This window comes from Crinia signifera, chromosome 2 (assembly GCF_055691185.1).
Source record: "Crinia signifera chromosome 2, ASM5569118v1, whole genome shotgun sequence".
In the NCBI taxonomy this organism is placed as follows: domain Eukaryota; kingdom Metazoa; phylum Chordata; class Amphibia; order Anura; family Myobatrachidae; genus Crinia; species Crinia signifera.
Genome location: NC_139218.1, coordinates 232,487,323 through 232,622,165, shown reverse-complemented (window position 1 = coordinate 232,622,165; position 134,843 = coordinate 232,487,323). Strand labels below are relative to the sequence as shown.

General features: G+C 43.0%; 1 protein-coding gene across 4 annotated transcripts; it reads right to left on the bottom strand.

Moving 5' to 3' along the window:
- Positions 1–28,204: 28,204 nt before the first annotated feature.
- SLC5A7 (solute carrier family 5 member 7) lies at positions 28,205–70,647 on the bottom strand. 4 transcript variants are annotated; one of them, XM_083174004.1, is made up of 10 exons: positions 70,420–70,647; positions 69,408–69,556; positions 69,064–69,314; positions 67,800–67,913; positions 64,696–64,851; positions 43,838–43,986; positions 41,537–41,680; positions 40,462–40,615; positions 38,079–38,296; positions 28,205–35,278 (listed from the first exon to the last, which is right to left on the bottom strand). In XM_083174004.1, the coding sequence occupies exons 3-10, from the start codon at positions 69,239–69,241 to the stop codon at positions 34,649–34,651; spliced, it is 1,743 nt and encodes a 580-aa protein (XP_083030130.1). In that variant the 5' UTR covers positions 69,242–69,314; positions 69,408–69,556; positions 70,420–70,647; the 3' UTR covers positions 28,205–34,648. The 4 variants fall into 4 exon arrangements, with proteins under 4 accessions (XP_083030130.1, XP_083030133.1, XP_083030131.1 ...); XM_083174007.1 differs by having other exon boundaries at positions 69,408–69,553; XM_083174005.1 differs by lacking the exon at positions 70,420–70,647 and adding an exon at positions 69,735–70,047.
- Positions 70,648–134,843: the final 64,196 nt, after the last annotated feature.

The following is a 134,843-nucleotide window of genomic DNA, read 5'->3' as shown; positions in this document are numbered from 1 at the left end:
ACCGCCATCTCTGCGGTTAACGGGCGGCCGTGGCCGCAGCACTGTGCCCCAAACAAATATGGCTGCGGGCAGCCTCGGCTATTACAGAAATAAAAATGGCCGCGGGAGTGCTGGTGCGCATGTGCGACCGCACGCAGCTGCTCCCGCGGTTCTGTGTGTGGCAAGCACTCACTGTGAGGATGGCTGCGCAGGGAGGCTCTCTCCCTGCTGTACATCCCCGGCCGCTTCTGTCCTCAGACTCTGTAGCTGCCGGCTGCCAGTACACTGTCACACTACATTAGAGGCAGCAGCGCCGGCAGCACAGAGCTCTCTCCCTGGCTTCCAACCCACTTTCATGTGTCATCATCAGTCATGACAGCAGGGACTGGAAAGGGGGCGGAGCAACACGGAGTTGAGGGGCGGGGCTACACGAGTGGAAGGGGGCGGAGCTACACGGGAGCACACATCTAATGAAAGGAAGAAGTAGATGAAGTGCCAGCCAGCTTGATTTTAAGGTAACTAAAGTGTGAGAGAGAGGTTCATACTGTGAGGCATATGTATAATGGACATCACGGTGTGGGGCATATGTATAATGGACATCACGGTGTGGGCATATGTATAATGGGCATCAGGGTGTGCGGCATATGTATAATGGGCATCACGGCGTGTGGCATATGTATAATGGAGCATCACGGTGTGGCATATGTATAATGGGCATCACAGTGTGCGGCATATGTATAATGGGCATCACGGCGTGTGGCATATGTATAATGGAGTATCACGGTGTGTGGCATATGTATAATGGACATCTCTGTGTGGGGCATATGTATAATGGACATCACGGTGTGGGGCATATGTATAATGGACATCACGGTGTGGGCATATGTATAATGGGCATCAGGGTGTGCGGCATATGTATAATGGGCATCACAGCGTGTGGCATATGTATAATGGAGCATCACGGTGTGGCATATGTATAATGGGCATCACAGTGTGCGGCATATGTATAATGGGCATCACGGCGTGTGGCATATGTATAATGGAGTATCACGGTGTGTGGCATATGTATAATGGACATCACGGTGTGAGGCATATGTATAATGGGCATCACGTGTGTGTGGCATATGTATAATGGGCATCACGGTGTGCGGCACAAGTAGAATGGGCATCACGGTGTGCGGCATATGTATAATGGCATCAGGGTGTGCGGCATATGTATAATGGGCATCACGGTGTGCGACATATGTATAATGGCATCAGGGTGTGCGGCATATGTATAATGGGCATCACGGTGTGCGACATATGTATAATGGCATCTGGGTGTGCGGCATATGTATAATGGACATCACGGTGTGGGGCATATGTATAATGGACATCACGGTGTGGGCATATGTATAATGGGCATCAGGGTGTGCGGCATATGTATAATGGGCATCACGGCGTGTGGCATATGTATAATGGAGCATCACGGTGTGGCATATGTATAATGGGCATCACAGTGTGCGGCATATGTATAATGGGCATCACGGCGTGTGGCATATGTATAATGGAGTATCACGGTGTGTGGCATATGTATAATGGACATCTCTGTGTGGGGCATATGTATAATGGACATCACGGTGTGGGGCATATGTATAATGGACATCACGGTGTGGGCATATGTATAATGGGCATCAGGGTGTGCGGCATATGTATAATGGGCATCACAGCGTGTGGCATATGTATAATGGAGCATCACGGTGTGGCATATGTATAATGGGCATCACAGTGTGCGGCATATGTATAATGGGCATCACGGCGTGTGGCATATGTATAATGGAGTATCACGGTGTGTGGCATATGTATAATGGACATCACGGTGTGAGGCATATGTATAATGGGCATCACGTGTGTGTGGCATATGTATAATGGGCATCACGGTGTGCGGCACAAGTATAATGGGCATCACGGTGTGCGGCATATGTATAATGGCATCAGGGTGTGCGGCATATGTATAATGGGCATCACGGTGTGCGACATATGTATAATGGCATCAGGGTGTGCGGCATATGTATAATGGGCATCACGGTGTGCGACATATGTATAATGGCATCTGGGTGTGCGGCATATGTATAATGGACATCACGGTGTGGGGCATATGTATAATGGACATCACGGTGTGGGCATATGTATAATGGGCATCAGGGCGTGCGGCATATGTATAATGGGCATCACGGCGTGTGGCATATGTATAATGAGCATCACGGTGTGGCATATGTATAATGGGCATCACAGCGTGCGGCATATGTATAATGGGCATCACGGCGTGTGGCATATGTATAATGGAGTATCACGGTGTGTGGCATATGTATAATGGAGTATCACGGTGTGTGGCATATGTATAATGGACATCACGGTGTGGGGCATATGTATAATGGACATCACGGTGTGGGGCATATGTATAATGGGCATCAGGGTGTGGGCATATGTATAATGGGCATCACGGCGTGTGGCATATGTATAATGGAGCATCACGGTGTGGCATATGTATAATGGGCATCACAGTGTGCGGCATATGTATAATGGGCATCACGGCGTGTGGCATATGTATAATGGAGTATCACGGTGTGTGGCATATGTATAATGGACATCACGGTGTGAGGCATATGTATAATGGGCATCACGTGTGTGTGGCATATGTATAATGGGCATCACGGTGTGCGGCACAAGTATAATGGGCATCACGGTGTGCGGCATATGTATAATGGCATCAGGGTGTGCGGCATATGTATAATGGGCATCACGGTGTGCGACATATGTATAATGGCATCAGGGTGTGCGGCATATGTATAATGGGCATCACGGTGTGCGACATATGTATAATGGCATCAGGGTGTGCGGCATATGTATAATGGCATCAGGGTGTGCGGCATATGTATAATGGCATCAGGGTGTGCGGCATATGTATAATGGCATCAGGGTGTGTGGCATATGTATAATGGCATCAGGGTGTGCGGCATATGTATAATGGAGCATCACGGTGTGTGGCATATGTATAATGGAGCATCACGGTGTGTGGCATATGTATAATGGAGCATCACGGTGTGGGGCATATGTATAATGGAGCATCACGGTGTGGGGCATATGTATAATGGAGCATCACGGTGTGCGGCATATGTATAATGGGCATCACGGTGTGCGGCATATGTATAATGGGCATCACGGTGTGTGACATATGTATAATGGCATCACGGTGTGTGGCATATGTATAATGGAGCATCACGGTGTGCGGCATATGTATAATGGAGTATCACGGTGTGTGGCATATGTATAATGGGGCATCACGGTGTGCGGCACAAGTATAATGGGCATCACGGTGTGCGGCATATGTATAATGGCATCAGGGTGTGCGGCATATGTATAATGGGCATCACGGTGTGAGGCATATGTGTAATGGGCATCACGGTGTGTGGCATATGTGTAATGGGCATCACGGTGTGTGGCATATGTATAATGGGCATCACGGTGTGTGGCATATGTATAATGGGCATCACGGTGTGAGGCATATGTATAATGGCATCACGGTGTGCGGCATATGTATAATGGGCATCACGGTGTGCGGCATATGTATAATGGCATCAGGGTGTGCGGCATATGTATAATGGGCATCACGGTGTGAGGCATATGTATAATGGGCATCACGGTGTGCGGCATATGTATAATGGGCATCACGTGTGCGGCATATGTATAATGGGCATCACGGTGTGCGGCATATGTATAATGGCATCAGGGTGTGCGGCATATGTATAATGGCATCAGGGTGTGCGGCATATCTATAATGGGCATCAGGGTGTGCGGCATATGTATAATGGGCATCACGGTGTGCGGCATATGTATAATGGCATCAGGATGTGTGGCATATGTATAATGGGCATCACGGTGTATGGCATATCTATAATGGGCATCACTGTCTCCTCCACCACTTTGTGACTCCCCTCCCTGCATCCCCTGCCACTCTGCATCCCCCCTCCTACCCTGCATCCTGTGCCACCATGCCCCCTCACACTCTGCGTCCTGTGCCACCCTGTGTAAGTCCTCACCCCCTAAAAATTCGGGCGCGCCTCCGGCGCGCAACAACACTCCCCCCCCCCCTCTTAGGGCTGCTTCAAGATTTTTCCCGGGCTGGTTTTAATTCCCAATCCGCCCCTGGTTCCACCCGCCGAATGACGGCAGGGGAGCGCTGATGATATGCTGTGTAAACTCACACATGACCTATCAGGTCAGAATGATATTAGCGTTCCAGTGACACAAAAAGGGGCGTGTCTGGTGCGTTCCACACGCCGACAAAGGCTAGGGAATCGCTAAAAAATATATAATTTAGTGTGGAATATGGAAGAGATGCAGACAGGTAGCCAAACCAGCCCGGTGGGAGCACTCACATTGGTCTATTCATTACTAACAAAAATATACACTAATCACCAAAAAAACACCAAAATATTAAATATATACACACAAAAAAAAATCATATATATACAAAATAAAATTAAATTAAAAATAAATAAATTATTATTTTATAAATGAGTACTACCAATTGTATTCATTAGTAGAGGATCATTCTAGGTATAAGGTTTACTGTTTATGTATTTTTTATTTATTTTTTATGTTTTTATTACTATATTAGGATATTATTCCTATTTTAAAGAATTGTAAACAAGCCAACCCAACACCTGGCAGGGTTCAATTGAATCCCTGTTATTAAATACCAAAAATTGGCACTCTGTGCTATATCATACACCAATCTAATGTGTTAGTAACAATACATAGTGGTACAAACATAAATAATAAACAAAGGAAATATATACAAAAAAAGAGACCTAAAAAGACATAAAGAAACAGCCTGGAGCCACCCATTCCAGCTTCCAAAAATAAAAAAATCCGAACTAAGGCAATGCAAAAATTAATCAGAAAAATCAAGAAAAAGGGGAAGGGACAAAGACAAGGTCATTTCATCTCAAAAAAATTAAGAATGGATTGTATTCGTTTAGTCCTCGGGGGGACAAAGTGTCCAAGTCAAAAATCCACCTTGATTCCTTCTTCTTAAGCATCAAATAGCGGTCACCACCCCTGACCGGCTTAGGAACATAATCTATGAGCATGCATCTGAGGCTTGCCACACTGTGGCCTTTTTGCAAAAAATGTTTTGCCACAGGTTTATCTGTGGTTTTGGACTCCAGGGCTAATCTGATGGTAATACGATGGTTTGCCATCCTCTCACGAAAGTTCCTTTTCGTCAATCCTACATAGTAAAGCCCGCAGGGGCATATGAGAATATAAATCACATGATCCATGCGGCAATGTAGTCGATGTTTAATCGGGATCTTTTTCCCACTATGTGGGTGTGCAAATGTGGAACCAATATTTAGGGATCTGCAGGTTATACAATCGCTGCATCTGAAGCAACCATGCTTCATGGATGGAAGCCAGGTAGCTGCTTGTTTACTGGGTTGAACCAAAGGTCTCATTAGTAAATCTTTTAGATTCCGTCCCCGTCGATATGCACACATTGGTGGTTTTGGACTGATATTGGTGAATGTCTGGTCAGTCGCTATGATCGGCCAATATTTGGCCATTTTTTGTTTTCTTTTGTGCGCTTCGGTATCGAATGTATTCGCATAAATCATTCGTGGACGTGCATCAGTAGATGTTGAGCTGCTACTAATCATGGAAAACCTATCTTTTGCTTTAGTAAGGCATCGGGTGAGGGTAGCCCCAGTGTAACCACGCTCCAAAAATCTTAAATGCATTTCATTCAATTGTTCCTTAGTAGTTACGTCTGAAGAATTGTTTCTCAGAACTCTCAAGAATTGAGAGACTGGAAGGTTTTCCTTGAGATGTGGGGGGTGGTGACTTGATGCGTGTAATAATGAATTTCGGTACTTGTGAGTTATCCGGGCGTCCGATTTTGAAATCGGGTCGGATCGGGACATCGCATCGCATCGCATGCGACCATCGGATGCGATGCGATGCGATGACCCGATTTTTCCATAGGAATCAATGTTAAAATGGACTGAGTCCATTTTAACATGGAATTCAATGGGAAAAAGGGTCCTTTTCATACCCCTACTATCCAAGTGGGCATGGAGTTGGATATAAACCTGTGGCGAGCGTAGCGAGCCACCGAGCCCGAAGCGTGGCGAGCGTAGCGAGCCCCGCGAGGGGACACGGAATACCGTCCCCTCGCGGGGCTCGCTTCGCTCGCCACGCTTCGGGCTCGGTGGCTCGCTACGCTCGCCACAGGTTTATATCCAACTCCATGCCCACTTGGATAGTAGGGGTATGAAAAGGACCCCTTTTTCCATAGGAATCATTTTAACATTGATTCCTATGGAAAAATCGGGTCATCGCATCCGATGGTCGCATGCGATGCGATGCGATGCGATGCGATATCGCATCGCATCGCATCTGATTGTATGCCTTAACTTAAGGCATACAATCAAAAAATCGGACGCCCGGATAACTCACAAGTACCTGAATTTCTATCTGTGTCCTTACGATACAGTCTGGAACCCATGCCATTTCCTTCACGGAAGAGCGTCACATCCAAAAAATTAATTTCAAAACAACTAAACGAAAACGTGAAGCGAATGGGTGTCTCCAGGCTGTTTAAAGAAAAAAGCATATCCTGCAACTCCTGTTCAGCGCCCAACCATATCAAGAATACATCGTCAATATATCGGCGATAATAGAAGATGTTCACATCATATTTGGGGAAGATATGTTCAGTCTCATATCTGGCCATATACAAGTTGGCGTAGGCTGGGGCCAAATTGGACCCCATGGCCGTACCAGTACATTGTAGGACAAATTTGTCCTTATACAAAAAATAATTCTTTGTCAGAACAAGAGATGTAAGTGTGACAAGAAACTCAGTGGGTGGACCAATACGAGCTGTATCATTAAGGGTATTTCTGATGACTTCGAGACCTTCAAGGTGTGGGATTACAGTATATAGCGAAGCTACATCCATGGTTACAAGAATAGCATTAGGAGGGATAGGTGGAAGTTCTTTCAAACTGGTAAGTAAATCACCAGTATCCCGCAGATAGCTTGATGTGCGCAGCACATAAGGCTGCAGGTGATGATCCACATATTGTGCAAGTGGCTGCAAGACGGATCCCCTGGCCGATATTATAGGTCGGCCAGGAGGATCCGTCAGGCTTTTGTGGATCTTCGGCATGGTGTATATCACCGGGCAGATAGGAAAATCTACTGTAACCAAAAATGTTATCATCTATCCAACCAGCCGTTACAGCTAATTTAAGAGTTGCATCCACCTCTCGTTTAATGTCTATCCCTGGGTCCTTTGGAAGGACCTGGTACACCAATGAGTCACTCAACTGTCTCATAATTTCTTTGTCGTAGTCCACCCAATCCTGGACGACCAACGCTCCCCCCTTATCGGCCTGGCGAAAGACCAGGGAGTCGTTGGCCATCAAGGATTTAAGGGCTTCCCGTTCTGGTACTTGTAAATTGTGGTATTTAGAGTTTAAAGGTGTAATGTTCTTAGTACAGTCAGTGAGTCTTAGAAACGTTTTGACACTGGGGTTGGAGCCTTGTGGATCAAACGTGCTTGGTTGTCTAAATAGTGGAATATCAGAGGGCATATCTGCAGGTTTGCCTTTGTTGTTAAAAAACTCTCTAATTCTGAGCTTGCGGCCAAATTTAAATTGATCAATAGCAGTCCGGAAGGGCTGATGCTCGCAAGTTGGCACAAATGAAAAACCAAGGGATAAAATTTTTATTTCACTAGGACTCAATGGGTAACTGGACAGGTTAATAACTGAATTTAGGGTTTCCGATTCTTGCCTCTCCTTCTTCGTGTGGTACCCGCCCCTTCTAGAGGGATATCGGGGTCGTCCCCTATTGCTCCTTGATTTTTTGATCTGGTTTCGCGTAAAAAATCGGAACCAGAGGGGGGTTTGGCGTATCTCTTACCCCTTTCTACTCTTTCAGAGTCTGAGTTAGAGGGAGAAGTAGATGAATAGTTCTGTCTTTGGCGATATTGTCTATTGGGTCCAGAGTTACCTTTAATCCATCTATAGACCTGGTGTGTACTGTAATCGTTATTAACGGTCACTAATTTCCTTCTTTTGAAGGCTATAAGGTCTTTCTCAAATGTGCCAATCTGCTCCTTCAGTTTGTCCGTCCACTTACCCTTCTTATCAGCTAGGAGAACTGCCAAGTGGGTAGCATTAAATGTTTCAATTTCAGTTCTAATTTTATTTAACTCCGTACCGACCTCCTCAATAACTAGAACCATAAGGTCCAGGGCACACTTGTTCAACACTCCACACCACCTGGCGCAAAACGCAAGGTTATTAAGCCCGATGTTGGGAGTGTTAACAACCCTGAATCCCCTGGGGATCTTCTTGTTCCTATAATATTCTGATAGAAACTGACCGTGTAGGGTCAATTCGACCTCACGTTTCTTCAACCTATGTAGTCTAAAGTAGAGGTCGGACGGTGTATCATCAGGTAATTTGGCAAATTCAGCTGCATTGAAGAGCACTTTCTCTGCATCGTCATCTGTTAAAGAAACAACATTGCTCTCAACCTGATGGTATAGGGCTTCATCCAAAATATGTGCAGGTGGAGCCTGAGACATATCAAGGGTGAAGGGACAATGATGTATACCGTCACTATACACTTATCAAAAACCTTTTCCTAGGACGCTGAGACAGGAGTTTAGGGAAATGCATAAAACAAACTCAAAAATGAAAAAAAATGAAAAAAATGAAAAAAATTAAAAAAATGAAAAAGATGAAAAAGATGAAAAAAATGAAAAAAGTGAAAAAATGTCGACCAATGAAGTGCACGACCGGTGCAATCATCCAGTTGGGATGATGAAGGTTGTCCGTCCTGATTCAGGAAAGAGAGTTCATCTTGTAAAAGACAAAGTTAGGGTGCTGGGCAAAGATGAATCATTCCAAATATTGGGGACCATCGATAGTACAGATTTCGGCAAAGTCCGCACTCAAGTTGACCATCTCAATGAGGGGGGTGCTCCTACAGATGCCTAAACATCAAAGTATATCGGAGGTGAAAAAAGGGCACTCACTATCTTAAAAGCAATTTTAGGTTTTATTCCATGAAAATAGAAAAAGCTGACATACCATCGACGTAACGTGACGTTTCGGTCTTACAAAAGACCATCATCAGGATTTGATACAGCTTGGGTTACAGCAACAGTCAGACAAGCAACCTGGCATCCATCCCTGGGGAGGATACACCTGTACTGCCTCACCGGGCCAGTTTAAATACCCATATGCAGGAAGTGACATCATCACTCCATGCATTTCCACATCTCACTCAATTATCTCCACAAAACATATGAATTAACGTGCTTGGATGTCAACAACAAAATAAGGGATATCTCCAGACATAAAACGCCACTTAGTGGTGTGTAAAAAGTCTATAGATAGTCTGAAACACTGTAAAACACGTTGTAAACCTCCGGACCGGAAGTACGCCGGACCGGAAGTAACCTGCGTGTCAGCTGTAAGCGGCGGAAGTGAGCTGTGCGTTCCACAGTCTCAACTCAACGCAGGAAGAAGCCTGCGTTCCAAAGGACCTAAGGCGGAACTGTCCTATGCGTTCCACCCGCCGAATGACGGCAGGGGAGCGCTGATGATATGCTGTGTAAACTCACACATGACCTATCAGGTCAGAATGATATTAGCGTTCCAGTGACACAAAAAGGGGTGTGTCTGGTGCGTTCCACACGCCGACAAAGGCTAGGGAATCGCTAAAAAATATATAATTTAGTGTGGAATATGGAAGCGTGTTTTACAGTGTTTCAGACTATCTATAGACTTTTTACACACCACTAAGTGGCGTTTTATGTCTGGAGATATCCCTTATTTTGTTGTTGACATCCAAGCACGTTAATTCATATGTTTTGTGGAGATAATTGAGTGAGATGTGGAAATGCATGGAGTGATGATGTCACTTCCTGCATATGGGTATTTAAACTGGCCCGGTGAGGCAGTACAGGTGTATCCTCCCCAGGGATGGATGCCAGGTTGCTTGTCTGACTGTTGCTGTAACCCAAGCTGTATCAAATCCTGATGATGGTCTTTTGTAAGACCGAAACGTCACGTTACGTCGATGGTATGTCAGCTTTTTCTATTTTCATGGAATAAAACCTAAAATTGCTTTTAAGATAGTGAGTGCCCTTTTTTCACCTCCGATATACTTTGATGTTTAGGCATCTGTAGGAGCACCCCCCTCATTGAGATGGTCAACTTGAGTGCGGACTTTGCCGAAATCTGTACTACCGATGGTCCCCAATATTTGGAGTGATTCATCTTTGCCCAGCACCCTAACTTTGTCTTTTACAAGATGAACTCTCTTTCCTGAATCAGGACGGACAACCTTCATCATCCCAACTGGATGATTGCACCGGTCGTACACTTCATTGGTCGACATTTTTTCACTTTTTTCATTTTTTTCATCTTTTTCATTTTTTTCATTTTTTTCATTTTTTTCATTTTTTTCATTTTTTTTAATTTTTGAGTTTGTTTTATGCATTTCCCTAAACTCCTGTCTCAGCGTCCTAAGAAAAGGTTTTTGATAAGTGTATAGTGACGGTATACATCATTGTCCCTTCACCCTTGATATGTCTCAGGCTCCACCTGCACATATTTTGGATGAAGCCCTATACCATCAGGTTGAGAGCAATGTTGTTTCTTTAACAGATGACGATGCAGAGAAAGTGCTCTTCAATGCAGCTGAATTTGCCAAATTACCTGATGATACACCGTCCGACCTCTACTTTAGACTACATAGGTTGAAGAAACGTGAGGTCGAATTGACCCTACACGGTCAGTTTCTATCAGAATATTATAGGAACAAGAAGATCCCCAGGGGATTCAGGGTTGTTAACACTCCCACCATCGGGCGTAATAACCTTGCGTTTTGCGCCAGGTGGTGTGGAGTGTTGAACAAGTGTGCCCTGGACCTTATGGTTCTAGTTATTGAGGAGGTCGGTACGGAGTTAAATAAAATTAGAACTGAAATTGAAACATTTAATGCTACCCACTTGGCAGTTCTCCTAGCTGATAAGAAGGGTAAGTGGACGGACAAACTGAAGGAGCAGATTGGCACATTTGAGAAAGACCTTATAGCCTTCAAAAGAAGGAAATTAGTGACCGTTAATAACGATTACAGTACACACCAGGTCTATAGATGGATTAAAGGTAACTCTGGACCCAATAGACAATATCGCCAAAGACAGAACTATTCATCTACTTCTCCCTCTAACTCAGACTCTGAAAGAGTAGAAAGGGGTAAGAGATACGCCAAACCCCCCTCTGGTTCCGATTTTTTACGCGAAACCAGATCAAAAAATCAAGGAGCAATAGGGGACGACCCCGATATCCCTCTAGAAGGGGCGGGTACCACACGAAGAAGGAGAGGCAAGAATCGGAAACCCTAAATTCAGTTATTAACCTGTCCAGTTACCCATTGAGTCCTAGTGAAATAAAAATTTTATCCCTTGGTTTTTCATTTGTGCCAACTTGCGAGCATCAGCCCTTCCGGACTGCTATTGATCAATTTAAATTTGGCCGCAAGCTCAGAATTAGAGAGTTTTTTAACAACAAAGGCAAACCTGCAGATATGCCCTCTGATATTCCACTATTTAGACAACCAAGCACGTTTGATCCACAAGGCTCCAACCCCAGTGTCAAAACGTTTCTAAGACTCACTGACTGTACTAAGAACATTACACCTTTAAACTCTAAATACCACAATTTACAAGTACCAGAACGGGAAGCCCTTAAATCCTTGATGGCCAACGACTCCCTGGTCTTTCGCCAGGCCGATAAGGGGGGAGCGTTGGTCGTCCAGGATTGGGTGGACTACGACAAAGAAATTATGAGACAGTTGAGTGACTCATTGGTGTACCAGGTCCTTCCAAAGGACCCAGGGATAGACATTAAACGAGAGGTGGATGCAACTCTTAAATTAGCTGTAACGGCTGGTTGGATAGATGATAACATTTTTGGTTTTCTTACAGTAGATTTTCCTATCTGCCCGGTGATATACACCATGCCGAAGATCCACAAAAGCCTGACGGATCCTCCTGGCCGACCTATAATATCGGCCAGGGGATCCGTCTTGCAGCCACTTGCACAATATGTGGATCATCACCTGCAGCCTTATGTGCTGCGCACATCAAGCTATCTGCGGGATACTGGTGATTTACTTACCAGTTTGAAAGAACTTCCACCTATCCCTCCTAATGCTATTCTTGTAACCATGGATGTAGCTTCGCTATATACTGTAATCCCACACCTTGAAGGTCTCGAAGTCATCAGAAATACCCTTAATGATACAGCTCGTATTGGTCCACCCACTGAGTTTCTTGTCACACTTACATCTCTTGTTCTGACAAAGAATTATTTTTTGTATAAGGACAAATTTGTCCTACAATGTACTGGTACGGCCATGGGGTCCAATTTGGCCCCAGCCTACGCCAACTTGTATATGGCCAGATATGAGACTGAACATATCTTCCCCAAATATGATGTGAACATCTTCTATTATCGCCGATATATTGACGATGTATTCTTGATATGGTTGGGCGCTGAACAGGAGTTGCAGGATATGCTTTTTTCTTTAAACAGCCTGGAGACACCCATTTGCTTCACGTTTTCGTTTAGTTGTTTTGAAATTAATTTTTTGGATGTGACGCTCTTCCGTGAAGGAAATGGCCTGGGTTCCAGACTGTATCGTAAGGACACAGATAGAAATTCATTATTACACGCATCAAGTCACCACCCCCCACATCTCAAGGAAAACCTTCCAGTCTCTCAATTCTTGAGAGTTCTGAGAAACAATTCTTCAGACGTAACTACTAAGGAACAATTGAATGAAATGCATTTAAGATTTTTGGAGCGTGGTTACACTGGGGCTACCCTCACCCGATGCCTTACTAAAGCAAAAGATAGGTTTTCCATGATTAGTAGCAGCTCAACATCTACTGATGCACGTCCACGAATGATTTATGCGAATACATTCGATACCGAAGCGCACAAAAGGAAACAAAAAATGGCCAAATATTGGCCGATCATAGCGACTGACCAGACATTCACCAATATCAGTCCAAAACCACCAATGTGTGCATATCGACGGGGACGGAATCTAAAAGATTTACTAATGAGACCTTTGGTTCAACCCAGTAAACAAGCAGCTACCTGGCTTCCATCCATGAAGCATGGTTGCTTCAGATGCAGCGATTGTATAACCTGCAGATCCCTAAATATTGGTTCCACATTTGCACACCCACATAGTGGGAAAAAGATCCCAATTAAACATCGACTACATTGCCGCATGGATCATGTGATTTATATTCTCATATGCCCCTGCGGGCTTTACTATGTAGGATTGACGAAAAGGAACTTTCGTGAGAGGATGGCAAACCATCGTATGACCATCAGATTAGCCCTGGAGTCCAAAACCACAGATAAACCTGTGGCAAAACATTTTTTGCAAAAAGGCCACAGTGTGGCAAGCCTCAGATGCATGCTCATAGATTATGTTCCTAAGCCGGTCAGGGGTGGTGACCGCTATTTGATGCTTAAGAAGAAGGAATCAAGGTGGATTTTTGACTTGGACACTTTGTCCCCCCGAGGACTAAACGAATACAATCCATTCTCAATTTTTTTTAGATGAAATGACCTTGTCTTTGTCCCTTCCCCTTTTTCTTCATTTTTCTGATTAATTTTTGCATTGCCTTAGTTCGGATTTTTTTATTTTTGGAAGCTGGAATGGGTGGCTCCAGGCTGTTTCTTTATGTCTTTTTATGTCTCTTTTTTTGTATATATTTCCTTTGTTTATTATTTATGTTTGTACCACTATGTATTGTTACTAACACATTAGATTGGTGTATGATATAGCACAGAGTGCCAATTTTTGGTATTTAATAACAGGGATTCAATTGAACCCTGCCAGGTGTTGGGTTGGCTTGTTTACAATTCTTTAAAATAGGATTAATATCCTAATATAGTAATAAAAACATACAAAATAAATAAAAAATACATAAACAGTAAACCTTATACCTAGAATGATCCTCTACTAATGAATACAATTGGTAGTACTCATTTATAAAATAATAATTTATTTATTTTTAATTTTATTTTGTGTATATATATGAATTTTTTTTGTGTGTATATATTTAATATTTTGGTGTTTTTTTGGTGATTAGTGTATATTTTTGTTAGTAATGAATAGACCAATGTGAGTGCTCCCACCGGGCTGGTTTGGCTACCTGTCTGCATCTCTTCCATATTCCACACTAAATTATATATTTTTTAGCGATTCCCTAGCCTTTGTCGGCGTGTGGAACGCACCAGACACGCCCCTTTTTGTGTCACTGGAACGCTAATATCATTCTGACCTGATAGGTCATGTGTGAGTTTACACAGCATATCATCAGCGCTCCCCTGCCGTCATTCGGCGGGTGGAACGCATAGGACAGTTCCGCCTTAGGTCCTTTGGAACGCAGGCTTCTTCCGGCGTTGAGTTGAGACTGTGGAACGCACAGCTCACTTCCGCCGCTTACAGCTGACACGCAGGTTACTTCCGGTCCGGCGTACTTCCGGTCCGGAGGTTTACAGCGTGTTTTACAGTGTTTCAGACTATCTATAGACTTTTTACACACCACTAAGTGGCGTTTTATGTCTGGAGATATCCCTTATTTTGTTGTTGACATCCAAGCACGTTAATTTATATGTTTTGTGGAGATAATTGAGTGAGATGTGGAAATGCATGGAGTGATGATGTCACTTCCTGCATATGGGTATTTAAACTGGCCCGGTGAGGCAGTACAGGTGTATCCTCCCCAGGGATGGATGCCAGGTTGCTTGTCTGACTGTTGCTGTAACCCAAGCTGTATCAAATCCTGATGATGGTCTTTTGTAAGACCGAAACGTCACGTTACGTCGATGGTATGTCAGCTTTTTCTATTTTCATGGAATAAAACCTAAAATTGCTTTTAAGATAGTGAGTGCCCTTTTTTCACCTCCGATATACTTTGATGTTTAGGCATCTGTAGGAGCACCCCCCTCATTGAGATGGTCAACTTGAGTGCGGACTTTGCCGAAATCTATATATATATATATATATATATATATATATATATATATATACAGTGGGGCAAACATGTATTTGGACAGCCACCGATTGTGCAAGTTGACCCACTTAAAAAGATGAGAGAGGTCTATATTCTCCATCATAGGTACACATAGGTCTCAACTGTTAGAGACAGAATGTGGAAAAAAACAGGAAATAACATTGTATGATTTTTAAATACCATATACAGGTATAAGTTATATAGGATTCCTAGACTTCAATAGTCCAATGACTAAATTAACATTAAAATAGCAAAATGCAAGCTTGACCTTACTTTTTCTAAAATTAATTTGACTTTTCAGTAAAATTGTACTTGAATAATGAAATAGTAAACAAAGTACAAAATATCAATGTATAGATTGCTTATGGTTCGTACACATGGTTCAGTTCCGTTTTGGATTCGATTTCTATTAGATATGGACTATTCCACCTGCTCTGAAGTTTTTTCTACTTCTTTTCGATTTCCACTATTTTATATTAGACTTTCCATTCGATGTGCATTTGATGTGTATGCAATTTGCCATTAGATCAACACTGGCTTCAGGCAGGAGATGGACATCAAATCGAATGCTGCAGTGAACACATTAGATTTGTACTATCTACATTAAGCTGTGTACACACGCTTCGATTTTTCCCTGTTTTCGATTCAATTTTGCTTATACTGTAGAAGCAAAATCAAATTCACATCGAATTGTTTTTAGGACACTTTTGATTCGATGCGTGCTCCCGTTTTCTCAAAATCGAAAAGAAAAAATACTGTACTGTAGACTGTGCAGCCAAGGAAATATCAAATTTGATCCAGTAAATCGAATGTGTACACCAGGCTTGTCCAAACTGTGGTCCTCCAGCTGTTGTGAAACCAGAAGTCCCATCATGCCTTGCCACCGTTTTGCTATTGGGGAATACTAAAACTATGGCAAGGCATGCTGGGATGTGTAGTTTCACAACAGCTGGAGGGCTACAGTTTGGACATGGCTGATGTACACTGTACCTTGAATGTAAATCGAATTCGATATCGAAATCGATATCTAATGCAAAAGTACAGATCTAATGCCAAATTGAATGGGAAGATCTAATGCCAGATCTAATACAAAATCGAATCTAACATTGAATCTAAAGCAAATAGAAGTGTGTGTACACAGCTTTAGATTTGCACTATCTACTATTAAATTTACACTATCTATTCTTGGCTGCCAAGACTATTATTATATTCGATTTACACTACACGAGAGCACGCATTGGGATCAAATCTGCATCGAACGTAGAAAAACTATTCGATTCTTATTCAATTTTCTATTCCATTTTGCTTCTAAAAGCAAAATCTAATACAAAAATAGAGCATATTTTACCATGTGTATGCTCTATAAATCACTCTAGTTTTTATAGCAATTTAACATAATATACATATGATTACAGCCAGGAATTAGACTTTTTTTTCTGTGAGTTGCACTTGCTCCTTTTACTTTTTCAAACAATATACAGTATGCTATATTGATTTAATATTACACTACAGGGAAATGCAATTGAATAAGTCAAAAATGTACTTCAGATTGTGGTGCTATGCCATCCAACCACTGTATTACATTTCATAGAAGTTAAAGAAAACGATCTTCCAAATATTGTTAAAACATTGAAAATACAAACATTTAAGTGAGCAAGGCAGTTGGTTTACATACAGTATATAAATAACCTGACATTTTCAATTTTGCTTGTAATTCACAAATAAATTAGAATAAATGAATGTGCTTATATTTCTAACATATGATTTTTTTATTAATTATTTAATTATTTTCTTAAAATTAATAAACTTTTAAGACATTTGATTATGTGTATGTACCCTTTAGGTAAATAGTTTACATTTTTTATAGATATTCTATCATATTGCACTTTTTGTGAGTTTTCTATAAATTTGACTTTGCAATTTTTTCAAAGGATCTGCTTTTTGATTATGTAATAAAAATAAAATGTTTGTTAGTACTAGAAAACAAAAACAATATGAAACAACATATTCACTATCTTTCTATTTAACTTTTAAGAGTTTTAAACTGCTTCATAATAAATACATAAAGGACATATGTAGCATTTTGGACAGCCTACCATTTTTTTAACCCCTTCCCGCCGCAGCCTGTTTTTGCCTTCCTGACAGAGCCCTTTTTTTCAAATCTGACAGGTATCACTTAAGTGGGGATAACTTTTTTTTGCTTTTACTTATCCCAGTGATTTTGAGATTGTTTTCTCGTGACACATTGTACTTCAAGTTAGTGGTAAATTTGGGTTGATACAGTCTGTGTTTTTTTGTGAAAAATACCAAAATGTTAAATGCAATTTTCAAAATGTTAAATTGTCTGCTTGTGAGACAAATAATCATACCACTCAAAATAGTTAATAACTAACATAGACCATATGTCTACTTTATGTTTCCATCATTATTTCAACATCCTTTTAATTTTTTTGGACACTAGGAGGCTTAAAATATGAATAGCAAATTCTCAAATTTTCAAGAAAATTTCAAACACTGATTTTTTTAGGGACCAGTTCAGTTCTGATGTGACTTTGAGGGACTTGTATGTGAGACACCCCCATAAATGATGCCATTTCAAAAACTGCACCCCTCACAGTATTCAAAACAGCATTTTGGAAGTTTGTTAACCCTTTAGGTGTTTCACAGGAATTAAAACAAAGTGTAGGTGAAATTTCAAAAATTCATTTTTTTTGCAGATTTGCAATTTTAATACATTTTTCTAAGGAACACAGTAGATTTTACTAGAGAAATGTGACTAAAAATTGATTCCCCCAATTCTTTTGTTTTCATAAATATCCTATATGTGGCCCTAGTGTGCACGTTGACCAAACCACAGGCTTCATAATAGAAGGAGCACCTACTTGATTTTGGAGCCTCCTTTTTATGAGATTATTTTTTAGGCACCATGTAGGTTTCTAGGCACTATAAGATGCTAAAAGTTAGGAACCCCCCCGACAAGTTACCCCATTTTGCAAACTACACCCCTCAGGGAATTCATCTAGGGGTATAGTGTACATTTCAAACCCCCAGGGGTTTCACCAATTGTGGTACAACTGGGCAGTGAAAATGAAAAATTTAATTTTTTACACAAAAATGCAGTTCTGGCTCAAAATTTTTCATTTTCACAAGGAATGAAGGAGACAAAGCACCCCAAAATCTGTGCCCCAATTTCTCCCGAGTACGGCAATGCCTCACATGTGACCAAAAAATACCATTTGGGTGCATGGCAGGACTCAGAAGGGAAGGAGTGATATTTGGATTTTGCAGCACAGATTCTGGTGGAATGTTGGTGGGTGCTATGTCGCATTAGCAAGACCCCCGAAGCACCAATACAGTGGAACCCCCCCACAAGTGACCCCATTTTGCAAACTACACCCCTCAGGGAATTCATCTAGGGGTATAGTGTACATTTCAAACCCCCAGGGGTTTCACCAATTGTGGTACAACTGGGCAGTGAAAATGAAAAATTAAATTTTTTACACAAAAATGCAGTTCTGGCTCAACATTTTTCATTTTCACAAGGAATGAAGGAGACAAAGCACCCCAAAATATGTGCCCCAATTTCTCCCGAGTACGGCAATGCCTCACATGTGACCAAAAAATACCATTTGGGTGCATGGCAGGACTCAGAAGGGAAGGAGTGATATTTGGATTTTGCAGCACAGATTCTGGTGGAATGTTGGTGGGTGCTATGTCGCATTAGCAAGACCCCCGAAGCACCATTACAGTGGAACCCCCCCACAAGTGACCCCATTTTGCAAACTACACCCCTCAGGGAATTCATCTAGGGGTATAGTGTACATTTCAAACCCCCAGGGTTTCACCAATTTTGGTACAACTGGGCAGTGAAAATGAAAAATTAAATTTTTTACACAAAAATGCAGTTCTGGCTCAAAATTTTTCATTTTCACAAGGAATGAAGGAGACAAAGCACCCCAAAATATGTGCCCCAATTTCTCCCGAGTACGGCAATGCCTCACATGTGACCAAAAAATACCATTTGGGTGCATGGCAGGACTCAGAATGGAAGGAGTGATATTTGGATTTTGCAGCACAGATTCTGGTGGAATGTTGGTGGGTGCTATGTCGCATTAGCAAGACCCCCGAAGCACCATTACAGTGGAACCCCCCCACAAGTGACCCCATTTTGCAAACTATACCCCTCAGGGAATTCATCTAGGGGTATAGTGTACATTTCAAACCCCCAGGGGTTTCACCAATTTTGGTACAACTGGGCTGTGAAAATGAAAAATTAAATTTTTTTACACAAAAATGCAGTTCTGGCTCAAAATTTTTCATTTTCATAAGGTATGAAGGAGAAAAAGCACCCCAAAATCTGTGCCCCAATTTCTCCCGAGTATGGCAATGCCTCATATGTGACCAAAAAATACCAGTTGGGTGCATGGCAGGACTCAGAAGGGAAGGAGTGATTTTTGGATTTTGCAGCTCAGATTGTGGTGGAATGAATGGTGGGTGCTATGTGGCATTAGCAAGACCCCCGAAGCACGGTGAAATGATGAACCTAATAATCCATAGATGTGTGGTATATTTTAAAACACTCCTTTATATAGGCCGGGTTTGTCGGGGCAAGTTTCACAGTGGAAAATAGTATCCTTTCTTATTCCCTTTTTATAGCAAACTTTGCACCTTTTTTGTGTCCTGCCCTTTTTTGCAGTGGAGGGGATTTCGTTAGGAAAATGCTGCCCTGGTACAATACGGGGGCCAGTACTAGAAGTACTGGGGCCCTCTGCCTGCTGGTTCCCAAATATTAGGCCCTTTATGACTTCCTCTTGAAAGTGCATAAATGTCCCCCTCTGGCTGGTTGAACGGAATAGCACGTAAGCGTTATACAGTGCCATCTGGATGATATACACGGCCAGCTTCTTGTACCAGATTTTTGTTTTCCGCAGGGGACTGTACGGCTTCAGTACCTGATCTGAAAGATCCACTCCGCCCATGTACTTATTGTAATCTAGGATACAATTAGGTTTTGAGGTGTGGGTACTGGTACCTCGTACAGGGACGGAGGTGGTACTGTCTCCATGAATTGTTGTCAGTATAAGGACATCCCTCTTGTCCTTATATTTGACCAACAACATATTTTCGGTGCATATTCCCCTGCTTTCACCCCTTCTCAGTAATTGGGCAACGTGCGTTTTTGGGAGGCCTCTTTGGTTCTTGCGCACAGTACCGCAAGCTTCTGTACCTCTTGAAACAAGGGCCTTAAACAGGGGGATGCTAGTGTAAAAGTTATCCACATAGAGGTGATAACCTTTATCCAGGAAGGGGTGCACTAAATCCCAGACAATTTTTCCACTAACACCTACGAGGGAGGGGGGGCATTCTGGCGGTTCAATTCTTGTGTCCTTCCCTTCATATACCCTAAACCTGTGGGTGTACCCTGAGGTGCTTTCACACAGCTTATACATTTTTATGCCATACCTTGCCCTCTTATTGGGAAGGTACTGGCGGAATTTAACCCTTCCTTTAAAATGTATAAGGGACTCGTCGATACAAATACATTTTTCAGGGATGTACATCTCTGCAAATTTGGCACTGAAATGATCAATGACCGGCCTGACGTTGAATAGCCGGTCAAAGGTGGGATCATCTCTGGGTGGGCACTGTGCATTATCGGTGTAATGTAAAAATTTAAGGATTGTCTCAAAACGAGTCCGAGCCATGGCCATACGGTAAAGTGGGGTGCTGTACAGAACATCTGTACTCCAATATTGCCTAATTTCTGGCTTTTTTACTATGCCCATATGTAACACCAGACCCCAAAACGTCATCATCTCTACTGCATCTACAGGGGTCCACCTAGCAAATGATGACGTGGGGTTTTGAGCAATAAACTGCTGGGCATATAAATTACTTTGGTCCACCATTAAATTTATAAAATCATCAGAGAAAAATAATTTGAAAAAGTCAATTTCTCTGAGACCTGTTGAATCAAATTGGATTCCTGGGATGGCCAAAAACTCAGGAACCTGGGGCTCAAAATTGTCTGGTGGTGGGGTCCATACGGGATCAATCATTTGGGGGGGGTCTCAGCTGCTCTACGGGGGCGTCTTTGAGGGGGTCCCTCATCACTAGAGGAGGAAGAGGAGCTTAAGACGAATCCTTCAAATTCCCCGCTTGCATCACTGGCTGTGTCAGAGTCAGAGGCAAGCATGGCATATGCCTCCTCCGCTGAATACATTCTTCTGGATGACTGGGATGACATTTGGGATGACATTTGGGATGCCATTTTTATTTTTGTGTTTCTGTAAGTGTAATGTTTCAACACGTGTATAGTGTAGGGGGGGTACAAACTTTATTTCAACACGGGGGGTATGTAGTGTGTAGTGTGTATGTAGTGCAGAAAAAAAAATACTTTATACAGGAATTTGATCCCAATAAAAAAAAAAAAAATTGAAGGGGTTAAAAAAAAAAAAAAAAAAGGTCCTGCGCCAAAAATTGAGCACAGATGTTGGTCAGTAACGTCCGTCACTGAACAGCGCCGCTCAAAGGCAACAGGAATTTGATCCAAAAAAAAAAAATTATATCAACCCTGTGCCAAAAATGCTGTTCAGTGATGTATGTCACTGATCAGCGCTCAGCGGCCACAGGACACCCACAAAAGCAACGTGGGTGTAAAAACAATTTAAAAAAATAAACCACAGCACTCTCCAAAAAAAAACAATTTAAAAAAACTGCAGAAAAAAAATTATATCTACCCTGTGCCAAAAATGCTGTTCAGTGATGTACGTCACTGATCAGCGCTCAGTGGCCACAGGACACCCACAAAAGCAATGTGGGTGTAAAAACAATTTAAAAAAAATAAACCACAGCACTCTCCAAAAAAAAAAAACAATTAAAAAAAACTGCTGAAAAAAAATTATATCTACCCTGTGCCAAAAATGCTGTTCAGTGATGTACGTCACTGATCAGCGCTCAGCGGCCACAGGACACCCACAAAAGCAACGTGGGTGTAAAAACAATTTAAAAAAAATAAACCACAGCACTCTCAAAAAAAAAACTATTTAAAAAAACTGCAGAAAAAAAATTATATCTACCCTGTGCCAAAAATGCTGTTCAGTGATGTACGTCACTGATCAGCGCTCAGCGGCCACAGGACACCCACAAAAGCAACGTGGGTGTAAAAACAAAACCCCACTGCACTCTCCAAAAAAAAAAAAAACTGCAGATCAGTGATGCAGTGATGCAACACTGATTAGCAGTGAGGGGCAGCAGGCACCCAACTGTGGGTTCAACCTGACAGGGTATATATAAAAAAAAAAACCTGGACCCCCAAAAAGTTGCTGATCAGTTAATTTATACTGATCAGCACAAAAGGGGGGGGGCAGCAGGGGGGCAGCAGTCAGTTGCACAGGCAGCACAAGCTTTGGTGCAACTGACAGGTATATATATAAAAAAAAAAACCCTGCACCCCAAAAAGTTGCTGATCAGCACAGATATACTGATCAGCACAAAAGGGGGTGCAGCAGACACAAAATATAGCACTCTCTATCACTCTCTGTCACTATCTCTGACTATCTCTGACTATCTCTGACTATCTCTCACTATCTGTCACTCTATGACACTGCGGCAGCAGCACACAGGAAGTGACAAGATCCAGTAAGCATCCAGCTGCTGGCAGCACGCTACCAGCGGTGATCAGGTAAGTATCAGGCAAGTATCAGGCAAGGATCAGGTATGTATATCACGACAGATTGGCCGGTGACCGCTCTGCACGCAATTCCAGACCGGAATGGCATCTGCAGCGCAGTCACCGTTAGTTTAAATAACGGACGGACCAATCACAGCCTTGGGGGCAGGTGGGGTGAGGTGGGGTGAGGTGGGGTGAGGTGTGGTCATCACCGGTGACCCCCTCACGCCCCCTCCCACCCGGCGGTGATTGACACCTGTGTTACCGAGCGTCATATTCGCCGGTAACACAGGAAAACGCTGCGATTGGCTGTTCACATTGAACAGCCAATCACAGCGATCGCCGACGGGGGGGAGGCATCGCCGCCCCCCCTGGACATGCTGGGACATGTCTGCTGTCAGGGACAGCAGACATGTTTAAACTGTCACCGCGTCTATAGACGCGGGGACAGTTTAAAGTCATGACGTATATATACGTCATGTGTCGGGAAGTACATCCCGGCCATGACGTATATATACGTCAAATGTCGGGAAGGGGTTAAATCTCTTTCTGTTGAATACTGAAGTGATGTTGGCTCGTTAGTAAGGGGGGTTGACCATAAATCTTGCTGAAGGTAGAAATTAAGTTAATCAGGCTATTGACTCACTCGGCAGCTGTGAACAAAATAGATGTTTCCAAGTGGGCACAATGAAATGCACCTGCCCCCAGCAGGCAAAAACACACCTGCATTTTGGCAGACCTTTCTAGCATTGTGAGGGCCTGGCAAATAATACATGAACTTCACTCTGAGCTTTCTGTTACAAACATTGAGGTCCTTCCGCCTTTCAACATCTGGCCAAGGAATGGGTTTCTGACACTGTATTAAAGACTTGCCATGTCTTTAGTACATGGCAAGTTGATGTATTTGTGTGGACCAAAGCCCCCTGACAGCAGCTGCCTGTGTTTCACTAACCACAGAAAAGGATAGTTTAAAACATAATGGGTCTGGATGGAGACATTTGTAAGAGAATAGGAAGTGGCCAGAACCTCTGGACATTTGTACGTGAACACAAGCCTAACTGCTATACTATTATTACTGTATATACTGTACTTTTACAAGTAAAAGTAAAATGAATTCACCATGTAACTCAGTTTACCCACATTACTTAATGCCATAAAAAAGTATTTATACTGGTAAAATGATGTATTCAATTTATAGATTGTGTGGCAGAGACAGCATCTCCCCACATGAAAGTAATGTGGAGGATCCAGACCAGGTTTTGGGAGCAGCAGCAGAATCCCAGGTGTGTAAATCATCAGCCCCTGAGATTTCATGATATAAGGATTTCTAGGGCAAAGTCAGCTTGCTCTTGATGGTGGATTAGCCGCCCAAGCAATAGGCCGGGGTGTGTGGGCTAATGGTAGGAATCATTTGAGCCTTGCAAGAGTCTGTTATGCTGAGATTGCCTGTGTGCTACTGCCTGTAATAATAATTACATATGGATTTAACTAGATGCTGTGACCTGCTGTTCAAAATATTTTTTTTACTTTTCTTTTTTATTGGTGTTTCAGTAGCGTTATACATACATTAATTTCCAAATTTAAGGAATATGCATTATATTACAAGGCTAATTATCAATCATAAACCATAACTTAAGATCCTAATCAATCTGTGTCAGGATATACAAATGTACTTATTAACCTATATAATCAACTTCACATCCATATTCATATATTTGTGGAACGTGCCGCGCGTCTTCTCCCAAAAGAAAAAAGAAAAAGAAAAATTGAGACCACACTATATTGGTGGGTCATTGACCACTAATCTTGTAACCACTTTTGATTCTTTTGCCAGGGATGCTTCAATCCATTCCATTCTAAACAAGAAAAAGAGCTTTTCCTTAATTCGTTCAAGTCAAGGTTTTAATAGCTGTGGACAAATTATTTTGTTAGAGTAACAAAGGGGTTTTGGTAATCAATACTCCCAAATATGAAATACTACCCCTGGCCCAGGTAAAAGGAACACCTGCGTGCCAATATGGGCGATAAACTCCTGGTTTTAAATACAAAGCAACCGATTTATCAAGATTAATTTGGAGTCCAGAATGGCTGTCCAAAATAAAAAACAAAGTCTATCTGAGTCCCAGTGTTTGCGATACTCGTCACAGTAGATAGTTTGTAGATACGAGTGTTCCTAGATATGCAGTTAATTTTATTGCCTATTTGGCACAGCTAATAATGCCTGTCCCATGGGTCTTTTGCTTTTTTTTCTCATGAGCTTCACTGCATCCCATATGTGTATGGAAGGAATGCATGCATGCGTGCGTGCTTATGAGTACTGACCAATAAGAAGAGAATTTGGTGTTCACATGCTTGTCATCATAAGAAAGTCTTGTTTATGCAGGAAAAATAACCTCATAATCTGTGATACAGTAGCTGCACTTGTGCTGAACATGTGTATAAACATTGTGTATTAGCATGTATGTCTGGTCTTGAATCACAAGTGTGATGTTAAGTACATTTGCGCCATGCTAAAATTCTATAGATCAGTGTGCAATACAGTTATATAGTTCTGTCTATCCATTATAGTGTTTTTATATACTGAATGCCAGAAATAGCAGACTAGTGACACTAGGCTCTTATATTCTACTAGTAAGCCCGCTCAAAGCAAGTCTACTGTCTTCTGTGCACAATACACAATAGAAGTGAGCAGCGCTACAAGTGAATATAAGAATGTAAGCTGAAAAATAAAAATATAAGCAGATTGGTGGATCTAGTACAGATATTTATTATATAAACTTAAAATAATGGACTAAGCCAGTATATCAATGGTACATATGAATGTCCATATATATGTGATTGACATGATTTTAAAAGCTGAATAAAAGGTCTCACCAAACCAGGTATTATATTGAGATGTGGCCAGGAGAGTCCCGACTTGGTATGTCCACAACATCAGTCCTTTGATAAAGCTACCTGGAGTAGTGAAACCGGTCAGGAAACTCACCACTCACTACAGCTAAGAGGCTTTGGATTGCAGACCCGACTACACCCCACCAGATCCCCCTCCAACTATCAATTTGGATACAAACTTTTTCCCACCCTCCATCTGGATACAAAGTTATAACATCTTCTGTGGGACCAAGAGGTTGAGGAGACCACCCCGCTTTATCAACTCAGCGGCAGGAGTTGGTAATTTGTGCCATCCTGGGCCACTCCTGGTTGTTCCATCTGGTCCTCCCACTGGACTGAGTTATTGGGGACTCTTGTTGTTCCAATCTGGACATACCAAGTCGGGACTCTCCTGGCCACATCTCAATATAATACCTGGTTTGGTGAGACCTTTTATTCAGCTTTTAAAATCATGTCAATTACATATATGGACATTCATGTGTACCATTGATATACTGGCTTAGTCCATTATTTTAAGTTTATATAATAAATATCTGTACTAGATCCACCAATCTGCTTTTATTTTTATTTTTCAGCTTACAGTCTTATATTCACTTGTAGCGCTGCTCACTTCTATTGTGTATTGTGTTTTGTATACAGGACCAACACTCCTGTTTTTAGAGCAGCAGCTGGTAAACTCAGCTCCGGTCAGGTGCCCTTGGTCCACTATCACCTAGTGTGACTTGGACCCTACTCCACTACTGCCTTCTGTGGTTTGTGCATGTGTAAGAAAGAGATGTAGTTTCACTCTCTGCCAGCAAATGGCAGTGTTTCAGAGACTTACGGACACAACATATATAAAGATGATTTTGAGGTACTTTTCAATTTAATTTAATAGGGCTTTGCTTGTTCTCGCCATGTGTGATTGGCTTTTCTTTTGGAACTCCCCCCCCCCCCCGCAATCCCAAAAAAATTTTGGTAGCTGAATTAGCTTGACTTGCCATATGAAACATACAGGTGGTAGCTGCCACCATTATTATTAAAGGCATTTTAGGGAGATTGTGGAAGCAACATCTATGTGCACTGTTTCGAAAGGGGGTGCATAATGCCCTGTCTGAGCGGCATTTCATAAACTTGACATACTGTACACCAAAGGAGCCCCTAGCACAGGGCTGGGCAACACCGTCCCTCCAGATGTTAATGAACTACACATCCCAGGATGCTTTGTATTAGTTTTGCTATGTGGCCATGCTGAAACTGATGCAAGGCATGCTGGGATATGTAGTTCATCAACATCTGGAGTGCCGGTGTTGCCCAGCCCTGCCCTAGCATGAATGTGTATTTGTCATAATAAAAAATGCATATATTCAGTAGTCATTGAAACAGCCATCACAGATGGCCATTACTTTTGCCTTTTAGCCTAGGAATCCAACTAATGTGAAAAGATTTACTATAAGCATATCTCTGCATTAAATATGCCATACTCTTCTATATGCCATACACGTCCCCCATAATGCAGCATAAAGCCTTGGGCACAGATTCCTGTAATAAAGTGCACACCCGACTGTATGTACATGCCATGTAAAGGTGCTCAGATGGCCAGTAAATCAGAATACTCCCTTGGGCACAAGCAACGTATAATTCAACACACATCCTTGGGCACATAGCATGCTGGAGAGTTGTGGTCATGTTCTTGTAGCTCCAGTGTTGATCCATAGTGCTTGGAGAGTGATGACATTGTCACTGTGTTGTTCCCAACTGGCCCTACCTCACAGGGGGCCAGATGTTCTAAGCTTGAAAAGAGCTAAAATGGAGAGTGATAAACCACCAGCCAATCAGCTCGCAACTGCCATGTGACAGGTAGGAGCTGATTAGTTGGTGGTTTATCACTCTCCTTTTTATCACTTTTCAGGCTAAGTACATCTGGCCCAGAGATTCCTAGACTCTTGTAGGCATCATGGAGAACACCATTTTTTCAAGGAGTATTCCCCACATTCAGGGAAAGTAAGCAAGTATGTTTCTGACAAGTAGACCACTTGCTTTCCTATTAAAGTACATATATGGGCTCTATCCATTTTTGTTCAATACAAACAGGCACTTCACTTACACTTGAGATATTGAGTAAAAAAGTTTATTAAAGCATATCTGCTTTGCTATTCTACACACATAATATGTTGATTACTAATAAAATGAATTTAAAAATAAATATATTGTCTACATACATTAATATAAAGTATATATTACCCAAATACTTTCCTGAATTCCATTTGGCACTACTTAGTACAGTACTCGAACATATAGATACATTTTTATATTATTCTTTAAGTATCTTACTATATATCATCTGGATCAAACAAAAATATATATTTATATATTATACTATTTCAAATGTCTGTCAGATAACAGATATACCATGTATTACTTCCTGCAAATACTGCAGATTTAAATCACAAAATGAAGCAAGTGTTCTGTATGAACAGCAAAAACAATATACAACATACAATGGAACAGGAAAACAGTACACTTTATTGAAACATGGAACGAGGCAGAAATATCCCACATCACATTTTTTCAGAAACATATAAAGCTACACTGAAATGTAAAATATTGTACTGATGCCTATGAAGAACAGTGATTTTTTTATTCACTTTTAACTTTAATAAGTGGTACACTTTCTATGTTGTTATTAAATATGAATTGACCAATTTGATGGGTTTATTAAACAATGAACTGACACGTTTGTGTTGAAATGATAATGGGGTATTTGGTACGGTCCGGTCAAAACACATTACAATAATTACATCTGCTTCCTCACTTTTTCTTTCTTTTTACAGATGCATATTGTAATTGGATCTATAATTCTTACACTTCTGGTTTGGGAAATAGCAGTGCGGTTATAATTGCAACTGCAATAATTACCATATATACTCGAGTATAAGCCTACTTTTTCAGAACATTTTTTATGCTGAAAAAGCCCCCCCTCGGCTTATACTCGAGTGAGGGTCCCACTTGAGTCAATACCTTTTTCCCAGTTTTTTTGTTGTAAAATTAGGTGCCTCGGCTTATATTCGGGTCGACTTATACTCGAGTATATACGGTAAAACTGCTTTTTATTTTGTCACCCAAATATTATTAAATTACATTTCATTATTGAAGAAAATCCAGTAAGAGGCGGCATTATAAGTCAAAACTATCTCTAATATTATATATCACATATGTACCATTAGCAGTACTCCCCTGATTTATCCATTCCATGCTCTCTTTCTCGACTACTACACTGTCTCTATATGCAGTACCTCTTCTCTCTCCCTCTTTTCTGTCTTAACAACCTCCCCATCTCCCTTCATCACCCTCTTCCCTCTTGTCCCTTAGCCTACAGTATCTCTCTCACTCCCCTCTCCTTCTCCTTACTTATACTGTCAGTCTCAGGAGTCAGTACCTCCTCCATGGTCAGTCACACTATCATTGTAATTGCGTGCATGGGACCCTCATATCTGGTAACTAGTCCTTATGTACATTGGACCTCTCCCTTCTTTGTGTGCTGCAAAGCAATGTACAAAATATTTGTTGCTTGGGAAAGTTTGTGGGTGGGGAAGAAGTGTGTGGCATGAGGCTGTACATGTTAGGGACCTTGTGCACATGCTTTGACATAATGTCTAGTTAGCTTTATATGATATATATATATATATATATATATATATATATATACACACACTCACACACACAATTGGTTTATTTGATTATCTAATATGGGGCTGTCCAAAGTGGCCCAAAGCAACGCATGTTCCACTATAGGTCTACTCACATAATTGCTTGGACAGCATTACTTTAGCAAAAGCCTGTGGCAACTCTAATGCATTCTTAAAATGCACATACAACTCTGTCTGATGCTGTAATTATGATGTCTGGCCTGCAAAATATCATATATATCCAACCACCCCAGTGCAACAAGTAATCACATAATCAATACCTAACAATTAGCTTTTATAACAATGTTAACAAAATGCTCACAAAATACATGAAAACAGAATGTCTGAATGACACGCAATTTCTGAAGCTATCACTCACATGGATTGGTACAGTCATACAGTAAGGCACTAGTTTATATTAAGGGTCACAATTTTGACTCTTTATGACATTGCTTCAAAATCAATTTTCTTCTTAGCAACACAGATTTGCTGCTGGTTCAATGGTATTTATTTCTCCATGCGCCTCAATGTTTAATCCAAGGCGTCAATGGATAGATAACAAGATAAATCAATAGCAAAACACTCTGAAAGTGGGCAAGCATTTAATAGTCTACATTAGTATTAATAAGTATCTTATTACTGGAAATAACCTATTCAGACTATCATAAATGTCTCATTTCACTATTGTTTGCAGTGAAATACTTTCGGTTTATGAATACCATTCGTTTTTTCTTTACAATTTAAATAACATTTTGCTATAACCAAGTGTTATGTGTATGCAGGATCATACTGTGTGGCGCCTCTTCTGAAGTACCTACATGATCCATGCAGTATTTGAGTGCGCCTCCAATTCCCTCCGTTTCTCCCTACCAACCAGTGTATCATAGTATGCTAAAGTGTCTCCAAAACCAGTGGAAGATCTCCTCATCCTTAAATTCAAACGGTCACCATGAAAATAGTAGACACATGGAAAGGTTGACATGAGGGGTGACATTTAATAGGATGCGAAAATGTGATTTTTTTGCGATTTTTTTCGCCAAAAACGGCCGAAATTGCACTTTTTCCCAAATTTGCATATTTAATGAGATGTGGAAAATGGCAAAAGACAAGTTTTTTTACGCAAAATCCCACATTCTGAAAGTGCGTCTCCATGGAGACACATAAGCCTCTGTAGCGCTGGAACAGTGCTACAGAAGGTGTTAGCTGTGCAGGAGCTGTGCAGGAGCTGTAAGTGCGGAGTGAGCTGGCTATGCAGGAGACAGACCAGTGCTGGACCCTGGATTGGTAAGTATATTGGTGTAAAAGTGAGGTGTGTGTTTGTGTGTGAAAAAAAGTTATACTTTTCTGTGTGTGTGTCTTTTTTTTTAACATTCTTTTTACAGGTGGACTACAGTCCCAGCATGTGGTTGAGGTCTGCTTGCACTTGTAGTTCTCCTCATAAAGCAATGTTAGTAATGTGTGAATTAACCCTATCAGGTCGGCGTCCACTGGCCACGAACGCCGGTGACAGCCCAGGGCTTCAGCCCTGGACGGGTGAAGCCTGGGGGGACCCCTTTATTGGGGGGGTCTCCACTCCTCCAGGTACTCCGTCCAAGGCTGACTAGCCACGGTGCTCATGTTTCGGCCGGGGGACCTTATATAAAAAGTGTCCCCCGGCTGTGGCATGACACTGCGGGCTGTTGGAGCCCGGTGCTGGTTTCAAAATACGGGGGACCCCCAGATTTTTTGTCCCCTGTATTATTGGAATCAGGACCGGTCCAAGAGTCCGGGGCTGGTTTCAGAAATACAGGGGACCCTTACGCTTTTTGTCCCCCGTATTTTTGGAACCAGGTCCCGCTCAATGAGCCCCGGGCTGGTTATGATCAGGAGGGGGACCTCACGCCATTTTTTTTTATTTTTTTTAAACACAAATTCGCACATTACTTCAAATTCGCACATTTTCATGCCTAAAATTCGCACATTTTCATGACTAAAATTCACCCATTATCGCACTTTATCGCAATTTTTTTTCCTGGAACACGCACCTCATTAAATATGCGAATTCCCAGCAAAACAATGCGATTTTAAAAAGTGCGATAATGGGCGAATTTGAAAGTCTAAAAATCGCATTCTAAATGTCACCCTTGGGGTTTTTGTTGGGGGTTTTTGGGATTCAGCTTTTATTTTGTAACACATGGACCCCTAATAAGTGTAATATGTCCCCTTGCACATAGTTCACATTCTTGGAGTACTTCAGGCTTGCAGAACTCTGAAATTGATCTAAAAACCTTACTCACTTTGCAATTGTGTCTCAAAATTAGGTTGTAATGTTTATTGTGCAGTAAAAGGTGGGGCTAAAAAACTAGTTTGGTGTATTTAAAATGACATATGTTTCATACAGCGTTAACTGTTAAAGTGAGGTGAGGGATAAAGTAGAGAAGTTATTCAAGCAACCAGTCAGTCATTTCATAGACTGTTGTAGATACATTACAGTTAGATGCTAATTGTTTTCTTTAAGGCATCTTTATCACTCTCCACAGCTTGATATCCCAGTATGTTTTATACATTCATACTGCACATTGCATTTTCTGTGATTTCTCTGTTCTGATTAATGTAATGTAATTGGCTGTTTTTGCCATTTAATTTTGTCTTAACATCTCTCTCCTATTTTACAGAAATCTGTCTTTACACTATGATATTGCTTCTGCTATAAGCCAATTGGCTGGAACTCTCATCCAGCTGCCCTACATGTAAAATGATAGCTGCCATTTTGGGCAAGAAGGCAAAAAGGATGTTATTGCAGTGTGTGTATGACATCCCAGTATTTTCCAGGCACTAATGTGTAATATAGTATGTAGAATGAAGCAATGGAATATACTGTAGCACAGGTTCTCAAAGTCGGTCCTCAGGACCCCTCACAGTGCATGTTTTGCAGGTCTCCTCACAAAATCAAGTGAAATAATTAGCTCCACCGGTGGATTTTTTAAAATCTGTCAGTAATGACACTGTGCACTTGCCGGGTGACCTGGAAAACATAAACTGTGTAGGGTCCTGGGAACCGACTTTGAGAATCACTGGAATATAGGAATGAATGATTTTAAAATGATTATTGTGAAGCACATTGCTTATGTGATGTTGTTAAATTGTAATTACATAGTTGGGCAATAATACAAATAAATAAAAATACCTTTTAATGAGCACTGGTTTGTTTTAAAAATGTATTGTTTTACAGAATGATGTTTTTCTCACATGTATTTAATAATACATAATTTAGCATATTTGTTTAACCAAATATATATTTTAGTTCCTAAAAAAATCATAAATCAATGATATCTCTAGAAGGCAAAATATATATGTGTACAAATATCACAAAAATCAGTATAAAATCTTGTCAAAAAGCAAAGTTCTGCATAGGAGCATATTGGTTGACAATTTTATGTCACTTTGGAACTTGCTACGTGTCAGAAACCAGTGGGTGCATGCTCACTGCCTATTTTTGGCACCTTTGGATGAAAAAATCACATCAATTTGCTGGTCCCTACACATTGACATGATATGTATCTATTTGTGAGATATGCATGTCAATGGTGGATCATACTAAGTCTATATGGGGTAAGACAATAAAAAAATGGGGGTGGAGGAGGGCTTGGAAGTATGTACCAATTAACTTGTATAGATGCTCTTAGTATTTATTGCAAAATACTAACATTTTGAGGCCCGCGGCTTACTGTGTATTTGAATGAATTTGGATGATGTTTATAATGGTGGTCAGACAATTATGAGAGCTTCAGTAGGTGAACAGGCATACCAACAATATGTTATGTGGAAAATGGGGACTGAGTTGGACCACCAATAAGGGTAAGGACTTTCTAAATGTTCCATTGACAAACCTCAGTGATAATCGTACTGGTGCGCCCACCATTGGGGGAAGGGGGTACTGCAGGGCCTGGGCCAGAACAGAGAGTGGACCTGGGTGGCAGCAGTGTTGATCTGTGATGCCAGCTGATTGCAGTTGGAGCATCAGTTGGTAGCCAGTCAGAGACAGAACCAGTAGCATTTCGAACACAGAGACAATCGCGAGCCAGTTCTCGCAGACCGTCGACCAGTCAGGAGCTACAATAGTGGCGGTTCCTGATTGGCTGTTGGCCCACGAGCTCTGATTGGCTCATGACTGACTCTATATGTGGAACGCTGACTTCACTGTCTCTGCCTGGGGGGGGAGAGGGGTCTGCCTAACTTGTCTATCACGACCCCACAATATTTGAGTCACCTGAAATACTGACAAACACAGTTTGCACCAGGCAATAGATTAATACAGAATTCTCCAAGTTTGGTCATTTGTATATAAATAAGGAAACTGCAAAAATGCTATAAATGCATATTGTAGATTACGCCAAGGAACTGACTACAGTACTATACATAGTATGTCATAGATGACATAAACCTTGTCTACAGTATAATATTCAATATTCTTCTACAGGTCCAAGAAATAATTACTTATTTGTTTCTGTACATATTTAACTAAACAGTGTCCATAATCTTATGTTTGCCTGTCAAACTGCAAACTCAGGTCATCCATTCTGTATATTGTCAATAAAATGATGAGTACTGAGAACAAAACATATTGGGGCAGATGTATTAAGCTTGGTGAAGTGATAAAGTGGAGATAAAAGAGAAATTCATAAAGCACCAGCCAATCAGCTTCCAACTGTGATTTTTCAAACACAGATGATTGGCTGGTGCTTTATCACCTTCCACGTTATCTCTACTTCACCAGGCTTAATACATCTGCCGCTCTGCGAGCTGTTTCTGAACACATCAGTAACACAATGCAAAACTGCTGGTGATAAAATCATATCCTTAATATATAGAGTAGATAGCCAAAGTAAATAAGTATGCATTTTAAGGGTTTGTGGCGTCCATACTGTATGTTCATTATTATATGCACACTGCATGTCTTTAATGTATTGATTTGTGGTTTCATATACTTTAGCTATGTCTTTACCAATGTAAGCATGTTGCTTATTGCTAGATTCTTCCCCAAAGATGAAGCTAACAAAACACTAATACATCATATACACAACAAGATAGTAAATGTTTTTTTCTGAACGTCCATTAATGGATGAGGGACAGGTGATACCTGGGTTGAACTGTGCAATGACATTGGTATAAGAAAATCACATACATATATATTTTCTAAAATGCTGCTTCCACTTTCTTTGTTTCAGTGTATAGCATTGTCATTACTTACTATGTGGGAGCAGCAGTCTTGCTATGGCTATGTCACAGGTCCTTATTTTCAACATTAGGAGACTCTGGGCTAGAGTCCGAATCACTGAGGGCCTCCTTATTTACGAAGGTGGTAGCCAGAGTTATGCTATGCCTTGGCTTCACTGGAGCTAGCTCAGACAAATTAATATTGTCACTCTTCACAAGAGTTGTCTTGTCCATGTTCTCTTCACTGTGCTTAGCCACCACAGCATTAAAGAAATCTAACTTTGGTGGCAACGTCCCCTTTTCAAAGAGATATTTGGCCAAGTGGGAGACGGCTATGTTTGTTAGAAATGAAACCAGCATGGAGAGTGTTTTGAAAGGAAATCTTTGCATATATATATTATTCCTATCTAGATAGCATTCTCCATAGCAAATAAGAGCCTGCAGGTGTAGATATGGTTCTCCTCCGCTTATTCTGAGGAAAAGCCCAAACACATATCCTACGACAGAACCATAAGTGTTGGTCCCTTTGATAAACAGGACACAGAGCAGCTGAGGGAAGATGACGATGTAGACCAGATCAGAGCTCAGATACCAGAGTCCATACACCGACTTTGCCAGCAATGCCATGGCGGTTGCAGCTGCTCCAAATATAAATACGGTAATCCTCATAACCCAGATAATTTCACGCTCTGATGCCTGTGAAAAAAGGAGAATTTTAAATAAATATTTCATTCATATGTTCAAAATAACACATCTGTCACCAGTAATACAATGGGCCAGATGCACTAAGCGATAACATGGAGAGTGATAAACAACCAGCCAATCAGCTGCCATGTCACAGACTGTGTTTGAAAAATGTCAGGTAGGAGCTGGTTGGCTGGTTGTTTATCACTCTCCATGTTATCACTTTTGAAGCTTACTGCATCTGGACCTTTATTTGGTTGTACTTATCATAAAACAGAGTTTTGGAACTATATCAGTTTATATCATACTTTATACATAACTCTATACTATGTGCACTTTACTAGAAATTGTATCTATTCAATGCTAATGTATAACATTGCATAATTCCTCCAAATCAGTAATCAGACATACAAAATGAGCTTTCCAAAACTGTAAGCTCTATTACTATTATATGTCTGAATCTTTATCTACTCTGTAAGAGGTGTGTACATAGAAATGACTGGGGAAAAAAAAACTCCCCACACATTTAACCACCATCCAATTCTGTTAATTTTATTGCAGTGGGCAAGTTTGATTTGATCTGGGAATTGGTCTGGGAAGGTGCTTGCAGGATATCAGGATTATTAGAACTATAAATTTCCTTTATCTATATCTATAGATACTGCTGAACCGTATTGCTGCCTGAATAAATCTGCTGACCACTGGTATTCCTATGGCTTGCTTTAGATACACCTGTCCCGCTGCGTAGCCCTTTTAGTACCAAGTGAATTTGTCAAAATGGGTGTGAAAATTGCCTAGCAAACATTTGTATTCATCATAATGACCTATAATATTTACCTTATATAGGAAATATAATCATTTCTACACAACATTTTTTATTTGAATTGATATAACAAATGTGAGCGATGCTGGCATTTTTAGCAGACATTTTGAACATCTCTCAGAGATATGTTGGCATTCAAAGGCTTAATAAGCCTGTAAATATAAAGGGGTCAATTTACTAAGATGGGAGTTCTACTCAAGATAGGAGGTTGCATATGGCAACCAATTAGATTCTACTTATTTATTTAGCACCTTCTAGAAGATAATAGATATAATCTGATTGGTTGCTATGGGCAACATCCTATCTTCAATAGCAGTAAAACTCCCATCTTAGTAAATTTACCAAAATATCTATTTCACGATCAGAGCAAAGACACTGCAGCCAGGACCACCCTCCCCTTCAGAGAGCTGCACACGAGTGGGCACAAGCTAATACATACAGCCCACTTTGCTAGGCCTGTCACCAACTTTTATCTATCCCACAGGTTCTCAAAGTCGGTCCTCGGGACCCCACACAGTGCATGTTTTGCAGGTCTCCTCACAGAATCAGAAGTGAAATAATTAGCTCCACCTGCAGATCTTTTAAAATGTGTCAGTCAGTAATGAGTGCACCTGTCGGGTGACCTGGAAAACGTGAACTGTGTGGGGTCCTGAGGACAGAGTTTAAGAACCCTGGACTATCCTGTTTAATGGTGCTAGACCAATCCCTTTCAATTAAATTTTTACATGTAAATTTCCATCTATCTTGTCAATTCATGAAATGTTTTATCTGGCAAAAACTACAGTTTTTGCATTAAAAATATCACTCTAAATGAATTGAAAGTCCTTTTAGTGTCTTCTCTGATGCAGTTTGTACTGAAAGTTTAATAAATTCATTTATATGATGATTTAAAAAAAGTCTAAAAGAATTCCAGAATTCTAGCTGTGCTATTTAGCTATTGATCATTCTATAAGTGACTACAGGTTGAGTATCCCTTATCCGAATATCCGTTATATGAAATATTCCGAAAACCATAAATTCCAGAAAGTTAATTATTATTTTTTTTTTTGCTAAAAACTTACTGGGGATATTTTTAACAGCACTACTGAGGACATTTGTAACAGCACTACTAAGGACATTTGTAACAGCACTACTAGGGACATGATATGTAACTGCCACTATATATGTGCAAGAAAATGATTGCTTGGCATTCAAAGTTAGAGCCTGAGATAGTACACCAACTTTGATTCATGCTTTATGTACAAATAAAATATATTTGTGTGTATTTCATGTGGTTGATGTGTTTATACAGCATAAATGCAAGATACTTAAAAATACATCATTGAAATATTATTTAGTGTGGCGAGCGCAGCGAGCCACCGAGCCCGAAGCGTGGCGAGTGCAGCGGGCCCCGCGAGGGGAAGCGGACTTCTTTACATTTATTCCACATCCGCTCGCCAAGATTCGTGCTCGGTGGCTCGCTGCGCTCGCCACGCTATATAAAATCAACTCCACGCCGTCGTGGATAGTGGGGGTATGAAAAGGTCGGAGGACGCGTACCGCCGCCCCTCGCGGGCTCGCTGCGCTCACCACGCTTCAGGTTGGCGTCAATAGTGGGGTGGCGTTAACAATGGGGGGGGGGGGGGGGGCATTTCATCCCTGAGGGGGGGGGTTAGCAATTAAAATTGGGGTTTTGGGGCCTTTTTACATTGATTCCAATGTAAAAATCTCGTCGATTGCATCATCTCATGCATCTTATGCCGCACAAACACATAAGATGCATGAGATGCTTGAGATATCAGCCCCACACATACAATCTAGATCGTGGGCGCCGTGCTAGGAAAGCAGTACCAAATATTAAAATATTCCGAAATACGGAATAATCCATTATCCAAAATTCTCCTGGTCCCGAGCATTTTGGATAAGGGATGCTCAACATGTATATAACTTTGCTAATTCTTACTTGTAACATGTCCAGTTTGACAGACAAGTTTATGGAGAAAAACTTACATTTTGTCTAAATGAAAGTTGATAGATATTTCTGGCGAACATGGAGCTGGCTGACAAGATGGAGGAGTCAGCGGACGACATTACAGCGGCAGATACGGCACCGAGTCCAAAGAAAGAAATATAAGGTGGGCACAAATACTGAAGTACAATTGGTAGAATCATATCTGTTTCATTTCTGGTCTGTGGATCAGGTAAGCCATATTCAGTGCGATTCCAATCTAAAAAAAATTAGATTTTGATATTAGTAGTGCCTTGTAATGTTCATAAAATTCTGTTTTCAATGTATATATATATATATATATATATATATATATATATATATATATATTTTAAATTAACCTCTGTTACTGTGATCATAGCTTTCTCATGCACCCTAGATAAGCTCATTCATCTGAAACCTGTGACAGCTGCCCCTTTAATACTAATTCAGGTGTTGTGTTGGTGACTGCCTCATCTTTAAAAGCCATAAGGTAATTAGCTCTAAACCAAGAAAAAAACACATGTCCACTTTAGCTATTATGTGTCAGCAGTTGCCAGGTTCCTAAGAGACCAGTTGTTAGTGTAGGACTTGCAATGAAATGGGGTCCCTTGGCGATGGGCAGCAAGCTTAAATGCATTGATCAATTCATGAACTAAAACCCCATTATTTATTTGATGATTTGTATATGAAGGGGATTTCGTTTATTATGCTGAGTGCTGGGCCCCCTGGATTTGTATTTGCAAGAGTGTGTGGTCACAGGCCACTGCACCCCAACCTGGGAAGTGTGGGTGCTGTTCGCACCCCATTCGTAGGAATGGCGAGTACGGTGGTACTTCTGTATCTATCTATCTATCTATCTATCTATCTATCTATCTATCTATCTATCTATCTATATATCTATCTATCTACCTATCTATCTTATATACACATACACACACACACACACACACACACACACACACACACACATTGTTAGAAGACCACTAGAACTAAACTAAATGTTTGACTATATCAAATCAAAAATGTTCACAGGCTGTTGAAACTGTCCATCATTATGTATTTATTTTGAAGTACAATCAAGACCCTAATATTTTATGTATGAGAAAGTAACTTTTGTATCCAACTCTCCTTTCCACAGGGGCTGAGTGCATGCAGTGTCTTGTTCGTGTCTGGCCTCATCATATTGGCCTTTCTATGTGCTGCACATAGGCCACTGGGCCCAGAGAGGCTCACACCCCACACACTGCACTCATGTTTATATACTTGCCTTTCTGGAGTCACGAGTCAGCGCAGCAGCTATGGCCAAAAATCACAGGGAAAATGGCGGCAGTAGTGTTTAGTCCCCAGAACACGGCAGCCACTATGTTTCCGGAAACCTGCACATGGGCATTAGACTCTGGCATAATGCCAGAGAAGACAACCCTATAGACAGGAGAGGGCCCATATGGAATCTGCACACAGGCTCACCCTTTGTTAATCCATCCATACCTCATCATAAACCAAATGCTCAGCTGATACTGATCACTTAATGGTCGGGGTCCATGGAAAGCATTTGTACAGCTTCCCCCCAAAAATATGAAGAAACAGTTCTGAAATGTAATATTTATTTTTTTATACAGAATGTGAAGGCTTTCTATACAGTAAATAACCCATGTGTGCAAGTTAATAGTGTATGCACTGCAACATAATGCAACACAATCCATCATAACAATATGTTCCACTGTTCCACCTTACATGCATTTTCTGGTTATTTTTGTATACATTATTTGTCATAAACAGTTTACTAACAGTACTGTGACTAGGAAGGCAGCTGTCTATAACAGTTATGCTTTTAAGTACACTATGAGAATAACATAATGTAACTATTATTGTACCCCTTTCACATAAGAATCTGGGATATTGAACAAGGCTACAAGCCATGTTCAAGCCGGTTCATCTGGGTCTAGCTCTGCAACTACTGCTAGAAGTGGTAGTAAAGTGATAAAATGGTGAGTGATAAACCAGCACCCAATCAGTTCCTAACTGCCATGGTGCAGGCTGTGTTTGAAAATGAAAGTTAGAAGCTGATTGGTTGGTGGTTTAACACTCTCCATTTTATCACTTTTAAAGGCTTCGTACATCTTGCCCTGTATGCTTTTAGCGTGACATGGGTGGAATAACCTGAGTCACACTGTTCAGGCCGCAGGCTATCAGGGTTGGTGCTGTTTGACCCTCGTAGCTACCAGGGTTGGATTCCCAGGTAGACCAACCTGGGTAGACCCTTTCACGTCAATCTTGGACCAATATTGACCCAGCAATAACCCAGGTTATAAGGATGGTATGAAAGGAGTGTTTGAAAAGACATACATACATACATACATACATACATACATACATACATACATACATACATATTATACATACCTGTGGAAGCTCCTATAGCTCCAATGAGAATGGAGGGGACAGCCATAAATAAACATCCAAATGCTGCTAAGATAGAAAGTACTTGAGCATATGTGGCAGAGGAGGCTGACAGGACCCTCTGGAAATAAGCCTGCCAAGGGATCCCTCCTAGAATCTGCAAAACAAAATATAATTTGTAGTATATATCATTGTGTCAGAGTCTACTGTGCATGTGCCGGTCTCCAGTAACATGGCGCCCACTCTAAATTCTCAAGGATATCTCTAATGTGCATGCACGAATCACCAGAAAATGGCTATGGAGTAATTATTGCCACTGCGCTGCTGGTGCCGGACTCATGGAGCGCAGAATAGGATTAAATAGGTGCAGCGTGTACTGTACACCTTGCACCCATTACAGACACGCCAGTGTTTGTAAAGTTTGCTTTTTTTTGGCTATATGGAAAAAAAAACATGCCTATCAGTGAATATAGAACACACACATACAGTACTTATACACAGTTAATACTTTGCATTATGTCCTAATTCAGTTCTCTGATAACTGTTTAACACACCTAAATTTTGAAAAGATTGAACCAATAGAGCACAAAGTCAAATTTGTTAATGTACAGATGCATCACTAAGCATATGTACCCCGAGTCAGGCATACAGTACCTCCTGTATCTACTGGAACTGACTGCCATGTCTGGTGCTGATAATCTAATGAAATAATGAAGAATTTAAGAGGCAAACCCACAAATCATACAAACCTTGCAATGTATTTACAATAAAATATTAATATAATCAGATACTAATATAATTTTACCTTGTCTTGATAATTGTAGCTCAGTTTGTGGTTAGTAATGAATCCCACACCCCACAACAATCAACAGAGCCATTAATGCCATTTTAGGCTATTTTTACACTGCAAATCTCAAGAGGCCAATCTTAAAGCAAAAGTAAGATGCTTTAGATACAGCAGGCAGAGAGAATTCTATAAAGTGTATGATATTAAGGCTTCCTGCTTTCTTACTTTGCTTTATCAAGTGCCACGAATAAAGAAGTGGAGAAAGGATTATAGATAAAATGTATTGTTTACCAGAAGCATGAAGCTGTCAAGCCATGACCAGACATCTTCCTTCCTTATGCTGCCCAGCCAAGGCTCCTTGTAAACTTCTTCTACAGCTGTCAGTGTGATGTCTGCCACTGCGGGATGAGTCATTGCAAAGGGAACACTAATCGTCTGCAACACAAAAAGCCAGCTCATATGATATTGCACAGGGCTTGAAATGTTAGAATTTCCCACATTAAATAAACAATATAATATGAGACGGTCAGCGCCTAGAAAATCAGTGAGCTTGGGATCATAATGACAAAATTATTGGTAAAGCTAAACCAAACAATCAGTAAAATGATGCATCACAGGATAGCCACAGAATAAATTCAAATTTATTAAACAAACAAACAAACAAACAATATTGTACAACAAGCAACAGATTAATTAAAAAATACATTTATAAATGACTAATTTCTTAAAATGATCACGTACTCCACACTGCAGTCTAATTTTAGCATCTACTTACTATTATCAGTTTTAGCAAGAACAACCCACTGTAAAACAGGAAGTTATTTGCAATGTGTAGAAAGAAAGTTACAAAGCTACACAAAAGCAACTGTCAGGGCCTGCTCTTTACGGTAGGTCGTGGAACCATGATCTGGGACTATTTGCGAAGAAGTTGCATTTAGGGTAGAATGGTGGAGATTGGTGCAGTGAAGACATGAATAGCAAAGTAAGGGATGCGGAATTTGGGCTGCTTAGTTTTACAGAGCAGTGTAGAATCGAAAGTTTAGTTTTATTGTAGCTAGATCAGTGTTTCCTAAACTGCATAACGTGGTACCCTGGGCTGCCGCGGAGCACTTGCAAGAATCTCCTGGGTTAGTGGCCAAGGACCAATTCAAATTATTTATGGAAAATATAATAGCTAAAACCAGCTCTTGTGGCTTCCAATCATAAAATATGTGGACAAACAGTGAGTCCTGACTCTCACCATATAACTGACCCTAAGGATGAAACACAATTTATTTAATTGTATATTTTTTCTAAAGTACTTAATAAAAAACTTTTGGCATGAGATGCCCCCCCAAAATTCTCATACTCTAGAGCACCGGTTCTCAAACTGTGGGTCCTGACCCCAAAGTGGGTCCCGACCTTCTCAGCTTGGGGTCGTGACTCAATGTTGCTGACCATCAGGCTAATGACTATTCTAATATCAGTCAGTGATTCAAGGAGTCTGAAACATCTGTGGAATTATCTGTTATCTTAGACTCCTCCCATCATTTTGTGCCTTCACAATGCTGCCATGTATGTGCTCTCTGCTGGCTACACATGTGATGGAATGACCTTCTGCAGTAGCTTTCTGAGGTCCTGTAATTAATTGTTATTGTCTGGTGGGGTTAGTTTGAGGACCCCTGCTCTAGAGCACCTTTATTTGAAAAAAGATTGGGAACCACAGAGCTAGACCATTATGGAAAGGACACATCTTCATGGAGAGGGCTTGTCTTATGCTGGGAACTATGGACATTTCTGTTTAAAATGAATGAATGATGCCCCAGCACAAAGCTGCCAGAGATTGTCTCTCATAGTGGATGGATGCCTTCAGCAATAGCCTATAGCATTTGTGGTATAGAGTAATGAGCATGGTAACCATACCCACAGAGGTTCCTTAAGAAGTCACAAAATATGCAGCCCTGCACTCCTCAGGGGTGTTCTTTTCAGTACAGCACATTGAGAGTATGAACTACATTCCTTGGACATGCGACTGAAAGAAGGAATAATAACTGAGGAAGGTTACTACAGTAGTAATTCTTGTTTACCCATTCCCATCTAGTGACTGGCCACACCATTCAAGTGGTAGGCCACACCCTTCAGCGGTTTTACACCACCCTTGTGTGGACTATGACCAATGCATTACTCTGGCTCTTAATATCTCAATTTAACAGAGATAAGATGTAGGGGGAAGAATAATAGGATGAGAGGATCAGAAAGTGAGAGATTTGGTAAGAAATCTCCCATTTGTTAAAGTGGCAATCATTTCCACTGCAAAATCAAACTGGTTTTGCAGTGTAAATGATTGCCGCTTTAAAAAAACCCTGGAGATACAGTATCTTACCAAATCTCTCATTTTCTGATATCTTATTACATTTCCCCTATAATGTTTGCAAAAATACTATTATAAAAGAGCAATAAAGATAATTCCCTTTAAATTACAGCAACATATAATTTTATATTTGATAGAATTAGAAATTTGTTAAAGTATTTACCACACAAGAAATAACTGAAAATATCACAAAATAAAGTTTTTTTAATCTTTGTCTCAAAATAATAAGTATTTTTACTCACCAGTCCGGCAAAGATGCAGAAAAGTTGAACAACGTCAGTATAGGCTACGGAGTAGAGTCCACCAACAAGTGTGTAGAAAGTGGCAATCAATGCAGAAACTACAACTGATATGTTGATGTCAATGTCCACTATAACACTTATGGTAGCACCTAATGAAAAAATACAACACAAAGAAATCTGTTGATGAACACCATATATCATCCCCGCACCCAGGTACCACTACACTATATAGATAAGACCCTCATTGGTTCGACCACTGAGGGTCGACTGGCCTTAGGTCGATAACTGAAATAGGTTGACATGTCCAAGGTCGATAGGGTTGGAAGGTCAACAAAAGCATTAGGTCGATAATGGCAAGGTCGACAGTCAAAAGGTCAACAGGAGTTCTTCACTTTTTTGCCCCGAATGTCAACAAAATCTACATGGACACATTCAAGGTGTACCACATCCCGTCATATGGCTTGTTGCGTTCACCATGCTTCAGACACGGTGCCTTGCTGCGCTCGGCGCACTATTTTATTCTCCCTCCATGCTCTAGTGGATGGTTGGGCATGAAATACGCCTGTCGGCACATGTTGGCTACAAAACCCCTGAAAAACTCATGTCGACCTTTTGCCATTGTCAACCTTATGTTTGTGTTGACCTTCCACCCTGTCAACCTTAGCCATGTTGACCTACGTAGATGTCGATCTAAGGTCTGTAAACCTTCAGTGGTCGACCCAATGAATGTCGACCTTAATAGGATCGTCCTAATGACCGTATCCTTTTCTTTGCATATTTATCCTGCTTGCCAAACTTTATTTCCCATAACGAAACCTTGTACATAACTGTGATGTTTCTCTTCATTTAACAGTAAACATGTAGCAAGCCAAGCTATAAAAGTAGTAAGATTACTAATGCTATTATAACTACTACTTGTTAATAATAATAATAATAATAATAATAATAATAATACTATTGTTTGCTAATAATAGAGCTATTGTGAATTGCAATCAGAAAAGTCTCTCTTCTAACCACAATCATTAGCCTATGTAAATAATGCTAAACACAGTTACATTACTAACACATTATTATTTATTTATTTATTAACAGTTTCTTATATAGCGCACACATATTCTGCAGCGCTTTACAGAGCATAGTTGAACATTCACATCAGTCCCTGCCCCAGTGGAGCTTACAATCTATATTCCCTACCTATGTACATGCACACACACAGACATTCTAGGGTTAATTTTGTTGGGAGCCAATTAACCTACCAGTATATTTTTGGATTGTGGGGGGAAACCGGAGTACCCGGAGGAAACCCACGCAAGTACCGGGAGAATATACAAACTCTGCACAGTTAGAGTCATGGTGGGAATTGAACCCATGACCTCAGTGCTGTGAGGCAGTAATGCTAACCATTACACCACCCGTACTACCCGTATACACCTTGTCACTAACACTAGTTTTAATATTTGTTCCAAAATTAAAGAACAACATAATAGTAATGTCAGCGCCAGCACCCCTATAGAGGTGAGGAGCAGCATTAGCCTTTTCTTACAGAGGATACTGTATTTCAGTTGTTTACTAACATCTTCTTCACAGCATACATTCCTGGCTTTCAGTGTAACTCCCTTGTTTTAACCCTTTGAGTGCCAACATCTCTGTTGTTGTATATCCGCTAAGAAGCCAGCGTCACTCACATTTGTTATATAAATGCAAATAAATAATGTTGTGTAAAAATAGATTATAATTCCTATGTAGGGTAAACATTACAGGTCATTATGATGAATAGAAATGTTTGTTTGGCAATTTTCACACCTATTCACACCTATTTCGACAATTTCCCTTGGCAGTCAAAGGGTTAATAATGTAATAATTGACTCTCTCTCTCTCTGGGACTTATTCAGATCTGAGCTCAGTACAAATTTGTTTGGAAAATGGGCAAAACCATGTGCACTGCAGGTGGGGCAGATGTAACATGTATAGAGTTAGATTTGTGTCAGTTATTTTGTTTTTGTGCAGGGTAAATACTGGCTGCATTATTTTTACACTGTAATTTAGATTTCAGTTTCAGCACACCCCACCCAAATTTAACTCTCTCTAAACATGTTACATCTGCCCCACCTGCAGTGCACATGGTTTTGCCCATTTTTCAAACAAATTTGTGTTGAGCTCAGATCTGAATAAGGCCCTCTGTGTTGAAATCCAGGCAAGTCCAAGAGAATGAATTATAACACCGACAAATAAATTGTGCTTCTCTTCTATTCACAGAAAACCCTAAGGCACATGCATTGACATTGCGTTAAACACATTTACGTAAAATAAAATGAAATATGTTGTACTAACACTAATTCTAGGTTCTACTAATAGAAACTGTAGTTTATACTTGTATACTCCTAAAACTGTGTTACAGAAATCTAACAAATTAAAAACAGGGATACAGTGCACTATATACATCATATTACTGTGATTTACCACTGAGCCCATTGCTGCTGCTATGTAAGATTTTTTCTAGTATGACATCTGAGATACACACAGTCACAATGCATTTGGAAATGAATGCTGACAATATTACATTAGAATTCTTTTTTAGCAACTTTTTTTAAAATAATGTGACACCTGATTTACAGAGGACATTAAAGGGTAAATTTTCTTAAGCTTCTAAAAATGAAAAGATGATGTTGTCCATAACAACCAATAAGATTCTGTATATCATTTTCTAGGATTCAACAGAGCAATGATAGACAGAATCTGAGTGGTTGCTATTGGCAACATCTCTATAGCTACAGGCGTGTGTGCTGATATTTCCGGCATTCAAAAATATTGGCACTTTTCGAGAGCAAGTCAAATATACATTCAAACTATTCCATCTTTCAAAAAATGGCCACAGATTGTCCAAAATGGTGGCAGTGTCCGTTTTTGACAATGCAGAAATTTGAATCTACATGGGCGACAATGTGTCCAAAAACGTCCATGTTGAATATGGTATGTGCCGATATTTCCAACTGTTAAAAAATATCAGCACACATTGCACACAGTAAATTTACTCCTTGGTGGGGTATTCAATGTTGGACCATATATTGGCCAGCAACTATTCAATCCTGGCCTTTTTTGTCTGGGGATTCGCTGCTGCAGATGCGGCTCTTTGAAAAGCTGAATCTGTGTTTGTGGAAACGGATGCTTAATTTGTAAATCAGTGGGTGTTGGTGAGGAAAAGACATGGATTCGCGGATCCACATCTTTTCCGACTTTCGTATTCTTTCCAAAAGTTGTAAAAAAAAATAAGACTGAATAAATTATATGCTAAGTCGATCTATTCTGCGTGAAAATGGACGATATTTCCGAGGATCAGAAATATCGGTCGAGATTTAATGTTCTGGCTCAATAGCCAAAACATGTGGGTATCTGTAATTTGAAGGCTAATGGGCCCCATACATCAGCAATCACAATTTATGGATTTCCAGATCCAGGGATTTTTTGGCCAGATAAATGGATTTTACAATCTACCTGACTTTGCCCACACATTACAGATTTATTTCAGTGATCGGCAGATTTTTCCATCTAAAGATTGCATCTTCATATCTGGAAATTGCCCAATCGATTGTCATTTCAGCTGTTCATAATGTAAATAGATGAAGAAGACGAATTGGGAATGCCCACACATATAAAAATGATCCGCAGATAATACCAGATTATTAAACATGTTTAAAAATCTGATTACGCAATCGATTGGCGATTTTGATTGGGATTGCCAAAAGGGGGAGCCCACACATCTAAAATTAATTGTGGCAATCATCTCCATATCTGAAAATTGTCACAATTAATTGCTGATGTATGGGGCCCTTAATACAGTTATACCTCAATGTCAGAAACTGTTATGTCCCAATTTTGGCAAACAGCACTTTACTAGATGGTCTTACTGTACATTCACAAAAATAAAAAATAAAGGTTTTCCACAGAGCCACAAAGATACTGTATAATGAAAATGTAAAAATGAATTGTGCAAATACAAAATATTACAGACAGCATATTTGACATAACCATCTTGGCAACAACAAACAATAAATCTGTAGGTCATTGGTGGGTGTGTACGCCTGATATGTCTGTGAATGATGTCATTCACAGATATATCTGATAGCTAATGCTGATATATTTTGCAGATATATTGCCTTGGCATATCTATCTGTATGGGTGACCGACTGACTGTCCGTACATTGGCTGCAGGGACCACTGACACCCTAAGTGGATAGGGAAATTCAAATGTCCGCTCATTTTTGAGATCATGATTACCATATTGAGTGCTCGATTGTGTGTATAGATTACCTAATCGACCACTTGGACAGTTCGACAGCCAGTCAGTGGATTTGTTATTGTGGTGTGTGCCCAGCCTTACAGATGAGGTTAATAAATGAGTATCTTGTGTGGAATTCAGAGATATATGAAAGTGAGAAGTTAAGATTTGAGGATAATAATCTTGATTTCTATTTTATATTAAGCAGGGATTTACTGAGTGGCACTGTCAGAGCCGGCCCTAGCCTAAATGACGCCCTAGGCAGGATTTTGGCTGGTGCCCCCTAGCACCGCCACTAGTTCCGCCTCTGACCCTGCTCCCCTTTCCCAGCACCATAAACCCTCATCATAGCAGTCATCATTTTGATGCTCCTACCCGCAGTATTTTAAATAGAAACAGCGCACACATTCGGTGCGCAGCCCAAACAGGTGTGTGTTCTTGCTGGGTAGGGGCATGGCCAGTGTTCCCTCTAAGCTGTGCGCGTGTGCGCGCGCACACAACTCGCCGAGCCCGCGCACAGACATTACAACTGAGCGCACAAAGGTTAAAATCTTGTTTTAGTGTGCCACGAGTTTAATAAGGTTGAAAATCACTGCTATAGTCTATATGTGTGGTGTGTGAAGTCTGTAAACATTCAAATTGCTTTATTAACTCAACAGAACTCGAAACCTAGGCCTGTATACGTTATGTGACGCACAAAAATGTACATTTCCTTCCAAAGTTGCACAGCCAATATCTTTTTCTGCACAAAGCCTTCGTAAAATTAGAGGGAACATTGCGCATGGCCACATAATAGTACCCCCAATTCAAATTATGCCACACAGTAGTGCAACTTTATTCACATTATATCATGCGATGGTGTCCCTTATTCACGTTACATCACACAGTAGTACCACTTTACCTTATATACATTATTCCTCACATTATTCACATTATACCCTTAGAAAAAAATCCTGAGAAAACATTGCATTTTAAGCACCTCCATGGCGACACTGCAACCCAGCACAAAGCAGTGTGTGCTGGGCAGAGGAGAAGAGCTGCAGATGCTGCTGTCACTTAAGGGGAGGGGGCCCGGGGCCCCCACTGGGCCCTTCCATCAGACTTCTGCCTGGGTAATTTGTACCCCCTACCCCTTTCTCTCAGCACCCCTGATAATACCACACAGTAATGCCCCTTACACATGACACACATTATTAATGTCCTTATAACCATAATTACACATTATGCCAACCTTTATTAATGCCCTTCATACACATAATGACACATATAATGCCCCTTACACATATGTTGCACATTATTAATGCCCTTATACACATGACACACATAATGCCCATTATACATATGTTGCACATTATTAATGCCCTTATACACATGACACACATAATACCTGTTACACATATGTCGCACATTATTAATGCATTTAAACATGACACACATAATACCCCTTAGACATATGCCGAACACTATTGCACAACCAACCCACATCACTCGCACAGCTGCTAACACTGTGACCTCTGCCTCTGCTTGGATACAGATGTTTCCACATACATCTTGCCTCAATAGGCCATGCAGCTCCTGGCCAGTTCTGCTAACGTTTGGTGCCTTTTTTGATAAAAATTCATCTTATTTGCATTGTTATGACCAGCACACGCAAGGAGCTTCCAATGATTAAATTGATATGCGGCATGCCTATATTCTGTGTGTGACTGTGGTTGTATATGTAATGCTATGTTACAGTGATTTCCATGAATACACTATTTCCATATGGAGATACAGCCTCACTCACACACAGAATATAGGAACGCTGCATCTCATTTTAATCAGCAGAAGCTGCTGATGCCCCTAGGCATTCCAAATGCCCTAGGCAATTGCCTAGGATGCCTATGCCTAAGTCCGGCTCTGGGCACTGTGAATGTGGAGCAAGAGAAGCCTTGTTGCAGCATTTAGGAAAGACTGTAGAGGAGAATGACAGGTTAGGTAAATGCCAGATTATAGGAGGCTGTCAGACTGTAATGGAGATAATGAGAGAATGGTTTGCAATGTCCTGAGTGAGAAAAGGTCATAGTCATACATAGGGCGGTATTCAATGAGCCAGAATCGCCAAGTTTTATGGCGATTCTGTGTTTTTTTCGTGTCTGACGGTGATTTTTGGAGCTCCAAATGCGAATCACCCTATTCAATGACCTATAATCGCCGATGAGGACCGCTAAAAGAAGCACCAATCGCCAAATGTTATTCTCTACAAATCGCCGTTTTTAGTCTATAGGATTTTGCATGGGGAATCGACGGTAGTCGAGGGGAATCGCCAAAAGTGTATTCAATGAGAAGTTGGCGATTCCTTTTTCTTGTTACATATCGCCGTTCCTCACCGAGTGTCCCTCGTCATCTTTTTCTGGTGAACTTTTATAGGAACATGTCAAATAATTGGTTTTAAGTGTTCTATTTAACTGTGCAAGTGTAATGTATTAATATTTGCTGCCCTTGTGTGATGTGATGGTCGTAGAAGTGCTATACAAATATATATTTAATTTTTTGAGGTATTTTTTTTTTCTCCCACAAAGCACTATTCTTACCCATGGTGCACCTCACTTACCCATGATTCTCCTCCCCACCTCACTCCTTCGTTTGACATTTGTGCAGATTACCCCGATTTTGCCGTCTGCTGTATTGGAAGCGTTTATTCAGGGTAATTTGCATTTTTCATGCATTTCACTGCAATTTTTTAAACACTGACGACATTAATGAAGCTGTTTAGGGAAACGCAGGGTTGGCTGAGAATCGCCGTTAGGGCCGGCGATTCTCAGCCACGTTGAATAGGGTGACTCGGCGACTCCCCACGAATCCCCATGCATGGCGATTGGCAGCAAAAAACCGGCGATTGGCTGGCGAATGAAAAAACTGAATCGCTGTGACCAACGATTCAGCTCATTGAATACCGCCCATAGTCTAACAAAGTTTCAAAGGCAGGGCCGCAACTAGGGGTGGGCTATGTTGCTGGATATGATAGCTATATGTGCAAGCAAAGGTGGGGGCGGGGAGGGAGATAGGATGTAGACAATTTACTGCCTTGCCCCAGGTTTTAGCCCTGTCTAAAGGGGTGGCAACAGACCAAGGAATGGGACTGGATGTGTGAAGTGAAACTGTGAGCTGAATTAAGGATAACACCAAGGTTGTAACAGAAGGAAGGGGTTATTATTTGCACTGGTTTTACCATATTGAGGTTTAGCTAAAATTGGAATATTCAAGTATAAATGGCATAGAGGCAGTTGGACACATGGGGATAGATTTACTAAAGCATCTAAACCAGATGTGACAGTTCTGCCCATAGTAACGAATTTGATTCTATAATTTTCTAGAATACAATAGAAAAATTCTAGACAATCTGATTGCTTTGAGCAAGACCACCACCTATCTGTTTTGAAATCTTTAGTAAAGTTAAAGAGAGCTAGATTTGTGGTCACTATAGTGGTGGTAGGGACACACACTGTACATTCGCAAAAAGAAGAGGTGTAAATAGGGAAGAGCAGAGGACTAAGAACAGAGCCTTGAGGGACCCAAACATACTCTATAAAGGGAATGGAGGCATAGGTGTTACTAGGTGTTGTAGACTACATCCAGGTCTTATCATCTGAGGGGTGACATATCACATTCTCACATACACCCCCAACTCCAACAACATGGTGGTGGGGTTGGAGTCCTTTTACCTGCTAGTATCACGTACCAACACATAATCCCAGACCCATACCTTACATTTGAGGTTCATGCTATACTCCTCTTCCAACCTGCTAATCTTCATCTTGCTGTCATTTACTGCCCCTAGACATTCCTTCAAAATTCCTGGATAACTTTGCTTGCTGGCTTCCATATTTCTTCTCTTCTGATAATATTTCCATTATCTTAAGTGATTTCAACATCCCTATTAATGGGAGTGGTTCTAAATCCTGCGGTTGGAATCCCGGCGTTCAAAATCCCGACGCCGGAATCCCGACCACCGAAATCCCAACAGGGGGGGGCATGGATCGCCCCCCCCCCCCCCTTGCCGGCTCGCTGCGCTCGCCACGCAGCGGGCCTGGTGCCTCGCTATGCTCGGGACACTAATTTATTCTCCCTCTATGGGTGTCGTGGACACCCACAGAGGGAGAAAGTGTCGGGAGTTCGGCGGTCAGGATTCCGGCGTCGGGATTTTGAACGCCGGGATTCCGACTGCCGGGATTGTAACTGCATCCCCTATTAATATTCCCACAGGATCCTCTGCCTCTAAACTATATAACCACACATCTTCACTTCTTCTTTCCCAGTGGACCTCCTCACTATCCCATGTGAATGGAAGCTCACTTTATCTGGTCTTCACCTACCGTTGTGATGTTTCTGATTTCTTCAACTCTCCATTTCCCCTCTCTTACCATCACATGCTCTATTTTAACTTACCACTCTCTGCTTCTCCATATCAACCTCCCAAGATTACCATCACTAAGTGTAACATTGAGGCTATTGACACCACCTTCCTTTCCTCCATCTTTGACTCCCTTTTCTCTTCTTTTCTCTCTCTCCCGAACAAGCCATTTCCATATATAATGCATCCCTTATGTCTGCTCTTGATTATGTTGCTCCACTGACCACTATTTACCTTCCCAAACTAACACCTCAACCCTGGTACACGAAATGCACCAGATACCTGCTGAACAACATTGGATGAAATTACGCTCTAAAGCAGACTTCCTTCAATTCAAACTTATGATCGCATCCTTCAGTGCTGCTCTTTCCCTTGCTACACATTTTTACTTTAAGAACTTTAAGAAAACAGTTTTCAAACCAAAAGTGCCTCTTTGCCACTGTCAACTTCCTCCTCTGCCCACCTCCAGCTCCCATCATCACTATCTGCTCCACCTCCTCTACCTTATCACCCCTCTCCTCTTATCAACTCTGACATCCTTCTCCCATGTATTTAGGAAGGGAGTCATGGCCTTCATATGTTCCTCCCCCTCACCCCCTCCCCTCCACATCTGACCCTATCCCTTTCTACCTCCTCCCGTAGCTCTCCCTCTGCCTGTTCCCATCTAACCCACCTCCTCAATCTCTCCTTTCCATCAGGCACTGTCTATAAGTATGTTCTTGTCGAACAGCCTCTCCAACTACCGACTTATCTCTCGCCACCACTTTACCTCCAAACTCCTTAAGCATTTTGTCTATAACTGGCTTACTGCCTTTCTCTCCTTCCATTCCCTACTTTACCCATTCCAGTCTCTCTTCCATTCTCTCCACTCTACTGAAACTGCCCTTATAAAGTCTGCAAAATCTCCATGCTGCAAAATGTAAGGGCTACTGCTCTTTGCTTATTGTTCTCAACCCCTCTGCTTTTTTGACACTGTGGACCACCATCTTCTGCAAATCCTTCACTCCCTTGGTCTGCATAATACTGTCCTCTCCTGGCTGTTCTCCTACCTCTCTAACCATTCCTTTTTGGTCTCCCCCCTCTCCCACTGTCTGTAGGTATCCCCCAGGGTTGGTCCTTTCATCTTCTATATGTCCTCTTCAGGTAAACTCATTAGCTCTTTTGACTTCCAATGTCATCTCTATGCTGATGATAAATCAATCAATCTACCTTTCAAACTATCTCTTTACTATCTCTTCTTGGATGTGCTTAAACTTAACATGGCTAAGACTGAATAATCGGTACTTATGTATTATCTGGGCTGCCAATTTTTTGATTGTATGCCTTAACTTAAGGCATACAATCAGATGCGATGCGATATCGCATCGCATCACATCGCATACGACCATATCGCATGCGATGCGATGCGATGACCCGATTTTTCCATAGGATTCAATGTTAAAATGGAGTGAGTCCATTTTAACATGGAATTCAATGGGAAAAAGGGGTCCTTTTCATACCCCTACTATCCAAGTGGGCATGGAGTTGGATATAAACCTGTGGCGAGCGTAGCGAGCCACCGAGCCCGAAGCGTGGCGAGCGTAGCGAGCCCCGCGAGGGGACACAGAATACCGGCCGCTCGCCACGCTTCGGGCTCGGTGGCTCGCTACGCTCGCCACAGGTTTATATCCAACTCCATGCCCACTTGGATAGTAGGGGTATGAAAAGGACCCCTTTTTCCCATTGAATTCCATGTTAAAATGGACTCAGTCCATTTTAACATTGAATCCTATGGAAAAATCGGGTCATCGCATCGTATCGCATGCGATATGGTCGGATGTGATGCGATGCGATGGACCCAATTTCAAAATCGGCAGCCCAGTTAGTACATAAGTACCGAATAATCCTCCCACCATCCTACACAACCTCACCTCACACAATATCATTATCTATTGATATTTTTTATATTTTAATATTTTTGTATTTCTCTAGCAATCTTCGACTCCTTCATCACCTTTATACCACACATTCAGAACCTCTCACAAACTTGACATTTTTATCTGAAAAATATTTCCAGGATCAGACCCTTTCTCACCCAGGATTCTATGCTTATCCCCTCTCCAGTCATTTACAGACTGGACTACTGGAATATCCTATGTGGCATCACTGACTAATGTCTCTCTCCACTCCAATCTATGCTCAGTGCTGTAGCCCAGCTCATATTCCTCACCAAACACACTACATCCACCTCGCCTTTTCTACAGGCTTCTCTGGCTTCCCCTCCCTTTCAGAATCAAACTCAAGCCTCTCATACTCACTTACAAAGCCCTCACCCACTCCTCTCCTATTTACATTTCTGAACTCATCTCCCTTTACACTCCTGCCCATTCTCTTTGTTCCGCCAATGCATGCCACCTCTCCTGGCTACTGATTTCTTCTTCCCGCTCCTACCTCCAAAAGTTTTCACATGCTGCTAAATTTCTTTGGAATTCTCTAACTCTCTCTCTCAGACTCTCCACCTCTCTAACAACGCTCGCATGTTCCAGTCAGATGGAGGCCTTTTAGTTTATGTACTCTGAAATTGGGTGATGTGGAGCCCTTGTAGTGCCATATAAATAAAGGATAATAATAATAATAATAATAATAATAATAAAATATTAGCTCCTCAGTGACATAAGCTGGGTGCTGCACTGTGACCTTATTGTGCAGCAATCATCTCCTGTCACCGTGTAGTAGCCAAAAAGGCAGGCAGAGGAGTATCTACAGTAGGTCACAAAATACTGAGCCTGCCCGAGAGTGACAAGGTGAGCCCATACCTCCTTCTTGCAAGGCCATGCCTCCTATTTGGGCACAACCAAGGAGCTTTTTAGAGCCCTGATGTCATTGGACTTAGTGACACCTCTGGGTGGAGGAGTGTCTGCTGTAGAGACATTGAATGCGGTAGATGAACTAGAAAATTCTCATGATTCAAACATACAATACTTTTATTGAAATATTGTCAGAAGGAAGAAGATAAAATATTCCCCTATAACCTTTCATTGCTTCTATAGCTCTCCACATGATGAGCATAAAAATAGGCTCCTAAATACATATGTGAGCAATATTAATGCTTTGCCTGCCAACATCTCTGTGAGAGATGTGCAAAAAATCTGCTAAAAATACCTGCGATGCTTACATTTGTTATATAAATTCAAATAAAAAATGTGTAAAAAGGAAATAAATTATTTTTCGTATATAAGCTAAACATTATAGGTCATTATGATAAATAAATATGTGTGATTGCCAATTGTAACACCTATTTTGACAAATTCCCTTGGTACTCAAAGGGTTAAGCAGCTGGAAAACTGTATCTAAAGCAAGCCATAGGAATACCAGTGATCAGCAGATTTATTCAGGCAGAAATAAGGTTCTGTAGTATCTATAGTTATAGATAAAGGAAATGTATAGTTCTAATAATTCATGCATGTCGACCTAGTGGTGTCGGCCTAATGCTTATCGACCTAGTTGCTGTCTATCCAATGATCCATACCCATATGTAGAGCATGACACATGCCTGAGACAAAGTGGATTTAGGAGGTTATTCTGATTGATTCACAAGGCTGTGATTCGCAGCCTTGCGAGTCCACCAAACCCCGCACGGCGAACGAACACGGTTTCCCCCACAGCGCGGGTTCGTCCACATAGGCTGCAAATGGATGTTTTGCATAAACATCCATTCGTATGCCTCGGGTAACCGCCCACATCTTTCGATGGTCTGCAACCATTGAAAGATGTGGTGCGTGCACGCATATAAAAGTGACTTTTAAGTCACTTACATATGCGTGCATGCTGGCACAGATATGGGCAGGCAGCTGACATCCGGTGATGTCAGCTGCCAGCCCCCTGCACTCGCGTCACCACCTCAGTGTTCTCATGGGAACGCCCAAGGAATGCTGGGCGTTCCCATATGGTAATGGGGCAGCCCGGCGCCCCCTGCCCTTCTCCCTCCCCTCACACCGCGATCGGTGCGTGAAATCCGGTGAACCAAAAGTTTGCTGTGGGTGCATGCACCCTACGTCTGCACGTGCGCAGAAACACGTCTTCGCAGGCGCTCACCATCGGTCCGAATGCACAGAGGACCGAATGGATGTGAATAACCCACTTAATTTGCAGGGGCAGAATTTTAGTGCAGGGGCAGAATGGCCAGCTGAGATGGTTTGTCGGTGGACCAGTCCACTTGTTCTCCTTGTGACCGTGTTCCCCCCAATAACAGATGGAGCCACAGGCAGATGGGGTGCGGAGATTACAGCCTCCCACATGAAATGGAGTCGCAGCTGTGGCAGGGGATTTAGGTAAGGCCACAGCTGAGACCTGCCTGGGGGATCCCAACCAACACAGCAGACACTGCCTCCACTGGGGCTGCCAAGAGAATTTTCCCGGGATGCTTTTGTTTGTTTCTAATTTATCTTAATTAATAGAAATTAAAATATGAGGATTCATTTTAAAAATATATATTTTTATGATTTTAACATTCACTTGGTTTGATACATACTAGATATGTTTAAGAAAAGTTTTCAAAACTGCTACAGAAAATAAATAAACAAGCACAACAACATTGCAGTGATTATTTCATGATAAACAGACTGTAAACAAGCACCTTACTGTTTCACATCTAATCAAGACACAGTTGGAAATTTGAGTAAATTATGTTTATTAGAAGTGATTAATCTTGGCCTGGTGCAGGAGAAACAGACCAGGCTACCTAGTTCAAGATGACTTAAATCAAATCTAAGTGGCTGCAGCAGAGGTAAATGAGTAACAATTTGTGTCTTTTATATTGATGATTCACACTACAGGACAGTGTGCTGCAGGCTCTCAGAAAACAAGGAATGCTTATTTCAATTGTTAATCTGCATTCTTCAATTTCTTCATATCCATACCCTGAGGATGAAAGCCACGGCTTGAACCCCTCCCCTTACATAGAAGTTAATCCATTTCCCCTTTCCCCAGCATGATGTAAAGGCTGTTGTCTGCTTCCACTCACTTCAGGTTTTCAAAGCTACTGTACATACTTTATTCATTGCTACATAAAAGAGGTTTCATTTAATTACTAATAATGTATCCACATGAGTTCTACCATAATGTCATATATGACTAAAGCTTACATGACCAGTTGTACTAAACACAATAACAGAAGAGAAGCTGTATATACTGTACTGTGTTTGTGTATATATATATATACATATATATATATATATATATATATATATATATATATATATATATATATATATATTGAAATAGTAACAAACAGCCCAGCGAAGAGGTCTGGACCAAACACACATAAAGGTGAGGCGCTTTAGAACAGGGGCGAGGTCTACTAGGGTGCAATGTTTTAGACAGCTAAAAGATTGCGCTTTAGACACAACCCCCCCCCCTCCCCCCCCCAGGGAGATGTCACAGCTGGGGTAGGCTTTCTATATACAGTAAGTTTCCCCTCCCATCACATCACCCTCTGGCTAATCAGCACTGACCGAGGTCCATGGGGTAATGGGGACCCCTCCAGTACAGGGGTCACCCCAGGATTCCCCCATCCAGGGCTGAAGCCCAGGGCCATCCCTGGCTCTCCTGGGCGGTGGGTGTCGGTTTGATAGTTTGTGTAAAAAATGTATGTAATAAAATGACATTGAGTTCTGCTGTGTAACAAGTCCCAGCAAGCCTCCCCTGCATGCAGGTACTTGGAGAACCACAAGTCCCAGTATGCAGGGCATTAAAGGGCCCAGAAAAGGCTGCCCAGGTTAAAGTTATGACTATACCAAGGGTATAACAACATATTCATATTCACAATTTTATAATGATATAATTATATTTGTAGCTTGTTTTTCCCGACAGTTTAAAACAGCAAACCCTGTATCATATAGTTTGGTATGATAAACTATAAAGAACTGCATGCTACCAATATAAATAAATAACTGAGAACATTAAAATGCTTATTTTTATATAACCTTTTCTATTGCATCTCTCTCTATTCAGTGCAGGAAGGAGTTACAGGATGGACAGCGAAAACGTCGCTCCCAGAATGCAGCTGTCGATATGTTGACAGCATGCTTGCCAGATCAAGAGCATAACTTAAAACATGCTTTCTACCCAGCATGTTAACGATTGCAATGTTGATCTAGTTCATATAATCTAATGGTGTGTACACACGGGTACAATCTGCATGAGATTTTGAACATATTGTCAAAATCTCATCAGTATCGCTTGCAAATCGCATGGGTTTTTTACCCTTGTGATCCAGATGTGATCCCGATGCACGTTCACGTATTGGGTACTTGTGTACTTTCACGGCTCCCATCGCATGCCATCGGATGCCATATGTAGTGGCATGCGATGGCATGCGATTTTCCCGTGTTTTTATGCATTTTTATGAAATCGCATGCGATCGCATGAGATCGCATGCGATCTGATGCGATGCGATGTCATTTTTCACAGAAATAATGGACATGAGTTGACATCATGTAAAATGCACCCCAAATGTCATTTTTCACACTGTACCACCCCCACTATCAACGCCAACCCGAAGCGTGGCGAGCGCAGCGAGCCCGCGAGGGGCGGCAGTTCGCGTCCTACGACCTTTTCATGCCCCCACTATCCACGTCGGCGTGGAGTTGAGAATAGAAAGTGTGGCGAGCGCAGCGAGCCACGGAGCCGCCCGAAGCGTGGCGAGGGGACGCGGATACCTTCACAGGTATCCGTGTCCCCTCGCGGGCTTCACAGGTATCCATGTCCCCTCGCGGGGCTCGCTGCGCTCGCCACACTTCGGGCTCGGTGGCTCGCTGCGCTCGCCACACTTTCTATTCTCAACTCCACGCCGACGTGGATAGTGGGGGTATGAAAAGATCGTAGGACGCGTACCGCCGCCCAGCGCGGGCTCGCTGCGCTCGCCACGCTTCGGGTTGGCGTTGATAGTGGGGGTGGTACAGTGTGAAAAATGACATTTGGGGTGCATTTTACATGATGTCAACTCATGTCCATAATTTCTGTGAAAAATGACATTGCATCGCATCAGATGCAATTTTTCCCTGTACGATGCACATCGTGGGAGCCGTGAAAGTACACAAGTACCACGTATTGCAAGCAGAAAGTCTTGGCTGCCTTGACTATATAGTGCAGAACTATATGGTCAAAGTTGTATGCAGATCGCATGCAAGCCGTGCGATGCGATCAGATCGCATCGGGATCGCATCGCACGGTACTCGCACTGTGTGTACACAGCATAAGTAACATTAACCTTATGACATTACCATGCATTCTGCATTCTGGGCTTGACAATGAGACATAGAATGCAGAGCAACCCATGGTAATGTACGTATGTAGCGGTGTACTCGGTAGAGGAGCTGGTCGTACCGCTGCATACTTTACAGCAGGAAGCCCTGCAGCTGCCCGCCCTTGTCCTCCATCCCCTCTGGCTTGCCTTGCTTTCCCAGGGTCTCTTGGTACTGGTAGGGATGTCATGACGTCATTCATAGCTCTTTCCCACAATGCCCAAAACGCTGCAGCATTTATTTGTAAGGGCCAATGCTGTGTGGGCGTTTATGTGTAATGGGCATAAAGGACTGTGTGCACTGTTGTGTGGTGGACACACCCCTTCCCCACGAGACATCTCCCTTTTTCTTGAGCATGCTCTCCCTATTTGGGCGGGGGGGGGGGGGGGGGGGGGGTGCATCAGTGTACTTCCTGACAAAAGGCACCAAGGGCCTGCTTCAGACCTGCTTGCTAGGCTGCATAGATTCGCTGCATATATAGTGTAAAGAAAAAGGACATCTTCATATATTCTCTGTCTAGTGAGCAGGTAAAAACCCATAAACATTCTTTACAATATGTGTGTCGACCATTGTCATGTGAAGCTTTTGAACCTCCTATTATTCTATCTATAATGTACATGTGAGGTAGTCATGGGCAAAGTGGTTCACTGAATTGAGTCGAGACACATGACTCAGTTCAGTGAAGCAAGATGAGTCGGTGATGCGGCTCATGAGTCATGACTCAATTGGAATGTACACAGCACACAGGGTGAGATGTACTAAGCCTTGGAAAGTGATAAAATGGAGAGTGATAAACCACCGACCAATCAGCTCCTACCTGTCATATTTCAAACACAGCCTGTGACATGACAGGTAGGAGCTGATTGACTGGTGGTTTATCACTCTCCATTTTATCACTTTTCAAAGCTTAGTACATCTGGCCCCCTGTGAGCTGGCAGACCAGGAAGTGATTCAGTGAAAGTTCTCTGGGAGTTGACTCACTGCTGCTGCAAGAAGCCGATCCGCATAACTGAATCACTGAGCCTGCACAGTGAACAACTGTCTTGACTCGCTGGCAGACTCAGGGATTCATCCAGGCACAGCAGCAGATTTGCCCCTGACTCACAAGTGAGTCACGACTGCTCCCTCCCTGTCTCCCTCCCACTGGGTGTCTCCCACTGTGTCAGTGCTCCGACGCTCCTCCTGACTCAAGTCCCTCCTGCTGACTCGAGTCTGAGAGAGGCGGGGGCGGGGCTACTTTTGGCCCTGTTGACCTTTTGCACCTGTCAACATACTGACTGTCAACTTTTTGGTGTGGACCTATTGATTGTCAATATCATTCACCACCCGATAGTCATGTAGTTTTCTGCAAACTCTGCATGGGAGACTGCCTGTGAGAACCAACGCCATCTTTAGATGTGATTGGTTCTCAAAACCAAGGAGCCCATACAGGGTGCCATATGCACAGTGCGTTTTGAACTAGATTGCATGGCATCTAGTTCAAAGCGCATGCGATGGACTAAAGCAGCGTGCATTTTGAACTAGATGCAATGCAAACTAGTTTAAAAAGCACATCATTTATATGCTGTGCGATGGGATGTGTGCGGGAATGCACATCTCATCACACCGGTAATTGTACCATGTGTGGGCACCTTTACTCCTTTCTATTGGAAGCCATCCCTCTGCTGCACTATGTTCCTTGTGGCTTTACGCATGCATGAACTCAGGTCACGCATGCACAGTCTGTGGACATTGCACTGGCACATAACACTGCTTAGTTAGGGATAGTGGGGAAAGCTGCTTTACAGAGCAACTCTCCCTATACCAAGACAATACTCGCGGCAGGGGCTGGCTGGCAACTTTTAGCCTAGGGGGCAAGTCCAGAGCACTGGCCCATAATCAGCCAAGTCACCGTCGGAAGGAATGCTTTTGTGCGCCGTAGGCGCGCCGAAAAATTAGGGGCGTGGCCTATCATAAGGGGCGTTGCCTGTACCATGATTGTATTGTGTACCTGCAGATTGCACATTTTAGCGAACCTTGTAATACCCATTACACATAAAGCCACATGCCGTAATGCCAATTACACATTATGCTGAACACCATGATGCCAGTTACACATTACGCCCAACACTGCGATGCTAATTACTCAATACACCTCACACTGTGATGCTAATTACACATTATGCTGCACACCTTGATGCCCATTACACCCCATACTGTGATGGCAATTACCCAATGCTCCCCACACCGTAATGTCCATTACGCCCCATACCATGATGCCCATTACACCGCACAATGTGATGTCCACAGTGCCAGATATGCCCCCACAGTGCAAGATATTCCGCCACAGTACCAAATACACATATGCCCCCACAGTGCCAGACACAAATGCCGCCACAGTGCCAGATATTCTGCCACAGTGCCAAATACGCATATTCCTCCACAGTGCCAGATATGCCCCCAGAGTGCCAGAGACACATATGCCCCCACAGTGCCAGAGACACATATGCCCCCACAGTGCCAGAGACACATATTCCCCCACAGTGCCAAAGACACATATGCCCCCACAGTGCCAGATATGCCCCCACAGTGCCAGAGACACATATGCCCCCACAGTGCCAGAGACACATATGCCCCCTCAGTGCCAGAGACACATATTCCCCCACAGTGCCAAAGACACATATTCCCCCACAGTGCCAAATATGCCCCCACAGTGCCAGAGACACATATGCCCCCACAGTGCCAAATACACATATGCCCCCACAGTGCCAGACACATATGCCCCCACAGTGCCAGATACACATATGTCCCCACAGTGCCAGATACACATATGCCCCCACAGTGCCAGATACACATATGCCCCCACAGTGCCAGATATGCCCCCACAGTGCCAAATACACATATGCCCCACAGTGCCAGATACACATATGCCCCCACAGTGCCAAATACACATATGCCCCCACAGTGCCAGATACACATATGCCCCCACAGTGCCAAATACACATATGCCCCACTGTGCCAGATACACATATGCCCCCACAGTGCCAAATACATATATGCCCCCACAGTGCCAGATATGCCCCCCACAGTGCCAGATACACATATGCCCCCACACAGTGCCAGATATGCCCCCACACAGTGCCAGATATGCCCCCACACAGTGCCAGATATGCCCCCACACAGTGCCAGATATGCCCCCACAGTGACAGAAACACATATGCTGGGGTGAGGGAGGGGGGGGGGGGGGGAGAGCGCTTACCCACTCGCTAGCTGCGGGCCGTGCTGCGGCTGGATCAGCTTCTCCAGCCCTCCTGCGCTGGCCGCGGCTTCCAGAACACGGCCGCGGCTACAGGAAAATGGCCGCCGGCCTCCTGCACTGAGAACATGTCCTCAGTGCAGGGGGCCGGCGGCCATTTTCCTGTAGCCGCGGCCGTGTTCTGTAAGCCGCGGCCAGTGCAGGAGGGCTGGAGAAGCTGATCCAGCCGCAGCACGGCCCGCAGCCAGTGGGTGGGTAAGCGGCCCGGGGGGCATATGGCACTCTGCCCCCCGGCCCAGCCCGCCCCTGACTCGCGGCAAGGAGGATATTTAATTATGGGGTTCAATCCATCCCCCAATGATGGGTAAGCCCCAGAATAACAGACCATTGTTTTTGTCATTGTTCAAAAAGTATACTACGGTATGTATTAGTAGATTTAGAAATAAATTATGCAGTAACACACATAGCTGCACAGGCTAGGTTAATTATTGTCTATACACTATAATTAGAGTAGATTTGTTGGACTTTCTCAGAAAGATGGCAATGTTCAATGGAGCGCACCTGAATGATTTTCTAAGGGAAACATTCAAAGAATAATCCGCACAGTGGCCTGTCCTCAGCAATATATCAAAACTTTTCTTTCGTATATTTCTAGATTTGTTTCCTCCATTCCCTGATGCCATTTCCTCTCTAATGCTGTGTACACACGGGGGCGATAGGTGCTGAAATTGCTGGAAATATGGTCGCAGGCGACCATATTGCCAGTGATGGGAGTGTGCCCCGGCGATAAATTGCTGGGTGCGCGCTCCCGTTTTCAGCCCCGTTCTAATCAGCTGGTCAAGCTCCTGCGACCAGCTGATTACCTTTGCGGCACCGCCGGCAGAGGTTCCCTTTCGTCAGCGACCATCTCTGGTCGCTGATGAAAAGGAGAAACTGAGCAATATATTGCTCAGCCATATATTGCTAGCAATATATCTGCCCCGTGTGTACGGGGCTTAAAGCCACTGATTTAATTAGGAGGGAGTAGTAAATTCTGCAACATGTTTACAGTGTAAAAAGATACATGGGGTGAAATGTAATAGGATGAGAGATTCAGAAAGTGAGAGATTTGGTGAGAAATCTCCAGTTTTTTTTAAAGCGGCAATCATTTACACTTCAAAATCAAACTGGTTTTGCAGTGTAAATGATTGCTTAAAAAACCTGGAGATTTCTTACCAAATCTCTCACTTTCTGAATCTCTCATCCTATTAAATTTCACCCATGGCCTCTACCATTGCAGTTTAGGGTAAAAATAAAAATGATAAATTACCCCCGGTAATTTAGGTCATGAACACACAGCTGTCCATATAATATTTAAAAAGATATTTAAACATTTAAAAACCACAGTACATGTAGATCAGTCCTTATTCATGTTGATACATATAAGCAGTATACCATAGCGTATGTAAAAAATAAGTGACATCAGCGATGACATCACTGTACAGTATAAGACAGGGTTGCCTGAAAATGCTCTGTTCCTGGACTTGCCTGGTAATGTATGATTGCCATCACCTGTGGTGAAACACCTTTCTTATCAAATACCTAGCTCCTCACAGGGGACGGTAATCATACATTACCAGGGAAGTCCAGGAACAGAGGGTCAGGTAGGCAACCCTGGTATAAGAGCCTTACCTAAAGCAGAAAGTATTGCAGCAGCCCAGAACATCTCTCCCATTAGTGCAGGGATAAAGAGCAATCCTCCCATTCTTCTCCCATAGATCTGCTGGAATGGGTCCAGCATGGTCACATATCCCTTGGATCGCATGGGTTTAGCAAAGAATAGGCCACCTAGAGGAATATATTATATGTATATATCATGGAGAATAATTGTCATAAATGCCACTGTAGAACCTGTGTAATGAATATGTGTCCAAAAATAAAGGGATGAGGTGATAACTCTAGATGTGAAGGGCCTATCTGGTAACACAGCTTAGGCCATAGCTTAATTGGTGTGGTCAGCCACCAGAGGAGGTCTGCCCAGCCACTACAAAGGCACATGGCTAACTATTAGAGAAAACATAAAAACCGGGCCTCTTAATAAAGGAGGGGCACGGGTATCAAGATGACCCACTTTGATTAGCAGCAGGACTAATCTTGGTGTAGTTTCCATGGAAACAAACCAAGCACCCATGATCATTCAAGATCCTGCCCCACCAATTTACTAGAGAAGTGATTAGGGGCCAGAAACACTAAGCTTCAAAAGTGAAAAAATGGAGAGAGATAAACAGCCAACCAATCAGCTCCTGTCTGACATTTTTCAAACACTCTGTGACATGGCAGGTAGGAGTTGATTGGCTGACTGGTTATCACTCTCCATTTTATCACTTTTGAAGCTTAGTACATCTGGCCCTGGGACCCTCAGTCAGTGAGGCCCACCTGGGCCCACCTCCCATGTACACTTGTGGGCTAGTCCAACCCTGGTTGCTGCAGGATACTTGCCCATTGCTAGATAAAACTATTTTTCGTCAATGTGATATGAAAACCCAGTACTGGTGGTTACCAATCATAGTATCGGTATAGAAAGAAACAACCCAGTCCACCACCACCACCACATAACTGAACCTAAAAATTACAGGAAGCACAATTTAATAATTCTTATTAAGTTTGCCTTTATAAAAACATTTGGCCTAGTGTGCCATGGAAAACTGTTCATACACATACTGGATACCGTGCTTTAAAAATGTGTGAGAACCACTGTACTTTGTATTTTTTTTTTATATTTATATTTAAATGAAGTAGTGATGGGCAGACACTGCAAAGCAAAACTGTATTTAGGTATTCCATTTACCAAATTACATAATTACATGCAGAAATTCACCAGATGATTGCTGCCAATCAGCACTCCATATGTTGGTTATCTACCACTGCTATTAATTGGCTGAACATTATGGGATCCTAATTCAGAAACAGCTGGAACACATATGCCCATATTTATGTATACTCTTAACATGCGCCCAGATATAAAGACAAATGGGAACTCATTATCGCTTGTTAATCCCTTGTTTTAGCAAAACATCATTGCCAGATGACTCAACAATATGCTGTTAATTTAGGAATAATTATGCAAACTTAAATATTTAAATTGTTTGACCAGTTTGCTTCATGCTATGCCACCATAGGTTTCAGTCCCATGTCAATGGAGTTGGCAGAACATGCTGATGCTGTTGTAGAGACACACTGGTTTCATGATCTATTATAGGGGGTTATGTAGCCCTGTTTGCATGGCTGCAAATTTGCAGACCGGGCGATTATCAATCAATAATATGACAGCATACTGTATGTATGGCTCGCAATATGCATGTATGAGACAATCCTGGGATAAAAAATCCAGCACTTTTTTTAACTGCTGGCTATACGCAAGATAGTAACACAGTAATTAAGGCTGAAAAAAGACATTAGTCCATCGAGTTCAACCTATCTAACTTGTAACTACTGACTTGAGTAGGTCATATCTATAGGATTCCCTTAGTGGCCAAAAATGCATCCAGTTTGGATTTAAATTCATTAACAGTAGTTGCTGTAATCATCCCCACCGGCAATGAGTTGCAGAATTTTACTGCTCTAATGGTGAAGAATCCTCTTCTTAATTCAGTACGGAATTTTGGAAGATGATTGACAGGAATCAGCATTTGGGGGTGTCACCCGGCTGTTTACAGGGAGTTTCAGGGAAAATACAGGCATGCCCAAGCATTTTCAGGGAGGGTGTGCGACGTCAGCTCCTGCCCCAATCAACCTGTTTCTATTGCATACATTGGAAAATTAATTTGTTTGTGAGCAGTTGCGAAGAGATTAACGATATGCAAGATAACAATATCGTTAATGACATTGTTTAATGTGTATGCATTATATCATTTGTCAAGGATTTCTAGGCAGTGCAAGGGAAATTGGTAGTGATATTGTATCTTTAGCACTATTGCCTAATGCGTATCCAGCATTAGAAAGATTATGGTACGGGTGGTAGATCCCATATTGAACATTATAAGGTTAATCGCAATTAGCTCAATTATTTATTTCTAATACACTGAATTTACATTACAACTGAACCATACATTTGTTTAAATGATAAGTGCCCTTGTATACTATTATAAACTCCATGGTGTCCTTGAGTATTTTCCATATATCGCTCAATAATCTTTAAAATTTGAAATTCTTAAAGGCTTTTATTCTAGAATACAAAAAGAAGGGATTGGTTAACTGTCAAAGGGCACTTTAAAGTCGATGTTTAATTCAAATGACAACAACTGTACTCGTACATATGTGCTCATTCATTAGCATTGTGATATGACTGCAGTAGCATCATGCATGATAAGGGGAGGAGTCTTCAGCCATACATACGTCATAGTAATTATTGGCATGGGTAGAATAATCATTCAGAATGTAAAAAATTAAATACACATTTTCCTGATCTTTTTTTATGAAAGAAAAGCCCATTGTATGAATTCACGTAAAATAGTTTTCATTAGAATTGTATCCTAATAGGACTACAATTACATTAACTTTTATAGGACTTTAGGGCTGATATAAGACAGGACACTGCCTGAAGGCTTGAAAAGATTATTTAAGTGCAGCATCTTAATGGAACATGGATGAGATATATCTTCTTATTAAATTAGCCGTGCATTAACCTTGCTATCTCCCTGATACTTGTATTCCTCTACTCTTATTTGATTTGAGGATAACCACAGCGAGTTTTAACTGAGACAAATATCAATACATGTAATTCGATTGTGACTTACCTAGAATAAGACTGAGGGAGTAGCCAATTGGTGCTTGAGCCCATGCAAGCCCATACCCTGACACATACACAGCTTCTGCTGTTCCATTGATATATCCTCCACCTACCCATGTGGCTAATAGATGAAAATATAAAATGAAACAAAATAAGCAAAGCATATTACAATTATCTACATCACAGGTTATCAAACTCGGTACTTATTACCCCGAACATTGTATGTTTTTCAGGTCTCCTTAAGCTTGGACACACCTAAAGATTTCTCTCTCAATCTGTCTGATTGGAACAAAACCTGGTAATGTACAGTATGTGAGCAAATGACAATCAACCAATTATTCTCAAATACTATAAAACGTACAATTTGTCATTCAGACAAATTGGTTAAAATTGATTATTTTAACAAATGTATCTGAAATATCATCAAACATTTAGTGCAAATAGTGATTGCCATTTGGTCCCATACATTAGCAGATTCCTGTTCCCACCAGACAGATTGGACAGATATATCTTTAGGTGTGTACCCAGCATTAAATCACAAGTGGAAAAATCAGCTCCACCTGTGGATCTTTTAAAATGTGTCACTGAGTAATAAGTACATCTGTAAGGTGACCTGGAAAATGTGAGCTGTTTGGGGTGCTGAGGACCGAGTTTGACTACCTATGATCTACATATTTATATTCATTAATGTGATACGCATATCCTACAATAATTATTAGCATTACAGCTACTATTTTTTATTATTGTTGTTAAAAATCAATCTTTACTCTATAAGTATATTGGTTAATTGGTTACTGGCAAAGTAACTGCATAACCAGCTATTTAACATTACACAACTCTGAGCAGTGGCAAGAAAATACTGACACAGCTATTCATTCATTCCAGCATTAACATGAATGATGCCTCTATGAATACTTTAGAGTCAGGAAGAAAGGAACATCAGAATATATGCAGGTGCTTTCAAATATCTATAATGCATACACTGATACTAGAAAACCAACAACCTGATCATTACTATATAAAAATAAAATCTGAATAAGCACTTTAATGTAAACCGAATACACATTCTCAAAATGTGAGTTTTCACCTTTATTTCGAAAAAATACTGTATGGAAAAATTCATATTCCTGACACATTACACAGGAACCTCTCCCTCTCAATGCTATTAAATACACACCACACCTAATAGTATTAATAGTGGAGGGATTCCGTTATGTACATTGTGCAGTGGGTCAAGACACTATTAGTAAGTTTATTAAATTGGTTCTCACCAGTCATAGTAAAAGCACCAACCAGCAGTCCTATATCTCTGCCTCCCACAATGATCCCTTCCCGGGGATCTCCATCACCACGCAAGTTCTTAGTTCTCCAGGCTGCCCAGATGCCCACGAACAGAATAGCTAGATAGAAGATAATTATTGCCACCAATCCTTCCACGTGGAATGCCATGTTTGCTGGAGTCCGGCTATTTCATCAGTATCTCCGGGAGGGTCCAGCACTCTCCTCCGCCGTACATGTATACCTAGAGGGGACAGAGGCAGCAGCACGGTGTAACTAACTCAGAGCCGGTAACAGGCAGAAAGTCACTGACATAGAGGAGCAACAAGTGTGTCACCTGCCAGCAGCTGTCTCCTGTGTAGTCAGGCACACCCGCCTGCAGCACACTGCTCTGTAAGCCTCTGTAGCATTCCAGCACTGCCAGGCTAGTGCAGCTTCCCCGTTTGTCTCACAAGGTGTGTCACTGCTTACTTGGACCCCTTACTGCTTTAATAGGGACAACATAGAAATTCACAAGCAAAATATTATTATTGGGGGATAAATGGTGATAATTTAATGCGATGGTGTTTCTGATCCAGTTTTGCTATGAAAGTTTCTTTAATATGGCAAGGAAACACAAAGTATGAATGCATGTGATCAGGCAGTGCCCAAACTGAATACTCACATCACTCATTGCTCATCACACCCCTGTTGCTATCACATTAGCAGCAGAAGCCAGCTCCCAGCTCCAGTCGGCGCACCGTCCTTTCTCTGGTTCTCCCCCTGCACACACCCTGCTCCATAGGCAGGCGAGGCATCCCTAGCTGCTTCTCTGCTTTACAGTCCACTTCTTGGCGAACAGAAACTCCCCTCCTCCCCCACTTGCAAGCTACATACTGCTCCCCTATGTAATACCACGGTGTCAGGTACCCAGGGAAAATGTATTCTGTGGTTACTTAAGAACAACGAGCAGAGGATGTGTATCATACTAGGAATATGCAGACAGAGCCTTTATTACTCCAAGCAATGTAGGGTGCATTGGCTGTACATTGGAACTGTCCGAGGTCCTGATCCTGTTCACCAAGCTACAGTAGGAGTTACTTAGGAGCCTACTGTAGGGTAACTTAGGAGGGGTGGGAGCTGGTGTGATAATAGACCTTTAAGTGGAAGCAGGATGGGTGTTAAGTCATATGACTACATTTTTACATAGAGGTGTATCTCTGTTTTAAAAGGAAATATGTTTTAAAACATGTTTTAAAAGGAAACATCCATCGCTTCAGATTGGACAGATTGTCCAAGTGGTAATTGTATGTCCATTTAAGCAGCAATCTCTGACCCCCAATCAGGCACAGTCCAGCTTCATGTCTTACCTTTCCCTCCAGTAAAATGAGTCCTGGGCCTGGACAGCTTGTCCTTCTCGTCCAGTCTTTAGATGGTCCTATATGCTTATCACTGGCAGGGATTGTTATCACTCTATTATATGGTTATTACACCATGGAGATGACAACAGGCACATACTGGAGAAGATGTTGATTTTAATAAAATACATTTCTTATAAAGCTATATGGTAGTTCGTCACAACTCAGACCATGGGCGTCAGAAAGCGCTATATGGATTAGGAATAAATGAATACAGAAACTGTAGAGGGGGTGGGGGTATGCATAAAGGAAGGGCAGTAAAAAATGTGGTGATGAAAATAGGGATGGACATCATCCTAAGCTTAAAATAACCTTGGCAAGCCACAATGTACGTACACCTTTGCACGACTTGTAATGAATCTTGTGTATATGACGCACTGCAGAATACTCTCCTACCTCGTCTACCATCTGACTGATTGATGGACAGAGGGTTTTATTTATCAATGGTTCTCCTTTGACTGCACTTCTCAGACACAGCTGCTAAATACATCTAATTGATTGTATGCAGTGGTAAAGTAAATTGAAGCGAGAGGTCACCACATTTTAAAACTACTATTGTCCTTAACACTTAGATACATTTTAAATTCGTAATCTATAATGAAATAAGGTACGTTAAATGCATGCCATTAGCAAATTGCCTGAGAACAAAAAAGACTAGGGACTAAGACAGGGGTGGCCAACCAGTCAGAGGTAAAGAGCCGAAAAATATCGGTAGTCAAGCTAAAGACCCAACATCATGCGCGCGCCGAAGGCGCATGCGCCAAAAAAAGGGGCGTAGTTTATTTTGATCCCTTGGATGGGTGTGATACAAATATGCCTCCAATAGTGCAGTGCCATATATACATATGCCCCCCACGGTACCAGGAATGCACCACACGGTGCCGGGTATGCCCCTATGGTGCCAGAAAGCTGGTATGCCCCCACAGTGCCACAAACTGCTATGCCCCCACAGTGCAAATTTCCCAGCAGCAGCACTCACTGTTGTTGCTGCTGCTGCCGGGCGGGGAGAGGACAGTCTGGTGTCCACCTGCAGTCCTCCTGTCATGTCACTGATGGGAGGAGAGCACAGCACACCGCGCGTCTCCTTCCCCCTCACTTCCCTGTGATTGGGCTGTCCACCAATCAAAGCTCGCTGGCCGGCTCCTGATTGGCTGCTGGCCCGCGAGATCTGATTGGCGGATGGCCCAGTCACAAGGATGCACAGTAAGGGGTAGGAGAGATGCGCGATGCGTGCTCTCCTCCCCTCAGAAGGAGAAGGGATTCAGGGAACCGGCAGCAGGGTGAACTGGGACGGACAGTGGGTGGCGGGCAGCAGTGGGAGCAGGAGCCTCACTTTACAAGGGGGAGAGCCGCATGAGGCTCAAGAGCCACGGGTTGGCCACCACTGGACTAAGATGTACATACTATTAAAGATAACGGAATGCGGTGACTTTAGCTGGTACTTCGGTAAGGCCTGCTATCTCTTTATTCAAATTATAATCCATAACCCCCCCTCCCCCCATCACTGGATCAACAGTCTTCTGTGTCTAATTTAGTAATTAATGCTTCTATTTGCTATTCTATGGTAAACTTATTGCCAATGGAGTGGTCACTGCAAATCCCATTTGCCTAAATGGTGACAAGCTAATATTAATATGTTTATCAACAATATTTAAAACATTTTTATAATGTTTTTGTCAATAAAGATTCCAATTCAAGGGGATACATTAATGTCTGATGAGCCTTTGTAAAACATTATTTTCCAAGATCTCACTTTACACAATATACTGTATGTAATGATAGAGTATGCCATAGAGCCATATTACTATGCTGTCCCACTCCCTTTCCTATGTTGCATTTGCTGATGGAGTCTGTTAATTGCATGACAGTAGATGATTATGTGTGTGTGTGTGTGTGTGTGTGTGTGTGTGTGTACTGTACATCTGGTCAGCACTATCCCATCCCTAAAGGCCCAGGCTGAGTATGCGTCTTCTGTATAACACTCTATGACCCACATTACTGTAAACTGAATGTTTAATTGATTTATTCTCAAGCAATCTTGTCCCTGAGGCTGAAATATGAGAAATCATTGTACATGCTACAGTTAAATGTGATTTTATTGTGATATACTAATGTGAGAGTAGGAGATGTCTGATACACCTTCTTTCCACTAACAGCAGAACTATCATCATCTTGGATTTTCTCAGAGTGGTTCAGGTATTAGGCAATGGAGATCTGTGGTTTTCAATAACAATTTTTCAACAATTCAGATTTCAGGTGGTACTGTATATCCATTTACAATCTGACAGTATTCTCATTGTCATTCTGTTATTGCATGCTTTAAGATATACTTAAAATCGTACACAGCTATTTTTTTAATCAAATTAGGATAATAATAATTATTATTATTATTACCCTTTGTTTATAGAGTGTCAGAAAGGTTCAGCACAGTGCAACAGATACAAATATAAAATATAAAGGTTCCAAGAGTTACAATACACAAATAAATCAGAACATAAAATAATGAAAACCAATCTAATACTGTTAGACAGTTACTTTTTTATTCATATACAGTCAACATAATCACAAACCATGTACTATGGCCCTTATTCTGGTTCACTCGCAAAGGCAAATTCTTTCTCAAATGGACAAAAACCATGTGCACTGCATGGGGGAGCAGATGTAACACGTGCAGAGAGAATTAGATTTGGGTGGGGTTTTACTTCAAAGTGAGATTTATATTGCAGTGTCAAAATAAAGCAGTCAGTATTTTTCCTGCACAGAAACAAAATAACTCACCCAAATCTAATTCTCTCTACACAAGTTGAGAAGGAATTTGCCTTTGCGAGGGAACCAAAATAATAGTCCATATGTGGCTACAGCATAGAATATCAGAGCCATTGTTAGAAAAGGAGAAGCAACAAAGGCATACCCCTTTTACACTAACAGAACTGGGTCACACCCAGGAATGTGTTCCAGGATACATCCCCGGAATGTCCCCTTTCACACTACACTTAGACCTGGGATCGACCCGGGACACTTATGCCAGGAAATCCCTGCAAATACATATGTATACCATTAGAAATTTACATTTTTCTTGCTTACAATGATGAGGTCACAACAGGTAAACCTTGCAGCATTGTTTTAACAGTAGTTACAACTCTTTCACCATTATTAGAAAAGTTTAGTTTTAAAAAAGTAATCACAACATGTTTGGTTAATAAAATGTTGTTTATTTTGCTTGTGGTTAATTTAATTTAGTTTATTTTGCTTATAAACAATACCATATGTCACTGTGCCTGTTACCTGCCTCTTTATTTCCTCATCCCCCCTAATGCTGAGCAGCTCTCTGATCTCTTGATCTGTCCAATTCGCCATGTTGCCTGTCTCCTCTTCTTTCCCAGGTTCTGGATGATGACATCATCTTCTCTGAGCCTAGGAAAGCTCCAACCAGAGCAATTTTTACAGTCCTGTGTACAGAATACCACGAAGGGCACGGTCACACTGCATTGCATCCCAGGTTCAACCCTGATCATGACCGGGTGTGGTATACGGTTCTGACAGTCAGGATCCCGTTCTGACAGTCAGGAACCCAACTGGCTGGACTTAGACAGCATGGCGAGCGCAACAAAGCCCCTTGCGGGCATGGTGGCTCACTATGCTCACCACCTATTCTGTTCTCCCTCTATGGGGGTCATGGATCCCCATGAGGGAGAATAGCCAGTGGCCGTCGGGAACCCGTCTGTTGGTGTTTTAACAGTTGGGATCCCAACGCCGGGTAAATGACTGTCGGGATCCCGACTGTCATGACTCCGTCCGGCACCCTCATGACCAGGGTTGAAATATCGGGATGCTTGACCTGGGATATTTTTTCAGGACCCTTTCAGACTTAGCAAATTCCTGGGTTGATGGTCGTTCATGTGCAATAACCCGGAAAATATTTGTCAGGGTGAAAATGGTATAAGTAATACCTCTTTTACACCAGAATCCCTGGTCAGACCATCGTTTTCAAACATGGGAGTTTCCAGGGTCAGACCCAGCTTCATACCCCATTTACACAGCACTTTGCATTGGGTCGGACCCGGGTCTGCGCTATTTACACTGAACCTGGGACAGCCCTGCTTTTCCCTATGGATGCTGGCAGTTGCCAGGGGTTCCAAGCTCATTGCCTGGGAGATTTACATTCCCATTGCCATAGGGGGTTACATGCTCAATTGCCAGGGCGATTACATACCTGTTGCCATATGGGTTTACATGCTCATAGCCAGGGAGGATTACATGGTTGTTGCCGAGGGGGATTACATGTACTGCTTGTCAGCATTGGCCGCTACTGCCTGTCAGCACTGTACAGTATAGGGCAGTGGCGGCAGCCGGGCATCAGAACAGCACACACAGGCCAGGGGTAGAGTCTCTGCATCACCTACTGCTCTCTCTCCACCTCTGGTACACTGGAGACAGGGGCTCAGGCACCGCTGCATCTCTCACTGGTAGGATTTAGCCCCATCACCCCCTCTCCCCTTCCTCCACTGCCCAGCCAGACACCTGTCACTGCCAGTGACCCCCCGACTACTGGGCTGCAGCCCCCTTATTGCCCCATCCTGCCATGCTCAAGCTCCCCCAGCTACTCAGATATCCCAACCCGGCTTGGGACCATTTACACTGCCCACTACCCAGGTCTTGAGTCACCTCCCACTACCCAGGTCATGGGTGACCCTGGTCAGGACCTGGGTAGTATTCCCATATAAATGGACCCGGGCTGGCCCTTTTTACATTGCTGCTGACCCAGGTCCACAAGGCACAAGCCCAGGTTTTTGCGGTGGTGTAAAAGGGGTATAAGAGAAGACTACATAAGGGAAGAGAGTTTATAATCTATAGGGAAGTAGCTGATATACAAGGGTAACACTATGAGAAGAAAGACAAAGTCATGTTTTTTTAAGGATGGCAGATACCACTAACTAGGTGATTCATCGCGCCCTACGGGCGCTCTTCACACCGTCGTAAGGGGCTGCGCCGCCTTAATTTGTGAACATTTGTATATGAGAAAGATGGTTAGAATTGTATGAAAGATGCCTGTATTGCAACTTCAGTTATAGGTGAAATGTGTTAAATAGAGAGAATATGATGTTTAAGGGGGTGTGTATTGTTTTGTTTAATTAAAAAGCGGTTACAGAGTAAGATGTACATTGATAGTGTGGATGGTACAGTGACATTTGTGGGTGTGGGGGGGGGGGCTGTGTGTGCATGTTGTTTAGGTGTGTGTGTGCAATAGTATAGTAGGGTGTTTCTGAGTCAGCGGCTCCCCACTGGCGGAGGTCACGACACAGGAAAACAGGAGGCTGGGTAGTGATAGGGGTGTGTGGGAATAAGGGGGACTAAAGAGGAGGGTGGGAGATACTGTGCTGCTTCTGCCAGTGGGTGAGGGTCCAGCGTGGCAGCACAGGAGTACAGGATGGTGGCCCTTAGTCAGTGTCTCCTCCTACTGGGTGGGAGTTCGGGTGCATGAGAGCAGGAGGCTGGGCTATGAGGCATGATAGGGGCATGTGGGCAAAACAGCGTCAGCGACTCCCCAGTGGTGGAAGTTACTGTTCAGGAGAGCAGGAAGCTGGGTAGTGATAGGGGTGTGTGAGTATACGGGGGACTAAAGAGGGGCTTAGGGGTGCCGTGAATTGCGGGAGGGGCGCGGGGGGTGCCGTAAATCAAGGGAGGGAGGGGGCGCAGGTGTCGGTGAATCGCGGGAGAGGGCGGGGGTCCGCAAAGCGTGGGAGGGAGCGTGAGTTGCGCGAGGGGGGGTTGCGAATCGTGGGAGGGGGGGTGCGCGGGGGGTCCGTGAATTGTGGGAGGGGGGGCGGGCACGGGGCGCGATGAATCACCTAGTTGGTTATATATTCTTGTAGAAAAATGGTAGGATGTTGCTGTCATTCAGAATGCATTTACATAAACAGTAATAGTAGCAGTAAAAGGTCTGACTTAAAACACCTACAGTAAAACAGAACAGGTGTTATATATTATACAAAGAATTGGTTGATGATGTGTAGGTTGACGTGCACATAGTTCATAGTTGTCACTGGAAAAAAATTGCTACAAGAAAAAATCAACACAGAAAGTTCAACACATGTAAATGTTGACATAAGTGTGGCACTTCATCGGTGTCCATGTCGACACATGAGAATGAATATGAAAACATTCAAAAAAAGAAAAATAAATCTTCAAAAACACATGTCATCCTTTTTCATTGTCAACCATAGCCGTGCCAGTGTTTTGCATGTGCCATTTAATCCTGGGGTTGCCGTGAATCACGCGCGGGCGTGGGGGAGGGAGGAGGTGAGGGGTGTCCGCGAATCATGGGAGGAGGGGTCGTGGGTGGATGCCGTGAATTGCGGGAGGATGGGTCGCGGGGGGGGTGTGTGTGGGTGCCGCGAATCGTGGGATGGGGGTTGCCACAATGACAGGAGGGGGGGTCAGGGGTGGGGAATCGCGGTAGGGGGGGTCGTGGGGGGCACCGTGAATCGCGGTAGGGGGGGTCGTGGGGGGCACCGTGAACCGTGGGAGGGGGGGCCCGGGGGTTGGCGCGAATTGCAGGAGGGGGGTGTCACGGGGTGGGGCCGCAAATCGCGGGAGTCCCCGGGGGTGCCGCGAATCGCGGGAGGGGGGTTACGGGGGTGCCGCGAATCGCCACAAGAAAAGAATCAACACAGAAAGGTCAACACATGTAAATGTTGACATAAGTGTGGCACTTCATCGGTGTTCATGTCGACACATGAGAATGAATATGAAAAAATTGAAAAAGTGAAAAATAAATCTTGTCAACCTTTTTCATTGTCGACCATAGCCATGTCAGTGTTTTGCATGTGCCATTTAATCGTGGGGATGCCGTGAATGGGGGGGGGGGGGAGAGAGGGAGGTGCATACCTAATATGACCCTCTCCAGGATGGACACATTGCTCTGTTTCTGGACTTTCTTCTTAATTTATGGATTACCATCACCTGTGCTTAAACACCTTTCTTATCAATTACCCTGTTTAAAATGACAGGTGATGACAATCATAAATTAAGATGGAAGTCCACAAACATAGCATTCTGTCCCTCCTGGAGAGGGTCATGTTGGGAGGTATGGAGGTGTGGGGCGCTCACCTGGTGTGTCTGGTGTGTAGCTGTGTCTTTGCTGTGTAACATGGAGAGGCAGAGGGTGTCTGGCGCTGTCTGTGGGCTCACTGGGCTGGTTCTCTGTCATGTGAGTCAGTCATGTGAGTCAGAGGCTCCACCCAGGGTTATATCTCCAGACACACTTTGAGTGACAGATGTAGCCAAATATATAAGAGATACTAATTACAATTACTGACATGAGATGGCTGATGTTAAATTGAACAATAGTGTTCACTGGATAAATAGTAAAACATAATTTTTATTTCTCCGTCGTGCAGCAGGGGACACTGCAGTCATCACGTGTGGGATATAGCTGGTGTACTGGAGGAGTCGGCACTTTAAGAAAATTTAGATGTGGCTGGCTGCCCCCCCCCCCACCAGACTTCAGTCTTAGAAAAAGTGCCTGGAGGAGTTGGTCTCCTGGGCAAGTGTCTCCTTAGGATGACTAATTTTATTTAACTTTATATATATATATATATTTAATACAAATGAGGACAGGCAGACCATGATAAGGTCTGCCTGCTACGCGGTACCATGGAGGGGTCCAGTCGACACTGCGTGCAGTGCTTCCTCCTGGACCCAAGCCACCGGAGCGTCCGCCCCGGGGACCCACCGCAGCTGCACGCGGCTTTGCGTCACGGGTCCACGGCATAACCCCCCCAGGCAGCTACCTTTGGGCAAGAGGCGCTGTGCGCCATTCAGAACGGGGGCAGCCAGATTGAGCGCACTATAGAGGAGATTGTCAGCCTGCGGCACAGGGTGCTTGCCGTGATGTAGAACAAGGCTTTTAGCCTCCGCTCGGGGCTTAGTGCACTACGCACTTTGAATTTGCCGCCATAGAGAAGGATCGGGAAAGCGTCCGTGCAGGTGGGCGGAGCTTGCTTCTCCTCACTGCGGGCACCATTTCCCAGACAGCATGGCTCCAGCTAACCTCTCCTCTCCAGTCAAGGCCTGCAGAACTGGTCCACCGGACACTGCTCGGACCTCAGCGTTCTCCCCTGGGACTGCAGGATACATTGTGTGAGTCAGCGGGGATTCCCTTCTTTGTACACATTGGGAGGGTAGTGGCTCCTCCTTCACTATTAAAACACAGACTGTTTCATAACAGTCCCTATCTTTAGAAAACTGTTTGGGAGCCTGTGTGAGTGTATTGTATAACAGTGTTAAAAGCTTACAAAGGGGTGTATCATGGCAGGAAGGGCTACCTCGTCAAAGGCATCACAAAAGATGTACACCTGCAAAAACTGCAGGGAACAGTACAACCAGCATATCAAAGGTGCATCCCTTTGTGAAGCTTGCTAAGCTGCTGCACAGGTTTCTGCTCTTCCTCAGTCACCTGTACCCCAAACTCTTTCCCAGACCCCTGGGGATTCATTGCAGGCTATTCTAGCTAATCTTACTGCTGAATTAGCAGCATCTAGGAGGGATAGGGAAGTTTTTCAATCCCAACTGTGTCAACTAACCACAACTGCGGATTCTTTGAAGCAGTCCATAGCTACCTCTTCCCAGGTTAGACCTCCTTCCCCAGGGCCAGCTAAAAGAAAGGCTGTTTCTACGCTATTCATCTCTGACGACACAGATGATTATGTAACCTTAGAAGAGGGTGAGTTTCCCCCTGACCCAATTCAGGATCCCTCAGTAGAGGACCCTGGAGAAGAAGACACCCAGGGTGTGGAGGGACTAATTAGGGAAATTTGTGCTACCCTTAATATATCCGATACATCGGTACCCTCTCAGGTATCCATTTTTGGCCATCTACAAAAATAGCCTCTTTACTTCCCAGATTCAGAGGAATTAGACAATCCTTTGTTCAAGGTCTGGAAAACCCCTGACAAAAAGTTTCAAATGTCGATGAGGTTCAAGACCTTATACCCTTTTTCTACAGAATCTAGGGCAAAATGGGAGACTCCACCCACAACTGACGTGTCTTTGTCACACCTCTCTAAGAAAACCACACTCCCTATACCGGGAGCGGTCTCATTAAAGGAGGCTCCAGACAGATGCCTGGATAGCTCTCTCAAAAGCATTTACAGCATGGTGGGAGTACTTTTACGCCCAGCTCTCGCCTCTGCTTGGGTGGCCAGAGCTATGGGGAAGTGGGCCGCCGACCTCATCATGGGCCTGAACAGAACACCCTAGAGCTGATCTGCTATCCTTAGCAGAGTGCATCAGAGATGCTTCCACTTATGTGGGAGAAGCGGCCTTTGATGTCTCTATTCTGGGTGCTCCAGATAGTCTCACAGTGTTACAAGCTAGAGTTCACCACTCCTCCTCCGAACACATTTTTCCAATAGGTCTTCCGACGTCCTCCGAGTCAAGATTAGCTCTGTTGCGGCTCAATTCAGACACTCCTCATGTCAGGAGTAAATATACCTGTACCGACCCCTCAGGAAGGCAAAGGGTACTACTCCAGCCTATTTGTGGTGCCAAATCTGGATGGCACTGTCAGCCCCATCCTAAACTTAAAACAGCTAAACAATTTTGTGTACTACCACAAATTCAAAACGGAGTCTATTCGATCAGTAGATCGAATATCGTCTTTGGAAAAGGGAGAATTTCTTCTTTGTTTAGATATAAAAGATGCATATCTGCACGTCCCAATCTGGGAACCACATCAAAGATTTCTGAGGTTTGCGATACAGAACCGCCATTACCAGTTCAGGGGGCTCCCTATTGGCCTCTCCTCCGCCCCTCATGTTTTTACCAAAGTAATGGCGTGCATGATTACAGCTCTTCGTCTACAGGGAATAACCATCATCCCATACTTAGATGATCTCCTCCTCAAATCAACATGTCAGGAGAAGCTGGTGGCAGACGCTATCCAAACCTGCGATTTTTTTGTTCAAAATGGATGGATAGTGAATTTCAAAAAATCACAACTACATCCGTCCCAGAGACTGCAGTTCCTAGGCCTCATCTTCGATACTATCGAGGAAAAGGTTTTTCTTCCGATGGACAAGATCCGGACTTTACAAGCAAGGGTGTGGCAGGTCTTACTTCCACGCAGAGTCTCTGCTCACCTTTGTACCCGGCTGTTAGGATGAATGGTGGCCTCATTCGAGGCTCTCCCATACAGACAGTTCCACTCTCGGACATTCCAAGAAAATCTGTTATCCCAGTGGTCGGGATCCCATCTTCAGATCCACAAAAGAATCACTCTGTCACGGAAGGCCCGCATCTCGCTTCAATGGTGGCTCCACACTCCCCATCTACTACAAGGCCGCAGTTTCAGACCCTGTACGTGAACCATAGTCATGACAGATGCCAGCCTTCGGAGTTGGGGAGCAGTGGCCCTCGACCACGCGATCCAGGGGAGGTGGTCTCTCCAGGAGTCAAAACTTCCCAGAAACATTCTGGGTACTTATGTAATATCTGGGCTCCCGTTTTTCTTATGAGACCGCGTCCCCTCGCGGGGCTCGCTGAGCTCGCCACGCTTCGGGCACGGTGGCTCGCTGCGCTCGCCACACTATATAAAATCAACTCCATGCGTAGTTGGATAGTAGTGGTATGAAAAAATGGGGTGCATTTAACATGGGAGCCCAGATAATACATAAGTACCACATTCTGGAACTGAGGGCCATCAGACTGACACTTTTACAGATGCACAGCCTTCTCAGCGGTCGACAAATAAGAATACAGTCGGACAATGCAACAGCAGTCGCTTACATAAATCGGAAAGACCTGAGCAGCCATGTGGGAATGGGCGGCGGCACCTGGCACAAACTTCTCGGCAGTTTTCATTCCGGGGTGGAGAATTGGCAGGCAGACTACCTCAGTCGCCAGGACTTCCATCCAGGGGAATGGGCCCTCAACCCGGAAGTTTTTCACCAGCTGACCCTTCAGTGAGGGATGCCCCAAATAGACCTGATGGCCTCCAGATTGAACCATCAAATACCGGTCTATTGTGCCAGGTCCCTGGATCCAGCGGCAGTGGCAGTGGACGCCCTGTCCCTCCCGTGGAACTACAGTCTGGTTTACATATTCCCACCTTTTCTGTTACTTCCAAGAATTCTAAAAAGAAGAAAAAGAGAGGCCAAGGTCGTAATTCTGATAGCCCTGGATTGGCCAAGGAGGTCATGGTACTCCGACCTCAAGCTCCAATTGGCGGACACACCATGGCGGCTACCTCTGCGACCAATTGGGTAATTTGTGACTGAGGTCAAATGTTGTACTTCCTGTAAGACAGTATAAAACCCCATGCTGGACCTAACAGCAGTATGCCTTTGATAAAGTCATCTGTGGATGACGAAACGCGTTAGACGCTCACCCTCTACTGGACCTTGTGGATTACAATTTACTTCATCTCACTTTGGACCAGCTCTCCTTTCTTGGTTTCAAGTCAATTACTGGACAATATCCAACCAAGGGACACCACTACCTGCCAATTTTGTGAGGCCCTCCATTCCGTGAGACGTGTACCATCTTTCCTCACGAAGGGAGAACATTACCATCGGCTCCAAGTCAGGTTTATGGACACCCGCCATTCCAGTATATCCATATACTCAATAGGAGAGTATCACCAGGAACAAGTGAGATACATCCACTTTTCAAAATTATATCATCGAGGTCCTATGTAGGGGTGAATACTGTCATATTTTTAATTACACCGTACTTATATGTGTTGTAGTTGTATTTGTGTTATGTCGATTTTATAGAACATATTAAATTAAAATTGTAATACCCAATTGGTCAATTTTTTATAATTTTTCACAATTTTTTATAATTTTTTAATCATAAATTAGCGCTCCACTATCCACTTTTTTTCTACCTCTGTGACAAGACCTTCTCCAACAAGGACCATTCATCTACCCAAGCTTGCACCATGCAGACCTGTGCATGGTGTTGAGGTTACAATCTCCATTTGTGCCCCTACGGAACCTTGTGATTTATCCATAGTACTAAACTTCCTGAAATCAGATTATTTTGAACCCCTTGATTCAGTTGACCTCAAATACCTCACTTGGAAAACGGTTATGTTGCTAGTGTTAGCTTCCGCTCATAGGGTCTTGGAGCTATGGGCTTTGTACTGCCTTTCTCCCTTTTTGATTTTACATAATGACAGAGCTTAATTAAGGACAAGCAGGACTTTTCTCTCCAAGGTGGTTTCAGCGTTTCATGTAAACCAGCCTATAGTTATTCCGGCCTTTTCTGGGGACTCAGCTTCATTGGATGTGGTGCACACTTTACACATCTACCTAGCAAAAACAGCATGTTACGTAAGACGGACAGTCTTTTTGTTCTTTATAGTGCTGAACGAAGGGGTTGGTCAGCGTCCAAACAGTCGTTGGCACGCTGGCTTTGTCTGATTATCAAAGAAGCTTATTCTCAAGCAAATAAAAGGGCTCCCTCAGGGATATTGGCCCATTCTACCCGGTCAGTTAGCACTTTGTGGGCTTCCCTTACCAGGCAGGTGTACCAGGCAGTCACTTGGTCCAGTTCAAATACATTTGCTCATTTCTATAGGTTTGACACCTCACCAGCCACATCTAATTTTTATTAAAGTGCAGAATCCTCCAGTACCCCAACTCTATCCCACACCTGATGACTGCATTGTCCCCTGCTGCCTTGGAGAAAGGGAATTATCGGTAAGTACCAAATTCCTTATTTAATAAATACATGCTGCAGTCACCCTACGCCACAAGAATGAGGCAGTAGGTTACGCAGGAGAAAGTTATTGGAAAATCCAAAATAAATACTGGGAGTTAGTTTGATTTGGACATATTTAACCATAGTACTGTATGTGTATGTACATTTGTGATCATATGGTAGGGACTGTATATATCTATAAAGTTGTGTGTACGGGAAATAGATACAGTATGAAATTGCACAAACAAGTGTTGCACTCTTAAGGTCGCAGCAGCTATTAAATATTGAAAATTGTCAACCCCTAAAAGTGGTATCACAGAAAAAAAATATATGTGTGGGGGATACATTTATTGTGGTGAAATAAGGTTTGTTTGCTGTATTTATCTGGTCACAACTTTCATATAAAAGGTTAAAAAAGAGACTGCTATGCAGCTAGGTAGGAGAACCCGGTTCACTGCAAAGCCAGTATTGAGTCTCTGAGTCTCTGAGGTGTGCTTGAGGCAGTGCTATTTTTGTAGGAAAATAGGTTCAGGAACTATGGGCGGGGGAAGAAAGTGGGCAGTGATGTGGGAGGAGCTACAAAAGGGGCGGATCATTGCATTAAAAAAACATACAATTCCTCCCAACAGTGCCAGTAACATAACAATCCCCAGTAGCAAAGTGGAGAATATGTTTTGCAACCTGCACACCGAGAATTGGCCACCACAAGAAAAACCTTGATTCCTGCCCGTTACATTATGTAATTTTTCCTCCTCATAGTAGTGCCCATTATACATGATGCCACACACCGTAATGTCCATTACTTGTTATGCCAAACACCTTAATGTCCATTATACATATGCCAAACACAGAGATGCCCATTATACATATGCCAAACACAGAGATGCCCATTAAACATATGCCACACACAGAGATGCCCATTAAACATGTGCCACACATAGATGCCCATTATGCATATGGCCCACACAGAGATGCCCATTATACATATGACCCACACAGAGATGCCCATTAAACATGCCACACACAGAGATGCCCATTATACATATGGCCCACACCAAGATGCCCATTATGCATATGGCCCACACTGAGATGCCCGTTATACATGGTATTATCCATAATAATCCATAATTACACTCTTCCCAGTTTCTGAATTTCTGGATGTCTCATTTTAAAACACAGGGAGCTAGCTCATCCCAAAGAGACATGTTGTCTCTTCCCTTGTAAACTATTTGCATTTCAAAAGAAGGGTCTCATGCTGGGATTTGTTGGGATTTCACACCTACACTGAAGGAATGGCCGCTAACACCTTCCTCAGCCTGCTGGAATAAGTTAAATGACTCTTACTTCAACCACTGAAAAGAAAAGTTTCCTGTAGGAATATATTTGACTATAGCAATAGCCAAATAAATGCAAACTCTGTTGCTGAATCACATTCCACTGTAATTTATGGATCACTCTCAGTATAGAGGAAAAAAAACCTTTCAATCCTCTCTCATCAAATGCAATTCATACTTGCTCTGTCATTGAGGACCCAATGTATTTGTACACCTCCAGCTTTATACTTTCACTCTGCCCACCACGAAAGGCAGTTCCTATTAATCCAGCACAAGCTTCCATCCTTAAATCACTGGGCATTTTTAAGAGAACTCACCGTGGCAGCCGTGGCAGCCGAGGGAATCGAAGCCGTAAACCTCCTATCAACTGTAACCATCTAAGTAACCGGTCATCAGTCTCTCCAATTTCAAATAGGAGACAAATAGAAGCAGTACCCAACAGACGACCCTGTGCTTTGAAGTACAGATCTGTAAATTCTCGCTCTGTGAATGACTTCCAAGGTGCCAACACACACTACTTAAAGAAAATTGCAGGCCCTCTGGTATGTCCCATCAGGTCCGTCCTTTGTAATGCCAGATCTATAAAAAACAAGACTGCTACAATTGCTGACCTTATCGAATCGTCAGATATAGCCTGTATTACTGAGACTTGGCTGGATGAAAATGCAGCACCTATCCTGGAAGCTGCAGTTCCAACAAACTACTCTGTTATTCACAACCCCAGACTGGACCGCAGGGGAGGCGGGGTGGCCATCTGCTTTAAAAAAGAACTAAAACTTAGGGTCTGCCCAATGGAATTGACTCACTCATTTGAGTGCATTGTTGCCCGGAGTTCTGCACAATTAGGTTTCAGAGTACTTCTCATCTATCGACCCCCTGGAGATGGAAAGACATTTCTACAAGAGTTTGCAGATATTGTTGCTGGGCTAGTTCTGGAGCACCAAAGATGGCTCATCCTCGGGGATTTCAATGCATGGGTCGATGATGAGCTCTCACGCCTTGGCCAAGATCTCATGTGCACAATGAATGCTCTCGGGCTCACTCAAGTCATCCCCTCTGCTACACATAAAAGTGGCCACACTCTTGATCTTGTCTTCCAGATTGGTCTAGAAGTATCTGACCTAAAGATAAACCCAGTCACATGGTCAGACCACCACTCAATATGGTTCTCAGTCACAACCCCTCAAAATAGATCTGTGCCCATGGAATTGACCAAATATCGCCCAAGGAGGGCTATGACTCCTCAGGCCATGGCAGCTAACTTGAACCTCTCAGCAGTGATGGGGACCTGTAAAGATCCATGTTCCCTAGTCCATTTCTATAACAGGGCTGTGACAGAGGCACTGGATACTATAGCCCCATTGCGTATTCGACCCTGCAAACCACACCATCAAGCTCCCTGGTTTGACAACAGTATTCGTGATCTCAAGAAAAGGGGTCGTATACTTGAAAGACGATGGAGGAAGACAAACCTGGCAGAGGATAAATTAAATCTAATCAAACACATTGGAATATACCAATCAACAATCACCCGCAAGAAAACAGTGTTCCTGTCAAATGAGATCATGACAGCAAAAAATAGGCCCGCTCAGCTTTTCCGTACAGTGGAGATGCTTTGCAAACCAGCATGCCTGCAGCCTGATGTAACCCTCTCGCAGTCAAGATGCAATGAGTTTGCTAAATTCTTTGCAGATAAAGTATCTATCATCCGGGCTGGAATCCCCACAGTGACACCAAAGGAGTTCCAACAGACCAAGCCTACCAGTTTAAGACACTTGCCTTCATGGGACATCTTTGACCAAGTGGATGTACAATACATTGCTGGAATTTCCAGACTGTTGCGTCCCTCCTCCTGTGATCTGGACCCTGCCCCATCCAAGCTTCTTTTAGGGTGTATGGAAATAATCGGCCCTGCATTTGCAAAAATAGTTCAATGCTCTTTGCAGACAGGCGTTTTTCCCGAACCACTAAAGGAAGCAATAGTCAGACCACTTCTTAAAAAATCTAATTTAGACCCTGACTGCATGACCAACTACAGGCCAGTATCAAATCTTCCTTTTCTAGGAAAGGTTATTGAGAAAGTGGTTGCAACTCAACTAGAGACCCACCTGTTAACCCATGACATTTATGATCCATTCCAGTCAGGATTCAGGAGAAGACATAGCACAGAAACAGCTCTGGTATGTGTGCTCAATGATCTTCTAAATGCAAGGGATAGAGGAGACTGTTCAATCCTAATCCTTCTGGACCTCTCTGCAGCATTTGACACCATTGACCATGGGATTCTAATTGAGCGCCTGAAGAATTTCTGTGGCCTGGGTGGCACAGTCCTTAGCTGGTTCAAATCATTTCTCGCTGGCAGGTCACAGAGAGTTGCATCGGGAGTATACTCTTCACCACCAGTGCCGTTGTCTTGTGGTGTCCCACAGGGCTCTATACTATCTCCCATGCTTTTTGCAGTATACATGCTTCCACTTGGTGACATAATCAGACGTCACGGCCTGGTCTACCACTGCTATGCAGATGATACCCAACTGTACCTGTCCTTTGCTCCAGGCACCGATAACACAATAACAACCTTAAATGGCTGCCTAGCTGAGCTCCAGGAGTGGATGAGTGCCAGTTGGCTGAGACTGAACCCAGATAAAACAGAAGTCCTGATGATAAATCACAGGACAAGACGGCAGCATAGCCAACTGACAGGTCTTAAGCTGGGGGGCACAGCACTAAAAAACTCTGATCATGTGCGGAATCTTGGTGTTGTCCTGGATAATGGCCTGACACTTAAACATCAGGTGTCAGCCACAATCAAATCCTCATTCTTTCATCTGAGAAACATAGCCAGAATCAAGCATTTAATTCCCTCAGAAGACCTTCCTAAAGTCATACATGCATTTATATCATCACGACTAGACTACTGCAATGCTCTCTACCTGGGTCTTCCAGCAAAAGAATTGCACCGCTTGCAGCTGGTACAAAATGCAGCCGCCAGACTATTAACTAACCAGCCCCGCTCCTGCCACATAACTCCCATTCTCTACGCCCTTCACTGGCTACCTGTAAAATGGCGAATCGTTTTCAAGATTGGCTTACTCACTTTCAAGGCCCTACATGACCAGGGCCCAAGGTACCTGCAACAGCTGCTGATCCCTTACTGTCCTACTCGATTACTACGATCCACTGAAGAAGGACTACTAACAGTACCCAGAATCTCCCTGAATTCATCTGGGGGTCGAGCTTTCAACTTTGCTGCTCCAACTTTGTGGAACTCTCTTCCTCGCACAGTGCGAGAAGCGCCCACTATAGAATCCTTTAAAAATAGACTAAAGACATACTTATTTACTCAAGCATTTCACTGACATCTACTGTTAAGCTTGTTTTGTATTTCGAGCTGTAAAGACAATGTGTGAAGCACTTTGAGTCCTATTGGGAGAAAAGTGCTATATAAATATCATTATTATTATTATTATTATTATTATTATTATTATAATAATACATAAGGCCCACACATATTGCACACATTAAATCTTACAGGGAGAGGTCTCGATCCCAGCTGGCTTGCTGCTGCTGCTTCTGCTCAGCTGCCATGCTGCTGCTGCAGCTCAGTCATCATGTTGATGCTGCTGCTGCCGCTCAGCCTTCCACCCACTGGCGCCGCTTATAAGCCTCACTGTCGCCGAATGGTGATGGTAACACAGATGTGCTCACTAGCAGTGCGCGGGTGCGCAGTGACGTCCCCGCACACCAAGCGCAATGCATGGCTGGGACCTTTTAAGATGATCGGAGGTGGAGGGCACTGTATTTTCCAGGCTGGCGGCGTCAGGAGCATAGGTGTGCGCAGACCATTTTATTAGTGGGTGCACAATTGGATGGGCGTGTATACCCCTGCCTACTGGGCATGTCTATCACCGCCAACTGGGCGAGTCTACCCCTGCCTACTGGGCATGCCTATCACCACCTACTGGGCAGCAATGCAAATAGGGAATTCTATGAGAGTGTACAGTGTTGGCTGACACTCAAGCAAATGATTAATAATGGCAAAAGCTGTAATACCGCCACTACATTACTGATCCCAATATACCTGCCAGTATATTATAGTCCTATCTATACCTGCTCCGACTTTACTGACCCCTCTATACCCTGCACTACATTACTGACCTCTCTATACCCTACACTACATTACTGACCCCTCTATACCCTACATTACTGACCCCTCTATACCCTACACTACATTACTGACCCCTCTATACCCTACACTACATTACTGACCCCTCTATGCCCTACACTACATTACTGACCCCTCTATACCCTACACTATATTACTGACCCCTCTATACCCTACACTACATTACTGACCCCCTCTATACCCTACACTACATTACTGACCCCTCTATACCCTACACTACATTACTGACCCCTCTATACCCTACACTACATTACTGACCTCTCTATACCCTACACTACCTTACTATCCCCTTTATACCCTACACTATATTAATGACCCCCTAGAAGTTAAACTGCACATTAAAACATCACTACTACCTCTGTGCACAGGATGTGGTCATGGTGCCAAAGCCGTAATGTCTACAGCCACCATTCCGGGTTAGGGTAAGGCTATGGAAGGGGGTGAATTAAGTTTAGGCACTAGTGGGATTTAGAGTAAGGCTGTGGGGACTAGGTGAGTAAGGATTATGCTGCGGGAGGGGGGGGAGGGCAAGTTTAGGCAGTAGGGTGCAGGGATTAGGTTTAGGCATTTGTATGGAGGGACATAGTCAGGCTACAGGGGGGCGGTTAGGGTTAGGCTTTTTGGGGGTAGGAGGCATAGGCTGCTGTAAGGGATGGTTAGGGTTAGAGGGTAGGTAGAGAGGGTTAGGACATATACAGAGCCCCTGTCAGGATTCTCTGTATAGAGATGCTGGGGTCAGTCTTTTGACTGCAGCATCCCCACCACTGGGATATTTTATGTATCCCCTGTGCACTATATAAATACACTATTATACAAGGTAAAGTACTGACAAAATGGGAAAACCCCGATCCTCAACTGAAAACTCTGACAAATGTATTATACTCATACTATCAACAACCTTTTACCAGCCTGACAGATCCTACACATGCACACACTTCATAGTACACGGATTTACCATGGGGCCTCAGCTGCAGCAGTCTCTAAGGTCCCGCACAAAAGTTACACCTGTAGCAGTTCCCAGTCTTGACCTGCATGCCACAGGGGAGACAACCTGCGTGCAGGAACCCGGGGAGGCGGAGGATCACTGTCGCTCCGGTTTGAATTAGCGCAGTCCTCTGACCCCCAAAAGCGGATCAATTTTCCCTGCAGTGCCCAACAACCCCGCTCCCCTCTCTATCCATCCCACTGCGGCTCAGCTCCTTCTCACTGCAGCGCCCGGCAAACCCCTCCATCAGACAGCGGCTCCCTTCTCCCTGCAGTGGATGGGGCCAAGCGCCAGCAAGGTTACTGTTGCTGCATTAAAATACTTACTTTGCTTGCCCAGCCGCCGCCGATCCACTGCGCCAGGTATTCTTTCTTCTCTGGCTGCTGCGGGCCAATCCGCCCCTGGCGTGGTGCGTGGCCACAGTCTGGGGAGCAGCAACATCAGGCACCAATCCATGATGTGACAGCGGCGTCCATGACACGGGAGGGGGCGTGGTGTCGGCATGTGCATTAGGGGTTGCCTGTGCGCACGCCTATGATCCGGAGGCGATGGGATACATTTTACAGGTGCCGGGCGGCCTGGAGCAGGTTCCGGAACGCCGTTCCTGATGACGTAATTTTTCATTTGAACTTCAGGAACGGCGTTCCGGACCGTTCCGGCTCAAAAATAGCCCTGACTTGAGGGAAAGAAGGCACTTAAACACATAACTCCGGTCCAGGTTTTCCGATATTCATAGCCACAGCTGGGAAGTTGTCTGATTGCTCAGAGCGCTGATACCAAAAAGTGGCCAGTTTCTAGATTCCAAGTATTGTAGCACTAGGGACTTTGACTGTCAGTGTCTGGAGGCACTAAGACAACGCACAAATGGAGCGCTGGGTGGACAGTTTTGTTTCTTTTGTTTTTCATGTGAAGTTTGTTTGCTGAGAAGTATGTTTGCTGCATGTATGTCATTAAATACCTGTACAAACATTGAATATTGCCTGCTGTGTCCTGACTTGATTGAGTTTCATAGCAAGTGATTTCAGTGGGTGCCAGGGCTTGCCTTAAGTCCAAATTTTAAAGATGGGGGAGGGGTACCAAAAGTCTAGTTACTGTATGGCTTTGCGTGTATGTTTTACAAATGTCACTTGTTCCAGACAGTTTTTTATTGTGATTCTTGATTCTTGAACCACTATACTTCTAAAGTACATTTCCAAACTTATAATTATTATTTTTTATTTTTTAATAATGCTGTGGAAGCTCCAATGTTAAACATAAATTACATTGGTCTAAGCCAAGATGTGAAAATGAAGACTGAAGTTTTTTTCTATGAAATTTTTTGAAGTTTATTGACACTTGATAGAAATAGGCTATAAAATAATATCCCAGTGCCTGGTTTTCCCAGTGGACAATGGGGGTTATTCAGACCTGATCACTGCTGTCCGAAACTGCAGAGCCCTGCAATGAGATAGTCACTGCCCAGTCAGAGTGAGAACCACCCGCTGCAAGTCTGTGAATGAATTGCGAAAATATCATCATCCTCAAGCTGCAGATCTCTCACCAACTTACTCACCATGGAATGATTTTTCCTGATTCAGAACTGATCTCTGGGCTGTGAGCTTTCGAAGCCCAGTGTTCAGGTACACACAACTTGCCATCCTGAATAACTCCCAATATTGGATAAATTGTCTAGAAATGGATTATGGAATATGATTAGTATGTTCAAGTACAGGATTGGGAATCATATGGAACTGGGAGATGATTTGTTCACTAACAGGCCTATACTTAGGACACGCGGGCATGTACTGAGGCTCGAGGAAAAGAAATTCCTTACTTAATTAAGGAGAGGATTCTTCACCATTAGAGCAGTAAAGATCTGCAACAAAACTGGATACATTTTTGGCCACTAAGGGAGTCCTATAGATATGACTTACTCAAGTCAGTGGTTACAAGTCAGATAGGTTGAACTCGATGGACTAACATCTTTTTTCAACCTTAAATTTCTATGTTACTATGATCTAAAGTGTGGAGCCCCACTGCTATAATGGCAACTAACCCTCAACTGGTCAGCTCAGGCATGGAATCTCTACTGAAGTTCGGACCTCCTTCCACATGGGCAACCTCTTCTTTGCTCCTCTTGAACTTTAGTTGCAGAGGAAGAAGTGTAATAATAGTTGTTCTGTACAAGTGAATTACAGGTTCTAGCATGGCTGCCTAGACATGATGGCATGTGCAAAACCACAAATGCCAACATGCCTGGACATAAAGGGCTGCTTTCAGTGGAGTAACTACCTAATATGCGCCCCCCCCCCCGCCGCAAATCTTTCGTTCCCCCCCTTGCCCTCCCCCTCCCCTCGGCACCCCTGCCCGGCCGAATCTGCGGTCACGGTCCCGTCGCCGGCTCCTGCTGCTATAATGAAAACTGACTCTTAGAAAATGACTGCCCCCATACTGCAGACAGAAAACTGTCTGCAGTATGGGGGCAGCCATTTTCTAAGTGTCAGTTTTCATTATAGCAGCAGGAGCCGGCGCCGGGAGACAGAGAGACGGGACCATGACGGCAGGCAAGACAGCAGCGGGTAACTATAGCCCCGCAGACCCCCGGTGCCCACATGTTCTCTGGGCCTCCCCGCCACCGTGGGGGCTGTGGAGCTATAGCTACGCCACTGGCTGATTTTATATTTAACAGTTATATTTGCAACTTTCTATGTGTCTAATTATCAATATATCGTGAAATGTTAACAAATTAAAATATCCTTAGCCATATTTGCATTATACAGTGCATAGGGCCTGATTCAGACCTGATCTCTGGGCTGTGAGCTTTCTGAGACCAGCGTTCAGGTAAACACCACCTGCTGCCAAGACTAACGCACTCCCTCCACCCATGTGCATGGCTGCGAATGTAATCGCAGCCTTGCACATGAGGGGAATACCATTCCAAATTTTTCACCATCTACTGGTTAGGTTAAAAAACCCCACCATCGTCTATCCTGGGGCCGGGCAGCGCCGATGAGCACTACATCAGCTGCTGCCCGGCCCTGCCCCTGGCAACCCGGCTGTGTGTAGTGTGATGTTACAATGTCACGTCGCACACAGCCGGGGGGAAGGAGGCGGGGGTAGCCAGCCATAGCCGGGCAGCAGCTAAAGCTGAGCACAGTACCAGTGAAGGGTTAAGGTTCAATGGGTCTGATTCAGGTTGGATCATATATGCTAAGCTGCTCACAGCAGCTTAGCATATGCGATCCTTAGCGATGCAATACCACTCCCTGCCTGCATTTGTTATTGTTAAAGCTGCAATGCGATCGCAGTTCTAGATGAGCTTTGAGACCAGCGATCACAATGTTCATCTGTGACTGCAAGCATGAGTAATGGGCCCCATACATCAGCAATTAATTGTGACAATCCTCAGATATGGAGATGATTGCCACAATTAATTTTAGATGTGGTGGCTCCCCCTTTTGGCAACCCCCCCCAAAAATTAATAGGGATCGCCAATCAATTGCTTAATCAAATTTTTAAACATGCTTAATAATCTGGTATTATCTGCGGATCTTTTTTATATGTGTGGGCATTCCCAATTGTCTTCTTCATCTATTTACATTATGAACAGCTGAAATGACAATCGATTGGGCAATTTCCAGATATGAAGATGCAATCTTTAGATGGGAAAAATCTGCTGATCACTGAAATAAATCTGTAATGTGTGGGCAAAGTCAGATAGATTGTAGAATCCATTTATCTGGCCAAAAAATCCCTGGATCTGGAAATCCATTAATTGTGATTGCTGATGTATGGGGCCCATTACATACTCAGACTAGCAATTGCAGGGGGCCTTGCGAGCCTAAGTAAACTGCAAATGTGACACAGTCCTTTGGCTTATCATGCCCAGGAAATGTGGGCGACACTCCCCTGTTTTCTCTAAAGCTGGCCACCTCTGTCCTGTCCCTCTGTCAGGTAGAGTTGGTTGCATTTCTCAGATGCGATCGTAGGACCTGTTCTGCACAAGCGCATCTATGATCCAACATAAGTAAGGCCCAATATACAATAAAGATAGCATGCCAGAAACCTGTATAACATATATTGGGACTGATTCAGAGGTGAGGTTCAGACTCTGGTTAGCTGGAGTAAGGAAAACAACCTTCTGTTGAATCTGGCAAAAACTAAAGAAATAGTCATCGATTTTAGAAGGAAGAGGAAAACTGTATTAGAACCACTGTTCATCGACAACTTAGAGGTAGAACGTGTGAAGGAGTTCAAGTTACTGGGGACTATGATCTCTGAGGACCTATCGTGGACCTCTCATATTGGGTTGATAGCCAAAAAAGCCCAACAGCGTCTCTTCTTTCTGAGGAGATTGAGGGCAGCTAATTTTTCCCAGGAAAACTTAGTCAGATTTTACAGCTGTGTTATTGAAAGCATTTTATCCTATTGCATTATAGTATGGTTTGGAAATAGTTTAACTAAGGATTTGAAGAAATTAATCAGGGTAGTACATACTGCTGAAACCATTATTGGTTGCGATTTGTCTACTATTTCAGATATTTTTGTAAAAAATTGTAGACGTAAGAGAGATAGCATTATGCAAGATCACCATCACCCTTACAATTATGTCTTTTCCCTTTTACCATCAAACAGACGGTTGAGGAGTATAAAAGCTAGAACCTCTCGTCTGAAAAATAGCTTTTTTCCTACCGCAGTGTGTGATTTTAACCTAAACTGTTAACACTGTTGTCTTCTGTTGTATCTCTCTGGGACTAAGATTGGAATTTCGTTGTGTTGGCAACTATGTTGGTTGTTTTTTTACAATGACAATAAATTATCTTATCTCTTATGTCTTATCTCTCTGCTATGTGAATTTGCAGAGGACTGCGGTCCGATAGCTGCCGCCCAGAGTGAAATCACACCTCATACAAGTCTGCCAATGACTTGTGATGAATCACTGATCTGCAGATCCATTCGCAACTCACTCACCATCGAATGATTTTCCCAGTCTGTGCAAGTGTGCGGAACTCAGACTCTGCCACAACTCTGCAACAAAGACAGGCTGATCGAGGCCAGTGTTGACGTCACACACTTCCCTGAAAATGCCTGGGCACACCTGACTTTTTTTCTGACACTCCCAGAAAATGGCAAGATACCACCCACAAATGCAAGCTTCTGTCAGTCAAGTTGTAGGGGGATTGCGGAAAAAAGTAATTGCTGATATTTTACGCTGTTTGTCCTCGCGCATGCACGCTACAATCCATATGCAGTCATTAGATAACCGATTGGCTTGTGAATTTGCACAACAGAGATCAGGTCTAATAACTCCCATTTACCATACAGTACAGTGAGCATTCTAGAGACACCCATACAATGCTGGGAGCATTTTTATTACTGGGATACAGTGCATATAATTTACCTGTAGCCACCAAACAATACTAAGAGCATCATAGTAACCACCGGAAATGCAGAAAGCACCCCAGTGACCACCATATAATACAGAGAGCATGATAGTGACTGAAATACATTGCAAAAAGGGTAATTTATATGCAAGAGAGAGCATCCTGGTGATGCCATACATTTTAGAGAGCATCCTAATGACTGCCATACAATGCTGAGAGCATTATACAGTACTGACTACAAAACCTTATGTGTAGCGTCCTTACAACGGCCATATATACTGCAGTTAAGATAAGTTTTGAACCCATCAACATTTTTCTCTGTAAATATATTTGCAATGGGGCTGTGGTAATTAAATTTTTACCAAATGTCAGCAACAATCCTGGCAATCCACACATGCAAAGAAATCAAACCATAGATGTTCATAAATTCAGTTATTTGTAATAATGTGAAATGACACAGAGAAAAAGTATTGAACACACTTACTGAAATGTATTTAATACTTTGTACAAGTCTTTTTTAGTAATGGCATCCTCAAGACGCCTCCTGTATGGCGAACCTAGTCACAGGCATTACTCAGGTGTGATTTTGGCCCATTCTTTCACACAGTCTTCAAATCCTGAAGGTTCTGTGGACCTGTTCTATGAACTCTGATCTTTCGATCTTTCCATGTTCAATTATATTCAAGTCAGATGATTGGCTGGAACATTCTAGCAGCTTTAGTTTTTTTCTCTGAAACATATTGAGAGTGTAATTGCCTGTGTGTTTAGGATCGTTGTATTGCTGAAATGTCCACCCTCATTTCAGCTTCAGCTTCCTGGTAGATGGCAGCAGATTTTCATCAAGAATGTCTCTCTTCCAAACATGGGCCCTTATTCTGGTTGGTGCGGCCAGAGCCGCACACGGTGCTCTGGCCGCACAAACCAATCCCCGCCCACGAGACGGATCGCCAGGGCCGTCCGTACACGGACGGCTGGCGATCCGCATAAAAATGGTGGAGGCGTACGCCTCCACCATGGTGGGAGCTGCCCCCTGCATTCGATGGTCGTCGACCATCGAAGGCAGGTCCGCACGCCCCAGCAGCTCCCGCAAGCTGAGACCACACGGACAATCGTCCGTGTGCTAGCTTGTATGGGGGCTGAGAGCTGACATCCGGCGACGTCAGCTTTCCGCCCCCATGAGTTGCGTCATACCCTCATTACCATGCATACGCCCCGCGTTTGCATGGGAACGCCCATGAAACGCGGGGCGTACACATAGGGAAATGAGGGTATGAAGCCCCTCACGCCCCTATACGCCCCCTTTGCGGCGGACGAAATACGTCTGCGGCGAAGGGGGCTGCACATGCGCAGATTGACCTCTGCGCATGTGCAGAATAAAAACATCGGCGGTACGGCCGCACGCGGGCCGTACCGTCCGAATTAGAATAAGGGCCATGGTAGGTATTATGGTATTATGGCATCAAAAGTTTTGGTCTCATCTGATTAGACTATATTCTCACAGTATTTCACAGGCTCGTCCAAATGTATTGCAGCAAACTTTAAATGATCTTCAACATGCTTTTTTTCATCATGGAGTCTTGCGCAGTAAGCGTGTATACAGGACATGGTGGTTGAGTGCATAAATTACTATTTTTTTTGTAACAATTGTACCTGGATAGTATGGTATTTATATTTTAAAATGTGTCAGATTGTAAATTGTATTTAAAAGTGTTTTGGTCTGTGGGTGTGGCCACAGAGGACATGGAGTAGCTGTGTTTAGCTTGAGCTCTCCGTCACCAATACTATCATCTTTCTATTGACTACTGACTCCCTTCTGCCCCAATCAGTACCTGACATCTCCGGTACCCTACCACTGCACTTTGCCAGAGCCAAGAGTGAGTGGCTGGCCGGAGGTCGTGGGGGAAAGAAGACGACGCGGGAAGCGTGGGAGGCTGCCAAACCCTGTCCGATCCCTTGTGTTTGGGACTCGGCTATCTCTGCAGGCTGCTGGGAATGGTTCCTTTATTTCGCAACTCCACAACTTCTTTGGGACTTCACTGCTGCGCTGGGCTGCTCAGTAAGTAGGCAAACTGGCTCCTGCCAATGGGTGCGGATGTCTGCTGTGGCAACTATCTTACCTGCGGCTGCCCCTGCGCTAAATATTGTGCACTCACTCTGTTGCAGTACCTGCCATGGGAGTCTTAAAGGCCATGGATCCAGGGAATAGGTCTCCCTGTGGACGGATCAGTTCTCTGCCCCACCATGTATTCATCCTCCTGCGGGCGGCCTGCTAAATTGGAGACCTCCCTCTCCCCCCTCTGCTGATATGCCCTGCCTATCCTCATCATCAGAGAAAAGTCTTACTGCCCACTGCCTACAGTGTCCTGCTACTTGGGGGACAAATGTGCTGAAATGTAACACCACCACAACAAATAGTAACCTACATAAAGCTGAGACTCTACTGCTGTCAGAGCCACCATTTTAGGGCTCCTTCCCTGCCTCTTATTGCAAGCTACTGTATGCTCCGCTCTCCTGACTGCTGAAGACGGCTTATAATTGTTTTCTTACAATACTGCTTTTATTGTTATCCCTTGCAATATAGTGGTGTTGTGTATACTTGCATCACATACTGAAACGAGGAATACCCATAATGCCTTAGTGGCTGCTAATCCAGAGAAAGCCTTCAGTACACTTAGCACGAAAAAACCTGTCTGCTGGCCAGGATTCTGTATCTCAACCCTCCTTGTCTCTGGAAGGCCCCCGGCTCCTGCTGCCCCTCTGGATGCCATGCTGCAGGAGGTCCTAGAGGCATTGGCATACAGCGAATCCATACTTTCTGATCAAATTGGAAAGGTACAGTTGGATCTCTCCATTATCCACTATGATCTTCAAAGGGTTCAAGAGAGGGTCAGGGAGGTGGAAACCGTACGCCAACATTGGAAGACTGCATTTCCCAACTCTCTGCTAAAGTGAATACCATGGACACCACTCTAACGGCAGTCCAATGTAAGCTGCTGGATATGGAGGGACGCTTATGGTGTAATAATATTCAACTGGTCAGTTTGCCGGAGCGGGAGGAAGGCTCCAACCCAGAGAAATTCCTGGAAAAATGCCTCTTGGATAGTTATGGAGCGGACTCCTTTTCCTTGTTCTTTGCCATGGAAAAAGCACACTACATCCCATACAGGCCTTTGCCCCCTGGTGCACCCCCTCGTACTCATAGCCAAACTCCTTTATTACCATGGCAGAGATGCTATTCTCCACCTGGCTCATACTAAGGGTCATTTAATGAGCAACAGTTCCAAGATCTCAGTGTTTCCTGACTTCTCCATAGAGGTGCAGAAAGATCAGACACAGTTTCTGTCATTCAAGCGTCGCCTACGGGAATTGATTATCCCTTATGCCATGCTTTTCCAACTCTAGGCAGTCCCCGGGAAGTAGACAACATCCCCATAAAATAATATTGGTCCTGCTAATGAGAGGCCTCCTGAGAACGGGTAAGAATATCTCCTTTTCTCCTTACATATGATCCGGACCCTGAATGGTTCTCGATATATATATAACACTGAAAAGAGTCTTGGGAATAACATCTACCCTCTGCAGGGGCTCTGGTATTATAGACAGTGCGTCAAAGGTCTGGTGGGCTCCATATATTTCTTTACAAGGCTTGCTTAAAACAAGTGATTTTGTTCATTTACTTTTTTGGGATATTTTATTGACTTTTTATATGTTTTTTTTTTTTTTTTTTTTATCTCTTTTGATGAAATATAAGACTGTTTATTTACTTTTTTAGAAAAAGAAAAAAAGGACTTTGTTAGGTGGATTCTTCTTATTCCCTAGAGAACACGTAGATCCTTTGAAATTTTGTGGAAAGAATCATTCATATGTCCAGTATTCTCTGAATCAAGAAGAGCGTTGTGGTGTATTTTCATATTCCTAGAATTTATAACATGTAGAATGAGTTGCTAAATGGTCAAACACCACTCTGCTAACCCTAATAGTGTCTAGTGTTCTTCCCAGTTTTACCCCTCTTCATTTATTGTTAAGCAGCCATGTTACTTTGATAAAGTTACCTATAATAAATGCAGGGCTATTTTTCAGCCGGAACGGTCTAGAACACCGTTCCTGAAGCTCAAATTAAAAATGACGTCATCAGGAACAGCGTTCCAGAACCTGCTCCAGGCTGCCCAGCACCCGCATCGCCTGCCCGCTCCCCGCACTCCTCTCCCCGCTCCCCTGCCCGCTGAGTCCAGGAGAGAGACGTGCAGCAGTAACATTCACGTCTCACGCTGGACCGCTAGCCAATGGGCGCTTGCGGTCCAGCAGCCAATCAACTGGTATATGATATGATATGAATATGATATGATATGAATTTTAGCAGCACGTCTCTCTCTTGGAGTCCGGGTCGAGCCGGCGAGCTCCAGGCGCCAGGACATCAAATGGCGCCGGAGCCGTGAAGCCCGCTCCCGCGATCTCTCCCCCGCCTATTCGCCGCCAGCCAGGGAGAAGTGACAGCCGGGCAGAGAGCCCTGCTGTCCTCAGAGCAGGTCCGTGACCCCCCTCCACCCTGCAAATGCCGCCCCCCATCTGATCTCAGAGCGGGGTCGCAGACCCCTTGATCCGCTCCACCCCCCTTGTAGGCGCTGCTCTGCTCTCTCGGCGCTGCTGCAGATGTGACCGGCAGTGCACCCCTGTCAGGCGGCAGAGACAGGGAGAGTGGCTCTGGTTTCCTAGGCTCAGGGCACACCGACAAGGAGATATAGGAGAGGACTTCTGCCCCAACCTGTGGTGAGGACATCTTCCCCTGCCAGAGGCTGGTGAGAGGGCATCTACCCCTGCCAGAGGCTGGTGAGAGGGCATCTACCCCTACGAGCTAGACAGCACAGTATAAAGGTATGTGCTATGTGCTGGAGAAAGGTATAATATGTAAATGTTTGCTGGGGGGTCATGTACATATGGGGAGGGGCATTGAGCATGTAGGTAAGTGGCACTTATTTGTCAAATGTGTAATGGGCATCTCTGTGTGGGCCATATGTTTAATGGGCATCTCTGTGTGTGGCATATGTTTAATGGGCATCTCTGTATGTGGCATATGTATAACGGGCATCTCTGTGTGTGGCATATGTATAATGGCCATCACGGTGTGTGGCATATGTATAATGGCCATCACGGTGTGTGGCATATGTATAATGGCCATCACGGTGTGTGGCATATGTATAATGGGCATCACGGTGTGTGGCATATGTATAATGGAGCATCACGTGTGGTGCATATGTATAATGGGAATCTCTGTGTGTGGCATATGTATAATAAGCGTGACGGAGTGAGGAATTATGTTTTTTTTTCTTTTTTCTTTTTTTTAAATGTAACGCCCCGCCCCTTTTGAAGCTTCTCCCACATCACCGCCCACTTTCTGCCCCCGCCCACAGTTCCTGAACCTATTTTCCTACAAAAATAGCACTGAATAAATGTCTATACTTGTGTGGAGATGTGCTGCTGCCATTCTTCCTGGGGTGGGATGGGATCCAGTTTTTAACCTTTAGATGGCAACAAAGAGTTTGGGGAATTGTCTATACCACAGTTATGTGAAGTATGGGATAAATTGGGTGTACTTACCATTGGACAATTGAACCAAGATGGTATATTTAAGACACTTCAACAGTAAGGAAGTCCATTTATTTATATATGCAAAGTCTATCTAATTTATTTATGTCGCACGCAACCAATAAGCGAATGTCCAGATTTATAATCAATGAATATTATTTATGAATGTAAGCAGATGAAACTGTATCATGGATTACAAAATATAACAATACAGGTATTATAATTAATAACGATTATGTACTCCAGCATCCTTAAATACAATTAACCTCAGTGTTAAATAATGTGTATGTGAATACAGTGCTGGGGGGGGGCGTGGCTATGAAGCAGCAGCCATTTTGGATTAACCAAGTCTTTGTGTCCACCATTTTAGATACCGCCACATGGCACACAAAGGAACCTTATTGTCGGCCATTTTGGCCAGAGCACATGTTGGTCTGCCGCATGGCATCCTGCCATTTTGTGGTAGACTATGATGAACACAACCCTGCATCAAACAACACTCACAATCCGGAATATAACTTGCACATTCAGCAAACACACTAAACCTGCAGCATACACAATTTGAATATCATTAAGCTACCATGTACTTCTCTGAACAGAGCACCTAAATGGCACTATACAATCTATGGCCTTGCTATATCATACTCACATCACATGGCATTACACACACACCATCTGAGCACATGCTAACAACACTTGTTACATATAAGTTGATTTTATCCGCCAGTTTATCTAGATATTCTCACTGGATATTACACAAAGCATTCACACACTTGATTTAGCACTGATGCTGGTATCCATACATGCTCACGCATAGCCAAACACATGCTTTCAAATACATGCGTCCCTTTGAGCAAACACACACTTTTGAATACAAAGAGTCCATACAATATATCCATATTCTACCAACCGCTGCTATATGTAGCTATTGTGAAACACAATACAATCCCTGATGATAGCACATGGGTGAGCACATGGCACACAGCCGATAGGCCTACACTTTATTGCCTAACAATCTTTCATGATACAGGGTTGTAAATCAATCTAACAAGCCAAACATATCCTCTCTGAACAGATCACAACACCACACTTCCAACACAATAAACTCCATATGTCCAGGGGCAACATCCCATTGATCCTACTGATCCACAGTATACTCCACTCAAGATTCATAACTACAGGCTAATAACACAGCACGTTTCAACCATTAGATCTATGTATGATATATTATTACAATGCCTTATCTCAATGATCCTAGCTAATCATTGTTCACACAGGTCACTCTCAAACATAGCCACAAGCTTTCTTTGTGTAACTATATGTAAACATACTCTGGGCCTAAGCACATGTTAATATCCGAAGATAACAAAGATTGGAAGTTAACTGCTCCTAAACTCTCTAACATAATCCATGTTCCATAACCGGGGTCCTAGTACACAATTCGATCAGTCCTACAAGTATACATTACTCAAAGCCATGTGCCCATCTTGTCCAGGAGTGCTGCATTCCATCTTATCTGGTCAACGTCCCAATAGCAAGTAAAAATAGCTGTATCATTTACTTCCCAAGAAAACTCACTTAGGTGGGCTCCATTCATCACTGGCACACCCCTTTGTTTACAGTATCCTGTGACTGGCTCAGGTGAATCCTTTTGTCTTTCCCCGGGAACCATTCATCACATTCTATCAATAGCCTATAGACACGCCCCCGGTTTCTGTATTTCCTGAGTGGTTAGCTGGTGTTTGGGAATGTTAATGACTTCATCTCTAATGCTGGTTTTTCTGTGATTACTCTAATGTGAACTTATAATTTGTATAAAATGTGAGTGCAACATGATATTAAATTCTAATAACAGTCATCTGACAGCTAATATAGTTCCAGTCATTTAGAGACCAAACTTGGCATTATGGGATAAAATGTGTAACTTGATATGCAATATCTCCTGGTTTATGGGATAAAAGATTATTTATCCCTGACTATATTAATGTTATGGGCATGGTTAAAATTATAATTATGGAAATTATATGCTGGGAAAAATTAGGCATTGACAGTCGTCCCTTTGACAGTATATAAAACTGTCACATTAAAATTAATAATGCATAATTTCCGCATTAATTTTCATAATTCATAAATTTCAACATTTTTCATAAAAATATTTTTCATTGATAAAAAAAAAGAATTTTTGAAGTGTGGAGCATATGTGTATATGTAGAAAGAAGGGGATGTATCATTTTTGCGCAATGGCTTAATCCTAGATTAATAATAAATGGGGGAGTGCATTTACTTAACGCCGGCATGTCCAGACCATGACCTCACAATAGTTGTAGGGCCACAGCCCAGACACACACGACTGAATGATACATTTGGGGAATGTATGTGTAGTCTATGTGGGTGTAGTGTTCCTGCATAGGTGTTGTGTTACCTACCGCAGGGTGTACAGGGGTGAACAACCTTCATATGTCCTACAAAGGATGCTGGGAAAACATTGATGAACAACATAAAAAGAAACAATTTAACAGAGTATTATAAAGATTTCCTGAAAGAGTGGAGAACAGTCATTTCTCCTAGTGCAGTTAGTGGATTAAAAACCTGGATAGACCTCCCAGGACAAAAACCGTCTACGCACTTTTGGGTCATTCCTAGTGTCTCTTGACATTAAAACTAAGGGCTAAAAAGTCTCTAGTGGGTCTTCTGCGCATCACGACGTGGGGTCGTCTAGGGGTCATCATTCTCTTGATCGGCTTGTGTATTTCGTCGGCTCTTGGGGCTTTCTAGCTGGGTTCCTGTCCAGTCATCTGTCGGTATCCAAGTCGTCATCTCGAGGACCATCATCTGTCTACAGCTGGGCTCGTCTCTCCTTCTCCATTGCATCTGTAGGAAAAAGAAGTATCAATATTTTTGCATTTCCACCTATTTTTCCCTACCATTCTTGGCTTCTTGTATTCCATCCGATCCACTTCCGATAGACTTCCGATAGTTCTGTCGTCGACTTGTTTCCCTGCAGAGACATAAACAGAAAGACCTTCCCAAGCGTTAAAAGTATCCCGCCTCCCACATCTTCGAAGCTTCTACACTCTAAAGTGCTATAGTTTAACCCTCGCCTTACTGTCTCTTGACACTAGGTGGCGCTCTAATTTATTTAAGGATATTTCTACCCTGTACTACCAAACCTCTTTCAATTTAACCTCTATACCACTCCATATATTACAAATACAGTTATCTGAGCCAAATAATCTGCCTTCTTTTTCGGAAAAATGTGACTAGAGGAAGTCTGAGATATTCAGCTTCCGTTTCAATATTCGATCTCTCATTTTCCTTGTCCAATCACTAGGGACTATCAGTTACTTGACATTTGGACCTAACACTATCAATATTCTTGAGATTTTTAAATCTCATTAAAAACACTGTAGTATATCTCGTTGTCTAGGGGATGAAACTTTTTCAATGTTAGGTCCATACGCTCTCCATGCAATTCGGAGCAACAGGGGTTTCCAAATCCAATGCGTCACATTTGACCGGGTCCAATCACAGCTCTTTCCGGATAACTAAACAACACAAAGAAAAACAAATCGTTAGACACCTTACATGACATATGTCTGATTCTGAGAACCATCAAAACAAACAATAACAATCAAACAAACAAAAGAGAGAACATATAGACTACCTTCCATTTCTCCTTACTGGATTTCTAAGAACCTGGACTGACAATTACATCACATACAAGTCACCACTAGGTGGCTATTAACTTTTAACCACTTCCCTATATCTATGTGTTTACATACATATGTGTCATGGGAACTATATGTCATGTGATGAACAAGCATGTTTCAAAAACAAATTTCCCAATACGTCATCCCTGGTACCGAGGGCGGATCGTATGCAGTACTCCTTTGAATAGAACATGTTATCTTGTTCTCTACCTTTCCTCGTGTTCTATACTTGTATATCTTACCATAGTCTAAACCTTCATGTGTTCGCTGTAATCTTATGTTCTACGTTTAAATCTTTAATCTACTTGTTAAAAAGGGGAGAAAGAAAGTTTTAGGAGTCTTGTTAACTACCGTTCTGCATTTGTGCGACATCTCTGCTTCTCTATACCTACAGCAGTTATTAATCTGGGGATGTAATTAATTTCAAATACAATTTGGCATTCTCAATTTATCTTGTTACCTTAATACTTATTACCTGAGTCAGTGTGAAACAAGTATACCTACTTCTCCAGCTGTGTCAATTTGGCGTCAACTGTACCGTCTCTTACCACTTGGGAAAAACAGCATCCTCTCTGGCTGTTTGACTCCGCCTTACATTTGACTTCTCTCGTCTCGGAGTTGACAGCGGTCTGGAATATTACGTCAACACTTACTAATCCTTAACAAGGAGTTGACACAGGGTATAGGTTAGTCAGTTTCACAATTTTATCAGACACTTCAGAATAACTGGTCCCAATATATACGAATGGGGGGGTATTGCTATTCCGCTTTAACAGTCTAATTGCACCTGTACCATCACTTTTCCTATTGCCATTTTCCTATACCACAGTTTTAAACAATCACTATGCCTTTTCTTACCTCGCGTTGATGAGAGCAGACATATTTTCACTATGCCTTTTCTTACCTCGCGTTGATGAGAGCAGACATATTTTTAATTCTTATTGTGTAATTCATCTGGTTCGAAGCTATGAACACTGGGAAATTCTAACTTGCTGCCTTGTGTATTCTTTTCCATTTCTTTTGGTAAACAACTGCTCGTTCACCGTGCTCACTGCACATAATGAAAGCCGCCGATCCTTTGGGTCGACTCGCTTCCTCCCTAACTGGCACGTTATCACAGCGTGACCCATTATTACCCATAATTACAGGAATAGACGTTCACAGCTAGTAGATACCGGTGGGTTATTACTTGTCTGAGAGCTCCCCAAACACTCACTTCTCAGCGTCCTAGAACAGTCCCACAATCAAGTGGGTGCGAAGGCTACGAGGTATGATACTCAATCGCCAAGCTCTCAACTAGCAGCGAACTTCTAGTTGACCTACAAGGCGCGGCCAATCTTTCCAGGGCACAACAAACTTGTTTTCCTGTACCCCCAAAGACCGGATTTTCTAAAGTAGCTGATCGGATCACTGGGTTCCGATTTAGCTTCTTGTACCCTCCTAGTGGATCAAAATAGGTAGTTCCACGGAAGGGGCAGTTCCTATGGGCACGTTGTCACGTGCACCCTGTCCTACACTGGACTGTCCTACACTGGACTACACTGTGCATGAGTCGTGCCGCCACACACCCGTTCGCCTCAGTTTTGTTTCACACTGGGCGCTAGTTACACCTAGGTCTTATGCTTAAACTTGAAATATTTCTAAACAGAAAATCTTCCTAGGTTGGTAGCTTTTCTACTGGATGTCACACGAGTGTTCCCTTGACTATCAATGGGAATTTAATCAATACTATTTGAATTTCTTGAAGTTTGAACAATAATAAAAGAATCCTGTTTGTAACTCAACAGGAGTCTTACTCAATATATCTGAATTGTAATTATCACTCAATTAGTTATCATTACCCATCGTTGGGCATTTACCTGTACAGCGTACCTAGGCAATCACACGCGCCAGCACATGTGTCCATCACGCAAACAGTGTCTCACTGAGTGGCAGACGTTGACACCCATGTGTCCGAGTCCCGCCTTCTTTTGCATACTTATGTGGGTTCACACAATGCCACTTGGCATTGTGTCTCACAGTAACTTAATTATTCAAGAAATCCCAACAGTACACTCTTTCTATAACATTTGTGGTTAGCAAGGATATGGCACTATGAATTTAACACCTCTTACAATACTGTAGATATCTCACATTCACAGGGGAAAACAAATGCAATTTTTACTCTTAACAGGTACAAACTCCACACAGTACAATACCTCTTACCAGTTTTTCATGCACTTATGCATTTGGGATAAAGATCACAACAGAAAAAAAAGAAATATTTTGTGTCTATTGTGAACTATCAAAACTACAGTCGCTGCTGGGAGAGTATAAATGAACCATTCCTATTCAAATTCTCCCTTAGGCTATGGTTGTAAGTCTATTGTCTCAACACCTTAATTTACATCTAAATACCCTCTGGCTGGCACTTTTAAAGTTAAGAAATCTTTCTTTGCTGTGTTATATGTTTAGGGGAAATCTGTCTTTTAGCCTGGAATAAAAAAAAGAAAAATGTTATATATCATATTTGGTAACAATTTAGTTTCAGTTTCAAATTTAATACTTTAGAGTAACATTCAAATTTCATACTGCTTGGAATTTGTACATTTACTTGATTTTTCTATTGACTGGTATTTTATCTCTCGCTACTTTATCACTGAACAATACTTTTTGCATTTAAAAATGCCTCTGGTTCAATCCTACCAATTATGGGAACGATAGTTCACAATTAAACAATCTATACATTGCTTTACACGATTATCAATGGCTCCTTCAGGTTGAATAACTGACTGCAACATACTTGCAGTTTATGACTATGCATATATACTTTATAATCCGCTTCTGCTGCAATTATAAAAATGTGCATTTTATTTAAAATTTGCACTGCTTATAAAACAATTCAAATTTTGCTAGAACAATTCAACCTGAATCAGCCCTTGCCAATCATATCTGACTATTATTTAAAAGATAAACATCAAAAGGAGATAACATCGCATGAGATAAAACCAATTATTATAACATATATGCTTATAGAATCGCATCTTGGTATTTAAATATAAATAAATGTTTTTCCTTTTGTCCCAAAGTTCAAATTAGTATCTTACAGGATATGCATATGCAGGCCCGGACTATCAGCATTAGAAAAACCCAAAACAAAAGCGAAAAATTTAAAATAATTTTTTCTATTCTATGTGTGATCCCTCCCTTGCTGATTGGCTTAAATCTGCCTAATATTGCATATCTTTAAGTATATAATATCCCATGACGAGCATGCATCTAAGGAAGTCCATTTATTTATATATGCAAAGTCTATCTAATTTATTCATGTTGCACGCAACCAATAAGCGAATGTCCAGATTTATAATCAATGAATATTATTTATGAATGTAAGCAGATGAAACTGTATCATGGATTACAAAATATAACAATACAGGTATTATAATTAATAACGATTATGTACTCCAGCATCCTTAAATACAATTAACCTCAGTGTTAAATAATGTGTATGTGAATACAGTGCTGGGGGGGGCGTGGCTATGAAGCAGCAGCCATTTTGGATTAACCAAGTCTTTGTGTCCACCATTTTAGATACCGCCACATGGCACACAAAGGAACCTTATTGTCGGCCATTTTGGCCAGAGCACATGTTGGTCTGCCGCATGGCATTCCGCCATTTTGTGGTAGACTATGATGAACACAACCCTGCATCAAACAACACTCACAATCCGGAATATAACTTGCACATTCAGCAAACACACTAAACCTGCAGCATACACAATTTGAATATCATTAAGCTACCATGTACTTCTCTGAACAGAGCACCTAAATGGCACTATACAATCTATGGCCTTGCTATATCATACTCACATCACATGGCATTACACACACACCATCCGAGCACATGCTAACAACACTTGTTACATATAAGTTGGTTTTATCCGCCAGTTTATCTAGATATTTTCACTGGATATTACACAAAGCATTCACACACTTGATTTAGCACTGATGCTGGTATCCATACATGCTCACGCATAGCCAAACACATGCTTTCAAATACATGCGTCCCTTTGAGCAAACACACACTTTTGAATACAAAGAGTCCATACAATATATCCATATTCTACCAACCGCTGCTATATGTAGCTATTGTGAAACACAATACAATCCCTGATGATAGCACATGGGTGAGCACATGGCACACAGCCGATAGGCCTACACTTTATTGCCTAACAATCTTTCATGATACAGGGTTGTAAATCAATCTAACAAGCCAAACATATCCTCTCTGAACAGATCACAACACCACACTTCCAACACAATAAACTCCATATGTCCAGGGGCAACATCCCATTGATCCTACTGATCCACAGTATACTCCACTCAAGATTCATAACTACAGGCTAATAACACAGCACGTTTCAACCATTAGATCTATGTATGATATATTATTATAATGCCTTATCTCAATGATCCTAGCTAATCATTGTTCACACAGGTCACTCTCAAACACAGCCACAAGCTTTCTTTGTGTAACTATGTAAACATACTCTGGGCCTAAGCACATGTTAATATCCGAAGATAACAAAGATTGGAAGTTAACTGCTTCTAAACTCTCTAACATAATCCATGTTCCATAACCGGGGTCCTAGTACACAATTCGATCAGTCCTACAAGTATACATTACTCAAAGCCATGTGCCCATCTTGTCCAGGAGTGCTGCATTCCATCTTATCTGGTCAACGTCCCAATAGCAAGTAAAAATAGCTGTATCATTTACTTCCCAAGAAAACTCACTTAGGTGGGCTCCATTCATCACTGGCACAACCCTTTGTTTACAGTATCCTGTGACTGGCTCAGGTGAATCCTTTTGTCTTTCCCCGGGAACCATTCATCACATTCTATCAATAGCCTATAGACACGCCCCCGGTTTCTGTATTTCCTGAGTGGTTAGCTGGTGTTTGGGAATGTTAATGACTTCATCTCTAATGCTGGTTTTTCTGTGATTACTCTAATGTGAACTTATAATTTGTATAAAATGTGAGTGCAACATGATATGAAATTCTAATAACTGTCATCTGACAGCTAATATAGTTCCAGTCATTTAGAGACCAACCTTGGCATTATGGGATAAAATGTGTAACTTGATATGCAATATCTCCTGGTTTATGGGATAAAAGATTATTTATCCCTGACTATATTAATGTTATGGGCATGGTTAAAATTATAATTATGGAAATTATATGCTGGGAAAAATTAGGCATTGACAACAGTTACAAGTGGACTTTCCTATTCCTAATGTTTATTTTTTAAATATCTCCATGACATGCCTGCACAACTCAGTTTATGAATGCCCCCCTTGTATACAGGACTCACCTCTTAAGAAATTGTTGACCTCGCTCAGCAACGGTTATCCTCCATAATCTACTAGACATTACTTAGTGCGTTTCACGACAATGATATGCCACAATTTAGATTAAAGTGGGAGTCGATCTTACAGTAGGACCCCTTTCTCAGGAGGTATGGAATTCGGCCTTAAGTAGCCTGCATGGCTACTACCACGATTCGCTACTTGCTGATTTAGCTATTGGTGTTGCATCGAATATTAATTACCCCTGAATGCCTGGAGAAAATAAGAGGCAGGAATGATGATACAGTAAGTGCCCGAAGTGCCGCTCATTGGGTGGAACATTCTGGCACTTGTTATGGGCCTGTCCTGTTTTCGCTTCATTTTGGGAAGAGGTTATTAGGATAATGGTCTCAACTGGTATACCAGCGGATGCTCTCACTCCACGGTTGTGCTTATTGGATGCTTTTGAGGATGACGCCTTAGATTATTGCACACAATGTTATATTGTTAATTTAAGCATTTTGGTCAAAACTTAGGTGGCTCGGTTGTGGATGGTCTCGGAGGGTCCTGCGGTCGCCTCTTGGGTATCATTGGTCACGTACATATCCCGCAAGGCGGAGGCAAAGTATTATGAAATCTGGAATAGATGTATAATGTCTCCCTTTTACAAACACCTGAGAACCCCGAGCTGATGTCACACATGCTTTCCTAAGAATTTATATTGAAATGTTATCTGCAGTATATTGCACCACTGTTTCTGGGTGGGATGGCTATGGCTCCATTAATGTGGTCTTGATTCGCACTTCTGAAATAATTCTTCCTCACTACATACTCTTCTTTTTACCGTTGCGGAGATTGCTGTATTTGCATAGTACCTTTGATAATAGATTGTATTTTATGAATTTTACACAAGAAACACATGAGACCAAACTTATGCATAACTATCTATGCACAAGATCTGCGTCTCTTATCCATACTCGTTACTTGCTCATACTTGCAGATTACACACTTGCAGGATTTTTGTCGGGCAGCACCCACCTTATGGAATGCCTTTCCATGCCCTGTAAGGCTCTACTCTAGCCTCCAAACTTTCAAGCGTTCCCTGAAAACTCACCTCTTCAGGCAAGCTTATCATGTTCAGGAACCCCACACAACATCCAGTAGCATTTATGTCTAATTGCATCCCATCAGGACTGTCTTGTAATCTGATGGGACTGCTTTGCTATGGAATTCTATTCTTATGTATCCCTCTTATTATCCTTATAGATTGTAAGCTTGCGATCAGGGCCCTCCTACCTCTATCTACCTACCCAGTTTGTTTAATCACTGTTGTCTCCAATTGTAAAGCGCAACGGAATATGCTGCACTATATAAGAAACTGTAAATAAATAAATAAATAAATCGAATGTGATTGTTTTATTGGCATAGTGACACATACCAATATGTAATGCACAGCATTGTTTAATTGTCCACTTTGGGGTATATTCAATCACTGTCGAAACTGCCGTCTTTCCAAAAAGACGGCAGTTTTTAACATGAATAGATCAGAAGGGGTTCCGACTTATTCAGTGCTAGCTGGTTTCTTTTGCAGGTCGAAATGTTCCGACCTTCCGAAATCCAGGCAGATTGACGGAATAGCAGCTAATCCACCTGCTTTTGACGGAAACACAGCCAAAACTGAAAGGTTTTGGCCATGTTTCTGCCAATCTAAATCCGACATGAAAACATGCTGGATTGAGTCAGGGAGGACGGCGCCGGGTGAGCAGCAGCAGCTTACATGGTGCAGCATCCCGCACCCTCCCGCCTCCCTCCGGCCCTCCCATACCTGTCCTGCCGCACTCACCTGTGCCGCCCCGACCAGTCTCCCACCGCCTCCCATCTCTGCACTCACCCGGTCCGCACGCTGGCCAGGTGATCATGGATAATGGATGCCTGATCCATTCCAACAAAAGAATGTCGGAATGGATAGGCATCAGTTGAATATACCCCCTATGTCTTGTTTTTGTTTTGTTTTTTTTGTTCTTGTTTTTATAGACATTTATAAAAATCTTTCAGTAAAAACTATTGAATAAAAAAAAAATGGTTTGGTCTAATTTAAAGAAAAGACCTAAGAACACAATTTACTTTTGGGTTAGGTTAATTTAAGCAAGTAAAATGTATAAGCACTGCACATTTCATATCAAATATATTATAGCAAATAGTCAATTTGTCCTCATGAATATTTCGAGTAAGGCCTACACTCTTATAAAACATTAATCCTTGGCCCAGGTAAATGTATTTGTTGAATACTTGCCTGCAGTATCTGCAAGAGTCTCTCTAAATGAAATCCTGATTACATCCACTGCCCTGTCATTTATTGTCACCTGAGCCCTGACATATCATATTTTTTCTCCTACTGTACAGTCTTTTTTTAATGAAAAATGGTAACTGGAGACTGTGTTAAATATTTCTACAGTGATACCTGCTAATGCTTTAACTGTAGCTCATATATATGTTGGTTCTGAAAGAGAATGATGTAAAGAACAGGGGAACTTGAAAATGTTGTACCAAAAACTTGATGTTCTCTCCGACATTACAAGGTTGTTATAGTTATATTGAAATTCTGAGCAGAACAAACCTTCTAACTGTATGTAGTGGAAATTTTTGTACCAAATAATAATTGGAAATAGGGATATAGCGTGGCTGTCAAATGTTGAGCTATGTTTACCAGTCAGATACTTTTATAGCTGTAATATTTCATAGGAGCTGATAGCTCATCTTATTGCTGGTACAAAAATAAAAACACAATGAAATAAATACAAACACTGGCCCACTGCTATAAAAATAACGCAAATGAAGGTTTACCCATATATTTGAATTTGATATATTTGTAGTTGTGCATAAAAGTATCTCAGCAAACATCCTTACTCCTTACAGGTATTTCCTATGCAAAGAGAATTCTGCTGGCATTAAGAGAAATAGCGGTATTAGAGAGCCAGCAATGTTTCCTTTTTCACAGCTTACATGAAGTAACATATTGTGTAATTTCTATGGTACATAATTTTAAGAACATTTGTGAAATACTAGTATACTGTACTGAAGTTTATGGGTAGGCAACTTGCAGCACTGCAAATGCTGTTAGGGCCTGAGGGCATACCTCCCAATTTTGTGTCCTGATGGATCGAGACATGCGCGCATCAAAGCCGTCCAAAAAGGGGGCGTTGCCTATGAAAAGGGGGCGTGGTCTCACTGGAGGATGCGTCCTAAGGCGGCACCCCAATTTTTCACCGCTCTGCACCATTGAATAGATGCACACAGAGTATATTCTCTTCAGGCTGGGGGGGTGGACTCCCAACTGCCCCCACCCACCGCGGAACAATGTCAGCCCTAGGCGGGATGCAGGAACGTCCCCAAATACCATTTGGGAGGTATGTGAGGGTAGTGTGTGTGTTTGTTGGTTGGGTGGGGGGGGGGGTTGGTATGGGGCAAGATGTGGGAGCACCTTCCAATACTTTTTATTATTTGATGAAAAATAAGTAATAAACGGTTACACTGTTAATTCACTTATGTGGAAAATATATTAGTGGTAAAAATATTGTTTAACTTTATTGATAGCAATACTTTTTCTATGTAACATTTTATTATCATTATCATTTTTGTACTTATCCCTGGGGGCCAATTTAACTCCATCCTCATCCTCTTATGCGGATGTGTTGTGATAATTTCAGCAGAATTCGCAATGCCATAATTGGCTATATTGATACTAAAATGGATGAAACCCCCCTTTTCACATTATTTTATTAACTATAATGTTATTAAATAGGCCAATTGACTAGAGAGAATGTATTAGCCAACCAGCTCCTAACTCACATCACAGGCAATATTTGAATAATGACTGTTATGAGCTGATTGGTTGGTAGTTTATTACTCTCCAAGGCTTAGTACACATGCCCCTATGTATTTGATTATTGTCAGCTTTATACTTTTTATTTTTTTCTGGAATGATGTATGTGCTTTACCTCAATATCTGAATATCTGCTTTAACTGTCTCATTATATAACCAGATATTACCGGTTGAGTTTCTCTTATCCAAAATGCTCAGGACCAGAAGAACTTTGGATAACAGATAATTCCGTATTTCAGAATATTTTTATATTTCAATGATGTATCTTGAGGTATCTTGCATGTATGGTGTATAAACACTTCAAACACATGAAATACACACAAATATGTTTTATTTGTGCATAAAACAAGGTTTGAAAACATGAAACAAAGTTTGTGTACTATCTCGGTTACTGAATTTAAATGACAAGCAATCATTTTCTTGCACATATTTAGTCCTCAGTAGCGCTGATACAGATGTCACCAGTAGTGCTTTTAGCAAAAAAAAAAAAAATAATTCACTTTCGGAATAATTTGGATGACGCAGTGGTTCCCAAACTGTGTGCCTCAGGACACTTGCAGGGGTGCCTTGGGTTGGTGGACCAAGGTCAATTCATATTATGAATGGTCAATGTACCAGGCAAAATTAGTGCTGGTGGCTGCCAATCATAATATATGTGGACAAACAGAAGAAAATCCTTTCCCTCACCAGATAACTGTGACATATAAACACAATGCACTTAATTTAATTTTTTTTTTTTCTGAATTTCTTAATAAGAAGCATTTGGCCTAGGGGTGCCTTGAAAATATTTTGATGCTCTAGGATGCCGTCATTCGAAAAAGTTTGGGAACCACTGGGATAACGGATATTTTAATAAGGGATACTCAACCTGTATTGAATTTTCGAATAACCACCAATGCATAATAATGTTTAATTTATGTGTTTAAAAAAAGGTCCGAGTTCGGCGCTGCCGCTGAACTCCGACGGCATTAAATCTCGCCCATTAATCCCATTATTGCATTTCATAAGTTGTGTGCATAATTTTTGCATATATTTACTACAATTTGCATTTACCCTTTTTATCTACCTACAGATGTAGCCACGCTCATTGTTGCCGAGATATGGCTGCTTTTGCGTGTTTGGTGTGCCAAACCTGCAATGTGGAATTGCCCTGCCGCAACATCGCCACTCAATGCTTCACTATGATCAGGGCTGGATTATAATGGGGGCACAAGGGGTCAGTACCCCTGGGCCCCCCTCTAACTAGCCCCCTGTGGTTGGCATGTATTTTTCCCCCCAAAAAAATTGAATTTTTTTTTTTAGCTAAAGGTTTTGTGCATGGGAGTGGGTTAGTGCTGCAGCTTCACCTATCTGCCAATGTGACAATGATTAATGGTGCTGAGCATGGGGTGCCAAGGCACACTGATTGCACAAGTGTGCAGTGCATTACTGGGAGTTGACTAAGTCCCATAACACTTTGCACCAGAGGGCAGAGGCTGAGATGTTTGTGCTGAGCTCTGATTGGTGGAGCTCATTACATGCTTCTCAGGCCCATGGAGAACAGCAGCAGCAGCCTAGTCATGGGAAGTTTTTTAATCAGAGGCAGCACTGGGACTGTGAGATCTCCTACAGAGTAAGGTGCAGAGGGACAAACAGAGGCTTTTGTATCTATATCTACAGTATATATCCCCTGCAGTTACCCATTGACCAAGTTTATACTGCCTTCACTCTGTGTTTTGACAGTGTAATATTCTCCCATGCAGTTTGCGGCCACTAATGACAAGTGCAAGGGGCCCCCCTGTCTAAAGATCCCCGGGCCCCCCAAAGGCTTAATCTGGCACTGACTATGAGCCACGGGAGAAAAATTGATGCACTCGCAGGACGATGGGATCACACCAATCACCGCGTATGTCACAGGGGAATGATGAGCGTGGCTGCATTACAAGATATTTCTGGTCTTTGTGCATTTGGTACCTTATTGGTTAATAAATAAGTTGTTCCTGTTTGTATACAGAACGCGTCCTCCGACCGTTTCATACCCCTACTATGCACGTCGGCGTGGAGTTGATTTTATATAGTGTGGTGAGGGCAGCGAGATACCGAGCCCGAAGCGTGGCGAGGGGACGCGGAATACATGTAAAGTAATCCGTGTCCCCTTGCGGGGCATGCTGTGCTCGCCACACTTTGGGCTCGGTGGATAGTAGGGGTATGAAAAGGTCGGAGAACATGTTACGCTGCCCCTCGCGGGGCTCGCTGCGCTCCCCACGCTTTGGGGTGGCGTGGATAGTGGGGGTGCCTAAAACCTCATTGTATGTCATTATTGTATACCTAATGGCATTGTACACCTAAAGGCTTTGTACAGGTGCAATGCAATGCGATGCGATTCCCTTGGGGCTAAGAGAGCAGTGAATAAATTACATAGGAAAATTGCATCGCATCGCACGGCCGTTACAATGGTCCATGCGATGCGATGCAATGAGATTTTCCTACGGTGCCATACGTAAGAAACTTGGGCTCCGTGATAATACACAAGTACCAAATATTTTATTTTTGTCCTTTGTTTTAAACTCTTCTTTTTGTTGTGTTTTTGTTAGATCCCTTTATAGCTATTGTGATAGGTGTTTCCATTCTGTGACATAACTTCCACAGTAGAATGCATTTCTGGTTCAAAACTTTCAGCTTGGCACTTCTGGTTTGGTTAGCCACATTTTCATCTGGAATTTGGGTATATAATCGTGGACAGTTTTATCTACTTTGTAACATGACAATGGTCCATGCCAGGACTAAAAATTTTATTTTGTGATGCCTGTTTGCCAAAAATGATGTTGTTGGTACAAGACCTTTGAGTGCACCGCTACTTTTTGTTTCTCTCTATTGATGATCAGGTTTTAGACTTGATAAATACAATTTACTATTACCACTTATTGCAGCACTAAGAAAAAAAGGATCACCCAAATGTACTAAAAATTCAGATGCAGGGATTGCAGCTCTGAGAGGAGCCTGTCCCTTCATCGCAGTAAAGGTGAAGTAATCGCTATTGTGAATTCTTCATTTTTCCTTCAGGACCCCACTGTGCTGCTATCCATGCATGGTCTGCTGACCAAACATGGGAGTGGCCATTCTCATTTCTACAAAAACCTCTCCCAGTAAGCTTTGTGATATGTATCCCACAGGTTAGAATGGCTTACCGGAAGCAACTCTTGGTAAATTCTGTAACTCTGTGGTATAAAAATAGATAACCTCTGGAGATACCTCCAATATCTTCAGCTGTTTTCCTTCTAGAAGCGAATATCTAATATTTACGGGTACCCACTTCTATTTGACGATAAATTCTATATACATTTATTGCTCTAGATTTTATCTAAAGAGACTGTGGACCCTTTATTTTCAGATGCTTCACACATGACTGATCTGTGAGGCATCTATTCCTCCTGCTATAAATCTATATCTGTAGTTTCCATGATTGTCTCCTATTTGCCCTCCTCACACAATCTGGCATTTATTTATTTTACAAACATTGCTGATTTACAAAATTGTAGAAAGTCTTTGACATTTACACCAAGCCTGAATCATACATTATATATGGGTCTATTTATTAATGAATTCTGCCCTTAAAATGTGTAAAAAATGAGGTTTTCATATGTTTAAGGACAAGTATCCCATATACTGTATGTTCCAAAGAGTAAAGCAGAAGATATTATCTCTTTGAGTGCCAACATCTCTGTGAGAGATGCGTAAAATATTGTCTAAAAGTGCCAACATCTCTGTGAGCGATGTGCAAAATATGATTATTAATATTTCTTTAAGAGATATGCAAAATATTGGCTGAAAATGCCAGAATTGCTCACGTTTGTTATATAATTTCAAAGAAAAAAGTTGTGGGGTAAAAAATAGATTATATTTCCTATATAAGGTAAACATGACTGGTCATTATGATCTTTAAAAATGTTTGCCAATTTTCACACCAATTTTGACAAATTCACTTGGCACTCAAAGGGTTAAAGATATCTCCTGGGTTTTCAAAAGTGATAATGAGCATCATGAAAGAATTTCTCATATTCGCTGACAGTCTTAATTAGTTAACTTAACTCTCTAATAGTGAGCTCCAAAAAGGGACTTCCTTCCGACATGGAGCCGCCGACACCGGAGCCGCCGACACCAGAGCCAGCGACCTACCGACGGGATAAAGATAGGTAAGTATGAGTGTGTGTGTGATGTGTGTATTAAACTTTTATTTAAAATGTGTGTCAGTGTGTGTTTTGTGTACTATTTTTTTAACAGTAGAACTACAAGTTACAGCGGGCCCTTTAATGCCCTGCAGGCTGGGACTTGTGGTTCTCCAAGTCCCAGCTTGCAGGGGAGGCTTGCTGGCACTTGTAGTACCACTGTTAAAAACAATAGATTTAACTTGATTTTTCACAAAATCAGCTCCATGCCCACAGCCCAGGGGCATGGAGGACAGCCCCGGGCTTCAGCATGGGCAGGTAAGTTCTGGAGGGGGGGAACCCTTCTTTGGGGGGTCCCCACTTCCCCAGGACCCCTGCCCATGCTGACCAGCCACAGGGCTGAATGCTTTGGCCGGGGGGACTTGTATAAAAAGTCTCCCCCCGGCTGTGGCATTACCCTGCTGGCTGTTTGGGTCCGGTGCTGGTTCTTTAAATACGGGGGACCCCTAGTCATTTTGTCCCCCGTATTTTGGGAACCAGCGCCGGACCTTGAGCCTGGTGCTGGTTTCATTAAATCAAGGGGACCCCTATTTGTTTGTCCCTCTGATTTTCTGATACCAGCACCGGCTTTTTGAGCCCGGGGCTGGTTATGATCGGGAGGGGGACCGCACGCCGTTTTTTTTTTTTTTTTCAATCGCACATTTGAAAATGCGCACATTTTCATGACTGAAAATGCGCACATTTTCATTACTAAAACTCGCCCGAAATCGCACCACATCGCACTTTTTTACCGTGAATTCGCATCTCATTACATATGCGAATTTGCGGCAAAAAATGCGATTTGGAAAGGTGCGATTTTGTGCGATATGGTGCGATTTTTGGACTAGTCCAAAAATCGCATCCTATTACATTTCGCCCCTTGTCTTTGACTGAAGCAATTTTTCAGTCAAACATTGTTTTTGAAAATTTTGGTAACTTTAATTCCATTAGCACCTCCAACATCTCTTTATGCTGTGGTATTTCGCTACTTCATCTCTGTACATGTTGGTTAAAAAAGTATTACAGAAACTACTCTTGGATGTCATGAAGTTCGAGCCATTGCTTTGTCTGGTAAATAACTGCTCCTCTAAAATATAACACCCGAGTGTGGCAGGCATCCTGCATCTCCGCCAAAATAGGACTTCATTAATTTCAGCCCATGTTCTTCCCCAGTAGTACGGACATATTCTCCCACAGTAATTACAAACAATTTAACATTTTTCTCTTAATGCTTTAAGCATAGCTTGTTTTCCTTCATAAATGACCCTGTAAATGTGACACTGACAGCTTATTTGCAATGATATATATGTGTTCCCGGTGAGTGTTATTTTTCATAATACTGGAACAACAAGCTACTGAAAACTGTTTAGGCTTCCATTTATAAAAAAAAAGGAATAGTTTATGTTCCAGTACATACATTAATCATTTCTATGGATGCAACGGTTAATGAAAATTTCCAAAATACCTAATTTGCTGATACAAATTCCCCCACTGACCAATGCCAAATGAAGCTTGTTTGCTCTTACCATACCGTATGTTTTACTGTGTGAAAAAAAAACGGCAAGAGTTTAGTTGTGTTTATTCCTTGGTGCATTCTTGTTGCCAACACCTGACTCTAATTATGGAATTTGTTTAACAAAGGCTTCTGCATGTGACACTAATTGCTTGGCCTATTAGAAATGTGCTTTGTGGTGACATTGTTTATTTGATCTGTGTAAATGTAATCAGAAAAATTCAGGAGCTCAAATTTTAAGAGAAAAAAGCTTAGGAAACATGTAAAGTGAGTCAGCAAGACATTTCTTGCAATGAGAATGATTTTAAAAACAATTTTAAGTGGTGCCCCTAATGCATGGGGATGGATTGATTGTGGCCCATGGGAAAAAAGGAGTCAATGGGTGATGGGGAGAGATAGTAATAGACAGAGAGGCAGTGGCTGACAGGAGAGGATGACAGTGAGAGGGGTTGGGTGATGCCAGGTAGCGGGTGACAGGGAGACAGCAATTGTTGCCAGGTAATGAGTGATGGAGGGAGGAAGTGGGAAACTAAGAAGTACTTTAGATGGTGAGGCAGTGGGTGACAGGGACAGATAGTGGGAGATGGAGAGGCAGGAGAAAGGAGTAGACAAGCCCTCAGCAACAGCTTGTGTCACAGTGTTCGCACCTCCTCTCTGTGCAGAGTATAGCTGGCAAGTCCAATTTCTTCAAGTAAAAAAGGAATGTGCCAGCGCTGGCTGTACCAATAATCCTACACAAGACGGTTCTTAAAATACTATTTATTATCTATAGTGTAGTGAATAGCAAATTAAAAACATATGATAAAAAAATATATAAAACACAATATCACAGGGACAGTTGACGTAGTATATAAGTCTCTACAAAGAGATTGCTGACATGTAGAAGTTTGTAGTAGTTTATATTACCATCCAAAATGATCTCCTGGTGAATAATTTGTATCCAGAGTTCATGGAGAGACATGGTAGTCCTGGAATGCTCTATAATTTCAAGAGCTCAAGCCTCCCGTATGGACGTATCCTCTATAAACTGGAAATGTTAGGGATCATGCAGATATCCCATTTGCTTTTTGGTCCAGATGATTTGGGACGCCAGTGGGAAAAAGGACTGGTCACAAAGATGGACAATAATATAGTCAGCTGGATATTTGTAGGCTCAATGCGTTTCCCTGGACAATATACCTCTGGATTCCTCAGGAGCAAGTGTCTGACTGGATTCCCAGTGCTCAGTTTTATACCAGAGTTCATTAGTTCAAAGTTCATTAGATCTCATTAGTTCACCTGTGAGTTAATTAGATCTAAAAAATACTTATAAAAGAAAAAGAACTGTCTTGGAAAACATATATGGTCTAATTTATTAATATGGGAGGCAGTATACTATATAATCTAGTTGTTTTAAAAGGCAGAAACATGTTTATTAGGAGCATAAAGATACTACAGCACAGCTGTTAGGTTCATATAAGGGTCACATGAACCGGAAGTCAGCATTGTATAAAAACAATCGTTGTAAAATAAATCTATTCTAAGGAGGTAAAACCTGAATCCCCAGTGTGACCTCAGACATCCGGGGGAACCCACCATCAGCCGCCGATTGCCGGTATCAGCGGTGAGGATGGCGGCATCCCCATTGCCTTTGTATAATATATTAATCTGGATGGGTAGTATGCTATGCACACATACTGTGGGGGGAAATTAACTATGCCTGATAGAGGCGTATTTGTAGGGTTACGTCGTGATTGGCTAGCCTAGGAGGCCAATCAGGAGCCGAGTTTCCGAAACTTCGTGGGTGAGAAGTGCTGAATGTAAACATTACTACATTTGGTGCTTGTCGATGTTTGTACTGGTATCGGGTGTGCATTTTTTTTATTTTGACAAGTATGGGGATGCTACTTTGGAATGAAGAGGATGGGGTGGGTGGGGGGTTATTGCCCCTCATGCTAGGACTTGTGGTTCTCCAAGTCCCAGCATGTGGTGCAGGCTTGCTGGAACTTGTGGTTCCACAACAATGTAGACTAGTTGATTCTATTTTAACACTCTAATCAGCCCAGTTCCCACCGCCCTTAGGCACCGGGGACAGCCACGGTCTTCAGGTCATACAGGGGGTATCCTGGAAGGGGGCACCCATTCATTGGGGAGGTCCCCACTCCCCCAGGGTCCCTGCCTGGCCTGATCAGCCACATGGTGAATGCTTTGGCCGGGGGAACTAATATAAATTATTTCCCCCCACCTGTGGCATTACCCTGCTGGCTGTTTGGGCCTGGTGCTGGTTCTTGAAATATGCTATTTTGTCCCCCAAATTTTGGGAATCAGGACCAACCCTTGAGCCTGGTGCTGGTTTTAGAATACCCGGGGGAATCCCAACATTTTGGGCCCCTTAATTTCTAAAACCAGGACCGGTTCTTTGAGCCTGGGTCTGGTTCTAGCCGTGGAGGGGAAGATCCCACACTGGTTTTTTTTTATTATTTATTTATTCTAGTTTTTTTACACTGGACAGCATTGCATAGATCACACTGGTCCGTGCATTGCTGCCACTCTATACGTATTATACGTATATGACCTGTTATGAATATGAAAGGCTACAACATCGGAAAATATGAATGAGAAGAATACGACAGTGTACATCTAGGTATCTAGACGTACTGACCTGGTCTGCAGAGTATTCCACCTCTTATGCTGCATTTATTTGAACAGCTAGGTAATCATATTGCAGACTTCAACTGCAGAATATCGCTTAAAATCTGTAAAAAGCTGTTATTGTGTTTTTTATCTGTGCTGTGTCATTTGATAGGTCTGAATAGCACCTATTGCTGGTGGGGGAGGTGTTTTGGGAGGGGCAGTGAAATGAGGATGGACATATGTTTCTTTAGTCTGATATTCAGTATAGTTTGGGACGTCAGTCCTTGGGACGTTAGGGGTCTTGTGTCTGAAGGGTCTAGTTATAAAGAGTCAGATTTCAATTAATAGCAGCGTTATACTGGTGTTAAACCGAAGGAAACCAGAACACAAACAACAAACCAACATTACTTCTGAAGGACTGCATTATAACCACAAAACTCAGGAACATCATGTGGCCTCAACTCACCTTTGCCATGAGAACACCTGGACAAGGCCCACCACCACTACGGCTGAGAACACCAGGCCTACCCCTCATGGTGAGCATGGAGCTGTGAGGGGAAAGCACCAGGGCCAGCCTACGTAGTAATACTTCCCCCATGCTTGAATGTGCCCCCCTTCTTCTAATAACCACCTGTAGTGCTCTCATGACATCCTGAACATTGATGATTCTTTGAAAATGATTTCAAAATATTTCTCTGCCTTCAGTCCCCGGCAAAGATGTGTTCATGTCCCCCCCCCCTGCAGCACGCATCTACCCCACCATGTGCTTTTCCTGTAATGTGTACCTACGCAGATTGCATATCTGGTTGCCTCAGATGGTTTATCTGCGGGCAGGATGTGGATCACGTGGATGTTTCTGTGCAGGGTTTATCATACTACTAGACAATCATTTGCTTTCCAATATATGCATTGGGTCCTTGTATGGCTCGCCTCCTACAGTGTAACCTTCGTAGTGCGCCCACCGTGGCTGCCTCATCTGGTGCACTTGTGGATGGGATGAAAAATTCATGGACCTGAGTATACATTGAAATCACCCATTTTGGGTCATTTCTTTTAGGGTTAACCTATTCCACCCAGGGTAATCCTACGCAGAGCGCCTAAAATAGCTGCCACACCTGGTACCTTATTAGGGTGGCATACACAACCCATGGAAGTTATTATACAAAATGCTGCACCACTCCTGCATTATGCATACTGTGTGAACATGGGTTTCTTTTGTCTGTGACTTGTCTGTTACTGTACTACCTACATTCTCTGTATTGTGTGCATTGTTATAATGTCTGTAAAGCGCCTTGAGTCCTGTTGGAGATAGTGCGCTATATAACTTAAACTTACTTAAGTAACTTAACTTGTTGCATTTCTCATTTGTCTTTTTGGGTCATATAAGGCTGATCCCGTTCATACGGGGATCAGCCATATACGGCCGATATTAGTAAATTTCCCCCATATAGTCAAGGGGGAAATACTTGTTTAAATGTTGTCCAGAACATATACTCACCAGTGTCTGGGGTATTGGATAACACTCTGAAAGCATAGTTTAGTTAGTGGGTCTCGTCCCTTTTGGGTTTCTTGTATAATGTTTATTTTTTGTTCATAAAAGTTCTTGTGGTGTCAGCTGTCCACTGACAGCACTATATCATATAAAATGTCTTTAGCAGGTTAAAGTGTCCTGTTAAGCATAGTTCTGGTGATGCCTGTGTCTACCTTTCTCAGTCAGATGAAGGGGAGTAGTTTGTTAACTGTGGAACTGCTGCACTGCACTGTGGGAGCTTGACTAAGAAGATGTGTCTAAACATGTATCGGCCAATGATAGGCCTTCCTCAGGGGGTTGTGATTTAATTGAAGCTCCATTTGCACCTTCCAAGTACACTTTTCGGGAAGCATATTCTATAAATTTACTACAAATGTTCAAAACACAAATGGGGCATGTACAGATGGGGCATGGCTCATCTTTGCAGGGGATGGCGATGGTGACGCCAGCCGCCATCCCCCGCCAGCCGCCATCTGTATAGCGAGAAGGGGATGCGCGCGCACGAGAGGCGTGCGCGTCCCGCTTCCAGCGCTTCCCATGGGTCACCGCCGGCTTGTCGGCGGCACCGGGGGTCCCCGCCGCCTGCCCGCACCCCCCCAACCCTGTCCGTCTCCCTGAAGCGGAGACGGACAGGGTTCCTGTCGCCCCGCCGATGGAGATTGAGATGCGCGTGCGTGTGAGACGCACGCGTGTCTCAGTCAGATGGCGAGCCAGGCTGCTGGCGGATCGCCAGCGGTGACATTCTGGTGATTCACCAGCGAAGAAGAGCCCGGCCCCATCTGTAGCACAGCTGCAGCGAATCGCGTTCAAACCACTTTCCTGGACTTACCATTATCTGCAAAATTCTCTGGACATTACACCTTGTTATCCATTAAACATGAGCCTCTTTTTCACCTGGATTCTGATACTACTGTATATATATATAGTGAACATATTGCCAACTTGGGTCAATTGGGACTTTGGGCGTGATTTTGATTGACTCGCAGTACTGTGAGTTCAGCCCCGTTCTAATGTTTTTGAGACTGCGCGTGATCTATTATGCGAATGCGCAGTCCTCTTTTGCAGCTGAGTTTGGTGACTTGCATAGTTGCCGTGCCATTCAAATACATCGTGGTGGGCCAGGGCGGATGGCAGTGGGGACAGGGATTGTCCATGGGAACGCCCAGAGTTTTATAGGCATCCCCATGAAAATGCTGGAAGTTCCCATGGCTACACAGGAAGGACAATGTGTGCCGGGGGTGAGCAGCTGATGTCACAGGCCATCAGCCGCCCATCCCATCTTCATCCGGTGCTCACAAATAAAAGTCAGTTACCACTGACTTCTTTTTGCCAAGAAAGGAGAAATCATGCGATGGTCGGCAACCATCATGACTTCTACTGCAGTGGAGACATGCGAGGGGTTGTGTCTTTGTTACAGATCCCCTTGCATAATAATGCAGAGATTCGGCAGGGTGGCGTGGCAGGCTGTCCGAGCTAACCAGAATCACTCCCTTTGTTCCGGACTCCTTCCTCCAGCGGTGACCAGTGTGGTAACATAAATTCAAGAACACATTTACCGTTATGGGATTTACTATCACTATCATTACTATCCAGTGCAGGATCTTATTGCCTAAACCAGGAGGTGGATTTTCATTTAATATTTTATTTGTCATTTACATGTGATATTTTTATTTTTATCTTGTTTTATTATTATATACAGTACCTTTTCATACTTTTCACTTGTACTATATAAGTATATATATATATATATATATATATATATAGATATGTTTATCAGTGATGCTTTACTTTATTATTGATTGTTGACTGACGTCCAGTTACTTTTATAAATAAGGAAGTATTTAGGCTTAATTCTTATGTAGTCATAGTGGCAGTAGATTGGTGGCAGTAGATTGGAGTGTCATTTTAACGCTTTTCAACATGTATATTTGGAATACAAATTCCTGTGAAACATAATTATCAATGCTCTATGGTTAATAATAAACACTGTGTTTACCTACTGTTCCTATATGAATTATCTTGGTGAATGATTAGGTCCATTTAAAAAAAAAAATACTAAAGACTTTGTGTTTTGCAAGTATGCGCTTTTGTATATGAGAAAGGTCATTCGAAACTACAGGTGCAGCAGATATCCTAGAGGTGATCTGAAAAATATACAAAAAGGTGCAAAGTTTGCTTCCGAAGTACCTGTAGGGATGAGAAATATTAATGTGTAACACTGACATGGGCTTTGAAGGTTAAGGCTAAAATGTATTACTGTACCTTGCAGAGCCAGCCCTAGCCAATTTCATGCCCTAGGCAATATTTTGGCTGGCGCCCCCTAGCACCATCGCTACAATGTCGTGATGCATACACACAAGTAGGGGGATGCAGGATGGTAAGGAGGATGTAGTGAGATGCTGGGGGTGGTATGAAGGGAGTAGGGAGACGCAGGGTGCTATGGAGGATGTAGTGAGACACGGGGTGGTATGGGACACAGGGAGATGCAGGACACTAAAGAGGGTTCAGTGAGATGCAGGGCACTAGGGTGGGTGTAGGGAGACGCAGGGCACTAGGGTGGGTGTAGGGAGACGCAGGGCACTAGGAATGGCGTAGTGAGATGTAGGGCATAGAGATAAAGAGATTGACCGCAGGGACATAGAGACACAGGGAGAGTGACAGCGGGGAAACAGGGAGAGTGACAGCGGGTACATAGGGACAGGGAGAGTAACATAGGGGATAGAGAGAGTGACAGTGGGGTCACGGAGACAGCAAGAGTGCTAGCGGGGACACGCAGACCGCAAGAGTGACAGCAGGGACACGGAGACAACAAGAGTGACAGTGGGGACACAGAGACGACAAGAGCAACAGCGGGGACACGGAGACAGCAAGAGTGACAGCAGGGACACGGAAACAGCAAGAGTGACAGTGGGAAACAGGGAGAGTGCCAGTAGGGACATAGGGATAGGGAGAATAACAGCGGGGACAGTGACAGCGGGGACACGGAGAGAGGGAGAGTGACAGCGGGGACAAGGGTACTGGTAGAGTGATAGCAGTGACAAGGGTACTGGGAAAATGGTAGCGGGGACACATAGACAGGGAGATTGACAGGGAGAGTGACAGCGGGAGACCAAAGAGGGACAGTGGGAGACCGGGCGAGGGACATTGGGAGACCGGGTGAGGGACAGCGAGGGACAGCGGGAGATAGAGGAGAAAGTACAGTGTGCTGAAGCACCTTTCACTATATTTTAATTCTAGTATGGTATTTACATGGCGTTTCCAGTCAGTGACGCCCAGTGGGGATCCAGAGGCGGCAGGTAGCCGAGCCAGGGCACCCCAGGCGGGTGCCTGACAGCAGCAGGAAGAAGTCCAGCGGCAGCAGGAAGGAGAGCCAGGCGCAACCCAGGTGCCATTTGATAATCAACCAGACTGCAAATTCTCTATTTAGTGATCCATGATTATTGATAAATGGGCCCCTTTGACGGCAGGACACTTACGTTCGAGTGCTGGACACAGGCTTAAAATGCAATGATCAATACATGAACTAAATATAGTGCAGTGCCCCTGTGATTTATATAAATATATATTGATAGATACCTCATTCTGAACTCAAGTGGTTGAGGGTTGGCATCTCCACAAAGTTTCAATGGGTGGGCCTCAGATGGCCGCAGGCTACCACAGCAGAGCAGTTATTGTGGGCCCATTTTGATGAGGGCCCTTTAACTGCAGCTCTGCCCATCCCATTGTTAATCTGACACTGACTGTTGGGCATGTAGCCAGCATTGCAAAACTCTCTAATCGAGGCCCTGACGCCTACTGCATCCTGGAATCCAGTCCCTCAGAACCTTTTTATTTCTATATAATAATTTTTTATTAGGACACCTGGTAGGCCCCTCAAGGATTTTAGGGCTTAATGCAGCTGCTTGATAAATCTGGCCCTGATATGGAGAATGTAGAAGATTTAAATAATATTAAATATTGCAAATTGTAGAAATGATTCAACAATAAAATTCACCTTCACCTCTAATTATGACACTACAGTATTAGTGTATTTTAAATATAACATAACAAAATTATTTCAATACTTACCCTCTAGAGTCTTACATCGGCAGCAGTAGAGCTGCAGAAATCTCCATTTTCCCGGCATTTCTAATATGCACAGTAAGAAAAGAACTGGTAAAATGGCCACTGCATCATTTTTCCAGTGCCTACCTGCATGTTCAGTAGACTCTGGTGCAGAGATATGATCCCCTAGTGACCCTAGCGCCCAGAGTCTACAGCACTGCCGGCCAGAGAGGAAGGGATGCCGACAGATACTAGATGGCACCTGCAGAGGGGATGCAGTTAAGATCCCGGTGGTCGGAATCCCGGCAGTCACAATAATGACGCTGGGATCCCGGCCGCCACAATCCCGACATATTCTCCTTCTGTGGGTATCCATGAAACCCATAGAGGGAGGATAGCGCTCGCCCCCCTGTCGGGATTGTGGCGGTCAGGATTGTGGCGGTTGGGATCCTGGTGTCTGGATTTCGACCTCCGAGATCCCATAGTGGACCCCTGCAGAGTAATTTAGAATATTTATCCCTTTAGGTGCATACCGCTGCCAATGCTAACATTAGTGTTAAGTTGTTCAGGGTCGCCGAGAGGTATGCTGGGCCCCGGTAAAATTGTGGGGTCGTGACCTAATGTTGGGAGGCATGGCCACCTCATACGATTAGGCCACGCCCTCAAAATGTATTTGGGGTTGGGGGGGGGGTGAAAAAACACTCTAAAAGTCGAGGGGGGGGGGGGGGGGGGAGTGTTATTCCCTCCCCCTCCCAGCAGGCTCAGCATGAGCTCTCACACTGTCAGTGAGATGCTCATGCTGACCCTGCTGTCAGCACAGCACATGCTGTAGATGTGTGCTGCTGTTGCTTGGGCGGGTCGGAGGGGATGGGGGGTGGGGGGGTCGGCCGGGCTCCTCCAGCAAGCTCGGGCCTGGGTAATTTTTACCCGGTCTTCCCCCTTTGTTGATGGACATAACTACTAGTTCTGGTTATACATTTTTATTTACATTTTCTTGCATGAGTCAGGAATTCAAACATGTATAGTATAAAAATAATTTTTAAACATACAGTATATTGTACAAAAAAATGCAGTTACTTGAAAAGTGTTAAAATAATTGGATTCTGTCTAGCTGCCTAATGCTGCCACCAAGAGGTGACAAATTGCAACAAGATTTCATTTTTACAATGATGTTTTGCTATAGAATTAAATGAATATTAAAACATAATAACATCCAAATATTATTATATCTAAACATGAATGTCAGTCTTACTTTTAAAAAAAAATATAAACAGATACAGTAATAATTACTAAATTGAATATTATTGTGCGATTACATTTTTCATGCTACATTACTAAAACATAAATTATAGTTTTGTTTTACATTTTTAATACATTAAGGGGGGTATTCAATGTCAGGGGCACGGCTGTCGAGCTAGCGCGACAGCCGTGCCCCTGTCCCTTTCTAGCTTTGCTTGCCTGGAGCTCGGCAGTCGGGATTCAATGTCCCGGCCGCCGAGAAATGGGCGTGGCCGCGAGCTGAGGCCGGAAATAGTCGAGCTCCGGCCGGGAGCTTGCCTATTTCCGACTTTTCTCGGCAGAACGAGCCCGACAGCTTGTGATGTTGGGCTCGTTCTGCCGAGAACCCATGTTCAATGCTGTCGGGGAAGACAGCATTGAATAGGGCCCCGCACCCATCTCCCCCGTCGGGAGGTGGCTGCAGGAGCATGACATCCATTGAATACCCACCCAAAATGTAGAAGGACTTTTTAAATCAAATAATATTAGCAGGATATTCCAGGAATCACCCACTTCTTGGGAACACCTGCCAATATTAAGGATCCCCTGAATGTATGGTCCCATAGGTTTCTATGGCAGTTTGTCCATCTTGTCTTTTTTTTTATATTGGCTCAATTTTGGCTGACAACAATAATTGCATGGATCGCAAAAGCAAAATCTTTCTTTAATTGTAAAAACCATGTGCACTGCAGGTGGGGCAAATGTAACAGAGAGAGTTAGATTTGTTTTTTTTTTTGTTTCTGTGCAGGGCATATTCTGGCCGCTTTATTTTTACGCTACAATTTAAATTTTAGTTTAAACACACATACTGTGTTGGGCATAAACATATAGACAAAGAAAAATATAACATAAAGTGTATGGACTGTGAATTATTGGGACACATAATATCTCCCTAAAAATAAGAGAGGAATCTCTTGAACTTAATGATTCACAAACCAGTGTAAGTTCTATTGGCTTATGCTCCTCCAACCCTAGCGCTCAAGCTCTATTTTCTAATTTCTGTTGTTTATTTTGTTCCGTTCTGCATGTGGGGGCATCCTTTCCCTCTAAATGGGCACCCGGGCAAGTATAACAGCTGAACCTGTCAGAGGCGGAGTTGCCGGACCAAACAGTCTGTATATATATATATATATATATATTTGTATGTGTGTAATATCTATATACATATTTTACATATAATTTATAAAGTATATAACTGGCATTCACTGCAACAAACTTTTATTGTGTGTGTGTGTGTGTGTGTGTGTAGGGAGAGGCAGCAGAAACTTTGTTCCAAGGGAGAGTAACATTTCTAGTTATGCCACTGGGCATCTATAAGCACAGACTACTGCACTGCTACTGTACAACAAAGAGGCTTGTCATAAAATGACTTACAGTACATTCAAATGTAGATGAGCCTCAAAGCAGTTTGTGTGTTCTACTATACTTGTATAGGACTTGTTCATGTATTTTGTTTTCATCATCATTTATACTTGCCTACTGTTCAGGAAGGTGTGGAACACTCCTAACTTTTGGGGTAGTCCCCACACCCCCTTATGTATGGGCACTGCCGGATAGGGATATTAATAGCGGGCATTTAGATTTGTGTAATTTTAGTCCTACCCCCTCCCCACAGACCTGCGAATGATGATGTTTACCATGATGGGAAGTGGGGGGAGGGGGAGATCTTGAGCTAATTGTCTTAGTACTATTGTAAAGCGCAACGGAATCTGCTGCGCTATATAAGAAACTGTAAATAAATAAATAAATAAATTAGTGCTCGTCCCCTTCTCCAGATGCCATCTCTAGCATCTTCACTCTAGGTTTCTCCTGGAGAGGAGAAAAAGAAAACTGGCATGTATGCTGCTAATTAGATATCAGTTTAGACATGTATCTCTTTCACATTGCACCTCGGACCCAGGGTTAGTGCCGGGTTGGGGACATACCAACCCAGGTCATCCTCTGTATAATGGTCGAGCCTGGTTTTGTGTGTAGGAGCCGGTCCCGGGTCAGAACCAGGACCATATCAGAACCAGGCCCATAGTTAGTAAAATACCAATTCTTAAAATGCTCTATTATATCCAATTAGCATTTCTATTTAGCAGGCGCTATGGTGGTTTCTCTTCTAATTAGCAGTAGTATATATTTATCCCAGGGTTGCCTACTTTTGAAAAATAATTTCAGGGAGAAAAGTAAAAGCCAGGGGGCGGGCCTTGTGTCGCCAGGGGTGGGCCCTGCGTTGCCAGAGGCGGGCCCTGCATCACACGGGGCGGGCCTTGCATCGCACGGGGCGGGCCTTGCATCGCACGAGGGTGGGCCTTGCGTCGCCAGGGGGTGGACCTCGAGTCGCCAGGGGGGTGGACCTCAAGTCGCCAGGGGGTAGACTACATGGTGAGGACTGGACCTGAGTGCAATGCTCTGCAGATAGCATACATGGACAGGAGGTCTCAGAGGTTTTACACATCAGGCAGGCATTCCCCAAACCCTGCAGCAGACCTACCTATGTACTAAGTGCAATACAGCAGAGCTGGCGGGCTCACTGTACATTAGGCTGTAATCCCCTCTGCCTTAGCCGTTACCTGTCACCAGTCACTCCATGTCTCTGACACCGGACACTGTCTGGGGCGGTGGGGGACGCAGTCCCTGTGTGATGTAGCCACTCCAGCAAGTTGATGCCCAGAACAGGACTACATTTCCCAGCATGCATAAATATCTGCTGCCGAGCTCTCAATCTGCCGGCAGCGGGCATCGCAGGAAATAGAGCAGGGTTGCCTACCCTCCCGGAATGGCCGGGAGGGTCCCCAAAAATCGGGTCACCCTCCCGGCCCCCCAGATAGGTGGGCAACCCTCCCGGATTCTGGGGGACCCCGCGCCCCCCCCCCTATTGCGGCTTCCCCCACCCTGACTGCTGTGTTTAAATTACCTTATCTCTGCAGATCTCCGGGGAGGGGGCGGGGCTAAAGTGTCATAATCACGTCATTTAGCCCCGCCCCCTCCATGGAATAGGCAAATTGAGGAACTTTCCTTCATGGGGTGGGGCTTAATGATGTCACGTTTAAGCCCCACCCCTGAACTCCTGCTGAAAATCTCCTCTCCGGGGTTCTCCCAGAGAGGAGCTTTTAAAAGTCGGCAACCCTGAAATAGAGTACTACAAGTCCTGGCAAAGACTGCGCCGAGCACCTATCATGCGTCATGAAGCTGGAGGAACTGGTAGGCCACAGAGTCATCGCGTCGGCGGCAGCGTCAGCGGCAGCATCGGCTCTACCTAGTAAGTAATTACACATGGAAAAGCAAAGCGGCAGCTGCGGGAGCAAGGGGTCCTCTTCCGGGAGTCCGTGAGATGTCCCACAATTCCGGGAGACTCACGGACATTCCGGGAGAGTCGGCAACCCTGATTTAACCACTTCAGTTGTACTCACATAAAATTTCCAGGCTGAGCAGAAATGTTGAAGTCGGCAAACCCGGAAGTTCTCCGTGTTGTAATTTGCACTAATCTCCTGAATGAGTTTATTGTCAGGAGACCTCATAAATGAGCTTATTTTGCCATCTTGTGGCTTTTAACAGTATTGCTCAGTGTGCACCATTATTATAGTTGAAAATATCAGTTGGAAGTAGCTAAATGTATCATTACCACAGCCAGCAGTGTGTGCAATACAAATTATCCAGCTGAATCATAGCCAGAAGAAAGCAAATAAGCAGAGGAAGCAAATAAAATGTGTGCTGAGGCAATTTTTGCTTTTATGGAATATTAATCTATAGATGATTTTAGCCTTTCAGAAGAAAGTTTTAATATTTGTTTTATATAATTTTGCTTATATACTCTGCTTCATGGCAAAATATGCTGTAAAATACTTATTGTATTTTTGTAAGATGAATTTTCATGATCAACTCATCATTTAAAAACCCACTTTGGGAAAGGTGACATTGTAATAAAAACCCACCACTGAATGGGTTAAGGGTTAGTCAGTCCCTTATAAGCAAAGCAATAAAAGGTACAAAAAGGAATAAACTGCACTTTTGAGGAGATGTACCAAAATAATCACACAGTGTGTAAAATAAAATTAATACATTTATTAATACATGGTTATGCAAATAATAAAACCAATAAAAATGAAAAAAAAAAAAAAATGTCACATAGAACCATTAGTAACGGTTGTGGGAAGTGATCACCCCTTCTTATTTCCTTCACATAGGATCCTGTTCCTACAGAGGACTATTGAGTGTTGTTTTATACATGCACAGAGGTAGTGTTCAAAAAGGGGGACAGTCTTGGTATAACCACTCACGATTTGTGGGAGTCCTGCATCAAAAGGTGTTTGGATATTGCCCCGTGGAGTGGTGCCACCTGGATAAATGTCCTCCGGAGGAGCTCCTCTGATAATGTAAAGTACAGTCCTGGTTCAGGTATCCAATAGAAGGGATTGATTTGTTGTAGGTCAACAATGGCCCAGTGGTGGGATGACACAGCCTGACGCGGCATCCCCAGCTTTTTCAAAGGTCCTTACACACTGAGCATTTTTTGCCCTTTCCCGTGACTTTCCGTGGGGTGGGTGCTAAAGCTGGCAGATGAGCCGTGGCCGCGGGAAATTATGCTGGAGCACGCAGCAGTGCTCACCGCTGCCCCGTACACACTGAGCAGCTTTCAGACAATGAAACTGAGCAGCATTCAGCTGAAAATCGCCAAGTGTGTATGGGGCTTAATGGGCACATCAGTGTTAATGAATATGCCCCAAAGTTATAAAAACATTTTTCTAATATTAATGGATCAAGTTTTTACAATGTTTGTAGTTTACTTGTTTTTTTTTGTTTAAATAATTATCGTAAATTAAGGATTACCATGTCTTTAGAAAAGTCTTTTTTTTTAGTGTAAAGAAAATTGTAATTATGTGGGTATAATCAGGGGCGGATTGGGGACTAAAAGTGGCCCTGGAATATTTCTGAAAGTGGCCTCATGTGGGCGGCAACAAATCAATAATGGGTGGAGCCAACATAACAGTAGGCGGGATTACCACATCACTATACTTCGATACATTGGGGGGTATTCAATGCTGTGGGCGAGTGGTGACAGCGAGCAGAGCTTCCTGCTTGCTGTCACCACTCACCCTGTCAGTATTCAACGCAGCCAACCTCATACGCCAATTCCCCCTCGCTCCATTTTTTGAGTGAGGGGGAATTGGCGTATGCGGCTCCTGAACCAGCGAGACTCGCGGCTAAATACAGCGAGTTTTCTGCATTAGCCGCGGGTCTCGCTGTTTTGGGGAATTCTCGCCTTCCTGTGATGGCGAGGATTTCCCCGGAACATTGAATAGAGCGAGCGGCCGGCACGGAGCGGCAGCGAGGATCACTGTTTTTTTCTGCAATCCTCGCTGTTTAACCCCCTCGCCGGCCGCATTGAATACCTGCCATTGTTGACAGGTAAAACTAAAGTCTAAAAAGTGTCTGAATATCAGATTCATTAATATTAACTTGTGTCTGTTGGTGAGACTGTAAAATGTGAATGGACCCATGGTTGTCTGGCACTAACCTGACTTTACACAATCTCAACCTCAGGCTGTTGATACTGGACATTGCCTTTCTCTGGAAAGAGCCAAAAAACACTACAGTAAATACACAAACCAGGATCACATCACCGTAATGCCCAGTACACAATACAACACACGCCATTATGCCCAGTACACATTACAGCACACACCGTTATGCCCAGTACACATTACAGCACACACCGTTATGCCCATACACATTACAGCACACGCCGTTATGCCCAGTACACATTACAGCACACGCCGTTATGCCCATACACATTACAGCACACGCCGTTATGCCCATACACATTACAGCACACGCCGTTATGCCCAGCACACATTACAGCACACGCCGTTATGCCCAATACACATTACAGCAGACGCCGTTATGCCCAATACACCTTACAGCAGACGCCGTTATGCCCAATACACATTACAGCACACACCGTTATGCCCATACACATTACAGCACACCGTTATGCCCAGTACACATTACAGCACACACCGTTATGCCCAGTATACATTGCAGCACACGCCGTTATGCCCAGTACACATTACAGCACACGCCGTTATGCCCATAAACCAGGGGTACCCAATCTTTTTTTGATTCACGGCACCCTAGAGAATCAGA

Coding starts and splice junctions, on each gene's coding strand:
- SLC5A7 (XM_083174004.1), bottom strand. CDS start 69,241: ATGGCATTCCACGTGGAAGGATTGGTGGCAATAATTATCTTCTATCTA. Junction 64,852..67,799: donor CTCCCTCAGTCTTATTCTAG/GTAAGTCACAAT, acceptor ATATTCCTCTAG/GTGGCCTATTCTTTGCTAAA. Junction 35,279..38,078: donor AACTTTCATTTAGACAAAAT/GTAAGTTTTTCT, acceptor CTTTTTTCACAG/GCATCAGAGCGTGAAATTAT.